We start from the raw sequence: 117,810 nt of genomic DNA on the forward strand, positions 1-117,810 counted from the left end.
CATCGGTGATAATAATGTAATCGAATTTTGACGTCCAGAAACTTTCCCAAGAGACGCAGCAGAGAAGGGCCTGAAATAATTTTGATCAAACGGTAGGCTGCCGTTTGGTTTTGTTGTTTGGTGCGCTGCGCCAAAGTTTAAACGCGCGAGGGTTTACCATTCACCCCCCCCCCCCCCCCCCAAGATTGCTGTAGCCGCGGACCGAAGTCACGAAAGCGTCGTGATTGCATAGTACTCTAATGGATTGTTTATCATTTAATGTTGTGTTAGAAGACGCAAATGCCACCTTACTGCTCTGCGTCACCATGACCGCAGTCTAACAGGAATCTGAACCAGGAATCGAATTTTCGTGCGCAATTAGGCGTCCCCTAGCATTGACTGCGCTGCATGGGCTCGGCGAGACGGAACGTGGCGTTGGGCCCTCCTGCTTTCTGGCTGATTTGATTAGGGCTGCTGGAGGCCTAGGTCACACACGCACAACGGGTCGTTGGGCTCTTGGCCCCGTCCGCTGCCATCTCGAGATGTACGCTGCATCTCGTATACCTCCTGTTCTCCCGTTTCTTTGTCCCGCGCCTACCTTGGTGCGGAAAGTCTAATGGAAGAAGCCGGCCTCCTTTCAGAGCATACCTCGTCAAAGCCGATTGTCGTTAATGTGAACGTTAACGCATGACATTTTCGCGTTGATGAACGAAGCGATCGCCGGTTTATATTTCGTTTGTACTGCGTAGTCTGGAGAGATTTCAACTTGGACACTGTAGTTTTAATCGAGTAGAAAAACTCCAGCGAAACTTCTTTTTCTAAGAACGAGTAAACCAAACTCCAGTTTTTGTAACCGTTTATTTCTTCTATTCTGCGCGGTCAATTTGACGGTGCAAGTTCCACATCATCGTCGGTACAAAGAGCGCTATGAGAAGCTGATCACATCAAAATTGCTTGGTATTGTGCAACGTGATTGCGAACAAACTTTTCCATAGTTTGGCCGACGTTTCGTAACCGAGCGTACTTATCGACGTTGCCAGCCCTAAATGGTAATTACATTCAAGTGATTTACAATGATGAATATTTTGCTTCTTTTGCCTCGGTGGCCTTCATAATTGACTTTGCCTTCAAGACTGTACAAATCTGTGCTTGTTGTAAAAACAAACATTGTGCATAATTGAAATTACCGGTTTTTCTGCCGGGCCCCTGCATCCATCGGCTGCGCCCAAGCGAAAGCAGAGTGGTATGTGACCGAACTTGGCGACATATGCGTGGGTATGTCGCGATTGAAAGAAGACACTGTTTCGACCGAGGAAGCAAGGAAGATGTATGAATTGCAAGACTCGTGTCAGCATGTCTGCTTGTCACGTATTTCAGCGTTTCAATTCTGATTGGTCAACGATAAGAAAAACTAAGGTATCGGTATTTATTGTTTGACTCGACGAATCCCACTGAGTCAATCTATTTCTGAGTCAGCAAGGGCCTTCCGTGAAAATTAGTACAAATTGAACTATTGCTTATACTACTATCGCATTATGGTTGATTTCGAACGTGCAGCATTATGCTATAGTTTGGTGATCCACAACTCTTGCTGGCAGTTGCCAGCATGTCTTCAATATTTATTTAACAATTTTTTTTTTTTTGCCTACCTTTCTCGGGTTTGGCGTGGCTGGGTTTGTCACTGGATAGGCTCAGCGAGGGTTTTTCGCTCAATAAAAGATTTTGCTCAATGCAAAAGAAATACGTGTTGGATGGTGCGATTTGAACCATGGTCCCCCAGCGCAGCAACCCGACGCTCAATCCATTAAGCTGCATGCATGGCACGAGAGATTAACAGCCTTACCACTCTTTTCCTCGCTAAAGCTAGCTCTTTGAAACGCTTGGCGCTTGCGCCTCACGCACATCAACAAGTTACTTACAAAAGAGAGAGCCCACCAGTTTCTTCGATCTTATACCCTTACGTCGTGGCATCTAGAGCTTTGAGACGGTATGGGACATGACACACCGCCTTCGGGATCGGTCCAGGTCGGCGGCGGTCATGCCTGTACTGGACTGCGCAGGACAGCCGTGCAGTAGCCGCACAAGATGACGAAGCGTCCACAGCACGAGAAAATAGGCGAGCACTGTATAAGATTGCTTACTTTGACAGTGTCTGCACAATTACTTTGCTTGTTCAGATGATAACGATGGACACTTACGATGATGATTATGATGAGGTCGATGCGAACAGGCTGTCGTCAGTCGAGGTTATTGAAAAACTAACCGCGGTGTGCCTGTATTCTCTCTCCGTTCTACAGAACAGCCTGCGGAAATGGGACCTGCGGAAGTGGGCCGTCTTCGTGGTCCTGCTGCTGATGCTCGTCTCCCTGCACATGTACGGCGTCCAACAGTACAGCCTCGCCACCAGGGCGGTCTGGTACAAGAGGTCGGTGCCATGCAGAGAGCCGCCCCGCGTGTGTCCCCTGGTCAACAGCAGCATGCATTCACTCTTGTGTGGCACGCCTCCCCCCCCCCCCCCCCCTCTTTCTTTAATTGGATTCGACCGCGTATCGCGAACTGGAGTGCGTGAAGACGTGGTCGGTTGACGGTGCAGGACCGGTGAAAGGACGGCAATAATTCGGGCTGTAAGGCTATAGGGCGCGCTCTTATAACTGAAAGAAATCAACTCTTGCCCTGCCTACTCAAATACGTAGACGTGAAGTGAACTAATGCTTTCCTGGACGACCGCTGAAATTATTTGAGAACTTGGGATTGCTGGCAGGAAATGATTCGTTCTTCTTTTTAATTTAAACTCACATTTGCATAAATTTATCAATACCGAAAGCAATTTAATGTAGAAAAAGTTGTTTCCAGCTCTAGCCAAGCAATAGTAACACATATCGCAACTCTTTAAACAGAAAATGGTATATCGTCTAAAGCGGACAAATGTACCACTTTAATTCTCAATTTGCGAGAAGCAGTTTGAATGAGTATTCTACAAATAACATTCACAAAATATCTACATCACAATGCATATAAATATAATTTAAACCTCTTTCCTCGTAACAATATGCACAATTTTTTTCCATTTTCTCTTTTTTTTTTCCTTTTTTTTTTTTGCGGTGTAGGTGCTCTGTCAGATAATTGCAATATTGCGAGCTAGATTATTTTCTTCTTTTTCTTGCTAAATTAGTTGCAATTCTTCTGAAATTTTGTGTTAGAAATTTTTCATCTTTATCAATTCTTATTAAAGCTTTTATGGCCTGAATAAGAAGTAATCTGCTGGAAACGGCCTCCAGAATTTTTAATGTTTATTTGATTCGCAACAAGTTTCGCCAAAATCTGTTCAGCGGTTGCCAAATAATAAAGAGCATTTCTGTATTCTGTGTGTACTTCAAGAGAGATGATACGGACTAAGGCTTCCACAGTAACTCCCTTTTGAAGTGAGCAAATATTTTGTAGGACAGATAACAACGAAAAGGTGAAAGGCAAGCGACGACGACGCTGTAGGACTTTAAAACGCGCTTCCTTGACAAAGTCATATATTGTGGTAGGTATACTTGCCAGAAGCTTTTGCATGGTTAATCTCTAGAAAAATGGGTGAGAAGCGCGCGTAAACACTTGCTGTATGTACGGAAGCAATAACGTCAGTACCGCGATCGTTCTTGCATGAGATCCTACGAGCGCCAATTATGGTCTCACAGCCCTTTCAACTAAACAATCTGGAAACAGTGTTTTCGCGGGGAAACTGAGAAGCCCTGTAGTTTACGGCTGCTAGGCAATAATAGTGCGAATGCCTCGCTTATTCGTTTATAGACAGAAATCGAGAAACGTCCGTGAATCAACTGCCTCGAAAGCGGACTACGTCGCGAGAACAATGTCGAACTGAATGCATTCAGGAAATACTGATGCTGAGAAATTTGGTTCCATTAATAAATGGATTTTTTTTTACCCAAAACAAATCCCCCACCTGGGAGTAGTCTCACTTGACTGGGGGTGAGCCACCTGTTCTGGTCTCATGTGTTGCATGCTGTTTGGGACAATGCATGGCAAAGACTGCATGTGCAAGACTGCCCTTGGGAATGAATCGAATGATATGACGTTCTCGCACAATATTCGGTGTTTTTTTTTTTTTTTTTTTTTTTTTTTTTTTTTTTTTTTTTTTTTTTGCATTGGTGCGAAAGCTTGGGAAATATGTTACGTGTGAGCCATCTACAGAAGAAAAATTAAATGCTTGCCCTAGAGCACTGCACGGGCTCGGGCTTACCCGAAAGCCCGGGCCCGGCCCGTGGGCCGGGCCGGGCCGGGTAGAGGAGTTTTTTCACGGGCTCGGGCCGGGCTCGGGCACGGCGTGTGCTTTTTGACCCGGGCCCGGGCCGGGCTCGGGTTTTTTGACGCGGGCCCGGGCCGGGCTCGGGTTTTCTGCGAGTTAGTCTCGGGCTTCTCAACTCTGAAAAACATGTACTTTTCGGTCTCGGGCCGGGTTCGGGCCGGTTTCGAGTCGGGCTCGGGCCGGGCTCGGGCTTAAGGTAAAGGGGTGGCGGGCCGGGCCGGGCGGGTAACGTAGATTATTTCCGGGCCCGGGCCGGGCCCGGGTGTCGCCATAAAAGTTTTGATCGGGCTCGGGCGGGCCACCCAATGTAAAAACGGGCCCGGGCCGGGCCCGGGCCGCAAAAATCGGCCCGTGCAGTGCTCTAGCTTGCCCACACATTGTCATTGTGGATATGTGTTAAATTTACGCTCTCTTCAGCACAGCGTCGATTGTGCGAGGTGGTATAGTCTTTTCGTTTGTGCCTGCATGTAAAGTCCGTGTATAAAAAATCATCAAACATGACAGTTCTTTCAGATACACTACGAAAGAATGCATCAAGCTGTTAGCGTTTTGAAGAAGCCGCACAATCCTTTAACTCCAGTCGCTCTTACGTATAGGTATTCTGAACCGTGCGTAAGCGATTTCAAGGCGCTATTGCCTGCCTTCAGTCAGAGGTCCGCACTAAGATGGCGTCACACTGCCGCCGCAAATAGGAAGTTTCATGCGCCGGTATGGTGGCGTGATCAGGCGGATGCATCAGTGAGTTGTGCAGAAAAGGGCTGCAGAAGGCTGCATGCATTTTATTCCATGTCGAAATGCAACCTAAATATTTATCATTGTGACTAATGTGTATTAACAGCAGCGTACCGTAGCCTACCCATGCAGGGCACGGGAAAAACAGCGCAGTGTATTCCTGCCTCACATACCACAAGCAATGCAGTGAAGGCGAGGACCGGGCAGGAGAGCCTGTGTGTGTCAGTGTGTGAAGTTGCATCCTCCTTATGCTGACCCAACGCAAATCGCGTTGACATTGAACTTCCACTGAAACGAAATCTCTGCCCTTGCTTCCTGTTTGCGAAAGCACATCTCATTGATCGAATTGAGCTGTATGAGTGTCAAAATTGATGATGAATATCGCGGCGCAGGAGCACTCCAGGCGAATAAAAAGAAGTGAACTTGACCTCAGATACTATTGTCTTATAATATAAGCACATACCATAATCATGAGAGCAAGGAAGTTAATTTTTTTTAATTGTTTGTGCTGTGGATGACTGTAGTTCACGAAAATTGTTTCCGCCAAAACGCATGAACCGCCTGTACAAGAAGATTTGACGTAGCTATAACAGGATTTTTATTAAAATGTTGATGTTAGTTTAACTTTGAAGACACTGTATAGCAATAACAGGGCCGTGAGAAATGAAGGCGTGGGCAATACTTTTCTTTTGCATTCGCGAATGCTTCGCTATGGCGCTTTTCAGAACCCGTTTCGGCCGGTTCGCAGGTTCTTGACCAACCGGACGCGCTTCTCGAACGAGTGCCGTGGTTGCTGCCGTCCCGCGCTGAACGTGTTTCTGCTGAAGACCCACAAGTGCGCCGGTTCCACGGTGCAGAACGTGCTCATGCGCTTCGGCGACCGGCGCAACCTCTCGTTCGCCCTGCCCAGAGAAGGCAACTACTTCGGACACCCCAAGCCCTTCTCCCTGTGAGTGCTGGAAATGGCTTCGACACGCACGCGAAGCACTGGAGATGGACTTTGCCTTTGCACAGTGCTGTCCGAAACGTTACCCGTGGTTTTTCTCATTGCTGTGGCAGGCCAATTCAATTGCCGCTTTGGCTTATTTTTACATTTCTTATTTTTTCTTGCAAGAACATGCCACAGGGACCCTGATTTTCACTGATGAATGATAACGTTATTGAAGGGGAAATGGTCGATTCTTCAAGAGATTGCGTCAGTACAAAAGCTCGCTGGCTTGGTCCGCCACGCGGGCCTACATGAAGGTATGTAGGTATGTTCGTAGGTATGTCAAGGTGACGGCTGCCTTAAGCCACCGGGTATAGGAGGGGGGTGGGGAAATGTTGGTGAAAGTAAACTATCCTAAACTATGTGCGTGTCGTGGACACCTGAGCGTAGTAATCACAGGCTGTGTTTCGTGTAAGTTTGGTGCAACACGGATTCGTAAAAAAGTAACTTTTTGAAACGGCGTCACCAGCGGAGAAAGTGCCGGTAGTAGCTAATCGTGACTACCATCTCATCAGTTTTATTTGTCCTTATAAAGTATGCGTGATGAATGTTAAAGAAGTTATTTTCCGTCGTGCCGAAAAAATTGCTCTTCACTATCACTGCTCAAACTTACGCTTAATTGCGCCACATCAGGTTGCTTACTCACCACGATGGCGATGCAAGTGCTCAAAGCTCTTTGAGTCATCTACACCATGTTGCGTGTAAGGACAAGCGGCCGGCTAACTAGCGACTACAATTTACATTGGTGACAGTTTTAAAATGGCAGATTAGCACGTGGTCATGGAAAAAATGGGAGAAAGTCAGCGTTGTAGGAGAAAAGCGACGAAACATGTCCGTCACGACCAAGAAAGATTAACAAGATTAACTTAATTGCGGTGCTTCTGGCGCGTCCAACTAACTAATGCCTCAGCGCGGCGCCTAACTTTCCACGGTGCCCTCCTTCCTCCGCGTGCCTCCTCCTTTGCTGGCGCCTTCGTACACTGCACTTCTTTCACTAGCTGTCAGCCTATACAGTCACTCTAGTTGGCGCTTCGTGTCACGCCGCTGTGAGAACAGGGCAGGAAGTAAAAATGATCTGCGCGCGATAAGGAACCGTGCTCTTCTGCCCGATCACGCGAACGCCTTCGCGCGGAGCTATCGATGCGTGTTCCTCTGTTATCCGAAGCCACAAGGAAAAGCGCGATAGGCCCATTGCCGCGCTTGCGTGCCGGTGGTGTTACTGGCATTCCGATCGTGGGCACAGGCGACACGCTGCGTGGCTGTTACCGGAGAGATTGCTGAATTTCGGCGCCACCCATTACAAAACCAGAATCCACAGAACCGCCTCAACGAGCCAGTCGGCGCTTATCTTGCTCCGTGGTCACTACCTTCGGTTGTCCCCTTCCTCGTGTCAGTGGCAGTTCACACACGTGGTTCTTTTAGATGGTAGATGTCTGGACCTCGTCATAGCACGTGCTGCTCAATTCGGTCGCAGGTCTATGATCCCAGCAGACATGATCCCTCCGTGGGGCTTCAACATCTTTTGCCACCACGTGCGCTTCGGCAGCGACGACCTGCGGCGCCTGATGCCCCCGGACACGGTGTTCATCACCATCCTGCGCGACCCGGCGCGCCTGTTTGAGTCTCTGTACTTGTACTACCACCTGGAGAATCACACGGGCGTCTCGCTGGAGGCCTTCCTCAAGAGCGACACCAAGCAGCGTTGGCTCGACACGCACCGCTACGCTGCTCGCTTCGGCCGCAACCAGATGCTCTTCGACCTCGGCATGGACACCTCGGGCCACACCAACGACTCCGAGGTCGATGCCTTCATCCAGCACATCGAGGAGAGCTTCCACCTGGTCCTCATCGCAGAACTTTTCGACGAGTCTCTCATCCTGCTCCGAGACTTGCTCTGCTGGGACACCCAGGTACGAGTGCGCGTGGCTTCGTTGGCGCGTGCGTGAAATCTGTTATGATGTAACCTATTTTATATGCAGCTGTAGCCGCTGAAGTTTACGCGTACTTGCGCAAACTGCATACGCAAGCATTTATTTACTTACGTTTTATTTTTTTATTTTTTCTGTTGAGCTCCCATATAAAAACTGACGAAGAATAGCGCGATAAACAAGAGAAGAGAAACACGACACGAGCACGCTGCGCTCGTGTATTATTTCTTTCTCGTCCCTTGTTTATCGCGCTATTCATCGTCAGTATGGACTACCAACTCGCCCATCATTGAGTACTTCCAAGTACAATAGAAAGGTTGTTGAAGCATAAAACAAAGCACACCCGAACCGGCGCTACCATGCCGCTGTACCTGCTTGTGTTTGTGCGTACCTTGATCATAACTTAGGTGAATATAATGTGAAGAACCCTTAGAATATTTATTTTTTCCCGACAAGTTTAAAACGAGGACTTTCGATAGAAGCGAAACTTAGTCTTCCCGTAGGCACCGCAGTGGTTGCTTTTTGTCCGCATTCAGCTACTCAGTTGAAATTTTATCAAGCTTTTAGAGATTATGCGGTCTTTCGTCTCTCTCGCTCGTCACGCTGCGTGATATCTTAAGTGGGAAAATGGATAGTTGTGTACACTGTGGTTTTCTTTCCCATTCGCCTCGTCCAGGACGTGGTGTACTTCGAGCACAACCAGCGCATGCAAAAAGCGGCCGCCGGCAGCGGCGGCAACAATGGCGTCGACAAGGGTGACAGCGCTCTTCGTCGCGAAATGGAGCGATACAACGCGGGCGACGGTCGCCTGTACCGCCACTTCCGCCAGAAGATGGAGCGCCTCATCGACGAGTACGGCCGCAAGCGCATGCGTCAGGAGGTGGACGGCCTGAAGTTGTGGAAGAGTCTGCTCTACGAGCACTGCGTCGAGAAGCTCGATTCCGGCCGCACGGTTGCGTACGAGACGCGCTGAGTACAGCGACGACGTCTACAGCATTGTTCTACGTTCGGGCGTCAACAACCGCCTCTGCCTGGACATGGCGCGCGCCGAGCTCCCCTACACCGAGAGACTCCGGCGCAAGCAGAGGGTTCTGGCGCGCAGCAGCCACTGGTGGACGCTGCCGTGGTCATCCGGGGACGGAGCGCCAGATGAACCGGCAGTCGTCAGCACGCGGGGTCAGCTGCTCAGACGGGCGGTCAGTGCCAGGCAGAGAGCGCGTCGGCGTGTGGCCAAAGGTTGACCGGCGCGTGGTCGGAGCTTCCGGCGAACGTCTCTCAGCTACGAAGGTCAGCGCCGCCGCCTCCGTTGTCGGGAAATGGGCTTCCAGTCTCCTCACCAAAACTTAGCTCCAGCAAGAGTCACCAAATTAGTCGAGATGCGAAGAGGGCTGGCCCCGGCGCTAGCCATTTCAGTATCGGGCCTTACTCGGCCTGTTATTCGCTGGGAAGAGCAGTCTCAAGTGGCTAAGAGGCTGCCAGCCTGCTGGCCAGAAGGTGGCTGGAGCATTAGCTTGCGGATGGTTTGAGCTTTGAAGATAGCGTCAGCTTCAATGCCAAGTGTTCTCGCACACACTTCATATGACCAAGTATTTGTCAGGGAAAGCAGTTGCGAGTGCCCATAAAAGCTCAATGTGTGTGACCCTGATTGCACACGATGGTTTTGGAGTCTCACTTCCGAATGGTGGTTGTAGCACTGGTCTCCAAGTCAAGTACTTTAAGCAGAAAAGGATCAAATGTGTACATCCGTGCAGCATTCCATGAAACAGGGGCACTGCGAGACTTCGAGTGCTTCGAAATGAAGTCCAGCAAGTTCTTTGTGAGCCTGAAGGTGTCTTCTGCTCTGCATTTCATGCATGTGCTGTGCCTGTGATAATCAAGGGCTTGTGATATGCCCTCCTGCCAGCAGTTTGCTGTGATTTGGCTCACTGCTGAAAATGTTATCAGTGCCGAGGAATAACATAGAGGACATTATCTGCTCATTGAAAACATTGGACGTGCGTGTGTAGGATATGTCTGTGCACCTGCAATTTATAAGGACTACATTGTTTAGGACATGTGTATTAGCTTGTGCATGTGTGTGTGTATAGATGTGAAATTCAGTGGTGTGGTGCTTAGGCATGGTGCAGCTTCTGGCTGCCACTTAATTTGTGCTGTGCTGTACACTGTCAGTCAGTCAATCAGTCAATTCTAGCATATCTGTGTTGTGAATGTGGTCTCCGTAAGTGCAGGAGCATAAATGTGAACATTACAAGAACAACTAGTTGTTTTATTCCAATGGGCTGCTGAGACATCAACCGTGTGACAGCAATCTAGGCTTTGTGATTGTCTTTTGAAGGATGCGACCATGCCATCCGTCTGGACCAACAAGATACTGTTCAGTGTTGATATCTCACCTTGTGTCGGCGCATGTTGTGAGCAGTTTCTTGTCACAGTACATCACAATTAAAATTAGTAATAAAGTGGTTAATATTAGGTTGTAATGCAATTTTGGGCTAAACTATAAAGCTCTTGTGAACAAACATGTGGTAAAGCATGTGCTCCTAATATAAAAGATGTTTTCATTCCTTTAGTTAGTTTTCAAACAGTGGTCTTCCTTAGTTATGCTCTGTTTATAGCTCAGATTTTTTTACTGACGCCGAGGATATTACTTAAGTATTCTATGTTTCCAATTGTCTTCTGTCATGGTATTCAGTATCCAATGTGCTACACATTGAAAAAAAATATCCTACGCTTTTCATAAGTAACTTGCATGGCATATCATAGGTTGATACATTATGCCCTAGAGATAAAGAATAGTTGAAATTTTGGCATGGCCAGTAGAACGACAGACTGTGTAGTCTTTGAATGGGACTTACTGTTTTCATAAGTCATTCTCACTTGTTGAAAATGCCTTTCTCATTTATTATATGTTTGGAGAATACAACACTTTTGTTTCTTTGTTTTCATTATGAGGATATCGCCATTCGTTGTTAATGCCCAAGAAAACAATGCTTGTGAAGTTTTCTGATTGCGAGAGCGCACATTTTGGCTGTTTATTGATTTTCCTCCTTTTTATATATTGCCCTAGATTGGTTCATTCTTTTAACATCATGCAAGAGTACTTTAACACATTTTAACGTCCTTTTGTGGTGCAGCTTCTCATGAAACATGATATCGAAAGGTAACATTTGCATGTTGTGCCTTATGGCATTACGATCTCAATTTGAAACCCCGCACTCTTCCACAAATATGTGCACTCTCAAGTTGACAGTTGAATGACCAGCTACTGACATCAAACCTTTCAACTCATTCCTTTAACAGAAAGCCTAACCAGCATTTTCTGAAACAAGTTCGTCTAGGTGTAATTACAGTAACATCTCTAGGCTACAGCAAATAAGGTCACAAAAGTTGTAACAAATGCTGTATTAGTAAACATAATCAGTTTAACACCAATGCTTTCAGACACAGTTGGGCTGATGCTCAACACATTTTTGTGCTTTGTATCTTTTTTTTTTTTCTAGTTTTAGCGACGAACAAATCTCTTCACAGTTTGTTATAGCAGCACTATCATTTTGCGCACGTCTTGTCAGTCAGTGTTGTGCGTAGTGAAAATAGACGGGTCTCAGTAAAACTTCCACTCATCGTAGTATGGCTTCGCTTGATGCCCTATGAAGAATAATGGAAATAGTGTCTCCTTAGCATTTAGGTACTTTCCTTTTGCCTCTGTCAGTTGTCACAACAGTATTTGCAGTCGTGTTTAAATGACTGTTCACAATAGCCACAAAAGAATTCTTTGCAGCAGCTTGTTGAAGAAAGTAGGGTTGCAGTGCATGGTATATGTCATTAGAACTCAATTGCACTGCAGACGTATTTAGCTGCATATTCGAATTCTACAGGAATTCATCAGCAAAAAAATAATAAAGCTTACAATGCAACGCAACCGGTTCTGATGAATTTTTTTGTTTCGAGCCGGTATACTCACATTTCTTCACAGTGCGAATCGCCCATTACGTGACACATTCGCTAAAGCGAGAGGACTTCCATGGAGTAAAATAATAGATGACGTGTACATACTACCTCTCCTCGATTCCTTTTTTAAAGATATCGCCAGACTTGTTAGCATTGCTTTTTTTTCTCCCTCTCACTGCCAGTTATCCTGCAGTAATGTACGTGCCGTGTAGATGTGAGTCTACTGTAGCAAAACTAGTTGCATGAGATACTCTTCGGACTTCACACACACCACACTTAATTCGTATGAGTCGGCATCGTTGCCTTGAATCCCTTGTCCTGTTTGTTGGTCGTATCCACAATAGGTGACGCGAGGACAGATGTCTGCACTTCAGGTGCCATCAGTAATGTGCTACTCCAGTCACATTTTTCAAATTCTTGTTAACCTACTTACTCGCGCTTGTTACTAAGTGGTCAACGGCTCATTTTACTGTGCTTATTTAACTCACTTAATATCTTATCTCATTTAATATTTCTTATCTCAGGCACACTGACTAGCAGTGAATAACAAACCATGACATGATAACGGCACATCCAGGGCAATAGAACGCAATTGTAATTAAGTGCTTATGTTGCCACTTGATGTGTGAATTGAATTCTGAGGTTTTATGTGCCAAAACCACGATTTAATTATGAGGCATGCAGTGGGAAACTCGAGATGAATTTTGACCACCAAGGGGATCTTTGACGTACCCCTAATGCACGAAACTCGGCGTTCTTGCATTTTGCCCCCATCGGAATGCAGCCGCCGCAGCCGGTATTTGATCCCGCGACCTCGTGCTTAGCCGTGCAACACCATAGCCACTAAGCCACCGCTGCAGGTTTCATGTGTATGAAGAGCTGCTAGTTTGTGGACACGCAACGAGAACAAAAAAAGGGACACAAAGCAATAAACTACGATCGATTGTTTTGAGAACTAGTACACTCAGTGTTTTGTTGCTTAATGATTTTGTTAAAAGCACTTGTGGTTATTGAGCTCGCTGCTTTGTCGCAATACGTCGATGCTACCAATTTTAAGTCTTCTCATCATTCCATTGTTATGTTCCTGCCCCTCTCACCGCCCACTACACAGGCGTGGCATTTTGAAACTCGACAGAGGATCGTAAACAAGTGCGTCTCAAATGTGTGAGCGATCGCTCAGTGTAACTCCTCTTCTTAACATAAAATGTGTTGGAAGGTGTCATCACGGCTAAATGTAATCGGTCACGGCAGAGCCAAGCAGAAGGTTAGACAAGATAAAATGCAGGGACATAAGACACTATCCACACCAGCTATAGGAGCCACCTGTGCACATGCAGCAGCTGCCCCTCCACATTCAGAAGTGCCCCAGCACGCATCAAGAGCACATTGGCCGGACCGGTTTGACCAAAGCCAGTCCAACAAGATACGTCTCCCATGGGCCTCTCTTGGGTGGTATTCTGGTTATTGTCAAATTCGCCATTTTGTCAGAGCTGATCGGCCCAGAGAGCTGCTACGGCCTCTCTGATTAGTTCAAAAAGCTGTCATTGCATAACTAGGCAATGTGGTATAATACTTGAGTTTCCAGAATGACACACCAGTTGGATAAACAGTTCGTTCTTATGAAGACCGGATCTGCCTTTCACCGCCTATATATATTTCCGTCACGTTTCTCAATTGCAGGTTCAGAAAGTGTGAAAAATATGCGAAATACCATTTTCGACAGCCTACGCGATAACAATAACCTTCCGCAAATCGTACGATTCGAAGTGTCGCCTGACCTTATTTTCCAAGAAGAGTTTTCAGATAGGTTCATACGAATAGGTCGAAGAGTTTCACATGGTTTTTTGATTTTCGGTCATTCGTTTGTTCTCGAAGGCGGGACGATTATACAGTGCCGTGCGAAGACAGAATTCTAGGCTATGACATTGCCACAGCAAGATATGTTCGGTCAGCGATTGACTGGCACGGTGACTGCCACATGATTTAACCAACTTTGTAACGAACCTGCACGAGGGATAGGTCATGGGCGACGTTGCTGGCTCAAGCGAATACGAAGTGATGTCGTATACGTTCTACGTCCATTCGTATCTCCGCTTACGCTTCGTAGTATGAAGTCTGTTTAAATTTCTTTATGGTTCCCTAGACACGTTTGAATGTAGTAAGTGGATATAGTCAGACTCAGTAGTTTTAAAGTGTCAAGTGAGATGTAAGTGACCTGACAAGGGCTGGCAGTAGCATCGGAAATGAATGCCCATGCTTGTGTAGTTTTGGAACACACTCACGTTCGGCAAGAAGCAAGCGGGTTTCTTGTCAACTGATGTATACATTGAGCTGGACACTCCAGCCCTTAAATTCACTCGTTCAATCGTGCTGTATGTGTGTGCATGTCTTGTCGTTCCACAGATGATAATAGTGCACCAGTGTATGTGTGTGTGTGTGCGGCAGAGATGCCAGAACTCGGTTCTTGCATCATGGCGATTCATTTGACCGTTGCACTGGGAGTTGTTTATAGTGGCTGTTGTTTAAATAAATTGTTTGGAGACGAATCGAACTGTGCCTGTCACTCCAATGCCTTCATGTAAAGTGATACGTAAATGTTTGGTGCCTTGATTCTCTGCAACAACAGTGCGTCGCTCATATAGACCTTCGATTTGTAGGCTTTTAGGATGGAACGATGAAATGGACGAAGTCTGGACTTGGATCAAGGTATTTTTTTTTTCTGAAATCTCGTGAGCCACCCTCACCTTCTTCAGGAAGCGCAGTAGCAGGAAGCGGACCTGGAAAAGCCCTAATGTAGAAACAAGAAATGAAATGGATTTGATACTCTCTGCTGATCCCAGCATAGTGCAGGATGTAGTAGTGTTAGGTAGGGTAAAGGGCAGTGTCCATAGGTTAGTGAGGTCTAGCATTTCTCACAATTTGAAGAGAGAAAGAGCAAAATTAGTCAAGAAGAAACAGGCCAACTTAGATGCAGTAAGGGTAAAAGCAGACGAATTCAGGCTTGTGCTCGCGAACAAATATGCAGCTTTAGAACAGGAAGGTGCAGATAACAGAAATGTAATTAATGTAACCGAAACTAGGCTGATTGCAGAAGCAGCAATTGAAATGGGAGGTAAGGCACCAACGCAACCATGCAGTAGGCAAGCTCTCCCAAGTAACAAAGAACCTAATAAAGAAATGGCAAAACATGAAAGTGTCAAACTCGAGAGATCAGATAGAATTCGCTGAACTGCCAAAGCTGATAAACAAGAACAATGTAAGCAATATTCGAAATTATGTCCGAAAGATTGAGGAAGCAGTAAAACATGGCCGCAGCATGAAATCGGAAGAAAACTTGGCATTCTACAGAGCAAGATGTATGCAGTAAAGGATAAGCAGGGTAATGTCATCAATTTCGATGATATAGTAAAAACAGCGGAAATGTATACTGAGCTGTACAGTACCCAGAGCAGCCGCGCAAGATTCATGGGAAGTAGTGATGAAGTTAGAAGGGCCATGCAAGACAAGACTTGGGGAAAAGCGGCAGGAGATGGAATAACAGTCGATTTAATCAAAGGTGGAGGAGATGTGCTTGAAAAGGATGTGGCCCTTTATACGCAGTAGCTCACGACTTCAAGTGTAAAAAGAGATGCAAGAATGTCAACGTTATACTAGTCCATAAAAAGGGAAACGTTAAAGAATTGAAGAATTACAGACCCATTAGCTTGCTTTCAGTATTGTATAAAATATTCACTAAGATAATTTCCAATAGAATCAGGGCAACACTTGACTTCAGCCAACCAAGAGAACAGGCTGGCTTCAGGAAGGGATATTCTACGATGGATCATATCCATGTCATCAATCAGGTAATCGAGAAATCTGCGGAGTACAATCAACCTCTCTATATGGCTTTCATAGATTATGAAAAGGCATTTGATTCAGTAGAGATACCAGCAGTCAGAGGCATTGTGTAATCAAAGAGTACAGAAGGCATACGTGAATATCTTGGCAAATATCTACAAGGATTCCACAGCTACCTTGGTTCTCCACAAGAAAAGTAGAAAGTTACCTATCAAGAAAGGGGTCAGGCAAGGAGGCGCAATTTCTACAATGCTATTCATTGCATGCTTAGACGAAGCATTCAAGCTCTTAGACTGGGAAGGTTTAGGAGAGAGGATCAATAGCGAATATCTCAACAACCTTCGGTTTCCAGATGACATTGTCCTTTTCGGAAACACTGGGGATGAATTGCAACAAGCGATTGAGGACCTTAAATGAGAAAGTGTGAACGTAGGGTTGAATATTAATATGCAGAAGAGAAAGCTAATGTTAAGTAGCCTGCCAAGGGAACAAGAATTCATGATCACAGTCAGTCTCTAGAGTCTGCAGGAGTACTCACAGGGGACCCTGATCATGAAAAGAAATTTACAGAAGAATAAAAATGGGGGTTGCAGTGCATACGAAAGACATCACCAAATCCTGAATGGGAACTTGCCAATGTCGTTGAAAAGTGTACAATCGTTGCCTTCTACCGGTGCTAACATATATTGGGCAGAAACTTCGAGGTTAACAAAGAAGCTCGAGAACAAGTTAAGGTCCGCGCAAGGAACGATGGAACGAAAATTGTTAGGCATAACGTAAGAGACAGGAAGAGAGTGGTGTGGATCGGAGAGCAAATGGTAATAGCCGATATTGTAGTTGACATTAATAAAAGGCAAAAATGAACCTGGGCAGGCCTGGGCCATGTAATGCATAGGGTAGCTAACCGGTGGACCATTAGAGTTACAGAATGGCTGCCAAGAGAAGTGCAGTCGAGGACGGCAGAAAACTAGGTGGGGTGATGAAGTTAGGAAATTTGCAAGTGCAAGTTGGAATCAGCTAGCACAAGACAGGGGTAATTGGAAATCGCTGGGAGAGTCCTTCGTCATGCAGTAGACATAAAATAGGTGGACGATGATTATGATGGGCGAAGTACCAGGATGATCGATCACACAAAGTAATTGGTTGAAATTGCACAGGACGAAAGCTTACTGAATAAACTCCATCAAGCACATAAATGTAATCGCGCATGCGTGGTAAAATAAGGTTGTCGACTTGCAGAGAATAAAAGGTCGCTATATACAGAATTATAGTAGTACACCAAAAATTTGTATGTATATATATATATATATATATATATACATTATATACTATATATATAGATAGATATGCGAATACCTCTCAATGTGGGAATCGGCGGACGCCAAGCTTCTTTGATTGAGATAATGCACTTCCTATGGTACGTTATGTATAGATGTCATGCATGTGATTACATTTCTTGTGTTGAAGAAATTAGTACGCTAGAGCGAATTAAGTTCACTTCGTTCAAGGAGCAATGAACTAGTCAATGATCGTCACTGCTTCACATTCGAGCATATATCCATACCCCCGACGGATTCCATCGCACTCTCAATACCGAAGCGCTGTTGGCGTCGCGGTGCAGGTAGAATTTCAAGTAGGGCTGTATTTTCGAGAAGCACGAAATGTAACGCTTGACGTTTATTGTGCCTACAACTTTTGCAAAGGCGTTATCAATTGACTTCCAAATGGGACTCTCCGCACCGCGACGCAATGGTCTAGCTCTCTCCATGGCACTCCGACGCGAACGCGACAGCTGTATGTGAGAGACCTCGCTTCGTCAACTCGGAGAGAGACCGACGCCAGACTCCGAGAAAGAGGCAAACAATCTTATAGATCCGCATGTTCAAGGGAATCGATTAGCGCAGAGGCACGTGCGTATATAGTGTAGACGGCAGACACGGCGCTGTGTCTTACGTCTGCATTTTTTCGCTGTTCGAGTTCCTTCAACATGCACCAACCAGCCCAGTTCAGCACACTCTTGCTAGATCCACATGTTACATTACCAGGATCGGCCCACACGTGCCGTTACACCCTTGCGCACTGCCATGTCAGGATTGACCAACATATCTCGAGTCGCCACCTTCGATAACCTTTTTCCGAGCTCAGTACATGCATGCAGTTCAGTGGGCGAAAGACGACTCACAGCCAAGGGAAGCAGCAAAGAAAACATCGTGCAAAAAGAAAGAAGAAAACAACAACGTTTTACCGGTAGATAAATGCAAATGTATTGTCTTTCACGTGGCTGATAACGTTCATGGAGTGTTATCGTGGGACGTTTTTTGAATGCAATTTTTTTTTTTTTTTTTTTTTTTTTTTTGCGGTTGCTGTGACAGCGATATCAAGCACGTGAGGCCTGCGCAGCCCCCCCGGAGGCTACCAGGCGTCATAGGTTTATGCAACACGACCGTGAGCGCGTATATATATATATATATATATATATATATATATATATATATATATATAAAGATCCTTTGTACATTATATTGCACATTGCCTTCAATCTTTTTGTCAAAATTAACTTGGAAGCGTTTGCTCAATATATTCGTCCTGGATATGAAGTCTAATGCAGGTAGCATACTACGGAAGGGGTTTACCCATATTCTTGTCATCTGATTTCGAGAACTTTGACACTAAATGGACCTTTTTATCGGGAGCCTACATGCAACGCCGTTTTAACGGCGTTGCATATAGGCTCCCTACCTTTTTCCAGTAAGCGACCCCTCTAGCGGCCGCCACTTCAACTAAACTTGACGGGCAAGACACGCTCCCGCCGCTTCTCGCTTCTACGCAGAGCATGGTAGCGTTTGACCAAGCAGACTCTCGCGACGGCCGTCCCTGCTTTTTATTGCGATAGCAATTATATGGACACTTCAACCGGATTTCTGCCGTCGGCGTCGCCGTCGGCGTCGCCGTGAGGTTCCGTATAGATTCCATGGGTGATAAAATCGTCGCTTCATCCATTTCGGCTTATTCGTGAGCTTTCTGTTCGATCATCGCCGCGCGCGGGGGACGCGCGCTATCACGGAGGGCGAACGCTCGGCGGAAAGCAAACGCGAAAGGCCGTGGGGGCAGTAGCGCACCCAGGATCTCTGCCAGGGGGGGGGGGGGGGGGGGGGTTGACAGTTTGCCAATACCATCTAAACAGCACTAATTTCGATTTCTAACGGGCAATTTTTTTTAAATGCGCTCTTTGCGAGTGTACAGACGATTGCGCGTCTTACACCTTAGTTGCAGTACTCAAATGCGTAAGGAAAGAAAAGGGGTTAAACAAAAGGGGGGGGGGGGGATAAGTCGGCCTCAGGGGGGGGGGGGGTACAACCCCCGAATCCCCCCCCCCCCCCTGTCGGTGCTCCACTGCGTGGGGGTATGGGAGGGAGGGAGGCGGGGCGGTGCTGTGCTCCGGCACCAAAGGCGTAGCTTGCCACTCAATCTCCCACGCGAAAGCAAGAAACGGGAAGAGGGGGGGGGGGGGGGGGTAGCTTCTCCTCTGCCAACAACTTCTCTGCCCGGCGGTCGCCCGCACGGTCTCTTATCTCCACACGGCTCTGACCTTTGTATGCGCTGCGCATTCGCCGCTCAGTTTCCGTTGAAGCGATAGACCGCGCGAACCTGCGCTTGCTGCCAGCGTTTGGCAGTCGTTGGCTGCGGTCACTCATGTTTGCTTGTGCGCGCTGACACCACGATTGTTAATCCAGTTAGTAAGCCAATGTGTTCAAGTTTATGCAGCCGATAAAGCTACTATCCCTGCTCCGAATAGCTCTCTACTAATTTGCTATCGCAATCGATGCTTCGCCTTTCGGGCGAAACTGCGACATTTTTTTTCCCCTTTTGTCGCTTGTGTTGTTGAAGTAGCTTCTCATCGTCCTGCTCAAGCGCGCGCCTATTTTCTCACGTGTAGTAATAACACATTTTACATTTACCGACGCGACGGCAACATGCTGATGCAACGTGCAGGCCGTTTGTAACCAATATTTGAGAGATGCACCAGTCTTTATTCTTCAACAGCTTGGTCAGTACTTTGATTCAACTGGCGAAGGCATGTGTGATCGTCAAACGCGCCGCGGTAGGACTTTCTTCAGGATAAACTCGACCGGTCGTTCGGAGTGACTCGACTTGAAGGAGGCGGTCAACATACGCATGCACGTACGTACGTGCTTGCCCTCAATAGCGGGCATGCAAGGAGCTCACTATGATGAAAAAACAACGTGCAGAACTTCTGCACACGTACTGCGAGTGTGCTGCAGGGCAAGTGTTGTTTTATCTCGAGATATGTATCGTATATGGCATGGTACTGGGGACTAAGCGGACGCAACACAGTACGGGGGGCTAAGTAGAAGGTAAGTGGACGCAACATGTTGTTTTGTCAGGCGCGTAAAGCTTCATTTGCCTGCGAAAAGTAAGACTCGCGAATTTTGTGTAATGCGGCACCGCGAGTGTGCCGCTTTGGCCTCGCACGATGCATTAATTCTGATCGGCTGTGTGGCGAGATTCTTCTTTTCATTTGGCCCCACGTAACCGTACAGCTATTTCCGTCTGCATGCGGTAACGCTTTCTTCAGCCAATGGTAAAATCCGTGCGGTATACATACCCGTAGATTAAAACATAGCCGTGACTTCCGAGTCAGTCGTACACGGCGAGATGGGCAATAATCACAGCGCTAGTGTCATGCTGTTACCAGAACGCAGGCTTCCCTCACTCAGCAAGAATCGCGTGATAACTCACTGATAACATGGGGTATTTTTTTTTTTTTTTTTGACAGTGCGCTCCACTCCCGTACAATATGTTCACCATTCCACTCCGGTTTGTGCAATCGACAGTACAGCAAGTGCCCGGCATGAGATTCGTCGCAAACGCTGCACCTATCGCTCGAGCGTTAGTTCACGGAGTCGTTTTCATCGACAAAAGTGCTTGCAGTCTTTCCTACCAACTGCTAAGTGTTTCCTTTAACCAATATCCTCGCCCAGAACACGAGAAAAATTAATGTTCAGCCCCTCAAGCTCAGGAAATTGCCGCGGATCATGCAAGGGTTCACGCACTCACTTCGCACACCTGCCCTGCGATAATAGGGGCGCGGCGTGGAATGCAGCTGGGGCGAGGGTACGCGCATGCGCATAGCTAAAAAGGTCCATTCTAGACTTCTGTGTTGTCACAGACGGCAGAAAGCAACGTTGAAGTTGTGCTTCGAATTCATCGACATTGCTTGGAAATCGGCCCGGGGATGCAGCAGCAACACGGCAATGTACTAAACAAACAAACAAAGAGACAAACTTTTATTCAAACATCGCATGATGTTTAGGAGCGCGGCCAAAAAGCCTTCAACAGGCTTGATTGGGTCCGTGCCCCCTACAAATGGCACACAGCGAGAAAGAGCGCGATCTCACTAAATGGGTTACAGATTCGCAGTACGTATGTATTAACAATATAGAAACTGAAAGTATTGATTATTGTGTAGCACAAGAAGTAAGACAACCATAATGAAATTTGTATAGCAATGACAAATATCAGGTTGCAGAGAATAAACAAAGAACAAGAGTTAAGCTTACTAAGGAGGTTCGAAAACAGTGTTATTAGGAGCTCAAGATGTAGGATATACATAAATATGGGTAATAAGGAAGGCAAAAAGAAGGAGTCACTTATCCAGATTCAATATTGCGTGTACCGTAACAGATTACAGACTCTTGTGAGAATCACAAGTATCTCGTGCGCAATATTTTGAATGATATTTCAGAGATATCATTGTTATCTCTTGACAATTCATTTAGTAAAGATGGCAAGCGAAATTTTAACATTTATTTTCCATAGTTCGCACAGCATACATAAGTTTTTCATTTTTCAGGTTTGCGTGTATCGTACTAGGGGAAGTCAAAAGTAAAGGGACTTTTGAGAAAGGTACATTTATTCTAATGATAGAAAACTGAAACTTACATTATTTTTCTACATAACGTCCCTGCACTTCAACACACTTTGCCCAACGTTTCACAAGCTTTTTTTTTTTTTTTTTCTGTGGGAAAAAAGTTTTTGGGTTGTACCTGTAACCAATTTTGCACCGCATCAATGACTTCTGCATCGGTTGCAAATCTTCCCCTGAGCGCTTCCTTCAATGGTTCAAACAAATGAGATTCGCTTGGAGCCAGGTCTGGACTGTATGGCGGATGTTCCAGCAATTCGAATCCCAACACCTTTATTGTTTCGGCCGTCCGTTTGGCAGAATGTGGCCGAGCGCTATCTTGCTGCAGGATGACACCTTTTCAGTTTTCCACGACGTTTGGATCTGATTGCAGGTTTCAGTTTAGTTCGCAAAACATCACAATTAATAGTTCTCACTGTTCACAGTTTCGCCTCTTGGGGTGAAACTTCTATGTCCCAGAATAGTGTTAGCATAATCTTACCAGCTGATGGTTGATGTTTAAATTTCTTAACTTCTGTTGATGATGAGTGTTTCCAAACCATGCTCGCAGCCTTACTTGCCGGTGCGTGATGATGTACCCAAGTTTCATCTACAGGGACAATTTGCTGTAAAAATCCATCTCCCTAGCGACGATAACGGGCTAAATGTTTACGAGAGATCTCCAACCTTTGTGTATGCTGCGCTGACAATTCTTTCGGGGACTCACTTTGCACACACTTTCTGAAAATTTAGCCTGTCGTGTAAGACGAAATACGCTGAACCATGAATGATATGTAAAGTATTGGCGATTTCGTCCACTGTGATTCGGCTGTTTTCTATCACCATACCTTCAACGACTCAGTCGTTGACGTCGATGGCCTGCCCGATCTTTCCTCGTCACATAAAGAAGTTCTTCCCTGTTTGAAACACTCTATCCATTCGTACATCTTGCTTCGCGATAAACCGTTAGCATACTGCGCTTGCATTCGACGAATAATTCGACGAACCTGCGGAATAATTTCCGCAGATTTAACACCTTCCGCAAACAAAAAATAGTTGCAGTGGCTTAGCTCGGCTATGCCAGGATATACGTAGCGTTAGCAAAGGTTCAGCTGAAGGTCCGAGTCGCACTGGCGCTTTCGCTGAGTTTCAGAGTATATTCAGTCGATCGGCGAGCCTTGACGTCATCGACGGCGTTTTGTTGTTGCTGCAGGGGTGGTCGGGCACGTCGCTCAGCCTCCTGGCGACGCCGCTTTGCTAGACGTTCGTCCCTTTGCTCCAGTGTCTCCGCAGCACGTTTAGCCTTCTTCTGTTCATTCCTCCTACGCTCAGCCAGGCAACTACTTCGGGATCCGATGAGTCAAGCTTCTCCGTTCTTCTGCGCTGTTGAGCAGCATTTGCGCTCTCCTTCTCCATGGCTATACCACACTGGCAAACGCCAGTCAGAAGCGCAGCGGCTCCAGCGCAGTGTCAGACGGCGACTGCACAGCGAGCGCGCGCCGGCGCCAGTGCGTCTACCACGGCTACGACGTCACTCCTCTGGAATGCGCAGACCGGCGGCGGTGAGTCGCGCGCGGCGGCGGCGGAGTGCGCGAGAGGTGGCGGCTCCGGTGGCTCCGGTGCGCAAGCCGTGTGACATCACTGATCCTTGCGCATGCGCAGCACGGCTCTTGATGTGCCGCGCGAAACGGGCTTTGCTAGGCCAGTGTAGCTAACGCTACAAAAGCGAATCATGCCCTCATTTCCTCCTTGGTGCAGATTGACAATATTTACCGGTCTGCTACATTCTAACTACTAACGCGGGAATAAGAGTGACACGTTCCATATAAGTGTTGCAGACGACACTAATTCAACGCTGGATACTAGCAGTGTTACCAAATCCTAGTGCGAGAAATTGCAAAAGCTCCTTTACTTTTTACTTCCTCTCGTATAAAGGATGGTTTTCTTGAGGTCCCGCCAAGCTTTCTAATGTATTGGTACGCCTAAATAGGTCGACTTGTAATGTCGAGCAAGCCTGTAGGGATACAATGATTTCACACTGATAATGTTGAATTTGGGAAATAATTCCGCAGTGTGTGAGTGAGGAGAAACTTTTAAGGCTATGCGAACGACTCGTTTTTGTAGTCGAAGAAGTCTGTTTATATTTTCGAGTGTTGTCGTGGACCTGACTAGGGCGCCATAACTCATTATCGAGCTATATAAAGAATTATATAATAAGATATTTACCGACACTGGAAAAGATGAACAGTGACGGCGCATAAAGCCGGTCGTACGAGAAAATTTCCCTACAAGGTAATTAATGTGATCGTTCTATGACATGCTTTCAGAAAAGTAGATTCCTAACGTTTTAAAAGAGCGAACAACTTCTGTTTAGTGTTAGTTATCATAAGGGATGGAAGACGGTAATATTTGTGACGCGGGTGGAACATTACAGCTTTCTTTTCAACATTGATCTTTAAATCGTTTTCAAGAGCCCAGGTATTAATTTGTGCCAATTTATTATTGGCGCTTTCAGTCAACTCGACACCTGAAACCCCCGAAAAGAATAAACTCGTGCTGTCGGCGTATGATGTACTTTAACGTATTATCAACATTCACGAGTTCATTAATGTATATAATATGAAAAGGAAGGGGCCCGAATTCTCCCTTGAGGAACACGCGAAGATAGCGGTTTTAGTTCTTCTTTCTGGGGTTTTACGTGCCAAAGCCAGTTCGGATTATGAGGCACGCCGTAGTGGAAGGCTCCGGATTAATTTTGACCACCTGGGGTTCTTTAACGTGCACTACAACGCAAGCACACGGGCGTTTTTGGATTTCGCCTCCATCGAAATGCGGCCGCCGCGGCCGCGATTCGATCCCGCGACCTCGTGCTCAGCAGCGCAACACCTCAGCTAACTGAGCTACCGCGGCGGGTATAGCGGTTTTAGTGAATAATAATGTCTGTTAATGTCAGTGAATTGTGTGCAATGTTCTAAGTATTAATAAATTAAAGACCATACTTTCCCATGGTAACCGTAGTGCTCGAGTTTCTGAAGAAAGGTGCGATGATTGATGAGATCGAAAGCTTTAGTAAAATCTAGGAAAATTCCTAGGACCATATTTTTATTTTCGAAATTTTCTGGTGTGAATTCCTTCTGAGTAAGGAGTGCTGGTTGAGTCGACATGTTTGGCCGGAAACCATCTGTGACGAAATTAGTATTTGGTGATGATCAGACAAACATGTCATGCGCTTAAGGATTATTTTAACGCGATAGCGTTTAGGGCCCCATGTCGCAAAAAAATCCGGCGTCGGAAACCGGCGTGTTATTTAAAGCCTTTCGTGAACACTGGCAGAATATAAATGGGCCGATAATTAGACATATATCATCCTTGCTCCACTTTTTTATAAATTACAACAATCCGAGCGAATTGCACGTTACGTGAAAAACCCCAGATAATAAACAGACGTTAAATATGTGTGTTAGAAAGTGTGCAATGATTTCAACAGTGTACGTTACAGTTCCTTTCTGCAGACCAAATGCGTCTTCCGATTTACTGTTTTTTAAGGACATTGTATATTGATTTTGTGGTTCCGTATAGCGTAAGCTATTCTAGTTACCTGGTGTTGGGGCAACTGACAAAAGATATTCATTAAATGCGTTAGCTAGATAAGCACCATTTAGTACCACATCAACTTTCACAACTTTTGTAAGTGTGTCATGTGATCGTCTTATCAGAGAATTTAGGATTTTCCATACATCTGGGATCGTCCTGTTGATGAGCTGAAAAGGTTCGTCTGATAACGCCTTTTGGCAGCACGAAGCTCCTTCTTAATATTTGTGTTAAGGCAATGAAATGCAGTTTTTACCATAGCAAACACGAGCAAATGGTTATTTCTTTCATGTACGCACAGATCCAGCTTTTCACATCTAATCGTCATAATAAAAATATTTGTTTCACGTTCGTAACATACCAGCGTACAATAATAACCATAGTCTGAAAAGCGATTATGTCCCATAGCTGTATTCGGGTTTCGGGGGGGATATGTGGCAAAACTGCGTCGTTAGAGCTCCGGCGGCATCGCGCGCGTCCGTTCACGTAAATTGAAAGTTGAGTAGACCCGTTCACGTAAATTGTAAGTTGAGTAGACGCGCGTTCGGTGCACGCGCTTATCGAGGGGCATCTCTGGGCTGAAGGCGAGCATGCGGTGAAAAGCGAGTGTCCTTGGCGGAGTGAGCGCGCCGTTTCTCTCCGCGGCGAGAGCGCAGAGGCGCGAGGCGGAAAGCGGAGGAGGTTTGGCGAAAGCGTGAGAAGAGAAGCGTAGTGTGGCGACGATGGTTACGACATGGCGCCAGAGTAGCGCGCGTCGTCCGGGAGGTCTGTCGGCGACGGCCGCTGTGAATCGCGCCCACGCGTCACCCACACGCTGGCTCTCGCAATCTCCAGATTAGTGAGGCAGTCCCGCCACACTTCGCTCCGTTTGCAACGTGCCGCACGAGACCGGTTGTCCGCGCCAGCCAATATATCGCGAAATGACAACACGTAAAGAGCTGCGCTCAAATTTCGCATTAGGGAGTATCGTAATCGCCGGTGAATTTTTTGGCCACTCATTTCGAAATTGAGCTGTAGTTTTATGGCTTACATTGTCATTCTATATATCACGGACGTTACTGTCACTGGCTCGTCTTAAGCCCGTTTCAGATGGTGCGAATTTGACTGCGCGTTCACGCTTGCGAATTATCAGTTGCGACAAATGGGTCGTCGGACCCTTCGTGCGCGCGATTTTTCGTTGTTCGGAGTGCTGAACTTATCTGCGAAAACGCACATGCGGCAAGTACGGGGAACCAATCACAACGTGGATCGTAAACACGTCATTTTGGTCTGCCTACCTAAATTTTGTTTTGATAAAGTAACGCACTCAAACACACACAACTGTCACAAAAACAGTTTCCAAGTTGTATTACTTTGTTTTCACCGAAGCGAACTGTCGCCAAGAATAATTCAGTCTTCCTCTAGATGCTTGCAAATGCGAAAATCGGAGCTGCCGCGCTCGGTGCATGTGAAACGGCAGTGCGAAGTTCGCGTTTGCGGAAATCGTAGATGCGAAAAACGCAGTGGAAAATCGCACTTAGCGAAACAGGCTTTATCCTTATCACCTTTGTCCTAATAGATAAGGTTCATCATTCTAAATTTCACACCACCCAAACGGAATTTGCTTCATTTTAATCACTTGCTCCATAACATTAGTCAGCAGTGCTTTTTTCTTTGGATCGACCCAGCTGTTTGATAAGCTGTATTGGGATTTCGTCGGGTCCTGCGGCCGTGTTATAAGGGACATTTTCCTCAGCGTTTTTTTTTTTCAATAACAGCTTTATACGCTGATTTCTGCATCTAGCGCCCAACACAAGACAAGGACAGACGGAAGAACCGACAAAGACAGGTGCTAACTTCCAACAGATTTCTGCAGATCCGACGACCTCGGGGTTGGTGGACTCACGGTCGGCCTGCCGCAGTTTGCGTTGCTGCTCCGTCGTTCGCGCAACTTGATCACAAGATGAACCCGGTACCTCCATAGCGCGCACACAACCCGTAGCAACTGCCAGATGTCAACCCAGCGCGCTTTGCCTACTCTCCTTTTCTGCGAAGCGTCGCCTCTTTTCTCCTTCCCTGCTTCGCTAAACGCCACCTATACTTTCCTCTAGATGGTGTTGCTTTGCCGCGCGCTCTAGGGTGCCTCGATGCCAGAGCGGCGCGGGGCATCGAGGCACCCTAGCGCGCTCGACTATGCCTGAGTCTCAGAAATGGTCTACGAGAAACTAGACCAAATAATAATAGAAGAACATGAAAAAAATAGCCATAGTAGCAATCATAGACGTTTAACATGAAAGTTTGGGAGAGATACTAACGCAAAACGTGAACCAATAGCATCAGAATTCCTCAAAATAAATGAGGAGAAAATAAGAGAGATCGCAAAAACATAGAGAGGAAAATGGAGTCTTTTCCTACAGCAGTTTGGAAATATAAGTGACTGGTAGACGTTACTCAGCAGGAAATAAGACAGATATACGGCAAGGAAATTGTTCGATTTGAAAGAGGAAACCACCTAAGTGGTGGAACAAGGAAATAATGCATGTTATAGAAGAGCGTAAGGAGGCGTCTAGGGGTCATCGAGAAGCCGAAAAGTTGAGATTACAGGAACAGGTGCTTCTTAGATGGAACAAATACCGAGAGAAGAAAAGAGTGGCGAGTGAGTTCGTGCAAGAGAAAATTAAATGTGCCAGTGAAAGTTGGGTGCATAACATTCGCAAAAGACAAAGGCGCCCCAAAAAGATTTTGGAACCATATAAGAACACTCGGAGCCCCAACAAAAAATTCCCAAACGACATAAGGGATGAAGACGGTAACATCTACGAAGGAGACAATGTGCTGCGGTACATCACAGACGTTATTAGGGATAAGTTCGGCACGAAAGAAAGTGTAGTTCAGACTCAAACAGATCTAGCAACAAGAGATCAAAATTTTGCATAGAAAGCTTTTACTGGAAAAAAGCAGAAGAAAATGTTCCTAATAACCTGGCAGCAGGACCCGATGAAATCCCAATACAGCTAATCAAAAACCTCGGTCCAAAGAGCAAGGAAATGTTGACTAATGCCATAGAGCAAGTGATTAGAACGAAGAAAATTCCGGTTGGATGGCATGAAAGCAAGATGAACCTCATCTAAAAAGGCGAAGGTGATAAGAATAAGACGAGCTCGTGCAAGCCAGTTACAGTAACGTCGGTGATATATAGAATGACAATGCAAGCCATAAAATTATAACTGTCGAAGTGGATGGACAAAATTATGTAATGGGCGAGCTACAGAAATTTATTTATTTATTTATTTATTTATTTATTTATTTATTTATTTATTTATTTATTTATTTATTTATTACAAATACCTACAGCGCCCGAGTGGGGTATTATCGTAGGGGGTTTAATTACAAACATAAAGGTAAAAAATATAACATCGCGAAAAACAGCATCAAATCATTTATAGTACTAAAAATACGATCATCGTGATTAAAGAGGATAACACATCCAATACCAAAAACATCCCATTATAAAGTATGTTGCTCAATACACAAAACAGTGCACTGGAAGTATTATCTAAAACAGATTCATGTAAAGTTCTCTATGGCAGATGGAAAATTGGGTGCAGAAACTATCTCATCCGGGAGCTAATTCCATTCTGCAATTGTTCGCGGAAAGAATGAAAACTTAAATACATTTATACGACTTTGGTAGGGCCTTATTTTCTTGGAATTGTCGCATCTCTTAGACTGATAATGTTGTTTTAAATATAGGTTCTTGTCGATTCCTGTGTTACCGTCGCTGATGTTGTGTAAAAGCTTTAACCTGATTATTTTTTGGCTTGTGGACAGCAACTTCCCCCCAGATTTTCCCTGATTTGCGAACCTCTAATTTTGTAATCGTAGATGCCGGTGACGAATCTTGCAGGCCTTTTCTGAACACGCTCTAACTTATTTTCAAGAACATTTGGGAGGGGTCCCACGCTGCGCATGCGTATTTTAACACCGGCCTAATATTAGTAAGATACAAATTTTCCTTCAAAGTTTTGTGCACATACTAGATGTAGTACCTCTGAAAAAAGGGCAACATGGCCAGGCAGAAGCTTAAAGGATACGTTTGTACTAACTCACTGCATAGAGATTTCAGTAGCTAAGAATAGACCTTTATCGATAGCATTTCTAGATATTGAAGGAGCCTACGACAACGTAGACAGGGAATTATTATGGGATATTCTTAAGCACGAATGCATTGATGACTATTTCGGGGAGCTGTTGAGGGAAATATCTAGAGACAACCGAGTACAAGTTGTATGGGAAGGTAGAGAAGGTAATGAAGGGGTGGGAATTCACCAAGGACTGAAGCAAGGATGTTCTCTATCTCCATCGTTGTTCACGCTTCATGTTAAGGGCATAGAAAGACGACTGGAAAGCAGCGAATTAGAGTGTGATTTATCCTACATACGTAATGGACAAATGGTGCAACAGAAGGTCCCTGGACTGATATATGTGGACAACATAGTGCTACTAACGGACAATGCGAGACGAGAGATTTGCAGACACTTGCGAATATCTGTGGCAACGCAACGATAAATCTGGGCCTGAAGTTTAGCACATGCAGAGAAATCGGGAATTATAATATTTAATGAAGAGATGAGTAATTACGGGGTGTCAATTCAACAGCAAGTAATACCCATACCCATAGTCAATCAATACAAGTACCTCGGCGTACACATAAACGAAGGAAAGCCTTACTCAAGCACCCATCAAGATAATCTGAAAATAAAGGGGAAGTGGAATGCAGCTATAATGAAACATAAAGCACTGTGGGGCCACAATAAGTATCAGGTGGTGTGTGGAATCTGGAAAGCAGTAATGGTGCCAGCACTAAAGTTCGTAAATGCCATTCTATGCTTAACATCGGATATCTTGTCGGGGTTGGAAGTTAACCAAAGATCGGTAGGCCGGTTGGCTTTGGGAGCCCATGGTAAAGCCACAAATGAGGCAGTGAAAGGTGACATAGGTTGGGCCTCTTTTGAAGTCAGAAACACATAGCAAAATTAGTTTTGAAGAAGTACTCAGGAATATGGATAAATATTAATGGGTGGCTAAAATGCACAAGTATCTGTACCTAAAAAGCGCCAATACAGAATGGAGGAAGAGGTCAACAAAGTTGGCAACCAAGTATAGGGTAATTGAAAGTGTAAATAGACAACCAGGAGTCGTCAGAAAGAAAGTGAGAGAAACGGAGACAGTGAATTGGATGCAAAGAATGGAAACAAAAAGGACCATGGAGATTTACAAGAATGAGAAGAAAGAAACTTGAAAGGGAAATCTGTATGATAACACAAAGGGCAGTGCCTTGCTATTTGAGGCTCGAGCCGGTTGCCTAAGGACCAAAACATACCGGAGCAAATATTCGGAACTATAGATGAGGCATGTGTATGCTGCAGCAAAAATCCGGAGACCACTCAGCCATCCTAATAGAATATGAAGTGATTCACCCAGTGACAACCATAGGTGAAGAACACCTTCTAGGCACGCTTGGATTTAAAGTGGACGGAAGCATCAACCGGTCAGCAGTCGAGATAAGCAAGAGACGTTTAGAGTATTGTTGGGGCGGTGTCACAGCTGTCCCCGATTCGTCGTCGGCGCAAAAGTCAATCGACGGGGTAGACAAGCTGGTTGGTCGTTCCGTACGCAAGCGAACACAGTGAAAAGAGTCAGAGTCGGGAGTAAACAAAAAAACAAGATATTTATCGGCTGATAAATACACACAGATTAATAAAATACAATAATAAAAAACACAAGACAGACTAACACACCTGCACTTAATCTAACACAATGATGAAGACAAATAAATACGAGCAATGAACAGTAGATATAAAAATGAAACAGTGCGAGGATCAATTACACAAGAATACACTTAACAGCATTTCACTAAAACAACGTTCAAAAGAAATCAAAGTTCAAAAGAAAACAAATGGTGTCATACGCATGTCCGGGCAGCAGCAGCAAGTCCATAAACCGTGGAAGTCGGTGCACGAAGCTTTCCCGAAGAATGCTGGCGGTCCGATCTTGTCGAGGTGGATGCGAATTGCTGGGCTGGGGTTCCCGGGAGTCTAGATTCGACGTCTTCTCTCAAGCAGGTTGAGCTAACTTGAGGCGAACTACCGTGAGCTTCGTTGCAGACGCTGGTTTGACGTCTCGTACGTCAACAAGTTCCTCGGAGTTCCGACGTGGCCAGGCGGCCCAGGCGATACTGGACGGCACTAGCCCCCCAACGGCTTCTCAGCAGCGCATAGGTTCAGCTTCTAGACTAATCAGCAGGGCCCAAAACATGCGCCTAAATAGCCTCTCCTTTCCCTAGTTCCCTAGGTAGGGAAACTGCCGCTACGTAGCATTCTCCGAATTCAGCTCTCTTAGCTCCCAACAATCTTGGCCGCGCCCTTTCACTATGGACGAAGAACCGCAGATTAGCCTCTCTCCCAATGTCAAGGCCGGGCTAAGGTTGAGCCCGGCACTACCACGTGGCCGTACGCGCACACTTCGGGGTCCGTAGTCGGCGTGACGCGTCTGGAATCGAGATGGCAGCCCGAGCGGCCACGACGCTTTTGACGCCCGTAATTCGGCGTGTCGATGTCGAATGCATTATACGCTGCACAGTCAGGAGCCCACGTTTTTGACACTCGTAATTCGGCGTGTCGATGTCGAATGCATTATACGCTGCACAGTCAGGAGCCCACGTGTTTGACGCTCGTAATTCGGCGTGTCGTTAATCAGCGTCCAAACCATTCGAAAATATGCCGCTCCGTGACAGGGGGAAAATGCAGCCAGTTCCACTAAGTTAAATCTGTCGAAACAGCGGAACTGTGGTCGTTCTGTTTCTGCGATTGTCACGTAGGATTTTTTTTTCGCTTCGTTTTAGACCGAAGGAACGACCACATCTCCGCTGTTTCGACAGATTTCACTTCGTGGAACTGGCTGCATTTTATTAGTGAGACATGAACATCAAGGTAGGGTATAAAATGCTTTTATTCACTGTTTAATCCCTCCAATTGCTTGGGTTTTTGCAGGTGTCACGACGGGTGTTTTATTTCTTTTTTTTTCTTTTTTTTTGCCCTTTACAAGCGTGGTCTTGTGATCGCTGAGGTAGAGGGTCAATGGAGAACGAGCGGCGACTCCATCGCGCGAAGAGCGCGTGGCGCAAACACTGCTTATTATACCCCGGCGCCTCTTCTCCTCCTTCCCGGCGCGCGATCGGATTGGTCGGCTCCTCTACTACACCGTGCTCTACTCCCAGTGACCGGGAGGAGAGGAGCCCTCCCGGGTCACGTGACCTCTCCGCTCTGCTCCTGCGTGACGGCAACGTCATAGACGGCGCACACTCGACTAAGAACAGCTCCGCGGTTAAAAGCAGGGAAGAGATTGATACGACCCGATCTGTTAGAGTGATAGGTAGCGGTACAAGGTAGATTTTAAAGGGGAAAAAGATTAAGGAGATGTATACAAAAATGATAGATAAAAAACATGTATAGCATACCTGATTAAATCAAGCAGGCTAGGTGACTATTTGTCACCGCCCCATTTCAAAGGGGATGCCATTAAATCATCATCATAATCATCAATCTCAGCGCGCTTCTTCGTACTTTCCCCGGCGCGTGATTCTCTTCTCCACCTCCATGCGCCTTCCTCCTCCGCTTTCTTCGCGACTTCGCTCTAAACATTCTCGTGGGCCGCTTACGCTTGCTCGTAAAAAATTGTGCAGTAACGTATGAATATTTGTTGCGGGGCTAGTTGGTTCATCTTATTCCGCAAAGTTAAGACGCAACCAAGGGCGGAAAAAAGCTTTAGGGCTTATTCCGCAAATTTCTTTCTCCCGAAATTTACAGGAGAATAAAATTGAACAAACCTCAGGCTAGCACACTCAGACTTCTGCAAAGCCGTTCGTATCCCACTCCACGGTCCCTTAAAAGGGACCGGGGAGTGGGATACGAACGGCTTTGGAGCACGCCTGACCACTCACAGGCGTGCTCCAAATGTGGTCATAACTCATGCTCTTTTGATCACATGCTCTGGTTGTGCCCAGCCCTTAACGCCTCTCCACCCCTTACGAAAGGAATCCCTCAAGAGCAGCAATCTTCAAATTCAACTCCAGGCTGTCCAGAAGGCCCACGACATCGCGACGGGACTTGGTCTCCCGGTCCCATCGTGGGCGGAGCCACCGACTTAATCTGGGGGAGCCTTCGGCTCGCCTAGATCTCAGTTCCTCAGGACTCAAATAAAGTTCTTGACATGTCAATAAAATTGGGTTGGAGTGCATGCGGCAGGCATGGCCAAATCATGAATGGGAGCTTACCACTGCCATTGAAAAGAAAAGTGTACAATCATTGCATTCTACTGGTGCTAACATATGGAGCAGAAACTTGGAGGTTAACAACGAAGCTCGAGAGCAAGTTAAGGACCGCACAAAGAGTGATGGAACGAAAAATGTTAGGCCTAACGTTAAGACAGTGGCGCACCGACAGGGGGGGGGGGGGGTTGTAACCCCCCCCCCCTTTTTTGTTTAACCCCTTTTCTTTCCTTGCACATTTGAGTACTGCAACTAAGATGTAAGACGCGCAATCGTCTGCACATGCGCAAAAAGCGCATTTTTTGACAATTTTCCGTGAAGAAATTGAAATTAGTGCTGTTCAGATGGTATTGGCAAACTGTCAACCCCCCTTCCCCCCTGGCAGAGATCCTGGGTGCGCTACTGCGTTAAAAGACAGGAAGAGAGTGGTGTGGATCAGAGAACAAACGGGGATAGCCGATATTCTAGTTGACATTAAGCGGAAGATATGGAGCTGGGCAGGCCATGTAATGCGTAGGATGGATAACCGGTGGACCATTAGAGTCACAGAATGGATACCAAGAGAAGGGAAGCGCAGTCGAGGACAGCGGAAGACTAGGTGGGGTGATGAGGTTAGAAAATTTGCAGGCGCTAGTTGGAATCGTCTAGTGCAAGACAGGGGTAATTGGAAATCGCTAGGAGAGGCCTTCGTCATGCAGTAGACATAAAATAGGCGGACGATGATTATGATGGGCGAAGTACCAAAATGATCACACCATCTAATTGGTTGAAATTGCAAGGCAGTTGAAACGGCGGTTTAAATGGCGACATTGAAGGCAGTCACATTTTAATGCATCCTCGTAGTTTTTATGTATCTTGAAAGTCGCATCGAATTTGAGATATTTATAACCGAATTTTCACGGTACCTCCAGACCGCGCTACCAGGTTCGTCTTGGGGCGGTACGGAAAGAGGGCCGGAGAGCTGCACTGCAATGAAGGCTGCGGCTAGCATGGGAATCTCTTTCTGCCCGCCGCAATAAACTGAGATTAAAATTTTATATTCTATTTGCTATATTAAAGCTGGAATTATTAGGGTATTTACCTACGAAAACCTCATTACATTTCAAAACGTACTGATCATAGTTGCAAAATCCTGGAGTATACCCTGCCAAGACGAACAAGTATGCCAACTCATTTTTTGTTCGAAGAATTAAACAGTGGAATAGGCTGACTGAAAAGCAAGTGCAGTGTGTGAATAGAGATGTATTTTATTAGTTTTCGCTAACACACTGTGCTCCAATCATGCTAGATTGAATCATGTGGATTGAAGACGTGTGCAGTAGTTGGCTGCAAAAATAGTGACTGGCATGTTAAGGAATAGAATGAATCTGTGTGGCCAAGTTCGCGGACCGCTGCTGCAACTGTCCGAACGTGTTACCGGCACTTCGTGATGTACGGCTTTCCTCGAGGATACAGAAATTTGCTCATCCGCCAGCCTTGTATCGCCAACCTTCAAAGAAACGGCTTCATCCCCAGAACGTCGGCAAGAGTGAGTACCACTCGTTAAACAATGACAAAGGGAGTAGCGCCGCTTCCTGTCATAGTAAGTTTCGCGCACGTTATCTACACACATCTGTCCGAAATGACAGGAAAACTTACGCCCACTCTATCGCCGACGTATCAAGAATATGTGAATGGGCACACACTTGAATATATGCGCACTGTATACGCACAATAAATGACGGACTACACCGATGGCGCACTAATGGTCGAAAGCTCAATGTTTCGTGACGGTCCACAAGAGTAGGCGAATTACTAGCTGTAATATATATTTGCTACAAGGTATTACAATGCACAAAACAGCTACGTTTCAAGCCTTGTGCGCAGCAAGAACAAATCTATCGGAACTGAGCACACCCGCGCGCGAGCGATTAGGCAGAAAATAATCAGATATTGGCTGCACCGAGGAAGTTCACTGAGTCACAAACTGATAAGTCACAGCTTCAAAATATTTGCCGAATAAAGAACAAAGATCAAAACACAATAATCCTGACTGAATTCATAATCGGAGAGCTTGGATAGTTTGGAATACATATTTAATTAGCCCCGCTTTTAGAACAAGCACCATATACGCTGCTTGCGCCGTTTGGACATAGCTTAATCAGCTCCGAAATTGCTTTTGCATGTTCTCTGAAGCTGTGATCAAAGCTACGTGTCGTCCACCTAGTCACCGTCTGCGATATCTCCGAAAACAGAGGTTTTCTAAGCCGCGGGGGCGTCATACACTTCCATTGTAAACAAGGAGGCAACGGAGGCAGTTGAGGCAAGCAATGGACGCGTCACCACGTGATCAAACATGGCAGCGCCACGGGATCGCTGCGAAAAGGGTCAGTATAGTCTACAAAAAGGAAACGCCCTGTAGAATCAACCTCTAAAGGATTGTTTAGAGGGAATGGGAATTCTTTCTTTCTCTCTTCTATATTTTTTTTTTTTGGGGGGGGGGGGGATGGGGTGGCAACACCTGTAGTCTGCGCAGAAAGTAATTCTTGCTGGGCGTGTGGCATGTGCCGAACATCCAGGCTTTTCTTTACTTGCTAAACAGCGACAACGTAGTCGTGGGGACTTCTTTGGCGTGTGTCATGGGTTTCCGTCGCTCAGAATATCAAACAGCGCCAATTTCACCCTTGATGCTTGCGCCAACGAAAGTAGCAGTGAAGCCATGGAAAGTGCCTGAAAGCGCGGCCGACGTCTGTTAAGTTGACAGAGACTGCAGATTTGGTGCATGCATTAACAGCACTTTCGTCTATCTGTACTCTGTACTGACAGCACAACGATAGTAGAAGTAAAATACTGACCACGGTGCATGTAAGTACATGTTCATGCAGCAACGCGTTTGGCAACTTTTATTGCGATAGCAATTATATGGACACTCAAAAGCAGATTTCTGCCGTCGGCGTCGCCGTCGCCGTCGCCGTGAGGTTCCGTATGACGTCAATGGAGATGAAATCGTCGCCGGTAAGGTAAGTGGTTCTTGAGGGAAAGGGAAAGGTTGGCGCTATCTTCTGCAGCCCTTGAGGGAGCACGGCTCAGCGCCGAACGCTGTATGTGCGAGTGAAAGGGCTCGAGGGGCGCGCGCTTTTACAGGGAGTGAACGCACGGCGGAGAACAAACGCGCGTTCTGCGCCGTGCTCCCTTAAGGGCTGCAGAAGTAGGCGTCTCTTTCCTCCTTTACAATCACCATATATGTAGAGCAAACGCGCCTTCCGACGCGCGAGAGGCCGTGGGGGAGGGGGGGGGAGGAGGAGAGAAGGGAGGCGACGTTTAGCTGCGGCACCTAGCGGCACCAAGTGCCTATTTATATCAGAGGCTCCGGCAACAGTCACCAACGCCGCACGCATTTTGAGCGAACGCGGGCAAAACGCCGACGGCGTCGACAACAGTTCTGCGTGTTGCCGGTGCTGCTGCATGTCCAAGTTTATACAGTACAGCTGATAAAGCTGCTATCATTACTCCGTATAGCTCTCTACAAATTTGCTATCGCAATTGATGCTTCGCTTTTCAGGTGAAACTGCGACAACTTTTTTTCTTGTTATAGTCTTTTTTAGTTCTACTTCGAGAATAATTAAGTCACTTAATTTATGGCGAATCTGTTATTTTGGACTTCCGTTTATCTTTCGTTATACAGGTCATTTCGTTGTAGAGACGTTCGCTGTAAAGAAGCTCGACTGTATTTGGATTTTTAGGCTGCCCCTGCTGTCAGCGACTGTACTGGTTCCGGAATAAAGGTCTAAGCACTAAGCACCGTGCCATTTTCTTTTCTTTTTTTAATTTTTTAACTAACTGCTACATTTCTCACAACCGTTTTGAAAGGGGGTATGACACACAGTGCTGCACCTTTGCGCCCCTTTCTCCGTAAGCGGAACTCCCTCTTTAATCCAACATAATTCACCGTGTTTATTATTATTTTTTTGAGGTTCCGTCTAACGAGATCCTACTTATATTAATTCCATCATAAGTAACTTTCGTTGTCTGGATTGCAGATTTGATCTTTGATCATAATCGCGGAATGGTACTTTCGAACAACCAGAGGGAAGAGGCCATGGTGTCTGCCACCCTATTTTTCTAAAATAATATTGAGTAGTCGGAGCAAACACTTTCTTTGGGGGGGAAATACTGGCTAGTGGTATGAAAAGAGAAATTTTGGTTATGTTGGCCGGAATTGTCGGCGGTCCAGGTGTGCCTGTCAAATTCCGCCATATTGTAGAAGAATTCACCTTTTTGTCAGCTCGGATAGCGCCATATTGCGTCCTATCTGATTAGCTCATACGCCAACAAGGTGGAATTTGCGCCCCAGATTGACTCCAGTCTACGGTGCTCCAGTCGCAGAACGACTGTAGGGGGCATGCCCAGGGGCGCCAAACAGCCACCCAAACGTGGGTCGATCGTGTACTACAGATATGGACATTTAATAGTTAATGTGATGCTATATGCGCTTTACCATTTAAATAAAAATCATACGTATTTGCTAGGCCTTGAATACCCCGAGGTTAACCTGCTATGGGCTGAAGGAAGACTGCGACATGATCAACATATGTTGCAATGGGGGAGGGGGCGCTTGATTAGTATATATCGGCCCGCCCGTATCGTGCCAAAGAAGGAAGCCATAACCTTGGAGATATGCGGTGCATATTAGTACCGTACGTGACCACGACTGTTGATGACTATTTGTCTTGCTCCGAAATTACGTAACGTTAAGCGCACGTGAATGAATCAGTCGTTAACGGATCGGATATGCTGCGGAGCTCTCCCAATCCCTGCATCTGCGTCCCTGTATTCTTGTTGTGTCGTCAGCACCGGGGCTTCTTATTCAGGGACTTCGAAGAACTATAGAATTAAGAGGACGCGCACCTTACTCCGTTACTTTCAGTTTGGTGCAGACAGCCCTAGTAGAGTCTGAGTTTGTTGGGAACACGTACGAGCGTAAGGCGCACGACCCAGTACCTTCAGTCATATTTTCGCAGCATTGCCTCTGCGAACATACTTGGTTCGCCAAAGCATGTTTTCCGGGTTATTTACATCAAAGAAAATATTTTTATAAGTGGCATTAAGAAATCTTTGGAAAAACGCGCCCAGTAAGATTGACATTGACTCGAAACCGAAACTTCAAAGCTTCATATTTGATTTGAGTGAACGTGAGTGAAAGGTACTTTATAAGCATGACTTGATAGCTTTCTGTTTAACGTAAGAGTTCTTCTGTAGCTGTATTCATTTTCATTTAGATTGCGGTTGACAAAAAGATGAAGTTTGCAGTGGTTTGCAGCTCGCGAAAGCAGACAGCCGCGTCAGCTGTATCGCCATACCCGCTTGGCGTCTGTCGGTCTGCCCATTGGTCTGTAAGGTCTGTCCGCCAGGCGGCGAAGAAATGTAAACAGGCGGAGTGACCGCTTGTCAGCTTATCACAAAATTCGGAGCCGCTATGGTACTGAAAATAAGCGGAAGTTTGCCTTAAGTGCTGAAACGGACAACACCTGTGCCAAATTACCGATTGAAGGACGTAAGTTTGTCATGCCAGCGCCTGTGTACTTCGCGCGAAGTGCAGCTCATTCGAAAGGCTCAGCATGTAATTTGAAGCTTGCCTTTACTCGTCTCTGCCCGACGTTTGAAAGTAAGACTCAGCAGGATATGTGTTTGTCATTCTCAAAATGCCTGGAAAAGCTAGGATATACTGATGACATTCCGTTAAGCGCTTGCGACTTGTGTTCTTTGTAACCATGTCCTGTCAGAAACGGGCACTTTTCACCAACGTGCTTTGTCAGAGCCCCAATCATATGATTACTCTTTTTTAATCGACAAAACTTTCACATGCTGCCGCTTTGTCTTCTTATCAAGTATCATTTGATAGTATTTTACAGTGTTGTCAGAGGCCTGAGGGAATACGTATCTATGGGCGGTGTCAAGTTAAATGTGGTGTTGTTCATCGTGGATCTGGTTGCCAAAACCTCATGTCTTTCATCGTGTAGATTGGCTCAGATGAATGGCATGCTGACGCGGTCGGCCGTATTTCATGGTTATGTCACAGGAACGAAGTAAATGCAAGTCATGTCTAGAGCTACTTTCCAGTCTCTCTTCCTACCTTTCTGCACTCAACCACCTTTAGAGCTGTTCTATCATGAGCAGTTGGCATTTCAAGTTGCCATTAAATATATCCAAATCTCCGGTAATCCGCCTTCCTGTTCACCCCTACTTTCATTACCTGCATGATATGCTGCTGTAGTAATCTTCATTGTGTATGATAACGTCAGTGTGATTGTATCCTTCAAATGAAAGCACAAAAGCACATTGATACCGGCAATTGAGGTTGTGTGCACTCAAATTCACCTCATCAGTCCTATTTTTGGCATATGTAGCTGCTGCTCTTACTGATAATGTTTGTTATCCACAGGTGGGAGAATGCAGGGACCAAGATTCTAGGTTCACAATGCAAAGGTATGACTTTTCCTTTAATGTACTTTTCAGCAGGCTGAGTAAATGGGTGGAGCTTTGATGTTAATCTGTGACAACAAAATCGTAGCTTTTATTCCATGAATGGGTGCATAGTAAGCTGCAGAACTGATCAAGACCTTATCCAGATTACTACCCACTGCCATTCTGCAACACTGAGCTGCCAACTAAAAATCTCATGCTAGTGTTCTTGCATGTTTTTTTCATTGTTAGTGAAATTTTCCCAGTTTGTAGATTACTTTGGTTTGTTTATATGAAGTTTCACAAGCTATATTGTTTAATGTGTTGTATTTGGGTGAGCTGTAATATGATAGCAAATATGGACAGGTATAATACCCGTGTCAACACGGGCACGTTTGGAAGGCCGTCCAGTCGACGGCCTTCGAAACGCCACAACTCTATCGACTCAAAGGAGTTGTCGCGCTGCTACACGGCACTTTTGAAAGGCCGTTGAGTGGTTCAGGCGTTTCTCGCAAAATTGTGTGGCGGTGAGGATCTTTATTTTCGTTTTCATGTCATCAAAGTTAAACAACATTAAAACCACTTAAAAGCACTATAATTTCTTTTATGTTTGTTTATACGGCGAAATGGCGGCGATATGACGGCAGCCGGCAGCACATGGAGTAGAGGGAGAGTGTACTGACAACATGGAGTAAGGAATGAACACAAGCACGTCGCTGTTGTCGAGAGTATGTGCAGTTCACACACATCAAGTGGCAAAAATACTTTATTAAATAATTAATAACACATATATAGTATTTTTAGAGCATTTTGGTTTGATTTGTTCTTTCTAACCATGGAGTACGAGCACACTGTGAACGAGAGGGCATGTTCGCGCTGTTTCCGCTTCCGTTGCTCAAAGGCCATCGAGATTTCGATAGAGTTGTAGGGTGGGGGGTTTTGTTGACTCAATAGACTATTGACTGGGCGGCCTTCGAAACTGCCCGTGTAGCAGCTCGAACTTGACCTTTGAGTCAACTGACTATCGGTTGGAAGGCCTTCCAAACGCCTGTGTGACACGGGTATTAGACGGTTTCATTTTGACACACTACCCCAAGAAATGAGCTATTGGAAGCTTCATGCACCTCACTGATACACTGACACAATTACCTCTGCACATTCTAAGCAACGGTTGTAGAGGTGGCATTTTGTATTTTTCTTGCATGTGACCTTCACAAAAACATGCAGGGTGCATGTTTATTTGTAGATTCACACAGGCAAGTGAGATAGGGCATTGTCAGCTACATGTGGCAGATTAGATAGATAGGGATAGCTAAATTCTAAAGCCTCATTGTATGTCACTGGCTAATGTTCATAAAGCATCTTTTATCACTCACTTTTGGTAATTCTTCATGCTTCACTTTATATACATGTCCTGCTTATACACCAAGACAATGGCCATCATCTTTTTTCACAGTTACACCTCTTGGAGGTGGGCAATGACATGGGATATTACTGTAAGGTTGTTTCCACATGGCTGCTTCCATTGCCTTCAAATATTCTGAAGCTCAGTGGGTAACTAATGTGTATTTGCTAGTCCCCATGTTGATTTTGTTGCCGCTTGGACTCCAATACCTTTGTGCCTGCTGAACATAGCTTGTTGTTTACTTCCTGGTTTCTCTCAGTAAACTGTAATGCTAGCAAATGGACAAGATAGGCTTGCCTAGCCACCAGTATTGTGGAAAGTTGGATGAGCTAGGGGGTGTTTAATTTTTCAAAAGTGGCATGAAAAACATTTTGCAAAGAATGGAAGTCAGAGGAAAGGGCTAACCATTATCTCTTTTTAATAAATAAATAAATAAAAACATGCACGCGTGTGTATCCTCATTTTATTCTGTAACAAATGTGTACTAGAAAACAATAAGCATGCAGGGGTGACCATTACCATTTTGGAGGTAAACACATGAGCATGCTTGTGTGAAAACTTGATGTGTAATAATTTTTATGTAGACACGAGCACACTTTAAGTTGTGCAAGCCAAGGTGTTGTGTGTGCTCAAGCATAATGAAATCACAGTATTGACAGGTATTCAAAAGTAGTGCATTTACTGCCAGCCAGTCGAGAACTGTCGTACAACGATGATCTCACTATCTTCCGTGACTCTAGTGCCAGGTGACAAGCACCGGCTGGGGACGAAGTCTGAATGGGGGCGGGGAATTCATCCCATGACACTGGCTGCCCAAGGCCGGAGCCCCACTGGATTCATTATGGCTCCATTAACCTGGAGGATGAAGTGCCAGCGGAGGCGCTCAAAGTGGGGGCTTCTGTGGGGAAAAAGATCTCTCCCGTGCGGAGGTTCTTTGCCTTGCTGGCCACATTTGACGTCTGCTTCTGTTCCTTCCTCTGGATTCTCTGTGCAATGGTGAGCGGGAGTGGTGCTGTCTCCATGTCTTGTAAAAATTTGATCCCTCAAAGGAGTGGGCATCGCCCCACTAGCTCAGAGGTGGTGTAATGCTGATGAAATTCTAAAGCAAAGCATGGTAGGAGATAGCAGCCACAGCCAGCAACAAATGAACAGTACACAGTAAGAAGAGAACTTATTGTGTACTATGTCCCGTATTGTAGTGAAGTCTGGGCTGCAGGAATAAATATCCAGAGTTGAAACAATACCAAAGAACAGGAAAAGGCAAAGATACTGACGTGTTGAAATATAAAGTCACAAGTCTGTTGTGAAGAGTACTTTTCACTGTTTAAACTCCGGCTTGACGAAGTAGCTGGGGTCAGTGGCCTCATGTGGTATGCACAACCTCACAACTTTTGCCTTGAGCTATAGGAGTACTTTTCACTGTTTAAACTCCGGCTTGACGAAGTAGCTGAGGTCAGTGGCCTCATGTGGTATGCACAACCTCACAACTTTTGCCTTGAGCTATATAAGTGAAAAGGTTTCCTATGCATAATCAAGAATACATACAAGGTCATGCAGTTAAAGCATGCTTCACTTTTGGTTGATTGCATGTATTGACGTACTAGCAGTGCATATACATTGTTTTGCACTGTCCTTTGTTCATTCACAAGTCACTGGTGGCTTTGTAAGTATCAAACAGTTATGTTTCGTCATTCAAGGAACAGGCCACATTACTGAAAGTTTGATATTCCTTTGGTGGCCTGTGAAAGAAAAAAGAAAAACCTTGTCATTTGTATTTAATGTTAGAAAGTATGATCCACTTAAAACCTCATAATTATTATGGTATAACTTGATGACCCCTTTGCAGAACTGCATTTTGTGTGTAGAAATACAGCAGAACCCCATTGATCCATCTTTTTGGGGGGACCATGTAAAACGTATTATCCAGGAAAACAAAGCACCCGATAACACTTGCAGTAGCATTACTGATGAGCTAGAAACTTACTCTCCCACAACACCTTATTTGAATTTGAATAGGAAGCTGATAAACTATTGAAAACAATCTCGGTAAAGGTTGTTACCGTTAACTGGCAGTTAGGTTGAGCATTAAACACTCTTTAGAGTGGTCGCAGCCGAGCATCAGTAAAGGAAGTTTGTACTTTTCATGTAGTGCCTGGATCGAATCATTAACAACAGCCTATTTTTGAAGACTTGGAGCCTCCTTTTTTTGTTCTCGTACCACCTTGTACGTTGAAAGAACTGGGTGAGGTATCAATGTTCATGAGACATTATTTGCCAACATGGATGTGGGGCTACCCCTTCTGCCTTTGTCCATCTCCTCTTGACTTTTTTACTTGTGAGCTGTGCTCGGATCAGTGACTGGTGGCAGTCTGAACATGGCAGTTGCGATCCTTCTTCTGTGCCACACAGCAGATGCGGTGAGATGAGCATTTTCTGTGGCGAGACACGGGAATCAACGTAGGTGCTGCTGATGGGCGATCGTGCGGCGCAGCAGCTTTTGGTTGTAGCAGCTGGGAATAGAAACGTAACCAACGAGAAGCTAATACGCATGCTCCTATGGAAGCTAAAGGTACTGGTGCTTCAGAGTGTAAAAGCAGGGAAGATACAACAGGAACCTATCAATAAGGTTCTACTGTTCCTTTATGCTGATCAACTATGTCCCATTTCCGCATGGAGTCACTTGTTTTTAATGAGTTTGCCTGTGTTATTCTTAGGCTCGTTAAACTAGCTTGGTTTGTTGTAACATATTCTAAATTTATATTTTAATCATATTACTCAATGTGCCGAATGACAACATTGCTTGGCAGTGAAGTTGTGGAACCAGTTTTTGACTGTGCCAGTGTATAAACTGTGGTTTGTGTTCTTTAATTTCAGCTGCAGTACAAGTCAGTCAGACTAGTCTATGAAAAAGAAATCCTTGGATATGGAATTTCAACTTCCTTGTTTGATATGTCTGTAAGTACATATTTTGACGTCTACAAAAGTAGTGCTTGTGTTTGTAAAAACTTTTGTATAAAGAATTGCGTGCTTTGCTGCTAAGTTCAGATGCAGCTATAGATAGTTTGGTTCACATGCATTTTGAATTTTTTGCTCAATGTTGATTCTTATCATTCCATGTAGGTTATTAAAGAGATTCTTGAGTGATACTAAACTTCAAAAAATGAAGGCAGTATACAAAAGCTCAATGCTTCTCTAACTTGACTTAGCTAAACATGTTAAAGCTGACATGGCTATTAATGAACAGTTTCGAAATAATTATGATTATCCCACACTGGTGATCAGAGCGTGGCATCACAGGATACTATTGGGCAGCAACATGTTGCACACAGCCAGGGTCTAGACAGACACATAGTTGCATCTCATCTCATTAATATAAATGCCATTTGAGTGACGTTTTCACTACTACAAAGAATTTTCTATTCCTTCTTAGTGACCTATAAGAGTTAATGCAGAAAAAAAAAACTCAAGAGTGCAAATTTTAGCTTGCAGTTTTAGTAACTTTCGCTGTAGTAAAACCAAGTTTTCCTGTTGAAGTGTCCCTAAGAAGGTCTGGCCATTTTGAGCTGATAAGCGCAGTGCATACAACGCTACAATGCACTTTAACGATCCTGTGATTACGTCTCTACGCGCCGCGGAAAGAGTGGAAATTTCAAACCATGTCCTTATCCTCGCGGGCACCGCGCTCCCCGCCAGAGAGTGATGTGTAGACCTTTCTGCTGTTTACAAAGATGCACCCTGGACGGCTTCCGGTTTGGCTCAGTGACGTAGTCTGCTAACTATAGCGAGCAAGAAAGGCAGTGGCGGTGGTATAGATTAGCAGGAGTGCGCTTTGTGATCCGGCAGAGTGATAAGGCCCGTGACCGGAAGTTTCTTGGTAGCGCACTATCGCTGCTGTTATCGCGCGAGCGAAATCGTCTATATATCGCAAGTCCTCTATGTACATCGTCGTGCTGTAACGTCACTCTCAGTGACCCGTGACTTCGAGAATTATTCAAGGCAACATCAGTTATTTTGTTTAATCTGTTGCTTCAGTAGACAAATACAAGTTTAGAGAAGTAATAAAGCGTACTCTAAAGAAAAAGGCATGTACTCTTCTTCTAAATCGGGTAGCAAAGAAAACAAGAAAAAATCAGAGATAGGAAACTCCACTTGAAAGGTTGGGTAATAAGTGCTTTCAGCAACAGCCTCAAAATTGATGAGACGGTTGGTGCAGCATAATAGTAATTCTATGCTCTCGTCTTGCTTAAAGGGATACGAACACGAAATGTGAAAATTTTACGAAAATGCTGAAAATGAATCCTCCATGTGTGATTATATCGAAAAGAAGTAGTCACTTAGCTAATTTTTGAGCCGATGGCTTTATTTTTAGCGTTTTTGTGAGCGCGCGCCTCGCCGCTCGACCTGCGGGAGTTGGAAGGCGTGACGTCACGACTCACTCGTCGGATAGCCAGCCGGCCGGCCGCGGTCATTCGGAGCGCTGACGCCGCCATCGCGAGCATGGATTCGAGTTCTGGTGCCTCTACCAGTGATGAGAACATGTCTGAAGACGAGGACCATTCCAACTCGGCAATAAATATTACCGCTTACGGTTACGAGCCTTCTGCGTCAAGTGACGAAGGAGAGCAGGCGGCCGTGGAAGTGCCGGTCAGGTTTTCGCGAACCGTAGCGTGACGGTTTCGCTTTGCACCAGACACTTGTGCAAGAATTGTTTGTCATTTCCTCTGTAAACTTGCTTTTTCAAGAGCACACGCAGGCGAGGCAGTTGCGGGGTACCTCAGATCTGCGTGCCACGGCGGCTGCATTTCGATGGGGGCAAAATGTGAAAATACCCGTGTACTTAGATTTAGGTGCACGTTAAAGAACCCCAGGGAGTCCAAATTTCCGGAGTCCCCCATACGGCGTGCCTCATAATCAGACCGTGGTTTTGGCACGTAAAACCCCATAATTGAATTTTTTCAGCACTGCGTGGATGACTGAATAGTAGTTTATGCCGACAGATGGCAGCATCTGTCTGTCGTTCTGCCCAGTTTTTTTCTGTGGAGAAGCAGAGCTGTGTGTGTGTGTGTCTGATCTCGTGAGTCGCGCTCGCTAGCCTTGTATTGTTTTACTAAGCTTTGCCAACATTTTTAAAGACATTACTGCTTTCGTGCCCAGCCTCGGGCATCTTGCCCCAGCCTTGCCCTCACACTGCTCAAGAAAGCTGCAAGTGAACGAAAACAGTACCGACATCTTTTCGCCTTCTCTTTTCCAATGCGCCGCTGATCATTTCTGCCTTGCGTTTTCGTGAGAAGACCGATGGCACAGCGTCAGGCAAGCATTGCCTTTTGAGCGGCATGACAGGGCTTTTCAGCACAGCCGGGCTGGCCACATAACATCGTTGACGAAGTGGTCCGCGCAAATGAAGTCATTTTTAGAGGTCTCCAGACTGTGCGTGATGACTGACAGGCATGTATCCAAAATGTACGCACTTTCTCGTCTTTGGGAAACGTGTGCGACGGCGTGTCACGACCGACGATGCTGGTATAACAGCAATGTCTGGGCATTTCCTTCTGCCGCGCCGAACGCATCAATACCGAGCGACGACCGCGGGAAGGCACATGTAATACCTGCGTGGAGCGCCGACGGGAATAATGTTTCGGACGGACCACGTGCGAAGATTGCCGAAAGGGGTTAAACAAACGCTGCAAGGGACCGACACCCCCGGAAACACTGCAACGGCTGTGGCCGACCTTGGCCGCGCGCGCGCCGGTGGGGGTCATGACGTGAAATTTAAGCTTCTGCCGGCGGCCACTTGGAGGCAAGGTGCAACAGAAAATCGCAAAAAAAAGATGTTTCTCATTCTTTTTTTCAAAGCAGCTTGTTGTATTCGTCATTTTCAACAGTTCAACGTTTGTTCCGACGCAAAAAACCACCCGCAACTTTTGTGTCCGTATCCCTTTAACCTTTCATAGATGAGTTGCGCACAGGCAACATACCAAAAACAACAGTTTTTTCTTGCCGAGTTTCAATATTGACTACGAAGTTTCTGGCTAGATGTCTTTGGCCAACACTGAGTGTCAGGCAGCAAGCGCTATTTGTTGGTTTAGAGCAAGAACACAGGTACAAATTTTCTGGCTAAAGTGGTGTCACACACGTGATGTAAACCAAATAAAATGTACACATATGGTTCATGAACGAGAAGAAAGGGAACCGAGGGGCCCGATTTTTATTAATCATATCATAAGAAGTGTGGGGTCTCACACATGCTCTTGGGACAAAGGAACGACAACACAGTAGTGCAAACAATCAAAAGGGCATTTATTACACCTTTCATACACTAATGCATGCTTACCGAATTACTACCCATAGAACATTCACATGGGCGCGCGACAAATCAAGGAAGTCCGGCTCACCGCGACCGGATAGCGAGCGAATATGTTTGCCCCATGCTATGACACCATCGCCTAGTCGTTCACGTGTACGGTCACGCGAACAGTGGCGAGTTTGAACGATCCGTGTTCATTCATACTGGTGTCCTGCACCTTGCGGGCCGGCGCACGCGCATGCTGCTCCGTGCATGCTGCTCGCCGACCCCCAAGCCAAGAGGAAGCGCCTTCTTCCTTTTGCACCCAAGTAACCCCCACCGTTAGGTGGCGTTAGCAGCGCAACACTAGCACCATCTCTCGTAATATGCTGCTGCCGTAACGCCACGCGGGGAAGCCGGGTTACAGGAGACGGGAGCCATGCAGGGAAAACAACATCAGGGGACGCGTGAGAATCTCGCATCCCCACAGAAGTCAACAAACAATGACACCTAACAATGACGACACATAACAAGGGTCTCTAATCCGGCAACATTGATGCCTTCAGGTAGCATGTGTGGGTTTATTGACCAGTTGCCTTCACCCAAAAAGATCACGTACTTCGACACCTGTGGCAGAAAGAATGTTCCACATCCACTGCCTAGATTTGTGAGTGGTGGCGCTGGCTAACACTCCCAGGGTTGTAAGACATAAATACCCCAGAAAGAGGATGGGAAAACAGCGCCGCGGTAGCTCAATGGTAAGAGCATCGCACGCGTAATGTGAAAACGTGGGATCGTTCCCCACCTGCGGCCGTTTGTTTTTTCATCCATTTTCATTTCCATTTATTTATCATTTATTCAATTCAATTAGTAAGTACAATTAATTTCCCCTGTGTTGTCCTTGGTGTCGTTGTTTATTGGCTTCTTATGACATATGGTTCATATGTGATGAGAGCTGCCGGTACAAATTTTAACTGAAGCCATATGTGGCTTGTGGTGAAGCCCACTTCCAGTTTTCTCCGTGGTGTTTCCTACCGAATGCCGAAATGGTTCCTACGAAATATTTTTTATTTTTATTCAATGCTTATTCTTAATGTGTTTTGCACATTTAAATAAAAAAATTAAACAAAATTCTAGTATTTATACGATTCATTCATGTTAAAAATTAATAACAATTTTCGCTTTATGTGCATTACCGAAAATTGAGATGTACAGTTTTTAACTTCTGTGACTACATTACAGTTTTCTAACTTCTATGGGTCACTGTCACAGGTTTTTAACTTGTGTGTGTTAAAACAGAAGTTCAGTCACAATGCATTGATCGATTCCAGCTTGTGTACAATAGCCATGAGCAGTGGTGCCTGAAGGTGTGGGGTAGCAGAGAGGCACACGGGCCCTCAGTTATCGCAGTGACAGAGTGCCCATTACACACACATGCACCCCCCCCCCCCCCCCACCAAATTGGCACCTTTGACCATGACAGTTTTCTTTTCTCGAATTGGTATTTGGCTGAACCTGTGCTTCTAGATGTTGCCTAGTCTGAAAAATGCTAATCAAAGCCACTCCATACCATGGGGCAAGATTGGAACATTCAGTAATGGCATAAAAGTAGTTCCCCTTTGTAGTGTAATTTATTGGCCCTTTTGATACCTGAGCATGCACAGTTTATGAAGTTTCCAAGTTATGTGTGCTACAAAACATGCCTTGGCATATTGCTCATCAAAAGAAAAATAGAATTCTCGTGACAGTAGCACAAAGCTTTAAAGGAAATCCAATTCAAGTTTCTAAGAAAGGAAGCATCACTAAATTTATCTTGGTCGTGGGTTTGGTTCCTGGAACAAGCCAAAGCTTTCTTCAAGCGCCAAACTTTCTCAGAAATCCGTATTGCACTTTCTTTGTAGCTTGTGGTACAGTAAGGTGTATGACAATTTTTATCTTTCACAAAGCTTCTTGCACATTGTGGATTTCTGCAGAACTGATTTGTCATATTGTTTCATGCACTGCTCTTTTTCCAGGTGCTATCTGCCCTTCGTTTTGTGGTGCTGCTTTTGGCATACATTGTGTTTCGGTCAAAACACTGGCTTCTCGTCGCACTCATGACCACACTGAGTGGTGCCATTGTCATGTGCAAGACCTTCCTGTATGACTGGCAGGGCCAGTTAGCAGTGAACTCTGGTGTCCTTGCCGGAGTATTGCTCCTCGTGACTTCATTCGTGCTGCCCTGGGGGCAGGCCTGGTTTTTGGACTTTCGTGTGGTGCCTAGCGAGAACCGGGCCTCGCAGCTGCTTGCACGCATAGTCAACGATGCCTTCCCGCCTGTTCCGTCGTCCGTTGGCCGAGGGAATGCGCGCAGTGAAGATGGCGGCACTACTTTCTACTCACCCGAAAGTGGTGAGACACGCCACTGTTTGCTCTCGCTTGTGGTGTGGTTGCCAGGAAAAGCAGTTTTGGGGGGTCAGCCAAATAACCTGCATAAAAACGCACGTACAACATTCTGCTACGACCAGATTAATCTTCCGCGTTTACTTACCTTGTGGATGTTTGTTAAGCTCATTTGGCTGATATTTTTCCGCTTGAAGCACCAACTAGACTTCTGGAAGCGTAGCTTAGTCTTGTGCTGTGAGTGAAGTAGTCACTGCACTTGGAATAGCACTACCCAGTGATTTGTGTAGTTGCTTCAGAAGCATGCCTTTATGCCTGCACCTTCAAGTAGATGCTGAAAGTGTCCAATTATAAACATGCAGCTGCAGAGCACCACAGGGATCCTCAACTGCTTAAAAGACAACAGAGATGGCGGCTGCACGCATGTATAATTAAGGGAAACATACAATGTCCCATGACAATTGCCCCTTTGAACTCTTGGTATGCTTCACCGCATAACACTGCTGCATTGAGGCAAAGCTGATTTTGGAGACTTGGCATTATGCAATGCGTCATGCTTTCTGAGCTTCGAAGCCATTAGCGAGGATTACAATGGCGGAGTCTGCGGCATTGCTAATAGCGGTGAACTGTTTCAATGAAAAACACGGACAGCAAAAAGCTTGGTAGCGAACGTTGAAGCAGCTAGGCCTAGCATTGACGCGGTGGTGGCTATGTCTGCCAGCGGATCTGCGTGCGAGAGCGCTGGTTACAGGCGGCGAGACAATCAAAATGGCGGCGGTGGTGGCTTCGATTAACGCTGTTTTGGACCTGCGGTTATGGCAAATAGTCCGAAAAGTCGGACGGCGAAGGCTTTTTGCGTCCGAAAGTTTAGACGTTCTTATACATTGACTCTATAGGGTACGTGGCGGTGCCGCGAAAGCTTCCGAATCATTGGGCATGTCCAAAAAATTGGTCGTTGACTGTACATATGCTAATTATGCTGTGGTTATCAGCATCAGTGCCTATAGTACATGTCGATGGCCACAGAATTGTGGACACGTGAAACATTGTAAGACCTTTCTTCATTCAGATTATGCTGTAGTTATTGTAGTAGCTGAAATGATAAAAGCTGCTGTTAGCTTACAAAACAGTAATCTACACGAAACTCCAGTATGCATAGGCTATTTAAAATAGTCTCTGCATCAAATGTATCTAACTCTCCAGAAACAATCTAAAATTGTGTTGCTTGGTTTATCTGATCAGAATATGATTCCTGGCTTAGCATCACAGCCATAAACTCATCTCTGACCCTTCCCCCATTGGCATTGTATCTCAAGATCACTTGAATATGTCTTTTTCGCAACCTTTATTTTTTCCCTACCTTATGCAACACTGTTCTGTGTCGTGTTTTCACAACGTGATACATTGTGTGTGTTTTCAACGCTTTAGTATTCATCGCTTAAGTGGCTGAACTAGCACTTTTAGCCAGTCTTTATTACCTGTTGCCTTTAGAGAATGAAATGAACTGCCTATGGCATATGTATTTTTGTGTTTCTGTGCTTTTAATGTTTTGCGTTCTTACGTAATCATTTTTTTGTTGCTTTCATACATTTTGCAAGATAGTATTGTGAAAGCGACCTGCCCTTTCTGCACATGCTCCCAATTGTACATATTCTACCGAAAAGGGCCAATAAATGAGGATTACGACCCAATAAAAAACATTGCTGAAGTTGCCCAAAACTGCCTTTCACCTTCAAAGTCATGGCAGCACTTGCAGTGAAGGAATACAGAGTGCAAACCATCTTTTTGTCCTTTTGTAGTACACACGTAATTTCACTTCACTTGGATGACCTCAGCTTTGTCCATGGGCAGTTGGTGGGGAGGCAGGCAGTTTTTAAAAGAAGCAAGTTAGCCTAGTTAGTGATATGAACTTGTAGTGGCCACAACCATAGCTCTGCTTGGAAAGAAAATTTTACAAAAATATTTGTACAGTACTCGCACACTTACTATACTTGCTCAGAACCTTGGGGGAAAAAAGGTGTCGATATAAGATGAATGTATTTGCTATAAAACCAAAGTGAAGGTTGGTCAAACATATACACTCAGACCATGTGTATATTTTCTTACAGGATCTGAAAATGAGTCTTTAGCAGGAGATGACGTGCATGTTAGAAGTGATATTCAGCTACCTCACGACCTGCGTGTCAGATTTGAGCAGCCAGAGTGTGCACCGAAGTTGCTGGGCCCTGAGGTGAGTTTTACTAATATTCTGCGCAATCACTTCGTTGTTCAACAAGATGAGCTTGGTACATCTCTTGCAAAATGCAGCGATTTTTGGCCTTACCTCAGCCAAGTTTCCAGTAAAAATGGCAGCTCACAATAAATTATTACCATATTTACCCGGTTCCAACTCTCGCCTTCTTTTTTTTAGAAAATTGGTCAGAAATTGCTTAGCATTACAATTGTATATGAAACAAACTACTTCGCGGTGTTGGCGTCATTGCCATTGTGATCACAAGATGGTAACAAAACAATTTTTTTGTGTAGGTTGGTGATGACGTGCTGCTTTTGTGACAAAAGTGCAATCAAAAGAGAATTTATTTTATGTGCTATGCTAGCAACAACAGAGCTTCGTCACATGTTTTGGCATGTCAGAGTCTTGCATTGTGTGACACTGACAAACTGGTTAGTCTAGGCATGGGCCATCATCCTGTTCACGGAGGTTGTGGAGTCATAAAAGAAATGCAGGATATAAAACAGGATGGACCCTATGAAGGACAGCTTGTTGTGGTCCATAGCGATAAAGAGCTGTCTCAAAGTGATGAAGATGGACGTTAAGAGTAAATTTTCGTTCTGTCATGTTAAATGCTGCCAATTTGGCCTTTTCCTGATTTCCAGAATTAGAGGCATGCTTCACTTTCCTTGTAAAATTGGTTGTGTGTTAGATTTGGGTGTGCATTCAGGGATACATTACAATTTTGTAATATTGCCAAATAAAGCAACAGTGTGTTTCGACATTTTTTCTGCCTAGTCGTTTAATTCGACCCACCAGATAATTTATCTCCTAGGATCCTGTCAAGGTTGAATTAATGGAAGTTGACTTGCCATTCATTTCACATCATGTACACAACTTCAAAGGGACAGGATATCTGCTAGAATTAATAGCCCTTCCAAGGGTGCATTTATGTTTGGTCTTAAATGTTCTGACACAAGCAAGTCATCAAGATGGCATACCTACCAAGTCTCCCGGATTACCCGGGAGACTCCTGGATTTGGACCATTTCTTCCGGTTGTACGGTTGACAGGAAAATCTCCCGGAAATTGCAGTTGTGTCCCGTTTCTATCCGCGTCCAGCGCTTTGTCAGGCCACATTGGCAAAAGGAATCCAACCCAATCCTATCAGTTCGAAGTTCATCGTGCAAAACATCGTTAAGAAAGTAGTAGGGAAAACCCTATACATGCGCTATTTCGTTAACCGCGGAGCCGCTCCTTACACTGACAGAGTTGTTGGGTGCCCTAGTGGCCCTAGTCTCATGAAGCTAGCGAGCGAATGCCTAGCAATACTCGACTCTCCATCGTTCTCCTCGGTGTCAGCTGCTCTGGCATTGCGTAGGCCTGAGAATATAATTTTAAAGAATGTTTGAAGGCAAAATAGCGACAACAAAATGCTTGCAAAAGTGAGACCTTGTTGTTCATGTGGTAATTTGTATATCTGTAAATGAAATTGTAATGATGATCTCCTGTCAGTACTTGTAAATATAGACGTCGGGGGGTGTGGGGGGGGGGGTGGGGGGAGGGGTAAACGACTGACACCCCCCCCCTCCAGTCTGATTTCCCGGATTTAGCTTCTTCAAGCTTGGCAGATATGAGATGGCCTAATACGTACTAAAGCTGCTGTAATCAGCAACATGATAGCAACACAATACGCATAACGAAAGTTGTGCAGTTTCCTTTAAAGGGATACGGGCACAAAAGTTGCCGGGTGGTTTTTTGCGTCGGACCAAGGTTGAACTGTTGAAAATGACGAATACAACAAGCTGCTTTGAAAAAAAAGAACGAGAAACATATATATATATATATATATATATATATATATTTTTTTTTTTTTTTGCGATTTTCTGTTGCACCTTTCCTCCAAGTGGCCGCCGGCAGAAGCTGAAATTTGACGTCATAACACCCACCCACCCGCGCGAGCGTGGCCAAGGTCGGCCACAGCCGTCGCAGTGTTTCCGGGGGTGTCGGTCCCTTGCAGCGTTTGTTTAACCCCTTTCGGCGATCTTCGCATGTGGTCCGTCCGAAACATTATCCCCATCGGCGCTCCACGCAGGTGGTGCGTCTTACATGTGCCTTCCCGCGGTCGTCGCTCGGTATTGACGCGTTCGTCGTGCCGGAAGGAAATGCCCAGATATTGCTCTTATAACAGCATCGTCGGTCATGACACGCCGTCGCACACGTTTGCCAGAGACGAGAAGGTGTGTAAACCTTGAATACCTGCCTGTCGGCCATCACGCCCAGCCTGGAGACCTCTAAAAAATAACTTCATTTGCGCGGACCACTTCGTCGATGATGATTATGTGACCAGCCCGGCTTTGCTGAAAAGCCTCGGCATGCCGCTCAAAAGGCATTGCCTAAAGCCTGATGCTCTGCCATCGGTCTTCTCACGAAAACGCAAGGCAGAAATGATCAGCTATGCGTTTGAAAAGAGGAGGCGAAAAGATGTCGGTACTGTTTTCGTTCACTTGCAGCCTTCTTGAGCAGTGTGAAGGCGAGGCTGGGGGCCTCGATGATGTCGGGTCGAAACCCCGACATCATTCATTTTTTTTTTTTCGACGAACATGACGCTCTAACGCAATCATGTTCGCATGAATGCATGCGAAGCTTGGCTGTATGGCCTAGTGGTTACGACGCTCGCTTCGGGACCAGAGGTACGTGGGTTCCAACTCCGCCTCGGCAACAAGTTTATTTTCTTTTCTTTCTTGGTATCACCATTTTCTTCTTCTTTTTTTTCCCCTCTCTGTTTGGCGGCGCGGTTGGTTGTGCCCCGGTGCCACCGTGGCGAAGCGGCAGTCATTGGGGTGTTGTGGAGCGCAGCGTAGCAACATCCCAAATAAAAAATACTGCTCCAGTCAGGTAGACTGCTCCCTCCCTGATAGTGAGATTATGTTTGGATCATCAAAACAGTGATGCGTTTATTTAGGAATACCATCGAGCCCTTAACAGCCGCCACAGTTGTGCCAAGTCACCAACAGCCCAGCGTGTTGTGTTCTCCGTTCCCGCCGCCAAACAGAAAGGAAGGAAAAAAAAAGAAGAAAATTGTCATCGAGGCGAGGCCCCGCCCCTGCACGGATTTGTTGTGAAAACAGTCGCACACCCTCACAGCAGCTGCTCACGTCGACGGCATAAACTACTATTCAGTCATCCACACAGTGCTGAAGTATCTCGCAGCTGCCTCGCCTGCGTGCGCTCTTGAAAACGCAAGTTTACAGAGCAAATGACAAATAATTCTTGCACAAGTGTCTGGTGCAGAACTAAATCTTCGCACTACGGTTTGCGAAAACCTGACTGGCACTTCCACGGCCGCCTGCTCTTCTTCTTGACTTGACGCGGAAGGCTCGTAACCGTAAGCGGTAATATTTCTTGCGAAGTTGGAATGGTCCCCGTCTTTAGACGTGTACTCATTGCTGGTAGAGGCACCAGAACTCTAATCCATGCTCGCGACGGCGGCGTCGGCGCGCTTCGAATGACCGCAGCTGGCCGGCTGGCTATCCAACGAGGGTGTCATGACGTCACGCCTTCCAACTCCCGCAGGTCGGGCAGCGAGGCGCGCGCTCACAAAAACGCCTAAAATAAAGCCATCGGCTCAAAAGTGCGCTAAGGGACTGCTTCTTTTCGGCGTAATCACACACTGAGGATTCAATTTCAGCATTTTTTATTAAAATTTTTAGATTTTGTGTCCATATGCCTTTAAGCGAAGCTTTATAGGCTCACAAGTGTTGGCGGTGGTAGTGGCGGCAGCGGTGTCGTGCTGAAAAGTGGGCCGATCCTGGCGATAGTGCAGAAAAAGTCCAAGCTCAATGGCACATACCAGGGACAAGAAAGAAAGAAAGAAAGAGAAAGAAATAAGGAGAGAGGGGAAAGAGAGAGAGAGAAAGAAATAAAGATAGATAGAAGGAGAGGGAGAAAAAGAAAGTCACCACAAAGGTCAGAGAAAGAAAGGGGAGAGAAAGAAAGAGAAAAAGAAATAAAGAGAAAGAAAGACAGATAGAGAGAAAAACAAAGAAAATCACCAGATACACACGCGACAAGCTTCGCTTACCCCCATTTTCTCGACACGGGAAGGGCTAGTGATTTTTTATCTGTGTTTCAGGCATTTGTGGCTGCATTATTGTAAATGTACAAAATATTTAGTCCTGGTACCCATGATTTACAAATCCCTAGAGTGGTATTTTCAGGTGATCAAATTTCAAAGATAGTGTTACTTTCTGGAGATTGTACATAACTGTACACCATACTCATCAGCATATATTGCCGACAGCGTTTCTCGCGCTCTGCCAAGCTTGCTATCTGTGCGCAGTGTCAAGACACTGTTGGCTGTGTACTTCGATGTGTCCGGTGCCGGCATATACGGCTGAAAGCATTCCTGGAACTGATAGCGAGTTTTGCACAGTGCCAGAAACGCTCTTGGTCATATGTGCCAATGCATTCAGTGCTGTCGTGCAAAAGCTCACAAAAGTGATACATAGTACCTTCAGAAGGGAGCACCTGTGAATTGTGCCTATGAAGCCATGCATTTTTGTTCTGTGATAATTTAATTTCACCGCTAATGCTTGTGGCAGTGATAAATTTATGCCTGTTACACATGGGGGGGGTCAACAGGAGCGTTCGTACAAGCGCAAAGCTGAGGAGGCCTTGGATACAGCCTTGAAGATCTTCCATGAGAGCAATTGGAAAACTGAAAAGATGGACCACAACAGTGCCATTCAGACCTGCCACCATTCCAAGTTTGGCAAAGTCTACAAATATGCGGTATGTTTCTCGGACTGCTTGCTTTTGGCTTCCTATTTGCAGGAGACACTGCTTACTCGATATTTGGAGCATTATGTTTTTCTAACTAATAATATTATAAAGTGTGTGCAATCATACATTCTCATCCTCTCTTCTTGTTCTGCTCAAGTGCTACCGAAAGTATAACAAGCACAGCTGTGGCAATCTGGGTTACCCAGTGATCGATAGGGCTTCCAAATTTCATATTTTTCAAGCGAAGCTTGTATACGCTATCCCACGCCGGTGATGTAATGCTAAAAAAACCAGCTGCTCTCAGAGCGGCACAGGTGGTCGGCACGCGTTCGTGCGCGCGTGCCACTGCTCCCAAGTTTGTCATTGTCGTCGTCTGCTTCCACAGCTGGCTGCATTGCTGCTAATCATTCCAGCATAGAATTTCACTTCTCTTTTGTCATCGTAATGGGGAGGCTGCGTTTATGGGGGTATGAGCCATTCATTGTCTTACGTCTTTTAAACAAATTTCATGGAAATCCATCGAGAATGAATGCGCTCGGGAAAGGGCTCGTCGTCGACATGCGTATTCTAGTGTGAGGGCTTCCGAAGCCCAGGCGAAATGTCAGCGAATAGCCGCGGACCCCAAGTTGAGGGAGTGCGATGTTGAGGCCAAACGTCAGCGTCGTCTAGCCCTCCAGGAACCCGACAACGGTGGTGCACGCCTCGGCAACGCTAGCGCCAATATCTGGTGTGATGGCCAGGTTTCAACGCAAGTTTCTCATCCGAAACTGATTGTGGTTCGAGCACAATGTGATACTCGTTAGTGCAATTCGTTTGGAGGAACACCGAAGAAGCACACAAGCTTAACTTACCCCCATTTCCTCGACAGGGGAGGGGCTACTAATTTTTTCTAGAAAAGTGCACTTGTAGACAGGACTGCAGGTAATGCAGTTTGAGCTGATTTAAAGCTCAAGATTTTGGCTGTGGTTCATGCTGGATTTGAACACAAAAATCAAGCGTAATGCCCACATGCATTAATGATGATGTTGAATGCACATAATTTATATATGTAGCACCATACTTCAATATTCTTATTCACATACTTCTTATTGCACAGGCCAAAATACAGCAGAATCTCGATGATACGATCACAGCTAATACGAATTTCCGACTGATACGAATTTTTCCGTGGTCCCGACCGAGCCCCATTACTTTGCACTGTGCTAGAGAACGGTTGTTACGAATCGAGTTTCGACCCGCGTCAGTTGATACGAATAAACGCCGCCCCACCGACGGCTGCAAAAGAGAACAGCACGCAGTCAAGCGCTTTCTCGCTTTCTCTTTTGGTGCGGAGGCGCGGACGCAGCGCCGGACAGCGCGGAGAGCCGCGACTGGGCGCGAAGGGTTTGAAGGGGTGGCGCTTTTGTTGCTTTTGTGCTTTTCCTCCTTTTCGGCGGCCGCCTATCGGACGGAGTGGCTGCTGTGCTTCGGGCCGCGTTCTTTGTGTTTGCGCCATTTTGCCTAGTCGCAGCGAGCTATGTCTACCGAGATATGATCTCGGCTGATTCGCGCGGCCGTACGCCGAGGCGCGGGAGCCTCCGTTGGCGCGTCTTCCGGTCGACTGCGTTATCGGTGCCAATGGCACAGGGCGATTGTCGGTTTTGCTGCTGGAGTCACACAGTGCAAGATATCGCGGCACGTAATCCACGGTGCAAGGTAGCGCAGCACGTTCAGTGGGGTGCTCCTCCGCTTCTCCCGCTAATTGCCGTATTTTTCTTGCCGTAGGAGGCTTGCGCTTCCGTATTCCGAAGGCGTGCGACAATCCGAACGGCGATCCATCACTAACCTGGGAACTCTCAGTAATCCGAATTCTGCATGTCAAGTGAAGACGCCAGCGTGGTTTACGAAGCAGACAACTGCGGTTGCCATCTTGCCCCTGCCACAGCAGCAACTAATGGAGAGACGCCTTTCAGCACGGAAGCCAATCGGAGGCCAGCTTTCATCGGAGGGCCCGTGTGACTACCTATCGCAGACCCGCGCTTCTTTTGTGTTTGCGCGTTTTTACAAGATGGCGACGACAGACGAATTGAGAAGCGGAACGGTGAAACTTTGAGCTTTCGAACGATACCAAGATGGCGGCGCTCGGTGGCGGGAAATACGAGATATGTCTCCGTGAATTGCGGTGATTTTGTGCAATTTAAAGCTGTTTTCTCGCCCTGCGCACTGACGAATAAATCTTTTTCGGTCACTTTTAGTGCGTTTTCAGCCAAACCATTTTGATACAGCGTAGATTACGCGTTGCAGATACCGGAACGTGTGGTTTTCAAAAATCAAATTTTATCGCGATTTTCGCGATCTGATCCCCTGATCCCCCCATACTTTAGCTAGTTTTAATTGTTTCGATGATACGAATTTCAGCTAATACGAATATTTTTCGTGACCCCGTGAGATTCGTATCATCGAGATTCGACTGTATCTACCAAACACGTGCTGAGAGAATTTTCTGTTGGCTAGCTAGCACATCTGTACTTTCATAAAACAAAAATTAAAACACAATGAAAAAAAAAAAAAACGTGAGGACTTTATTTCAGCTCCTAATGGTTTCACTTAAAACTGCCAGTGACAATAGATTGGCAAACTCACTCATGAGTCGACTCACTCAGACTTAGGTTGACCCGTGAGTTTCAGTCTGATTTAGTCCGGCTAAGTAGAATTTTGGTGAGTCTGAGTCCGAGTAAGATTGGCTGAGTGGAATATTGGTGAGTCTGCGTCAGAGTGGGCCCGGCTGAGTATAATTTGTGAGTCTGAGTCAGTAGCGCACCCAGGATCTCTGCCAGGGGGGGTTGAATTTTTGTGCCGGAGGGGGGGGGGGGCGCAATCACTTTGCATAATATGTAATTTCCTTGCTTTAGCCAGAGTAATCCAACAGCAAATAAAACGCCTAATGATTATAATAATAAGGACACCAAGGATGATGACGATGTTTATTTCTTCAGCGTTTTACTCAATGTAATTTAAGAGCGAATGAATAAATACAAGACAGTGATAGTGTTTTTGTTGACCAGGAAAATTCGACCACAAGCCCCCTCCTGAATTGTAATGACAATGTGAACAGAGCACTGAAGGTACGCGTTGGACTGGTGGGGCTGGACGCGTGGGGGGGGGAGGGGGTGGGGGTGTTAACTCGACATCGAGGGGGGGGGGGGGGTGTTACAACACCCGAAACCCCCCCTGTCGGTGCACCACTGGTCTGAGTGATCCCTAAGCAAAAAAAAACAAACATACTTTCTGAGTGAATCTGAGTGAGTTTCGCTTCTTTTGCCGAGCTGTGCCAATAACCTTGTGGCAATATTGGAACCCATCTTCCCAGTGTTTTCACATAATGAGTCATGGCATGGTATGGTTTTGTCAGTGAAAGCTGCACACATGTACCAACCCATTTACAGTTTCTTTAGCAGACAACCACTGTCTGCTAGACTATTAGGCTGTCATATGCAGTCGTCATGCAATTTCATGACTATTCCATATCCATTACATGAGCCATCTGAGACACTAAGCTCAAGAATTAGCCACTTGTTAGCTTCTATGTACTGCTTTTTTGACTTCTCAGTTGGCAGCAGCAGCAGCAGCAGCACAAAATGGTGGATGCTTGTGAATATCTATGTAAACTGGTTTCAATGTTTCCATGAATTCAAAAACAATAATTAAATGCTTTTTTTTTTCTTCACTAAAAAGAGAACATCACAACTTCCTTGTGATTATGACATTCTTCACTATTGAATGGATTTCTTAATTTTGAATTTCTAACAAAACAACTTTCAAGGGCCTGCAGAAACGCCACAGCTTTAGGTGCCTTGATAAGATTACTGTTATATCCAAGACCTTGTTTGCACTTCCAGTGTACAAGGTGTTTTCAACATCAGGGTTAAAGAGAATATTTGTAAAAAGGTGTTTAATTGTGTGATCTTTCCGTATGAGCTTGTAGCTGCAAATGTTTGCTTTGTGTAATGCACATACTCAATGAAATGCTTCATTTACACTTCAGGGTACACTGCCGGCACCTCCAGAAACTGTTTTGGACATTCTGTTCAACCGATTGGAGGAGCAAGTTTTGTGGAACCCTTCAGTGAAAGAAGCTAGGGTATGCTGTTTGTATTCTACAGTAGAAACAGAGCCACATGTGATGAGTATTGTTTGACAGGTTTTCATGCCACAGATCGACAGTCAGCTGTGGATCTTCGCCAAAACCTTCACCAAATGGGGCATGTCGCAGAAGTTTCCAAAGTTTATGCTCCAGCCAACTAGAATGCTTCGATCTCATATGCAGAATACGGTCATGTTGTGCTGGTAGTAAACTATATCACCACAAGCCCTCGAATAAAAAAAAAAGGTGGCTGCACTTGTAGTTTCGAAATTACAGGTTACCGGAACCGGGCGTTGTTTCGAAACAGCTATACGACGCCGAATTTCATTCTTTAGATAGGCGTTTCTAACTGAAATTTGCAGCTAGGCGCGGGAACGCACCGGGAACAAAACTGACACTGAAAATGTGGTTTTCGGACCAAGGTGCTGCGTAATTGCAACTGCTGACACCAGCTTCATTGCAGTTATTTTTTGACCATTTTTAAGGGGAAATTCTTATGTAACGATTTACTGATAAAACGACCACTATTCACGGAACTATCGAGTTTGTTGTAAACTGATTCGACTGTATACAACTTTCACATTTAGCTTTTGTCTGGCCCCATAAAGATATTTCTGTCAGAACACTGGGTTATTGCAATGACATAATTCTTTCAATACAGTTCTATTAACCCTTAGTGTCATGTTTTTTCAGAGGTGATACATCCCCGGCATCGAGTTCTTTCTCAGATGCTTTAAAATGAACACAATTGTTTATTTTTGGTTATGTAGAAAGGAAAAAAATGACACAGATAATGGCAAATCCACTCTTAGCTTGGTCCTCGCACTCCTATCTTCATTTTGTATCTCCTACCTAGATTCGTTCTGACAAGCACACGTCCGCGATATGGCCACTGTGTCAGAATTAAAAATAAAGAACATTCTATAAATATACGGCAGCTGGCAGAAACATGCAAGAGTGGTGGCCTTGTGCTACAGTGCGAACATTTGAACGGAGAATCGCTGTGGTAGCGGTACACAAAGTCCGGCAGCCACACCCCTCATTTTCCACAGATACACACGCACGCACGTGCGCGGACAGACCAGCGTGGACCGCCGACACAGTGCGTAGCATGGACCCTGCGAACCATGGCAGGGCCTCGAAATAACGAATTTTCCCCGCCGACAACCTAGAGATTTCGCCTCAAATTTTGTCATTTTTGCGTGAGCAGCAACCGGAAGCACCTTCTCCGCCGCGACGGAATGCGAAGCGGCGGCGGCGCGCTTGGCGCGCTCAAATTCACAGTGACTGCGAGGCGAGAGCGAGCGCACACGAGACGGGCCTGCATCCCTCGGCCCGGCGATCTTGCCGCTGCGGGCGTGACCTTTCCCCCTCCCTTCATTCAAACCTGATCCCACCGCTTGCTGCAGCTGGCCTAGCCCGCCAAGCCGGCACTCTCCTTTTCCAGTTGATGTTGCTGAAGGGGGAAAAAAAAACTTTTTTTTCAATGCGCTGGCAACGACACTTTTTGGTTATTGCGCAAGTCTCTACGCTTCATTTCACTAACCTGACACTAGGTGACATTATACGACGCTACGACGCCATCGTGTCGCTCGCTCTTCGTTTCTGACGCCTTGCGCTTGTGCGAAACCATACGCATCCAGTACCAGTACCAATTTAGTTAAACAGCGAATGTTTACAAGTTTATACAGCCGATAAAACTACTATCCTTCACTTCGTATAGCTGTCTGCTAATTTGCTGTCGCTATCGATCGTTTCGCCTTTCAGGCAAAACTGGGACTTCTTTTTTCATCGCAACTTTAGTGTATTGGGAGTAAATTTGAGCGATAGTTGTATTTCTGTATGAAAGCATGAGGTGCGCGGTACTGTAAAGGATTTTTATTCCTCCCTTTTGGTCACGGAAAACGGGTGCGCGTTACAATCGAGGATGCGTTAGAATCGAGTAAATACGACAAGCGTTTATTTTTCGAATTTTTGTGCCAAACCTGCATATAATGAAATCCTCTTTATAACGAAGTTTTTCGGGAATTTGTCAATTTCGTTATATCCAGGTTTAACTGTACTTTTCTTACAGTTTATTTCCACAATTACTTAATGAATCCGCCACCCGCAGCAATAACCAATTCAATTCAGCTTCGGAAATGGCTGCATGTAGGGATCAGGTGGTCCTTAGAGATGTTGGCCAATGAGTCAGCAAAGGCGGCCTTCAGCGAGTCTTTTCTATTACGTGGCTGTTTGTTGGCCTCTCTCTCAACGACGCCCCAGACATAGTAGTCGAGCAGATTTAAATCTGGAGAACTAGGAGGCCACAAGTTGTGAGTGACGTGGTCGTAGAAGTTGTCAGCCAGCCACTTCTTGGTGACGCAGGCGGTGTGGGCGGGAGCCGAATCTTGCTGAAAAACGTAAGGTCTTCCTTTCGAGACAGTCTCTATCCAGGGCTTTACGATGGTGGCAAGCACCTCCACGTATGCAGCAGCACTGATGTGGAGTCCTTCTGCAAAAAGTGTGGCGGCATGACATCATCCTCGTTGCTGATGACGGCTAACACCATCGCAGACGACGGAAATTTTGTGTGCATCACTGTAGGCACCTCATCAGTGCTTGTGCAAAGCCACCTGTTATGGTGGTTAACTTTTTGGTCTTGGTCAAAGTTCTCTTCTTCTGAAAAAAAAAAAAAAAATTCTATGCTTCTCAGGTTTCTTCAGCTTGCTTAGCAAGTGCTTGGACCGGAGCAGACGATTCTCCCGAGTTTTATCGCACATGATTTGACCCCTCCTCAAGACATAGGAATGGTACCTCAAGTCCTCGTGCACAGCAACCCTAACAGCCGACTTTGCGACTTGGAGTTCCTTTGCGATGGCCTGCATTGACTTCCCTGGGTCGTCACTCACGATGACTTGCAGCCGCCGGAGAAAATCAGGGGTTCTGATGACGTCTGACCACTGACTTTTTCGTTTTCACTACAGATGCCACATCACCGCCAGAAAACATCAATTCTGTCCGCACCTTGTAAACGAAAGACTTTGTTACGTTCAGAAAGGTGGCAATTTCCAAGTCGCTGTGGTGTGTGGCCAGGGCGACGAGGACTGCATGGCGTTTTATTTTTTGCGTCAACCTGTACGCTTCCATCTTTGAAAAAAACTGCGCAGTATGAATGATAAGGGGTCCACCAACAAGAAGCCGCACGCCTAGATAGATATGATGAGCCGTCTGGTATCTATGGCAATGAGGAATGGTGTTCTCAAATACCTCATGCACCCGGTATGTGACGAGCGACCCTCGCGCTTAATACACCCCGCCCCCTTCATTCTGTCTTTATAGTCGTACCACATACGAGCAGCGCAGAGGGTCGCGACTGCCAATCGGGAACGAGAACTAACTTCTTGCCCCTTTCCGAGAAAGAAACGAGGGCTCGCCTCCTGTGCGCTGCTCATCCTTTTGCAATCCCCAGTCGCAGAACGAGTGGATTAGCGGCAAACATTGGACGAGCAAGCGGTTCGTGTAGACTTGTACAGTTCGCGTAGACTGTCTATAGCTTTGGCCCTGCATTGCGAGGAAACGGCGAGATGGACTGCAAGCGTGTTCACTCTCCTGAGCAATCGAGGCTCCAGGGTGAGGCCTGTGTACCACAATAAAGACGGCCTGCCCCCGGCCGCAATGCGGCAGCCACCATAATTGAAAGCGAAATTTTTGATGGGATGGCCGGTCGCTGCCATGGAACCGTATTCTCTCCATCGACCACTTTCGGAGATAGTTTCACTCTCGCCTGTGGATGCTCGTCAGCGCAACCACACCCACGAAGGGGCGTGTTTCACAGCGCAGTCCCAGAGAGATTAGAAAATATGGTTCTAGAAATATATATTCAACAGATGCTGGAACTACCTCAGAGCATGCCAACTTTGTGTGGAGAACATATGGGTACATCAGTGACATGGCAGGATAGAAATGTGAAAACGTACTGGTATGTCACTCACTGATGCTGAGAGGGTTAAAGATGCAGTCATTCGGCAGAGTTCGGTTCACGTCTTTACAACAGTAATGTGTCTTTGCTTCTTCACTACTTCCCGTCCCTTTTTTCTTTTGCAGGTAATAGAGAGTATAGACAGTCAGACCGACATTGTGTACATACTTTCAGATGGTGCAAAAGGAGTCGTTTCTTCTCGGTACGTTGGCCACTGGCAAGTGCGACTGTTTGGAAGACTGGTACAATAAGTGCCTGCATTGACAGTTCTCTTAAAATTGGTTTTTGTCACTGCGATCTGTTGACTGCTATTCTTCACAACAAGTTTGCATTCATGGTTAAATGGCAGCTGACGAGCCTCTCCGATTGGCAAGTCTAGTTGCATAGATTCACAACTATGCTGTCTGGCTCCTGTGATGTTATTCTTAGTACAGTCGAATCTCGTTAATTCGAACATGCTTAATTCGAACTTCCGGTTTATTCGAATTACTGACACTGTGGTCCCGTCAAAGTTACGTATATTCCAATGGGCAAAAATGCCTGGTAATTCAAACGCGCAAGCATTTGCGACGCTTAATTTGAACATACCGCGCTCTGACAATGCTCTCAGCAGCGCGCTAAATCATGCGGCGGGAGTTGAGGAGTTGAGAGGGAGGGCTAGGGGAGCCACCAAAGCAGCGGAGTTGCCGAGGCCCAATCCGCTTCCCTGCCGCCCTCCTCCTTCACCTTCCATAGTCACCGCACGCGCGCTGCCGGCCCGACGCCAACATAGCCAGCTCCCTGAAGTTTCGTTTTCTGCCGTTATCGGGAAGAGAGCGTTGGCCGGCGTGGGCAGTTTCGCGGTCCTCGCTCGCTGTGTACTTGCGCGCCGTGATATTGACTCGCACCATTAGGACATCATGCTATGGTGCATGAATAATTCAAGAATAAGTCCTTCCTTTAATTGAAACTTCTTTTAATTCGAACAAATTTTTAGGCCCCTTCGAGTTTGAATTATCGAGATTCGACTGTACTGTATTTACCCAAATCTAACGTGCATCTTTTTTCTAAGAAAATAGGTCCAAAAATTGCCTGCTGTTTACAATTGGATACCAAAACCACATTCGCAGCGTTGGCAAAAGCTGTCAGACGCCATCGCCATCCCAAAATGGCAACGGAGCAAGTCTTCGTAAAAGTTGCAGGGGGTTCATTTTGTGCTTGACTATGATCTGGAACAGTATTCTCGGTCAATCACTTTCGGATATACTATCAGTTTCGCGAGATTTTGTGCGACTCTCCACTGGATGCATTGGCGTATACGGCGCCAGCGTTTTTAGCGCTTTGCCAAGCTCGCTATCTGCACACAGTACCAGGAACACTGTTGGCTGCATACTTCGACAAGTCCGATGCAGAGTTATGTAAAATCACTCGAAAGTGATTGTAGCATCTCTAAAAGTGATCACTGAAGAATACTGCCCCTGTATGCTTGGTACCTATGGCCATTGAAGCGTAAATGGCGACCAGCACGCCACTTTCATTATGAAGGCTCATTGAAAGAAAATTGATTTTGTGAAAGTAATTTTTTTATTAAATCGAGGGCGTTACATTCATGTGCAATTTTTTTGCTTACTTTAAATCTGCAAAAATTGCCTGCTCGTTAGATTTGGGGACATGCTTAAATTGTATAAATACAGTATTTTGCTTCATGGTAATGTAAAACGCCTCTTGCTGCCAGGACAGGTAGAGTACAGTAGAACCTCGTTGATACGATCTCACTACATAGTACGATTTACTGGCACCCAGGAGTTATGCTTATTTTTTACCGCTTCATACATTACTGAAAAACCCAATTTTTCGGCACTTACGTTCAGTACATCGCCAAACTGCGATCGTAGATACGTTTTCGGGCCGCTAGAACCCATGTAAACAAGATAATACGGGAGACGCGTGCGATCGAGAACAGGTATATAACCGCAGCAGCTTCACCGCAATACTCGCCCGCTCGTCTCACGTGAAACGCAAACTGATTTCCTTATTCCTGTACCAGGAAATCTCCGGGGTCGTCGCACGCCGCATTCACAACTATTGCCGCCAACCCTATTGCGATAAGCATTTCTGCCTATCTGTTTTACAGTGCGAAGCGTACTGCATGCGATAACCCAAACGTGCCGTGGGTCCCTGTTGCAGACTAAACAAGAAAAGGCAAGGTGTGCAGACATGGACATGAGAAGAGAACCAGACAACACAAACAGCGGCGTTTGTGTTGTCTAGTTCCCTTCTCTTGTGTCTGTGTCTGCATACCTTACCTTCTTTCACGATGAATACCTACTAACTAACTCAACTTTCTGTAGTTCCAAGAAAAGGCACGAGGTGCGCGCAATTGAGAACAGAAGCTTTGAGAGAGATTTAACTAGAAAACACGCTTTGCATTGAATGGGACAAGGGAATATCAACAAGGGCCTGAGACAGGCGTGCCCTCTATTCCCGCTGCCATTTATGATGTACTTGGTATGGATGGAAAGGGTGCTAGAGGGTAGCAATATAGGGTTTAATCTCTCATACAAACAGGCGGGTACAGTAGTAGAGCAGCAGCTTCCAGGTTTGTTTTATGCGGACAACCTTGTGTTGCTAGCTAACAGAGTGATATGCAACGTCTGGCTAATATCTGTAGACAGGAAGGCGAGAATTCAGGTCCGAAATTTAGCATTTAAAAAATCAGGCATTATCGTATTCAATGAAAACAGTGAACAGACAGTGTCAATACAAGGCCAGGAAATACCTCGGATAAAAGAATATAAATACCTTGGTATATGGATAACCGAAAGCAATATATATATATCAAAACACAGGAAAAAACAATAGCAGCAAAGGGGGAGAGAAATGCGGCCATAATGAAGCACAGAGCACTATGGGGATACAATAGGTACGAGGTACTCTGGGGTATGTGGAAAGCTGTAATGGTCCCAGGACTTTCATTTGGAAATGCGGTTGTTTGCTTGAAGTCAGGGGTACAATCAGGACTCGATGGCAACCAAAGGTCAGTGGGACGCCTTGCATTGGGCACTCATGGGAAGACTTCAAATGAAGCTGTGCAGGGTGATATGGGCTGGACAAGTTTTGAAGTGAGGCAAGCGCAGAGTTAAATTGATTATGAACAATGACTGAGGAATATGGAAGAAAGTAAATGGGCTGGGAGAGTGTTCAGATATTTGTACAGGAAGAACATTGATTCACAGTGGAGGAAAAGAATTAGGAGGCTGACCAGCAAGTACGCGACCGGTATAGTAAGTAACATCGCAACAAAGAATGTCAAGCGCAAAGTCGGAGAGACTGAGACAATCTCATGCGTGGCGGCAATGGAAAAGAAACCTTCTATGGGTAACTACTCAAGAGGAAAAAATGAAACTAGGAAAGAAACAATTTATGATAACTCAAAGGGAAGCTCTATACTTTTTGAAGCGAGATCAGGATACCTTAGAACATGCACTTATAAAGTGAGGTACAATAAAGAAGCATGTGCTTGCTGCGGTAAAGCTAGGGAAACGATGGAGCATGTTCTATTAGAATGTGAAGATATCGGCCCAGCGGTCGATTTAGGCACCTCTGGCCTCCTTGAGGCCCTTGGGTTCAGCGAGAGCAGGGGTACAATAAACATGTCCACAATAGTGATTAGTAAGAGGCGATTGGAAGATTGGTGGAAGAAAAGTAGGGAATCGACAAACTAAGACGTACAAAAACATAGTTCGCAGTAGGGGTTTAGAAAGTTTGGTGATGGAAATTCTTTGTTTTTTGATGACAGGCAGGACATTAGCTTGGTGGCACAGCCCACTACCCCATTCCAAAGGGGATGCTCCTAGCATCCATCCATCCATCCAAGCCACCCGTCGCATCAGCTTCAGCGCAATACTTGCCCGCCCGTCTCACGTGAAAACTCCGGTGCGCACTCAGTTTTTTATTCCCGTACCAGCAAATCTTATCCTGATTCGTCGCACGCTGCATTCACACCTATCGCCGCCAAACCTATTAGGATAGGTATCTTCACCTATCTGTTTTACAGTGCGTGAGGTGAAGTGCCATTGGTAGCTTACTGCACGCTTTTAGTAGGCGATAATCAAAACGCGCTGCCGTTCACTGCTGCAGACGGAGGGCGCGATGCGAGCATCACATTTCACTTCGGCGGCATCCGGCGTTGCCCACCAACTCGTTTTGGTTTCCCGTCGCCGTCTTAGAACACTACGCAATAGGAAAACAACAAAATGTGCCTCATGCGCAACGATTCGCCCAGCGCTTCACATTACGTAAATGTTAACTACAGTTGAGTTTGTCGAATTTTTTAGTCACTTCGGATTGTACATTTTTTCGGTTGGTACATATTCCAAAACATAATGAACGAGGTCATACTGTACAACACCTGTTCCAGGACAAGTGAAAGATGCGAGCAGCAATCGCCTGTTCATCAAATGCTGCTTTGAAAGATTTGCTGCATTGCATGGATAACTTCACTTCAATAATAGTGATCAGACATAGTTTGGTAGCAGTAAGTACAATCAGGGCAGTTATTTCTCACAACTGTTTAGGAAATGATGTACATGCCTACATCCCGTTTACATTTGAGGAACTGTGGTGGTGGCATTGTTTTTTGTATTTTGTAAACACCCCAGTCAACACTCAGTGTGTTCTGACAAAACCAATGCAGCCACATTTGGACTATTTGTGCCTCACGAATGTCCTGTAATTGGCCATTTCTGGCATATTATTTTGCCATGGAAATAAAGACAAAGAACTTGAATGAACTGAAATGCTTGTTTGAATGAACCAACTGCATAGTTAGCTTTGTCATTTCTGCAGTAATGTGCCATTACATTCAACTTCACACTTGTAAGATTGCATTCTGTTGCCACCACTGTCTCTCTCTAGAGATTTTGTGAACCTGAGGATGTGGCAGAAGCGTGGTGAGTCCTACTTACTGTGTGCCATCAGTGCCGAGCACGCCAAGCAGCCGCCCAAGAAAACTGTTGTGAGGTCAGTGTCTTTTTTGCCTCTGGTGGAGCAGTACTGCTCGTCGTAGAGAGCAGGCTGTGCTTGGCGTCCTCCCCCTCGATGTCCCTTAGCAGCATCACTGATCAGGTAGCCTCGTGCCACATTTTTAACCTTGCCGCATGCTTAGCTAACCCAGAAGTTAAAAGCAAGCGCTCGGGAAGTGCCATTGCCTGCATATCTTTGCGAAGCTTGATCTGCCTCTAGCTAATACCCATGCCACATTGGCATGGTTAATGCTCTTGTCTAGCAGCTTAAGTTTCTTATTGTCATTTCACCTGAAGTTGATGCTACATGCGCATTCTTTAATACCATTAAATGCTGTGATGATGATAGCTGCAGTGAATGCAGTCAGCTTGTTTGTTAACCATAAGATAATAATTTTCTTTAACAGGCAAAAGTTTCAGCAATGCCACCACTATAAACATTAATCAGCGTATTTTATGTACACTCATGTAATTAATTCGAAAATGTGTTCTTATGTCCAGCCATATCTGCTAAGTTGGGAGCAAAAGCATGCATTCAAAAGCAAAATGCACTAGGCTGTGATTGGTCTTAAGTTTTGATCTCATTAAGTATGTCTATGTTGCACTGTACAAATGGCATTAAAGTTTAAGTTGTTAGAGTTAGTGTCATTTCCTGTCGCTCTGTGGTGCTGGTGTAACACCACTCTCCTCCTATTTTATTGATAATAATCATACTGTCGCTATGCCTTCTTATTATGACACTCAGTATTATAGAAAATTCAAATAATGGATAAGCCTTATGGCACCAAACTTATTCCAGTGAACTTATGCCTCCTTAATTATTAGGGAATTCATTTTCCAGACAGTGTACTGGGCGAAAATGAGCAAAGCCCACTCATGCTCACATACTCTTTTAGCCTTGTTAATATGAATGGCATCAGTATGAAGGGAACTTTTACTACACTACTCACAGTGCACCCTGTATTTTGGATGCGCAACAACCTTGAACAACAGGTCCTTTCTTCAGGTATTTATGCTTTGCTGCAATGAAATATGCAGTCGACAGGCATTTCCATTTGTCTGTGTGGACAGCACAATTCTCTCCTATGAATTTCATTAAAGTGTGGTAGAAATAAAACCCGCTGTATGGAAGGCTCTTTAAGCAACTTTTGTTACCTAAACTGCATTCACGCCTAGCAAAGCTAAAGTTTAAGGCAAGGGTGACCAGGACGACACCATTCAGACGGCAGGGCATTGCTGAACTTTCTTACTCCGAATGCTTTTGTTTATAGCCAATTGTGAATGTCCTTGTTATAAAAAGCAGCTCTTTGAGGCAGAAAAAATTACCTGCTTCATAAATAAATAGAAGTAGATTACTGGAGTTTATTGCATGCAATAATATTAAAGAAGCAACCACCTGCTAGTATTTATCAAAAATTATAGAATATATACAGAAATTTATTGTGTGTGTCATATCAGCTGTTCATGCTAACAGTGCGTTATTTGACTAATAGAGCTTTGGCAGCATGTGTTACAGCTCAAAACAAGGGATTATGCACAGTCGCTTTCCGATTGGTTTCATCAACTATCATTAAAACCAGCTCATCCTGTAGAAAAGACTGTCTATTAAAACAATTCAGCTCGCAAGCATACAGTAAACTGCTTACAGGGTGCAGAAAAGAAAAGGAAATGGTGGAGGCTTAGGCAGAACGTTGTTCATGTCTATTTAGTCCACAGACGCGAACTTGCAATGTCATCCCCTGAGCATTCCTCTTTGTCTTTGTTCGAGGATTTGCTGACCTCAGTCATAATCATGTTTGTCTTTGCTTCCTGAGACGATGTACACCTCGGTGTCTGAACCATCGTCAGAAGAAGACGACGAAGAAATGCCTCTTTTTCCTGAAGACGGGCCAGCGATAAATGCATTGCCTTTATCAGACACCATCTTGAAAACACCGGTTGCCACAAGAAGAACGTGCTCCAGATGCAGAAGAAATTACGAAGCACGTACTGCCATCTGTCGACCGAAACATCAATTAAGCCGGGGACGAGCATTTCTCGTCCAAAACGCTCAAGGGGAGAACTAATTCTGCAAGGATGAGCTGCACTCATCCTAAACACTTTAGGGACGAGAGGGCTTGGATGAGCAGAGCTTGGGCGAGCGGGACTTGGCCAAAGTAGTTAAGGGGTTAACTACTAGTGTTATTTTTAAGGTAGTTTGTTTTTGTTCAGTTTTTTTACTGATGTAAGTATTGAAAGTGCCCACATTTATTGAGACATTAGTGTACGATATGTAGTAGCGTCCAAAAAAAGTTTACGGACCAAGGGATCCGACAAAAAACTGAATATCTCCGCAGCCTGGTATTCCCATTTCCGGCCTCTACTGGTATATGCGAACAACATTGTGATGTACGGTTTTACTGGCTACTTTTAAAGGCTGCTCGGATATTCAGCGTCTCTGAGATCCCATGGTCCATAAACTTTTTTGGTCGATACTACATTGTATAGATAGTGTGATGTTCAGCCCTTTTTTATTGCCATTGAAGCACTGTTGAGGTGCACAGCGTTTGACTGCTTTAAGCATGGATGCTGTTTTATCACTTGTAAACTGTTCCACGTGTGTAGTTACACATAAGCTCTACAGTTGCTCTCATGACTGCCATTGAGCATAGTGGCTCTTGATGAGAACACGTAGAGGTGACCGTCTATTTCGGACAGCTTAGCTTTCACAAGCTTAGTGAAGTTTTTCTCTCTCAGTGCCCACTGTTTGTTAGTTTTGAAAAAGAACCAGGCTTACTTGAATATGGTTTGAACTTCTGCAGGTGTCTGCATTGCATGAAAAATAATGGTGGCAAAATCCCACATCTTACCTTGCCATTGCAGTGCATGGCACAGTGCACTCATGCAATATAGCCACCTGCCCAAGTTTGGACAGGATTCTATCTACCTATGAACAGTGGAGCAGCATTGTGAGGAAATGAAGGCTCATAGGTGACAGAACCTAATCATAATGGCTAAAACCCACTTCAATGTACAGAACTTTGGCACCTGCAGCTGCAAGTTCTTCAGTAGTAAGATATGGCCCCATGTGTGAGTGACTGCGACTGCATTGCATTGTGTTTTTGATATTACAGTGACAGTAACTGAGAGTTTGAAATGGCACTTGTTCCTGCCATCCATCCATCCTGTCATGCTGTGGTGTGCGTTATTGTGCAGTGATTAATGTATTGTTTAGCTAATAAAGGGTAGGGGGGACCGTATGCAACATTTTACTGTGACAGCAGGTAATAGCTCGAGACAAGATTTTCTTCAGTTGTCTAACCATTACTCAGTAGCAGACATCGTCGTGTCATTGTTGCCACAGTTAGGGGAGTTTGCACAGGGTTGCAGGAGTTTAGCATAACATTGGGGGCTTTGTGGGTGGTCGGGGCTGCAGTAAAATAGTTGAGAGCTGGAAGAATTGCTGATGTCTGCTGATCCTTTACAAATGTAAAAACCTGTCTGGAACCATGCTGTTGGTTTGAGCAGTTCTTGTCGCGTAAACAAGCTTTTTTTCTGCTGCTTGCAGAGGTGAACAGGGACCTCTGTTGTACATGCTGGCTCCGTCAGATACAGAAATGAATCGAAGTAAATTCCAATGGCTGCTCAACGTCAATCTCAAGGTGACTGCGTTACAAGATGCACTTACTGCCAACAGGCAACCACTGAATTGAGTAAAATTAATGTGTTCACTGTGGCATTAGTCACTGGTGGGTCACAGCAGTTAAACCCTTTGTGTGGCTATGATTATGCAGGTCTGTCCTGCAGCATGTAAGTGATATCAATTCTTTGCTGCTTCCGTTTGCAAGCACAGTGGTACCATCTCTTTGGAGCACGGGAAAGGTTCAAAGGTGCATGACCCATCAGTGGCATGTTGCAGTGCACCTGAGGAATATGATGCGCAACTTGCCTGTGGGTCATGACCCTCGGGAATTAAGGCCTGAAAAAGTGCTGCTGCAGTGAAAGTGTTATCTACATTTAAATGTGAAAGTCAAATTCTGGTGACTGGTGAGTGCAGAATTTTGGTTAATGTCATTAAATATGTAAAAAAATTGAAGATCACAGTCTTTATATTTTAAGATGTTAAGTTGCTACAACTCCAGTACTGAGTAGTGAAAAGGGTCTTAAAAGTGCACAAAATGAGTGGCCAGTAAGGAGTTTACATCCATTCCTTACAACCATGCAAATGTTGGAAAACTTCCATTCATGAGGTATAAGTGACTTTATGCTATGTCAGATGCAGTTTACAGAATTGTAATCTCTTGGAGCTGAGGAGATGTACAGGTGCCCACAAAATAACTCGGAACGCCGGACCGGTGGCCTTTCGTTGGCGGAGCGCGCCTTTCGGCGGCGGAGCGCGAAAAAGTAGTGCCTGGGTCTGTGCATGCGCGGTCTCCCTAGCAAGCTTGCCTCGCTCCCCAGTGCTACTAAATAGGTGCTGCCTTGCACCAAAAGAATAGCAGTGGGTGCCTTTTTAGCGTTGTCACAGGTGCGGATGCGGTCTCTAAAACGCTGTATGCGCGCGCGATGGATTATGGCCATAGGCGCCTTTCAAAGCGAAAGGCTTAACTGGCTCATTAGTCACGAATGGTGACCATCGTCAACAACACTTGCGGTCAAAAAAATCGGAAAGCGGCATACTACACCTCTGCCGTTCAATAAAGCACGTAAAAGTGAATTTAGCACCAAGTAGCTATCAATAATTAGCAGTAATTCAAGAGTCCCAAAGACTAGTTAAGAGTAATTAGGGTAACTAACAAGACATCATACGACACCTTTATTAAAGCGTGCTAAAGTGAATTACTAAGTGACTAAGAATATTTACGATTGATTAAAAGCAATTAAGGGTTGTGAGCAGTAGTAGAGACTTCTTAACATCAATTCGAGACTCCGTGATAAGACTGGTCACGTCAAATTAAGACTAATTAAAAGTTCCAAAGCGTAGTACATATTAATAAGGATCAATTAAAGACTCCGTAACAGCAAGTAAGAAAACAATTAAACTGAATTACGACCAATTAATAGTTACTTAATAAGTTTACCAACATAAGCAAACAATGGGAAATGAAATGATGTCAACGCATTAAAGTTTCCGCCGTCAAAGTCGTCTCAGCAATCGACATGGGACCCCACTGAACGTTTTTTTTATCATACGCATTTAACTCGCACAACTGAACACCCCCTTGATTAGCAACGTATCACCACACTGAACGCAAAATTGAATCTTTGCGCCAACCAACGCAGACACGCGATCAAATGTTAGAGTACTCCCTGCTAAAAGTGCAGCCAAGTGGCCAGATTTCGTTAATAAATAGCACACTACGCGATGTTCATTGTGACTGCGAAGCATTGAGACCTTTATTATATTGCCGCATGCATAAATTGGAATACGCCGCATAGTTGGAATACGCCGTCTGATGTAATTTTGAGGACTTTTATTGCTGCACGCAGTCATCCTTGTTAAAGGAGCCGTCGTGTTACAAAGTTATCATCTTATTCCCAAGTAGTAAATGCGGCTTAGAATATAATTGCACAAGGACCGAGATACATCACACAACACGATATTCTTGTTGAAAAGTGCGCTACAGTGGTATTATAGGCGAGCCGTGGCGCTCGCCCACATGAAAGGTATATAGGCTATGAATTCATAGTTTCTTTAGGCGAAATAACTAAGTCAGATATGCAAGACGTTAGGTATAAGTAAAAGTAGAGCATGGTGAACTCGTTGGTCACCACTCAGTTACAAACGCTCATGCATTGCATCCTCGAAAGCTATCCAGAAAGCATGACTAGCTCTTGTAATGAATGCAGATTGCCATGAGGATACGCCATAAGGATTACGCGTGCGTTTAGAGATTACGCTGCATAGCGCGCAAGCACGCTGTAGCCTGCAGGCCCCGATACCCCCCCCCCCCCCCCCCACCCCCTAGATATGTTGTCGCAGCGATAAGAGGGGCAAACCGCAAGTTTGTTGATGCAAGGCAATGCCTATCCAGATGCACTAGGGAGCGAAGCTTGCTTGCTAGGGATGCCGCGCACGCGCAGACAACGACTGTATTTTTCCGCAGGTGTGCTCCGCCGACGAGCAGCCACCAGTCTGGCGTTCCGAGTTATTTTGTGGGCACCTGTACATTGAATATTTCTGATTTTTAGTAAATTTTATAAAATAAGAGGAACTAAATCAGTATTCTACTTCCATTGGTCACTAACATTTGATGTTCTCTTTAATGAGCAATTTCTATCATACCTGTTCAGCGGTTGCCTAATTAGAATGTTTACCATTCATTTGAATAGGCAAATCAGTTGGCTATATCTAAATAAAATTTAATGAAATTCTAATTCATGCTTTGAAAAATACTAACATACATATGGCACTGACTCGCTTCATTGAAAATTTCTGTATGAGACTTAAGAATTCTAAACAATATTTAGGATATTAAATACTGCATGGTGTCCACTTGGCTAAGGAAATATTTTATGTAATGTCGATGCCAAGACTACAAGGTGCAGTATCTGCAAAAAAGCCTAGTCTGTATTTGGAGTTGTCATCTCCACTAGTGTGCTGCATGTTGCATAAGTAACAGGTGTACATGGCTTTTCCAGCTTGACACCACAGGCTCGTTTGTGCTAAAATTTTGTACAGAGGTGGCATTTCATGGTGCATGCAATTTAATGCCATGTTTGGTGCATTACTTGTCTGTTTTGTCCAGAATAAATCACAAGTGTGTGTCGCCTGTAGCAGCAGTACCAGACAAAAATGTGGATTTTGCTGGAACAGAGTGGTGGTGCCATCCGTCACTAACAGCAATAAATGGCATGCAGTGTTTTTATATAACAATGACAGATGGTGTCACCATTATGCTGCAGCAAAATTAATATTTTTGATGTGAAACGTCTCTCAGTTCGGTCAGCACAAGGGGTCGCTTGCTAAAACCACATATAACGAAAACATGTTATTGCTTATATCTTTGCAGTCGTACTGCCCACGCACTTTAGTTTGGTATTGTTGTATAAAACAAAGGAGCTATTATTCGATCATGCATGTGTCGCGTGCACAGATAATTCCATTATCACTCCACACATGATGGAGTCGGAGCTAAATTTAGCCTCTCACTCTGCTTTCACAGAGGTATAGCTCAGCAGTATGTATGTCGATCTGAGCTGGAGTGGTCGCGTTTGAGAAAACTCACTCGGCCAAGTAGGTATAATCTACCAAACTCAAGCCTGTGCTCCTCAGGAGTTATGAGGGTTGCAAGTGTGCAGCTTGTTGCAGAAATTTGATGTTTGCTCCGCTATGGCGCCCCCATGTTCGACACGTAGGGTCCTGAAATAGCTTAAAGAGACTTGAGCAGGCAATTTGGTTACATCATTTTCGTACTCTTGTGCCCGTACAACCTCAGCAGCACGGACAAGACATTTCGTGTAACCCCACTGCGGCTGCATCCCCGACACAGCCTACCCGGTTTTTGTGTGTGTGGCATCACTAAAGACAGCCTATACATTCATTTTATTTAAACCTAGGGGGCAAACAGTGCACCCAAACATGTTATTAATCCTATCGCGGAAATGTAAAGGTACGTCAGTGACGCTGATAGGATTAAATTAATTTTTAAAATTTAATGCTATCAGCGTCACTGACGTACCTGTGCATTCCCGTGTTTCTGTCCTGCCATGTTCCTTTTGACATTCTATTCGTCAGATAGGAATGTGAGGACCACACCAGGAGAGCATTTGCCATTATCCATGTCATTTTTTAAATCCTGCACAACTAAAAATAAACCAGTGTTGTTTTATAATATCCGAGACAAAAACCTTAGACTGATTGAAAGGGTTAAACTGAATAAATTGTGTGATTCCACGTCTGTGCAAAATTGGAGCACAATGTAGTCAGTAGTGTTTTGTTCGAAAAGCCACATATACTGGGCATTTTTATATATGCAACATTTAGCTTATGGTCAATTCAGTGCTCCGCTTTTTACATAGACCCACTCTATGTAAAAATTAATCTTCACAAAATCTTATGCTCCATCAAGTTTTGGCTTCAATGACTCATGTATGTGTGGAAGTTGCCTTAACTCTTGAGCGGAAAAGTCGAGTCATGTTTCATGCTCACCCATTAGGCATGCAGATTACATAGTTGTGGCTATGTCAGTACTTATTTCCTTTCCATGTTTTATGACACATTTTTCTTTGTAGGGCTGGCTCCCGCAGTACATGATAGACAAAGCAATGGCCAAGAGCATGTTCGAGTATGCTGACGCACTCAAAGCCCATCTCAACAGCCTTGGAATATCCCCTGAGAACATCTGAAGTAGTCATCACATCCCATGAATGGCGTTAATTAATCTTTTTTTATAAGATCACATATCTCGAAGTGATTAAACTTTTTATATTATTTTGAAGATGCCTGAACTGCGTCGTGTATTGTGGGTGCAATGTAGCATTTAGTTTGTAATGCACTATGAGCAGCATTTGTGACAGCAACTTTTTCTTACCGGTCTCTTCACAGCCCAAGAATAGAAAACTGGGTGACTTGGGTTATGTTCATGATGTAGCAGTGCAAATGGATGCTTGTGTTGTCCCTTTCTTTTTTTCCTGTGGCTGTTATTTGCACTCCTACAGTATGGACTCTTCACTGCTGCCCATCTATATCCTTCGGGGTTTGTTTAATAATGCCACATTTGTAGTAGAACAAACATTTGTAGGTCTTGGAGATTAACTCTGCCTTCTTTATCATGAGCCTATTTCAGTCGTCTGCAGGACGAAGATCAATCCCTCCAGTGACAGGTGCCCTTCATTAGCCCAAAATCATTCTATGTCTGCAGGTTTCCTAATCTTATTCTCGAGTACTGCCATTGACCATGTTTCCTTTCCCTTGACACAGATTCACTTACTCGATTCACTTACAATAGCAAACTTGTTTGTTCGAGTTTTTTTTTTTTTTTTTAATGCATAAGCATTTCTGTGCTTATGCAACGAGAAAACTGTCCATGCGTCAGTCCGTTAGTCCCTCGTGTAAGACAGTCGCTTTCAAGATGGAGCCCGCAGCAGCGAGCGGCTTTACCTTCGAGCTGCCTGGCACTTCAACGCAATCGAAGCAGCGAAAACACAGCGTGCGGAGTTGTGAGCAGTTGGCACTCTCTGTCCGCTTCACAGATTGCTTTCAAGATACGGTCTGTGCAGCTATGCCAAAGTACGTTTGATCGGTCCGTGCCGACACTGGAGTCCTTTGATCACGATTGGTAATGGTTCGACACGGATGGACAAGGAGCTAAAGAGCGATAACTGCTTATCATGATCGGAACGTCATCAGTGCACATGGCGCCATCACCTGCACTACTTTGCTTGCATTATCAATGCACCTTGCGCCTCCGTCCGCACCAGTTTGTGTCGCCGCAGCACTGTCGTTTGTACTGGCCGGCTAAAGTGTCACATGACTGATAATGACACCGGGCTGCGTGGAAATGAGCAAGTGGCACAATGCTTATGCATACTTGGGCAACTCCCGGAGAAGTTTCTGCTTTATTTTTTTTTTTCCAAAGTGAAAGTACTGCTTGATGCTACCTGTACTTTGCTTTCACATATTTGCCAACTGCCCTTTCAGTTACTCTTGTTCCTACAGCATAACAAAACTTTTGTTTAGCCTGGTACATCAAGCAAAAGTATTTCGTCCCGTGATTTCTAATAGATCACGCCCACTTGTAATGAACATCGTGGTCGCGCAGGATGCATTCGTTAAATCAACCATTCGTAATAAGTGGACACACGAGAGTAAGTCAACAAAATGGCAAAAACATTTAATGTTTTACAAAGTAATCGTAAACTTGCTTTGCTTCTTAAAAACTAACCCAAAAATTGCAGTTTCCAGATCGTTCAAAGCTGGCAAGTAATCATCACCGAGAGCTTTCGTGCAGATGAGCTGTTTCAGCAACGTGATGTGCTTCACCATGGCTCATGCGCTTAATGTGGTGGTACTATCAGGTTCCACAGTCCCACATTCTTCAGATTCATTGCTGACAAAGCCTTGCGCCTCATAGACAAACACTTCGTAACATGAGCTTCATCCACGAAGTCATCCAAACCGACGTCAGCAGCACTCAACTGCTTCAACGATGCACTGCCATAAATGGGCAGGTGTGTTGTCACTGCTCCCAAACTCCCCAGTATCATCCACGCTTGCAAAAACAGTTTGATGTAATGTGCTGTAACCTCCATCAAAGGAACACACTAAACAGTGGGTATGCTAGGAGAGCGGTGCCTTCTTGGGAGGCTGAATGGTACATCTGCGTTTCGTCTAAAGGAGCTTGCAGCTGCAACACAGTTTTCAGACTCAATAGCTTGGAGAAAGAATTACATTATGATGAATCGCTGCCTTGCAGTTCTAAGCTCATTTTTCTTACGAGTGGGAGAACACCACCACAGCTGTCAATGTACACCAAGTTCAGACAGAATTTTCTTAAGTTTTTATTTTATCTGTAGAAGAACGTGTATATCAGCATAAATATAACATGTCTTGTGACAGCATGCCTCAACTTTTGGGTGCAGGTGCAGCAGCTTGAGCGGCAAAGGTTGCCTGGATCTTCTTGTCCATGGTTTCAACAATGGCTGCAAAATACAGAGGGCAGAGTGACGGTCACAAAATCAAGTCTTATTTAGCTTATGCTCCCGACACCTTACACAGCTAACAGAGTTGTACTGAGCTTCAAGGTTCCGTGTCTCTGCAACAGTCTTTCAACAATCTACAAATATGTATAACATTACAGTATAGACCACTTATAACTGTAACCGCTTATAGTGCAGGACCGGATGTAGTACGGTTTTTTGAGACTGCCGTTAATTTTCCCATAGCACTCCATGTATACACATACTGCTTACAGTGCAGTCGTGTGAGACAAAATACAGGTTATAATGCGGCTTCCTGTGGGAAAATCTCGCAGACAAGGGCGTTAGCGAGCACGCTTCTCAACGAGGTGCGCCCACCGATGGGAGAGGAGATCAACGAGGGCGATGCGGAGGAGGAGCATGAGACGTGGAGCATGAGTCCAAGGGCAATAAAATCGTCGCCACTGCGCCGTATGTGCGAATGAAAGCGCGCGGGGGACGTGCGCCTCCATGGAGAGCGAACGCACAGTGGAGAGAAAACGTGACTTCCGTCGCACAAAAGGCCGTGGGGGTATGAGAGGGAGGGTGGGCGACGCTGTGCTCTGGCACCAAATGCGTATCTTACAACTGGGCGCGAAGGGAAATGACTTCGCAATCTCCTACGCGAAAGGAGCATACAGCATTAAATTCATTTATACTTGTTAAGCTCTATCTACCTATTCACATCAGACCTGTTGAATGTGGAAACCCACAATTAGGCAAGCTTCTTCTTTTTCACTGGTAAAGGCTACACAGTACAGTACGCTAGTCACTGTAATGTGCAATTAAATACATGTTATACTTTCACGTACCTTCTCGAAGTGCCACCTTCTCTTGAGCAACTTTTTGTATCTTCTCCATTTGGTCTGTGATATACTTGACTCGTCGTTTAAAATAGTCCTTTGATGCACTGACATCCTGAAAAACAGTTCCACGAGATGAAGCAGTGAAATTTTACAACAAATGCAAGGTACCAAATGTTTCAAAATGGAAGTATACTGAATAGGAACTAAACAATGGAGAAGTGAATCCAAACTGCAATATTAGCTTGGCCAGTGAGCACTGCCGTACCAGCACACTTCTACTCATTACTGAGAATCACTAAAAAACTTGGATGGTCAAGAAGTACAATGTACTCCATGTACTATCGTGAGCAATATGAGCTCGAACACGCGAGCGCGTGAAAAATAGCCTCGAACCCTACATCGGCCGATTTGCAGCGGCCGCTTTTGGAAACAAATTGAAAGGGCGCCGCGCTTCTGCTGGCTGTTCACACTCCCGCCTCGATATCATTGCTGCAAAACGGTAGCTTGTAGCATGTCACTGGCCGCTAGCAGTGATACCAATTCACATCAACGCGCACAGCTACATCAAATGACCCATCAGGCTATGCACCTGCTGAGATATCGGCTGTGACGTAGACTGCCATAATGCACAGGTCATGCTTGTAATAAATCTAGGCGGTGTTGGCTGAGCGTTCGGATACGCCACTTTTATCATTTTTTTTGTATGCTAGCGAAGCGGGAGTGCCAACAGTTAGTGGAAGAGTGCCCTTCCTTTCCCCTCCGGTTTCGGCAGCGCCATCCACGTATGACGCTATCTAGGTTTTGAGGCTATTTTCCACGCGCTCCCGTGTTCGAGCTCATATTGCTCACGATAGTACGTCCTTTTAGCGTTACTCAGTATGTTGGATCAACTAGCCCAAATTACTGCCTTTGTCATGTTCTGCTCATTACACTATGCAGTGTATGTACAGGATCACACAGTATGCAAGAAATCTGAAAACTAACAAATGCTGGTAATCTGCTAACTTAAAAATTGCATTTGTACAATGTTTGGCAAGTTGTTTAGCCTAAGGTCTTCAACTATGACTAGCTTGTTAACGTACTCCTCTTCTACTGTTTCTTGCAATTTATGTTGTAGTGGACCTACCACTGCATCTGCAGGTATTGGTCCAAACATAGTATGTGTGAATGTTGTAGCTTTAATTTAATAAAGTATACTGTTAACCCTTCTGAACAACAAATGCAGCAGCAGCAAGTCGACATACCAATCTTGCAAGTTTTATTATGCCAGCATTGCTCGAAAGACTGTTGGTAGCTTAGTCCTCTCAGAAGAATTATTGGCAACTATGGTTTAGAGCACAATTGGTTATTTTTGCTATTTTCTTATTTTTTGAAAAATGGAAAAAGGTCACGGATGCAAGTACAGAGTCGAGAAAGTTAAAAGACAAGTTGAGAAAGAACCACTGAGTCTGTCACTGGATAAACTACTAAACTGCAATAAGTGTCTCGCTTGTCCATCCACTCATTCGAAGCTGTCTTTTGCACAACTGTGCATCACAACACAAAGAAATAAGGCCCCAGAACTGCTCCATAACAAACCTACCAAAATTCCATTTAGCTGTGGCTAGCCTCTGCACCTAGGCATAATGATGAAATGAAAAGGCAATGCAAAGTGTGTGTAGTGAGGCTGGTCTATCAGTGTGATTTGTAATTTGCTGCAAGTCTCGCAGAAAAAGGGTTGCGAGGAATGCTGATGTTGAAACTGCTCCAAACACCCTTAATTAAAGTGTTAAGTAGATTAGCTTGCAGCAGTACTTTACAAGCGTCCAATATATTGCATCAAGAACTTGCCTTTTCCACATAGTATCCAGTTCCAATGTCCACAGTGACTTTGTTGACATCCACGAGCCTACCAGGAACATACATCTGTACAATTAAATGTCAAGGAAAACTGTGCCTTGGCACAGGATGTATCGACATAGCATACCTGCCAACGCTCCCGAATTTTTCGTAAAGTTTACAAATTAGTTCTCATTCTACAATTTGACAAATGTTTCATCAAGATTTACAAAAAGATAAGTTCTACTCAAGGAAAAGTTTTACTTGTTGCTCGCCGACCATACCCTAGGAAATCTTCCGATGGTGAAGGGACACCAGAGGAGTCCCTGCTTTGAGAAAGTTTATTTAAGCAAGTTCCTGGAGCAGGCAAAATCGACAACAGCAAGGTCATTGGGAAAAGTCACTGTACTCTAAAAAATGTGTCGCTTATCACTCTGCTGTTCCAAGTTTGCTGCAGACTGTTTGCTGTGCCTTAAGATAAATCATTAATAAAGTGTGTATGTATCCCACGAAAGATGTGTGCTCCCGGCAAACTTAAAAAAGAAAAAAAGCATGCTATAACCCACAACCCCTTTTCAGTGTTCTGTCCGTAAGATTTTTAACCATTAAGTTGGCAGGTACGGCATTGTTCCACAGTATATCATTTTACAAAACGTGGTCATTTGTGAGAGTTGGTTAACTACACTGCAGGAAAGACGCAGGTACTAAGAATAGGCTTCCAGTTAAGTAGCTAGGCAGTAATGGTTATTACTTCCATGTCGGTGTGAATCCCAGTCTTATGTTTGGCCACCTTGCATTTGTGGCCAGTTACCTTTCTTAGCTATTAAACCTTTCTCTCTCTATAAAAGGTGGTCACCTGTTTTCTGCTACGAAATCCACCAGCTCCATTGCGGTTGTGAGATTACCTATTCTGTGGGCAACCTCTTAGCCTTATTACATCTTGAAGCCTCACGACTATCAATTCTTCCTTCATTTAGTTATGATGCAGTAGATTAGAATACATGATATGTGACAGTCTTTTCATCTAGGATGCAGCAACAGGATACATCTTTCACCTTTTTAGAAATACTGCCTTGGCATTTCATGTCTCCAGGATGAATAAATAACAGTTACGAAAATATCCAATGTGGTGGAGCACCTGCAACATACTGGTGACCTTAGGACAATGAAAAGTGCAGATTCTCTATATCTAGAGAGCTTTGGAGTAACCCAAGCTTAAACAGCAGTTCCAGTACGTGGCTAACCAAGAGCTGTGATCATGTGGACAGTGCCTTTGCAACTTTCTTGGACAACAGTTATGCAGATTTTGGCACTTTTTCCATATTTTCAATAATTTATTTTTCTCTCCCAGAAGATATGTGGCGTTTCCACACAGCAGTATTTAGTAGTGCTTCTCTGCTATGGCATTAAACCAAAATAGAAATTAGGGGTAAAAAAATTGTACATGTTTACTTGCAAATATTTCAAGTCCAAATAATTTGCAAAGCCATAGTTCTATAACAAGATGTATACTGAACCTTGGGGGAAACAAAAACTAGTTGGCCTGCAGATCTGCCTACATAGATGCCAGCAAACTTGGATTTTAGACCTGACAATAATAAATGCAATGTTGCTCTGCATGCAAATAAAACGATACATGCAGGTGTATATTCAAGTAATAAAATATTCTGTAGGTGATAATGCAAACACATTGGTCAAGTCAGAACTTGTACCGTAATTTCTACAAATGGCAGCCTGTTACGCTGCCATATCGTTAATATTGGTGTAATCCCGACCAGACGGAAGTTTACAGGAAGATGGAGGGTCGAAGTGATGGGCAGTAGCTGCTCATCAGCAACTGTTGCTGCCCTGACGAAGACAAGTCCTCTTGTCAAAACGTTGGGTTCAGCGACATTCCTTGTTCAACTACTGCCAATATTACTGTAGGTATTCTTCAATGCGTCTAATACTTGCTGTAGCACATGATTCCCCGTGTGGTACAGCTGCTTTATTCGAAAGTTAACGTGACCGTCGTCAAGGATACGGAGCTTGTCAAAGGCACAAGGATGTCTTTTCCTTCGCAAGAAGGTTTTAGCATATCCAGGCAACCTTCCGATTCCTGGAACTTTGTCTGTGCAGATTTAAGCTGCTGCAGCGAGGTACTGAAGAAATCGAGTTCCTGTGAGGGGTAAGCAGACAAAGTGTTGAACAAGGCAGTGCAAAAGGCGAGTGCGCCACACAATAAAGCTTTTCAAGTTACTGGACGCGAAAAGAGAACGGTATCACCAAAGCACACACCCTTCCGTGTATTCACGATACTCGCTACACGTGGAAATGTGGTAGCGTTGTTGATAGCGCGGTAGGTGAGCACTGTTAAGTGGAGGCTGAAATAACTGGTTACTTGACTAGGGCGACATAATCACAGCACAACAACGGGACACACATGCAACAGTTGTGAGACTTCCGTACAGTCAACTTTGTGGTAGGTGTCCGTTTTTCTTGCACTGTGAATATGACGCGCAAGGTGAACACTTTTCATCCAAATGCCACAATCGTTAATATGAGCAATTCCCTGCAGTTTTAAGCGCAATATCTAGTTACGATGTTACCAATGAAGCCACCACACCTCTTCAGTTACTTTGCCTACACACTGTACTGATTCGACTTAATTGCCGCATCACCTGTTCAATATGCTGTTTCAGCTGTGCAAGGGCCCCGATGTCAAGCATGGAGATCGAAAGCACGTTTTGTTTGTCGCCAGCCATACTTCACGCGTATTAAACACCAACACAGCACGCTGCTACAGTAGCCACTGTAATGCTGCCTACTCCCAACCGCTGTGCTTGCTATGAATGTGACAGTTTGCGGCTTGTGTTGGCTTCGAGTGACTCCAACCAACCTGCTAACTTTTTTTTTTTTTTTTTTTTTTTTGTAACCGAAATCGTCCGAATCAAAGACGAGTTCATGCCAGAACTTGATATTTGTTTTTAAATTGTTACATAAATTATTGTTATTGTCCTTAAAACTAAGTGTTCAGCAATATCGAGTTAAGAGGTTTTATAGCTTGTTGAAAGTTTTGGGCTCAGTTAGAGCCTCCTAGGCTAGACTTTGGTCATGATTTGGTTTTGGTTCAGTGCGGGTGGGTTCAAAAACACGGTGCACGTTCTAATAGGTAATACCGGTAATACTCTTTTGCACTCACCTGCGTCATTCTGAACTAATGTCCGCTCTAAGATTAATGGTGATAGTCTTCTGCATTTTCATTACTGGTGTATTGCCATTAATCGTTTCTGCCGCGGACCCGTATCCTTCATGCCCTGGTGCAAAACCATCGCAACCGTGTTCTGCTAGTTCCGTCTCTGCCCCAGAAAAAAAGCTGCGACGGTATGTCTGGCATTATTGGCGATTCTGGTTGTTCGCACTGCTTTCAGTTTAAAATGTTTAAAATCTCGCGCTGTCGGGCAAGTTGGTTGTGGACTTCAAACTGCCAAGTGCGCTAAAACAATTAATTACGCGTGGAAGTGGATACGCGAGCAAACTAAACGCTCATAGAACTTCTTGGGCAAGTTGGTGGGGTTTACTAAACATTATTTTTCGTCGATAGATGAGACATACAAAGAGAAGAACAAACACATTGTGTGTTTGTGCGCTTTGTGTGTTTGTACGCTTTTTGTGTGTGTGCCATCTTTGTATGTCTCATCTAGCGCCGAAAAGTAAACTCAAAGTTGATTAGCACAATCACACGCACACACTACCGCTAAGGATTGCGCAAGCGCATATTTCAGGGCATCGATTTACATACGCGAATCACTAGCTGTAAAACAAAAGCACGATAAAATGCATTTCAGTTTACATTAATGCGCCTCTTGCATTTGCATGCGCTGTTGAGCATCCTCGAGTTCGAACTCAATAAACATCGAGCGCTGCTGCCCGTAATTTCAAAAGCGTGGGCCATACGCATACTTTGGTATTACTGTGTGTGTGTGCATGTGTGTGTGTGTGTGCGTGTCTGTGTGTGTGCGTGTGTGTGTGTGTATATATATATATATATATATATATATAAAGGGCTGGGTGCTGGAGTTTTATGTTCCAGCACAACACATGGGTCATGAGAGCTGACGCTGTAGTGGGGAGCATTGGAGTAATTTTTACCACTGGGGTACTTTAAAGCACACTCAAAGTGCGGCACATGAGCGTTTCATAGAAATGCTGCCGGTAATCGAACCCGCAACCTCTATAGTTGCCACTACAGAACCACTACGCCATTGCGGAATGTTTGCAAGTGTTTTTGAAATAGCGCTAAGTCAATTGCAATTGGAATTCAGAAAAGCGAGAGAAGGCAGGTGCTGGCTTGCCCGAGCTCAGTGAACTACACAAAGCAATACCAAAAATTACCCGCAAGTACCCCCCCCCCCCCCAAAAAAAAAAAATAATAATAATGAGCGAGGTAAAATACCAAGTCATAATCCACATTAAAATTACGAATTATGGCTTATGAAGGAATGTGCAAAAAACTTCCTTATATAGTCAACAGTGGTCAAACAAGAGATGTCTTTGGAGGTTGTGACGAAGACAAGTTTCTTTGTTGCAATGTTAGGTCCATTGTTAGGGGGGCGGTATGTTATATGTTAGGTCCATTCAATTCGACTGCACCACTCTGAACCAGTTCACGACAGGGCACAAGAAGTTCAGATATTGGGCCATTCGATTTCAGCAGTGCAGGCAGAACACGATGCTCGAAATGAATTTTGAGGTACAGATGCAGTGCAGGTATTCCGTTTTTCCTTCCTAATATGTGCTGTCTGCATAAGCTTGAGAGGTCCCAAACCGCAGGTATGATTGGCTTCTGGGGTGTTGAATACACCTTGCGTTGCGTAGGCACAACAGACGCATGTAAGCGGGGTGTCAGCCGCGCTTACGTGCAAGTGCTGCGTCACCTGCTGTGCTGGTGCTTCACACCTGCATGTCTGCACCAAGCTGGCACCGTCAGTAGGAAGGGCATAGAAAAATCGTGAACCAGCCCTGTATCTTTTGAAATGCATGGCGTTGGTAAGAGGGTGCAATTGCTGCACCGCTGGAACGAATGGCAAGGTGCAGCACCTCGTGAACTAATTTTGGTGGTGCAAGTGAATTGAGCATACCTGTTGGCTCTAGAGACATCCCAGGTATAAGGAATCCAAACAAAACAGTAGTTAACAGGAAGTTAGATGAAGAAGATGAAGTGATGAGGAGTGGTAAAACTAGAGGCAGTTTCAACAAGGAGACTTCGCCAGGACCTCCAGAGACATCCCTTCTTCGACCACTGTTGATCACATTGTCTCCATCTTCCTGCATACCTCTGTCTTGTTTGGATTCCTTATACGTTGTTCATACCGTATCAATGGTGCAGTTGTTTACTAGAGTTTTCTGTTTGGTTCCACGTAGCAGTGTCTGGTATGTCCAATTTGGATTAGCACCTATGGGGTGCACTGTATGTTGTTGGATGCATTGGATTTTGTAGGAGAGTCTTGATTCAGCCATTATTTGAAAATTTCAGTGCCAATCAACTTCAATGAAGATTCAAACTACAGGCTATAGCACTGTTTGTACTCCTAATGATCAGCAACGGTGGAACAAGGGATGTCACTTGAGCCAACATTTCAACCCCTTGTTGAAACGTCGGCTCCAGTGACACTCCTTGTTCGACTACTATTGATCATTGCCGGTCTCCGTCTTGTGATCCTGTCTTGCTTGTATTTGTATTTCTATGTCACAGCACTGGCATGTCTAGATGCATTGTGCCACTACTTCAAGTAGATAATTTTATATGCTCAGATATTTAGTCGTACTCCGTCATGCAACATGCTGAACTGTTGCTTGCAGGCATTGGTTTACATTTGTATGCACTATTCTGAGGTCCTGATAACCGTCGTTTTCCCCCAGGCAGGCTCAATAGCAATGGCGTTTGTCCTACCGCTGAGCAAGAGGTCATGGGTTCAGACGTGGCACTTACAGTGACATTATGATGAGGGCAGAGTGTAAATGTCCTCATGAGTCCAATTTAAAGGACCCCCAGAGGGTCTAATTCAGAGCCCATAACCAGTTGGCCAGCATTGGAATGGCAAAATTAGTCCAGCGTATCAGTTATGACATTCAATTGATCTATTCCTTATGCTATGGTGGCGTGGCAGCGGTATACGCGGTAAAATTCTCTCTGTGCTCTCCCTTTACATGTTATCCAGAAAGACAAACATTCTCAGTTCTGAGAAACAGGAAAGCGCATGTCCTGTTTCTTATTGTCTTCGATTTACGACTGTGTAGCACTGCCACACAACCATAAATGTTCACGAACTAGCCCACTTATTTTTTTCTAATGCAGCCCATAACCCTTCCAGATGCCACTTTATCCTGTTGATTGAAAACTTACTTTCACCACATGTCTTGCATCTTCAGAATCATAGAAAGTGTACAGCTGCAGTAAAGATTAAGAACATTCAATTCTTTCGTGAGTTTTGTCAAGTTTACAGAATGTGGACTCCATGCAAAAACTCACTACAGGAACATCAAATATGAGAACATCAACTATTTTGTGTATAGAAAAGCTTGAAAAGCACTTATCCAACAGCTTGAAAATTATGCCTGGTGCATGACATTGTGAAAAACAATGACAGAAGTGAACCCACTACATACAACAATATACTGACACCAAGCAAAAACACGCAACCCACTCATTTTACTAGAACATTTTGCTCATGTTATCTAAAATTGCAGCACAATTCCAATCATAAGTGTTTCAAGATATATGTGACACATTTTAAATATTGTTACTTTCATCAATGCTTTTGCTGTTGATGCACTATCTTGGTGTACATAATTGTGTACGTAGCATCTGAAAGGGTTAAGCTAGTTCAGCTACATATAGGGCCCAGTATTGCTCCCACTTTCCAAATTACAGTGTGATCTCGATGCTCAATACAGGGTAAAGTGATTGTAATCTCGTTTTTTTGGGATCAGTCATTTAAGTTTCATTCAACTTTATTGTTGCAGGAACTACCTGCTGCATGATGTCAACCCTGGTGAAGGTTTCAACTTGAGAAGAGATGTCTACATGAGAGTTGCAAGGCTTGTAGCAGCACTAAATGCAGATTCTCATCGTGAAAATTGGGTGCTGGTTTTGCCACCGTGGGGTCCATTGTATCATTGGCAAAGCAAAGATATAGGTTCACAAAGCAAGATCAGATGGGAAGAGTTTTTTGATATAAACAGCTTAGCTGGCTATGTGCCTGTCATGGAATTTGAAGATTACATTCACAGTGAGTATGGCTGTATATTCACTTATTTGAAGGAGTACCGAAGGTTACTGACACGAGATTTATAATTTCTCCCCCCTTTTTTTTTGAAACCATAGAAAAGAATAATGGAAAGCCTCAGAGCACCCTGAATAATTTACCATAACTGCTTTTCTATAAACTAGCATGGTATTCTCTAAATGTCTACCTAGTGGACATGCCCATTTCCTCTACTAGAAGTACCGATTGGCTAAGGGTGCATGTCTCTTTCTGACATGTACTCCAGCCCAGCCAATCAGAACTTTAGGAGCAGACGAAATAGACCTATCTACTAGGTGGACAATGTATCTGTCCTTGATGAGTGGGCGCTGTGTCCTTTGCATCAGTCGCGCAGAGTGTGCTGCGAACATAATCGACATCAGTGCAAGACTGTTAAAAAATTACAGCGACGTTCACTTCCTGAACGCGGGTTATGTGCAAGCGTATGGAAGCCACGAGCATGCACCGCGGCGTCGAAGCATCATCGGAAAGGATGCGAACGAGGTCGTGGACGCTACATTGATCTTGACGGTGCGACGTCTTTGGTGGTGGTGCTTGTGTAACATCGGCAACAGTTTCGCTGCACATCTACTTTCACAGCGTGGAATTGAGGCAGAAATTTTTTTCATAATACAGTCCTCAGTATGAAGAGCCTTTTGCATTTGATGCCTACACTTGCCTCACCTATGCTGTGCTGTCCTTCTCTTGCAGGCGTAGGAAGACTTATTGACAAAATATTTTTCCTGCAACACTATCCAAGCACATTTACCTCATCCACATGGGTTGAAAAATATGAAGAAAGTCCATGCCTTGAGGAAACTGACTACTACGAAGAGAGCGATGGAGAATTCAGTGGCTGGTTTTGGGGCTATTACGATGTCACGAGCAAGGAAGTTGCTTGCCTTTATGTCCAAGGGTCTGGCTCCACACTGAAACCACTGCTTCAAGAACACTCAAACTACACGTATGTGATGTCACAGGGCCCTCTTATTAGCCAATGTTGCCTCACAAGCGCAGTAATCCAAGGAAGAGATATGCCATATTTTACATATTTTCTCAAGTCTGAGACCCCCCTCCCCCCTCTATATTTCTTAACCCTTTCAGGTGCCAATCATTTCTGGTGATTGAAATCTTGCTTTCACCACATTTCTTTCATCTTAGAATTATAAAAAGCATGCAGCTTCAGAATATATTAAGAATTTTCAATTTGTTAGTGAGTTTTGTCAAGTTTACAGAATGTGGACTCCATGTGGAAACTCCCCACAGGAACATCAGATATGACAGCATCAATTATTTCATGTCTAGCAAGCTTAAAAAGCACCTATCCAGACACTTGATAGTTATGCCTTGTGCCACACATTATGAAAAATAAAGAAGTGAACCCGCTACATACAACAACATACTGACACCAAGCAAGAACACCCAACCGTCTATCTTCCCACTCATTTTACTAAATATTTTGCACATTTTATTCAAATTTGCAACACTATTCCAATCAGAAATGTTTTAAGATGTATGTGACACATTTTAATTATCATTACTTTCAGCAATGCTTTTGCTGCTGATGCACTATCTTGGCGTACACAATTCTGTACACAATTCTGACCGAAGCAGAGAAAGTCACCTAAGACCTAAAGCAAATTATATTATAGCTTCTACTAGAGATAAATATGTATTTTTACATATACACTCAAGACGTAACAGTCTAAAAGTTATTGCACATGTGAGAATAACAAAATTACGCTTGGTTTGGGCAGGTAAATTACTTCACATGATCAACACCACTTTTGTAGTCACTCACTGATGTAACTTGACATGAAGTTTTCTGTGTTGCTGGTCAGGCAGTTGCTCCTGCTAATTTTGGTACCTTAGATCCACTTCTCTATGTCAGTCCTTCTAAGAGTGGTTATGAGTGTGACACAGGCCATAGAAATCTTTTTTTTCTCCCTGTGCTTCGAGATTATGGCACTGGCTTCATTGCGTTGCACCCTTCCCTCTTTCATTTTTTCTCTCTCTTGCAGTGCCATCATGCTAGATCGTGCTGAAGTTATCCTCCATGATAATTTTGGAGACCCAGTTTACTGGGAGGTTAGCATCTGCTTATGGCTTTTTCCGTCTGCATGGTCAACTGTGCGGGGTCTTTAGCTTGTAATGTGCTTTGCATGGTGTAGTGTGCTTTGCACTAGCTGCCTATTTTCTATGTGACCTCTTAATGAGTACAGCATTTTATTTCCTCCGGTGATGCTCTTTGCTTGTTATAAGAAAGGTGCAAATGTTATTCAGGGCCATATTATGAAAAGGGCACCCTTCTTAATGAATAAACAGCCTCATTGTTGAACTGCAGGGCGTAGAAAAGTCAGCTGGTATTTATATCAGGGGTGGGATTCTTGCGTCAATTGCGCCATTTTGATATTAATGCAAATTCCTGGGCCAAACACAGAAAATTGACTGAAATTGCACCAGACTGCTCCAGAACGACTTCGGCATGTGTGCTCCGGCAGTGGCCACGAACAGCGGGCAAATTCGTTTTTAAGCAAGAAAGTGCAGCCGTTCACATTCTGCACACTGCGCGACGGCACACGCGCGACAGGAGTGGCTGCACGCGTGCCATCCAGTTTAGAGTGTATTAGAATACGGTTGAGGGGGGTGAGCAGCGCAGCACTCCTCAGCTGAGGCACAAAACAACGAAAAGTAGGCTGAGTAAACTAGATATTAGGGAGGTGCGCGCTGTCGCGGGTTCAGTGGGTGTCCGTCCCAGTCCCCAGGGCCCGTATAACGTAAAACTATTCCAATCTGTTGTTGTGCCCATATGGGCATAAACCTATCCACTTGACATAAGCCATTTTGACCTACCACGAAGAGCTAATCGCGGATTTGGAATAAAAAACAGATTGGGGGGAATAGTTTTATGTTACACCAGAAAGTTAAGCACTATAGGTGCTCATTTGGTGGATTGGTGATGTAGAAATGGTTTTCAATAAACCACAGTAGTTCATAACTCTGGCTTCTATGTACGGTCGGTTGGTGAAGTGCATTTCCAGGCACCTCACCCACACTGTTGAGACGTTAAAGAAAATATACTTATAAAAAATGTCTTGGCCTACTTTTAAAAATTTTGGACCTACTATTCCAGAATGCATGTTTGTTGCTGTTACCACTAATTAAAAATCTACAGGTACTACTACCAAAATTTGCATGCTCTAGACGGTTTCAGTATCAAGGTAATCTGCTTCAAAATTCTGTTAAGACGTTGCTTAAGGCAGTTGCAGTACAGCGCTCGTGTTGGTTTATTCTGTGTTTTGTCATGGCTTCAAAGTGCGCTGCCATATTCCATTATTCCATCAAAATTCGAAATGGCGTGCTCCAAACTGCTTCAAAATGAAATTTTATCTGCCCCAAAGTGCTCTAAAATGAAATTTAGTCTGTTCCAAGCTGCTCCAAAATGCAATTTTTTCTGCTCCAAACCGCTCCAAAATGCTATTTCACTTGCTCCAAAAATTGCTCCAAAATGAGTTTGGGCAGTCCCAACTTTGATATATGTACCATCCCTTCCTCAAAATAAACACAGTTGCATGTCTAACGCTTGTTGGTAACTCTGCCTGTGACCCTTGTCTGACTGCAGTTCAACAATGAATCACTACCAATTCGCCCAATTCTCAGTTCAATTGTAATAAGCTGCCCTGTGCTTGTATTTTATTTATGCACCTTCACCTTTATCTTAACATATCAAAGGCACAGGATCAAATCCTGGCTGAGGTGGCCGCATTTCAATGCGGACGAAATGTAAAAAAGCCTGTGTACCGTGCATTGGGTGCATGTTAAAGAATCCCAGGAGGTCGAAATTACTCCCGAGTCCCCAGATAATCCTCATAATCGTATCGTTCCTTATAATCGTATCATTATTTTTAAACGTAAACCCCACAAATTATTATTATTATTATTATTATCTTCATGCATAAAGTTTAATAAATCTGGTACAGATATGCATTTGGCAAAAGGGACAAGTGTGTAAAGTGCGAAATATAGTTTGCTTAAACTAACAGTGGCTTAGTGGCAATGGTGTTCTGCTGCTCATCACTATATCACAGATTCAATTCTAGGCCAAGGATGGGAGCATAATGATAACACTTGTGTACTTAGATTTAGGTGCGTGTAAAGAACCATATATGGTCAAAGTTAATCTGGAGCCTTCCACTGTGGTACACCTCGTAAACCACTGTGCAGTTTTGGGACAATCAATTCCTTAATTTAATTGCTAAACTGATGTTTTGGAAGGTAGGTGGCCCACTGTTCTGAGTGAACCTCCTGTTGTGAACGCCAGCAGCCATGTTCATATTCAGTCATCCAACTTCTAAATTTGGTTTAAGAACACAGATAAAAATGACGAAGGTGCTACTGTGCGAGGCAAATTCTGAAGCTGCAACCTCTTGAGCCCTTGCTTAAAACAACAAAGGCCATATTTGCTTGTGAACCATATTTGTGAACCTTGTGAAACAAAGGCCATATTTGCAAGTTGTATGAAAACCACATGCATGTGTATTAAAAGCACCAAATGCATCATTATGTTAGAAGCCTTAAATTTCAACCTTATTGCTTGCATGCCATTACATGTTGGCTTATCTTGAAATTGTGATGCTAATAATGCAGCTGTGCAAGTTTGAGAGAACCACTTTGACATGTGGATGCAGTTGGTTCTCAGTCTTATGGGCATTTTCTTTGTTTTTTCATGCGTGTGCAGATAAGGCGAAGCATGCGCTTCTCAAAGAGACTTCGTGATGTGGCGGACAAGTTTCGCCGAGACACCCTGAACTCGGATGACGAAAGGGATGACACAGTGCTTGAGGAAGACTGGAAAGTTGTTTCTAACCGTACACAGCATGCCATGGGTGGCCCATATCTCGCAGTTCATCTCAGGCGCCAGGACTATGTGAAGAGCCGTCCCAAGGATGTCCCCGACCTCAAATGGGCAGCAGAACAGATCCAAGTACTGCTTGAGAAGCAAGGCTTGAAGAAGGTGTTTGTTGCAACTGACGCAGGCGATGAAGGTAAGAATCTGACCACTCTCTATACAGTACATATGTACACATGTGAATTCCCTATTGAGATCATACCACTTGATACTTTGCTGCCAGTTTTCATTAACACTGATATAGAAAGACCTCACAGGCCTATGAAGAGGCATAGGGTGAGTGGGGCATATGTCTCCTTGATGTCTCCTGATGTCTATGTCTCCTGATGTCTCCTTGTGTGTCTGTTTTTATGTCACTGGACATCTCTCTTAATCATTATGTCTCCTGCCTTAATTCCAGCAAGGATATCATTTGTTTGCACTTGTTCTCGAATCTGTGCTGCACTCATTCTCTCATAATGTTATGTAAAAAAATTTTCATTTATGTTGGTCATAGTGTTGCCTCTTTGCTTCAGCCTGTTTTTGTTAGCTTGCAAGCTTCACTTCCACATGTTAATACTGACATAATAGGTTTATTCTGTTTTTTACTGTGGCCATGACGGAATAAAACTCAGCATGGACAAAGCTAGTTTGTCCCCACACCTTTAACTTGTTCTGGGAAGATGAGTCCTTCAAGAAAGAATGAAAGCTGCAGTTTACAGACAGATATAATGTGCAGTAAGGTAAGACAACTGCCAAATAGTTGGCTTTTAATGCTTAGTTTTAATCTTCATTTAACTTTCAGGCCAGATTCACTGTTTGTATAAGTCAGGCTCACTAATTTGGAAACATAAGATAAATGTGGGCAAAAATATATCAAATTTCTACCGTTGCTTGAGCAACCTGTGTTGGCCCTCTGCCTCAGGACCGTGAGTTCATTACTAGTAGCCATCTTGTCGCTTAACATGTTAAGCCCTTCTTGCAGCTTGTCATGCCAAGCTGTGTTCCAGCTTAATACCATGTCAGCAAAATTGGGAAATGTCCTACCTAAATCAGGATGTCTGGGTGCTTTGGTCATGGCAGTTCACAGAGGAGACCTTCTGATTTATACCTGTTCATCTTTAGCGTGCTCTGACTACGTTTCTTTGCAAGAATTATTACCCACCGTGGTTGCTCAGTGGCTATGGTGTTGGGCTGCTGAGCGTGAGGTCGCGGGATTGAATCCCGGCCATGGCGGTCGCATTTCGATGGGGGCGAAATGCGAAAACATCCGTGTACTTAGATTCAGGTGCAAGAACCTCAGGTGGTCGAAATTATTCCGGAGTCCCCCACTATGGCATGCCTCATAATCAGATTGTGGTTTTGGCACGTGAAACCCCATTATTTAATTTTTTTTGCAAGGATTATTAATGTATGCACACATATAAGACAGAAGTATTTCTTTCAGATGCCATTTCACTTTATGTGCTGTACATTTAGCTTTACCACATTTATTGCATCTTTAGCATCATTAATAACATACAGCACCAGCGTAGGCTGAAAATTTAGTACCTTGGGGGGAGTTTCATTGTATCTACAAATATGGACTGAGCTCTGAAAATTATTGCAGCTAAAGGAAGAAGATAGACTATTTTGTGTGCACTATACACAGAAACAGTCAGCCATTTCAGAAGTCACCCCGATATAAATTATTACTGCCAAAAACAGGGATAGCGGTGGACCCATTGCGTGGCCTGATATTTGTACCTTCCTCATGTTCCTAGACATCTCTCTTCCTGGGCTTTTCTCCCCACACAGTTGGTGCATATTGCAGCACAGGTCTAATAAGTAGTGTCCTAAGATGTATTCAATACATTTTAAACATCATTACTTGCATCGCTTGTGATTATTAGTTGTCATCTTGGCATTCCTATCTCTGTTGTATCCCCGAAACCCCTTCCTCAACATGCATAAGCAGGGCCACCTTCCACCTTTCTCCCATTAAAGCTTTTCTATCTCTTCTTGGCGTGCAGTAAAACTCTAAACGTGACCTAGTAGTACTAGTAGCAGTAGTAATTGGTCATTTATTTAAATAAAGGTGGAGGAAGGCTGTGACATTGCTGCATATCGAACACTAGCTGTCTAGTAGGCCTTTGACACCTGAACGGCAGTCAATTCTTCAATGACAATGAACCTCTGGCCAACTTGGGTCACTGTGTAAATGCCTCTGGGTGTGTGGCAAGTGAGGGAACAATTCTCAGCATTCACATGCACCGGCACACCACGCTCCTGGTCTAGAAGGCCACGCACAGAATGTGTCCAGAAAAAAAAGCGCGATAGAGAGCCCAGTTCCCACATGATGCCTTCCTCAGCGTTTGCATGCACTGGTGTGCCATGCATTTCTAACACCACGTGTAGGCTTCGCAGCAGCAGCGCTAGATGGTGCAGAGTGTTCTTAGGGTACTGCAAAAGAGGAACCCGCTGCAGTACACGCCTCATACACAACTCGTTCGACAGGGGCTTTTGGGTTGATTATCGAGCTTTAAGTAAGATCACACGCAAGGACGTATGTCCCATACCTCGAATTGACGACGCTTTTGGACACACTACAGGGGGCGGAGTATTTCTCCAGCCTTGGTCTTCGATGAGGATATTGGCAAATTCCGATGAACGAGACTGACAAAGAAAAGACCTCATTCGCTACACCAGACGGACTTTATGAATTTAATGTGATGCCTTTTGGCCTTTGTAATGCTCCAGCCACATTTGAGCGCATGATAGACAATGGTCTTCGTGGACTAAAATGAAAAAAAAAAAAAGCTAAGCACATTACCGTCGACAATCATCGTGAGATAGGTTTTGCCGCTTTTTTGTTTCCTTTTGTTATTATCATTTAATATTATCCATTTAGTTCAGAAAGATTGAGGATAGGATAGTATCTGGTGCACTTATGTTGGAACTCCGTTCCCTCAGCACAGCAGCCTGATGCGGTACCCATTTGGCCATGGACTGCTCAGTCACCCAGGTGGGCAGGAAAATGGTTAGAGACGTACATACATAGAGAGATAGACAATTAGCCCTTGGAAAGTGTGTGAAGTATCCTAAGAATGCTAACACATTAAAAAACGCGTCAAAACCACAACCATTAGGCCAACTTGAATCACTAATAAGTGACGTTGGGTATGTGCTGCTCTTCAACAACAACAACAAAAAAGTACTTGAGTTTATCTGGCGCTGGGCAGATTCGAATCTGCTTCATATATATTCAGACATGCGCCATGCACTGCCTTCACGGCAGGACCACTAGATGGCACAGCGTGTCCAGAAGGAAGTGGGAGAGAGGAGCCTGGCCGCAATGCATGCCTCATACATGATGTGTTTTGGCAGTATGAATGGGGTGTATTGCTATAATGCTTCAATGCTTATTGCATTAGCGTTATTGTTCATCCTGAGATGGTTCCTGCCGGAATATATGCATTTGTCAAGGCTGGTTTTATGTAATGTACATATGATGTCGCATTGTTGATATTGCTGCACTTACACCATTTCGATAATGCCTGCTGCTACAGTTTATATTTATTTATTTATTTTTAAGAATTCCAAGCACTGAAGACATACCTCCCTGAAGCTGTACGGTTTGAACCCAGCAAGGAACTTCGGAAAGAACTCAAAGACGGTGGGCTTGCAATCATTGATCAGTGGATAGCAGCGCATGCAAGGTAAGCCCTGGGTTGACTAGCTTTCTGACTAGGACAGATGCATATATTTTATGTGCTACTTAGTATAACTGGAATTTTCTTTGGTGAAGCTGACGTACAGCGGATTTTTTTGGCATAAACCCATTCTGCTATGACAAAACCTTGGCACTAAAGAAGTTCGCACTGACTGTGCTGTAGCAGCTGGATGGTACATATGTACTAGCATAAATGCTTGCCCCTTTATAAAATTTTTTTTTTTTTTTGCATGGACAGAGAAGCAAGGGTGAGTAGGAGTATTATTTTTTTATTTGTTCCCTTTGGGGAGGGAGCTTGCCTTTTCAGCTCCCCAACCGCCCCTTACATTTGTTTCGTGCAACTCTCGTGTCACCTGATGTTTGGCTCCTCTGCATGACATATGTGCAATGGTGGGAGTCAATTGGTTGTAGTTAAGCAGTTAGACTGAGGGATCACTTGTAGAAGGTGAATGCTTTAATTTTTAGTTCAGTGCTTGATAAAATGCTAAGAGCAGAAATTTGACATTGAAGATATTAGTAGTTACTACTTTATGAAGCTAGGCAAATGAGCGATTGACTTCATCTCCATACAAACAAGGCAAGCACAGAGATCCAGGAGCATTGTGATATGAATGGTGACATTAATATGTGAATGTTGATAAGTAAGAGCAGGCTGGTGGACTGGTGTGGAAGGTAGTAGTTTCTACTTTATGAAGCTAGGCAAATGAGCGATTGACTTCATCTCCATACAGACAAGGCAAGCACAGAGATCCAGGAGCATTGTGATATGAATGGTGACATTAATATGTGAATGTTGATAAGTAAGAGCAGGCTGGTGGACTGGTGTGGAAGGGTAACAGATGGTAAAATAGTCACCTGAATTTTCATTCTAACAACCTTAAAAAAAAAGATTTAGTGATTACTGCAGATTTATTAGTACTGAAATTTAACAAGAAGAATGCTTTTCTTTTGAGCCTGTTGATCAGCATTGTGGCATTTGCCATTGGACACTTTCCCATTAGATTTTGGAATGCAGCACTGGTATAAGCAAACACAGTCACTTTTATGCAGGGCTGGGCAAAGATACTTTGCAATTGTGTCATGATACGATACAAGATACTCGGCAACAAGTATTTGAGGTACAGATACAAGATACTACCGCAACTATTGCATCCGATACGATACTTTCCATTAGTATCTTAGGATACTTTGATACATTCGTAAATTTCTTATAATAAATCTATATAATGTAGTAGCAAACGCGTATGCACAAAAATGTTTGCTTGGAAATTTCTTAACTCCGACCAACCTTGTTTCATTTAAATGAAAATTTGCGTTTTTCTTGCTCAATGTATAATATTTTCGTTCCGAAACAATTTATTGGGGTTGCTTTAGCTGCTTAACATAAAAGCACTTTATACGCGGCACTGTCGGAGGTTTTTGCTTGTCGATTTTGTAATTTACGGGAGTCGCTGCTCTGCTTGCCGACCGGCTAGCGGGTAGCCATCTAATTACAAGAACGTCAATGAGAAGCCTCTACACTATGGCGCAAATACCAATGTGGAGTTCTACCTTGTCCGTAAATGTATTACTGTTTACACAATACCGGATCACAGGACAGGTGTACAGCAGCAACAATGCTGGTAGCAATATTTTTTGTGACGCATCATGTATACAGAAAGCACAGAAAGCTTGCAATGACCTATCAAATTATCCTTATCTGATGGCGTAAAGCATTCAATAACAACATACTGCCGCGAAAGCGGGCGTGGTGGTGCTTGACTCCAAAAATTTGGACTTGCTGGATATTCCGGACTTCAAAAATGCACCGTCAGGGTTCCCATTGAGTTCATGCATTTTCGCACCCAATTTTTCAGACGAATTGAGACCCTAAAGTTCGATTTTGCGGACTAAATCGCTCTTTCCGAGCCGCGCTACCCAATCTTGGAGGCCGCCATGTTGGATTTTGCACTGGCTTGGATTCCAGTGGCTCGCTCTGTAGCCTCCAAGATTGGAATGCGCGCTATCAATAGAGAGCTAGCGCAATTCTCCAGTCTCGGAGGCCATGCCCGCTCTTTCTTGGCTGACAAAACGCTCCAGAGTACTGCTCTTTTTCTTTTTTCTTAGTAATGCGCTCAACACTATCGTTGTAACCATTTATTGTGGGATGTTTTTTTATTGCGACACCAATTATATGGACACTTCAAGCGGATTTTCGCCGTCAGCGTCGCCGCCCTGAGGTTCCATACAAAGTCCAAGGGCGATAAAATCAGCGCTGCGCGCCCGCCGTATGTGCTCTTCTACTCTTCTAACTGCGTACTTAGTGCCAGAGCGGTTTCTCGCGCGCACCGTATCTTGAAAGCGATCTCCAGACGGCTCTGACCTTTTGTATGCGATGTGCTCTCGCTGCTCAGTTTCCGTTGAAGCGATAGATCGCACGAACCTTCGCGGCCGCGCTCGTTCGTGCGCGCTGACACCACGCTTGGTAATTCAGTGAGTTTTTTTTTTTTTTTCTCAAGTTTCGGTTGCTATTTTGAACGTGGCGTGTACACTGAGCAGGTGTCTCGGAGACCCATGTCTCAGTGATCGGCGCTACTTCCTGTACCTTCGCGAGAGCTAAGCGGTGCGAAGCTCGTTTCTTGGATCTTCGTGGCGAACTCCGTTGGCGGAGATCGCCAACGCGGTGACGTTCGCGTCGACTGTACACGGAGACGACGTCATTGCTGCGCAAATCCAAGCAGGTCGATCCCCTCCAAGCGTAGATTCGTTAACGTGCAATCCTCTCACGATTTTTCTTTTACGAGAAAACTTGTACGGCCCAAAAACGTTTCATACATAGTATTGTAGTGGCACAAAGCATCGCAGCATACCACCGCTGATACCACCACTATTCACACTACTGACACTTATAGCTCCGATTACCTGGTGATTTGTAACAGTAAGAAATTAAAGGGTGAGCTAAGAAAAAAAGAAAAATATATTTAAGTAAAATAGAAAGGCAGTTCTGTATCACACAATCACAGTGCATATGTAGAAACACGATACAGGTAGCACCACTAATAGCTATGACATTTAAGGATGAAGTATTGTCACCTTACCTGTTAAGGGTGAGACAATAGAAAATTGTCTGACCTTAACAAACGCAAGGCAACTCCATTCTTGCAGTCTTTAGACTTCGTAACAAAGCACCACACAAGAGAAACTTCGTTAACGACACTACAGTGGCATCAGACTTTGCGCAAAACCCGCCGTCGTTGCTTAGTGGCTATGATGTTGGGCTGCTAAGCACAAGGTTGTGGGGCCACAGCGGCCACATCGGCTGCATTTCGATGGGGGCGAAATGCGAAAACACCCATGTACTTAGATTTAGGTACACATTAAAGAACCCCAGATGGTCCAAATTATTCCGGAGTCCCCCACTATGGCATGCCTCATAATCAAATCGTGGTTTTGGCACATAAAACCCCATAAATTTTTGACTGTGTGAAAAACACCGCACGCATTGATGTACGCAGCGCAATACGGTGTATGAGAAAGTGTCATGGCACCAACGCAACTAAAGACAAAAAAAGAAAATAAAGAAAACAGAAACTGGATACGCGCACATGTTCGTGCGCTTGTTTTTGTTGAGACGGTGTGAGCGCCGCCACATGACTGTGCTCCACCAATAGGGACACGTAGACTGCATCGCCTGCCCTTGCTGGAGGGCTCTGGCGGAAAGATAAAAGAATGCCGCTGCCTGTAGTTTTATTCGGGTGACTTAGTGGCAGCAGTATCAGCTTGAGAAGTGGAGTTAAGCCAACGTTTATAGTTTTACATGGCGATGTTGGGATAGCAGTATCTTGTATCTTAAGATACACGATACATTCTTTCATGTATAGGAAATACAAATACAGATACATGTCTTGCCAGATGTATCATGATACAGGTACAAGATACCCATAGAGTATCTAAGATAGTATCTAAGATAGTATCTAAGATGCATGTATCTTCGATACTGCCCAGCACTGCTTTTATGTGCTTCAGTTTGCCTCATGGAGCTGTTCAGAGGACCGCTCTGTTCATAGTGTCTCTGGGTGGTGAGTTGAATGCCTTAACATAATATTGTTGGGGAGCTACTTATATTTCGGCTAGCTGGTATTTTTGTATACAAACATCAATAAATGCCCTTCTGTATTTCTTGAGTCCTGTGTTGTGTCCTTCGTTGTCAAGTGCAATCTCACGTGTGCTCAAAGAGATAGTGGGATAATCAGAAAACAGGTAAAACATCATCATAATAAAGAAGCACAAACAAATCCACGAGCTTTCCATTTGGTAGGGGGATGCTGTGTCGGAATGATGAGCCAAGTGGTATGTATATATGGCCATAGCATGCCTACCTCCATGGCCATAGCATGCCTACCAAAAATGGAGCTCTCACAACCTAGAGATAAGCATCATAATTTTTTTATTTTTAAAGTTTGACAGGTGAGTGCAGTATCAGGAGCAAACTCCTTCTGAGTGACACCTGCTTACATTTTGTGAAGTGTTAAAAGATTTTTTCATTAATGCGAAAGCATCATATGCCCCATTAAGCGAAAATCCGTCGGCATCGGCGTGACCGAAAGATGGTACCAAAAATGGCCGACGCCACAAAGAGTAAAAACACGTAAAAAAATGCTCGGATTGACTTCACATTTCTCAGGGAGGTTCCTGTAAACAAAGTAAATTAATGGCTTTGAAAAAATTTGGTACATTTCTCTCTAAGTTGGAATCGAACCCGGGCCTCCGGGGTGCAAGACGAGCACACTTCCCCAGCAGCTCCACGATTGTGGGTTACTAAAGGTGTGCCTAGTGCATGTGTCTCCGGGCACGTGACGGCGCAGACAATGGGGAGTGTCTCCGCCAAATTTTTGTTTCCCATAGTTTGATTAAGTGCCAATATTCTCATTCTCTATTTCAATATAGCATTCTTTTTTGCCATCACATAGTCTGATTTGCTTTTCTGTAGGTTTTGTAGTGTACCGTCTTTTGCTTTCTACTCTTTTCTGTGTTATGTGGTTTAATGTAAGGATTCCCTTCACTCAACTCTAATCCTTATCATACACCACTCACAACTGGTCAATTATAGTGTGGTAACGTAATTGAAGCACCACTTGGACTGAAGAGGTTTGGAAAGGAAGAGAGTTGTAATGAATTTCATTCTTCCTGTCGAGCAGGCAAGCGTGTGTTTTTGAGTGTCTGTTGCCAGCTGGTTCATGCTCTTCCCTTTCTCACCTGGCATCTATGTTTTACATACGCATAACTGATAGTAATAACCAATGTTCACACCATTCAAGCTTAAAATGAGGTTCCGAAACAACATTTTTTGGAGCAACAGTGTAGCCTTCTACTCCAATGCTCAGGTGGTACTGTAAGTTTAATGCAATGTCCTTAATAGAATCACTATTGTTGAAGGTTATGCCTTTGTTGTAAGATTGTTTGATTTTAGTGTTTTGTTACTGATTAGTACAACCTGCGGGGATTTTCTTCTTTTGCTACTGCTGTACTCTATTCTTTGTTGTTGTTTTAATTTATTCTTTGTGGCCTGTCATCTTGCTGTTTCTTTCGTCTTTATTTTTCTTCTCCCCGTCTTCAACTTCCATTTCTATCTCTTCCCTCCTAACGAACAGGCAGGCATGCCCCTTTTACTGGTGGTTATTGTCAGCCTGCTCCCTCCCTTATTTTCCTGTCTGTTCAATGTGTATACGTTTTCAAATCAAATAATTAATTACTCATTATTGCTCTCCCCTTATGTAATAACCCAACATGGGCCTATGAGGGAAACATATATGATGATGTCACACACCCTGTGAACGAGGCGCCAACGCCAGGCCAAATTCCAAAGTCAACTTATCCGTTTCCGAAAATAACCCCACGAAAGCAAGGACAATTAATAAGAAGCCTTCTGGTGCACCCACGAACACCGGTTGTGGTCCAAAGACCAAGTCAGAGCCCCAAGTTGTCAAAACACAACAGAATATATTCTTCAGATAAGGCATTTACATAAACACCTGCTCACTTAGGCTAGGCACATCATAGTGTAATCAGATGGGTATTAACAAACCTCTTGAAAATATTTAACGACAATCACTAAGAGTCCAATGCGTACAATACAGAATGAATAGGAGTACAAAGTGTCCACTCGTATTCCCCCGTGCTGGTCTTGAGCCTGACAATCTCAGCATAGCTCAAGGCAAATCTTGAAGAAACTTCTTCCGGAAATGCAGACGCTCGACGAACTCGGGGAATCCCCTTCTTCTGCAGACGGTCAGTCTTGTCACATCTCTTCACCAGCGCGGTCTGATCCCCCTACTGATTCCCGCAAGGCGTTTTTGTCGCCTGCGCAGGCATTTCTCGAACTTTCTGATGGGGTCGTGCTCCCATAGTATGAACAAAGCCTGGGAATCTTCTAGACATTTCTCGCATTTTCGGCCGCGGCCGTTGAAGAGTCTTCGACTCATCCGTTGGCGCACGCTTGGGCTGTCATGCTCCCTCACTCGGCTCGCCATGCGTCGGGGTCTGGGAGAGTGTTTCTGCATGCGCCCTCTCCTCTCTCTCAATACCGTAACCTTCGTGTATCTTGTCGAAGCTTCTAGTCTCCGTTGATTGCGTTGGCTGTCTGTGGTGTATGCGCTCTCTCCCTCTGTCGAAGCTCCCGGGGAGCTGACGTGCTCCTTCGCTGGCTTGTGTGACATGCGGCGCACGCTTTGATTATGCGCACTTTTGTGACTTTTGTGACAGATGATGATAGCATAGGGTAATCTCGTCCGAGTCTTATGTTGTCGAATGATGCACCTTTATTGCTTGTGTGCTACATATAAATGTACCTCATTGATGCATGAGAGGAGTATCAGGATTTGCAGTGCTATTGGACCACCCTGCACTGCATGTCTTAATCGTTGCTTTCTACAGTCGATGTCAAACGTTTATGGAAGATCTGCAAAACGGCAGAATTCTTGCTCTGTGCTCGCAATACGTAAAACATTGCACAGCTGTGTTGGTCATGTAAGCTAGTGCTGGTTGCATCTCACAAATCACAAATTGCATCTTAAGTTCTTAAATAACGTGCCAAAGCTGTGCAGCTGTGTTTCTTGCACAACAAAAGATTATCATGGTGTCAAGACAATGATAAGAAGTTAATGCGTGAACAGCTTTTAGGCAGCACTTTATGCCAAAGCTGTTTAGCCGTGTCCTACTGCGCCGAGAATAATCATCATTATGTTGTCATAATGACAATTAAGCAAAATGGTAAAAGTTCAGTGAAAATAAAGAACTGCAAACGGGATCGAACCTGGTTATTACCGCTTTGTTCCAACCAGCTGTGTCACCACATTGGTGAATAGTGAGTGCTAAAAGCAGCAATGGCTCAGGGGGTGCCTGTTGCAGTCGTAAACCTGTAACAAGATTGAAAAGTGGAACCGACTACTGTTCACTATGATGTGCAGCTGCTGAATGCAGAATATTTTAATGTACACTTTTAAGTAAAAGTTTTCCTCTAACTCCAAACTTCATGCCCAGATTCTGCCAATACAAAAGAATATTCTTAAATGTTGTCCAATGTTTTTTAATGTATTTTTCAGTACTGCTCAGATTGTCTCTCTTGTTATCCTTTATCTTGTTATCTTTGTTAGCACTGCCACAATGAATTATCCTTTTTTCTTGCCATTCTTCCTTCGGACTTTTGCATGGACACACAACACTCTCTCGGTAAACAGCTTTCCATGCAGCCTAATCTGTCATTATTTGTGGTACGGGTGTTATATGCCTAACTTCATCATTGCACTAGTTATCTTGTACTGAACTCAAATTGATGCAGAGAAGGGTCTACAAAATTAAAAAAGAGAAAAAGGCTTTGAAATCACCAATGCACAAATGACTTGAGATTGGACTAGAGATGTAAGCTGTGTATATAAAGAGCACTGAGCTACAGAATTAACCAAGTCTGCTTTGGTGTTCACGGGACATGTTAATTTTTTTCAGGTACTTCGTGGGCAGCTATGAGTCAACATTTTCTTTTCGCATTCAAGAGGAAAGAGAGATAATGAATTTTGATCCTGACACAACATTCAATAGGCTGTGTGGAAATGGACAAAAAACATGCACTCAGCCTACAAGATGGAGAATCGCATATCCTGACTGATAATCATTCAAGTAACAGCATGCAGTCTTTCGAGACATTTGGTTTACAGCTGCATGCTTTGTTTGGATGACAGCATATAGTTGCGCAGAGTACCTACCTTCATTTTGACAGTAATATCTTTAGGTGAGGAGACATGCTAGCAATTAGCTAATCATTTACACTAAAATAGGGGAGAGGAGGAGAGTGTAGTTTGTTTTCTGTGATGTTTGTTAAAGGGGCCTTGAACCACTTTTTATCAAAGTGGAGAAACGCATTTGAAGTTAAAATAAGCTATTTCAAAAATACATTGCTGCAAAAAGTACTTCAATGCGTTCAGCAGAAGCGGAGTTATTGGCAATCAAACATGACCTTCGCGGTGCTTCCACTCCTTCTTCAATGATTAGCACTGCGAAGGCTACGACGGGGTGGAGCGTGCCCACAATGCTCCACCTGCTGAACATCACCGTAGCGCGCCGTTCAAATTTGATTGTGGATGTTAACGTAGATGCCACTGCTTCCGATTTTGGTGCCTATGATGCACCAAATGTAAGCCAAACGCAATTGTACTCAGCGAGCCGCAGCGCGCTTAGCCATTGGACTCGTTGCGGCACCCCACGGCGGCCACAGTATCTACGCTACGTAGCAGTCCACAGCTACATGCAACTGTAGTGCATATGCGCAGCGTTTGCTTTGTGCACGACAGGGCTTGAGTGCGTGCTTGCGCTCATATGCTGCAGTCTGATCGTGGTGCAGACCAGCTTTGTCCTTCACCAACTTGACCGACGGATAGTAGCGACATCCAACTTGCGCATTTTGAAGTACTATCAATAAGTCTGCCAAGGCGTCTAAGCAGGAGCGGCCGGAAGCGGCAAGGAGACAGCGTGCGCTGGCAGCAAGCGTGCGTGTGGTCTGACTTTAAGTTTCGCGTGGTTCGAGGCTAGTTGAGCATTCAAAACTAGTCGAAATCAGCGACACCCGATGGCTACGACACCAATGAGCACGGTGGCCAAAGCTTAATTTCTACGCGCACAGCTGCGGCTGAGCGTGAGCAGACAATAATCGTCTTCTTCCGGAAGTGCGTAATTATCGAAATTCAGAAGCAGATTTTCGCGTATTCAACCTGTTTAATAAACTTCGTCAATAAATATACACAGTAACAGTAGGAAGAAGTGCACTGATCCAAACAACCTTCTTGATTGACATCAGCTATTGACCAATAGCAGCCGCGTTTTTGGGATGCTTTATTACAAAATAAAGCGTCCAGAAAAGAGTGAGGAGCAAGCTTCTGTTGAAAAAAGAGTAATTGAGTGAAAGGTGACTTCGCACTCCGCTTGTGAGGTCCACATGCCGCCCACGACTGCAAAACTTGGCTGAGATGTACACAGCAGCGTTATGCTATCCGCGGACTATGTTTTTTTCACCAAGCCCGAGGGGTGGTTCAGGACCTCTTTAATAGCTCCGATCACACTTCTCAAAATTGTAAAAAACTATGTTCTAAGGGAAAGCACAGGGCTGTGAGCCGACGGATCAAAGCTTGGCATTGCACACACTACTGGCCAGGTGCTCTACGGACATTTAAGTGCACATATGGAAAAAAAGTATAAGATATGCATGTTTTGCATAATAAATTGTGGTCTTTCATGTAACTACATAATATCAGTGCTCTCAAGGGTGGGGGGACAAAGGTCCTTAGGCCAAAAAATGATCAAATATTGTTTTTTGGAAAATGGCATTTTCAGAATCTACATTTATTCTATTTATCTGCAAAGTTTCATATCTTGTATATGACTATCAATTTAAGAAACATATAGAGCAGGTTGTTTCTTGCCTGTGTTGATGCTAAAATGACACATGCAATGACCATGCACTCGCGTTCCATGGCCTCATGTGCCGCCATCATGGCCTCATCTGTGCTCCTGGAGCCTACTAAAACCTTTTGGGTGTGTGCGTGTACATATTTCTCACTGTTCTTGATTAGATGTGACATTTGTTTGTGTTCTTTGTTTTCTTAAAATACTAATTTTGCACACCTAGCAAGTCTGTTACTTTGATATCTCAGTACAGTCGACTCCTGTTAATTTGACCCTTGCGGGACCGCAAAACTTTTTGAATTATCCAAAAGGTCAGATTTACAAATGGCAGCAAACTGAACGAATTCAAATCCTTTTTTTATTGCTTTAAATAGTCTCTCTATTGTCATTTTGTTTCTTGCTCACGAAGCCGGACTAAATGAGCATGAGGTGAATAGCGCCGGCATGTTTCGCTGGCTCAGTGTGAGCCGACACAAAACAAGCAGCAACGGATTGTTTTACCAGTGGAAGAAGCGTCAGCCACTAAAAAAATTAAAATAAATATATATAACACAGCTTCACGCCTAGGGAAGCAGTAGCATTGTCTGTTAAATGTCTTGCGTTTTCAAGCTTATAGTGACCACTGCACGCCTGAGGGGTGCGGCACCGGTGCGGGTTGGTGTGGATTGAAATAACTGAAGCGGCATGCTTTCGAGTTCCACTTAAATGAGCTTTCCTTCCATAGAATGTATGGTTTCCTGCCGGGACTTTTCAGTGCGTTCGAATTAAAGGGTCCCTGAAACGTTTCGGACAAATTTTGTAAACGTGTAGGTTACAGCTACTGTAAAACATTCACGTCACAATTTAAGAGAAGCGTCTCATATTAAGAGAGCTGCGGACGATTACAAGTTGCCCTCCTCCCTAGCCATGCATTTCCTCCTCAACTCGTTCGCCGAGTGATCGGGGCTAAGCTCCGCCTTCGCTGGCTCTACGTCCTGTTGTGACGTACGTTGTCGTCTACTTTCGGTTGTCTTGGAGCCAGCGCGTGAAGGCTCTCCAACCTCTCCGCTAGCCGCCCGGCCGTTGATCCCTTGCGAGAGCGATCAAGCAGCGTGCGTTGCGAGTGTTCTGTCGCAGTGCCGAGCGTGTCCGGTATTCCGGTAACCACAGGCGGGCTGGGTGTTTTGACGGATAGCCAGAGGCGTAAACTAAAGCCCTTCCATACCGCTGTGATGAAGGAGCTTCGTAGACGTACGTGAGCGGCCTGATCGGCATGCACGGTCCAGCCATCTGGCGGCGCAGAGCTTAAACAGCCAAATACAAATCTAATATTCCTGTAACCAAGTGTAAAACATTTGAAACATATAAAAAGACAATGTGTTCAAGATTACGCTCCTGCCAAAAATTTGAGCCAGCAGCAAAGTATAAAAAACGTGGTTACTGCTGTATTAGCTGTGTGTTTGGTTCAGCTTTGTGCCGCCAGGTGGCTGCACCGTGCAAGCAGTTCACGTTTGCCCCTCCGTTCATCACGTAAAACGTGGTAAAACGGCCAGTACACTTACGCTTGCGTTCACCTGAATACCGGACAAGCTAAATTCTATTGTGGCAATCCTTCGACGTGAAGTGACAGCCGCAAATGCATAGATGCTGGCGCCATTTGGATACCGTCAGTCCGATGCGGTGCAGCCACTCTGCTCGTCTGCTGCCTTGCAGCGGGGCACGATGTCACAGCTTGACATGTCGCCGATCGCTACGTTTGCAGCCCACAACGCAAGGGCGAAGCATGGTGCTTGCGAAAAGAAAGAACAAGACCAACACTGACTGCACAGCTCTCGTCAACACGGAGCATGTTGTAACACAAGCAGACGACACTTGCTGTGGGCCGGAAGTGCTTTTTGTGTAGTGATACATGTCCTTGTGGATTCTCTTTCTGTTACTTTAGTTTTATAGAAACAAATTAACTAACATCTAAACTATTATGAACAACATTTGTTCACCATAATGTTGGAAAAATTATCGATGACGCGCCCCTGGCAGCCAATCGGACAGCTGGCCTAGTGACGTATTCTTGGCAAATCGCGTCATCTGGGCACAAAACTCAGCCCCTTGGCGTGCTGCAATTGGTAGCGATGTACATTTTTAAAACCTTATAATAAATTACACGCTTTACGTAGGGTGCTTAGATGCGTCAATTAATGATCAGAAGGACCTACTCTTAACGACTCAGTACGTTTGTACAAAATCTCCAAAATCGTTTCAGGGTCCCTTTAAGCGAAAAGTTGAATTTACTGAGGTCGAATTAATGGGAGTTGACTGTACCTATTATAAATATAATAATAATTCTTTTTGCAGCATGAAGCTAGATGTTCGAAGCACCAGTAGCGCACCCAGGATCTCTGCAGGGGGGGGGGGTTGCATTTTTGTGGTGCGCAGGGGGGGAAGCACTTTGCATAATATGCAATTTCCTTGCTTTAGCCAGAGGAATCCAACAGCAAATAAAATGCCTAATAATGATAATAATCTAATTACGTCAAGGATGATGACGATGCTTATTTCTTCAGCGTTTTACTCAAAGTAATTTAAGAGTGATTGAATAAACACAAGACAGTGATAGAGTGTATTACAGCGTAAGCTGTTATGGGCCCATTCCAATAGCTGGTTTGGTTCATGGCCATGTCCACTGCCGCCGCTGCCGCCGCTGCTGGGCAATGTAACCGCTATCGCCGGAAATGCGAAAAAAAGTACCCGGTCCCTGCCGAGATTGAACACAGGCCCGCTGCGCGGGAGTCGAATACTTTACCACTGAGCCATGCAAGCACTTGCTATCAGGCAGCGGAAAAATGCCGTATAAATGCGCATTTTAGGGCATTTTTGTTTATAGCATTTATATGTAGCATTTTAGCATATATAGCATTTTTGCTTATAGGCGCGCAGGCGCAGACAACCCGAGCATCCGCCATTATGGTGGCACCATATCTAGTGAAGGTGCCTGTAAACGCAGCGTGTGCAGGTGCAGACGACGACATGCGATTCTGACGAGGCGCGCAATCAACATGATCCCAATGTGAGATGTACGCCACGTATTCTGGATACCTCTTTGGTACACGTTATGGTGTCTCCTTGCAAAGTACGAACCGCTGCTGAAGAAGCGAATCATAGAGCTATGTGTGCGGCAACAACCAGGCATCATCGGGCTCAGCAGACTGCTGTGCAGAGAGCGTTACAAGCCGCAGCTCGCCGTCGACACCGGGCGGACAGTTCAGATCGTTCTCGTCAAAACGAGGCGAAGAGACTTTGCTGCGAAGACACTGTTGTGCGTGGTGCCAAAGTTGGAGCTACTCTTGAGCCACTCCACCAGCTTACGCTGCGACTGTGCTGCATGTGCCGCGCAGGCCTGTTCCATTGCTCTTTGCGTGGTTCGTAGCTTGCTCTCGAGCTTCTTTGTTAACCTCCAAGTTTCTGTCCCATATGTTAGCACCAGTAGAATGCAATGATTGTACACTTTTCTTTTTAGCGACAGTGGTAAGCTCCCAGTCAGAATTTGGTAATGCCTGCCGTATGCACTCCAACACATTTTTATTTTTCTGTAAATTTGCTTCTCATGGTCAGTGTCGCCTGTGAGTAATTGACCTAAACAAACATACTCCTGTGCAGACTCTAGAGGCTGACTGGCGATCATGAATTCATGTTTCCTTGCCAGGCTATAGAAGATCAACTTTGTCTTCTGCACATTAATCTTTAACCCCACTCTTGCACTAGTTTGCTCAGTTAAGGTCCTCAATCATTTGTTGCAATTCATTTTCAGTGTTGCAGAACAGTGCCATGTCATGTGCAAACCGAAGGTTGCTGAGATATTCGCTATTGACCCTCACTCAGCTTTCCCAGTCTAATAGCTTGAATACTTCTAAGCATGCAGTGAATGGCATTGGAGAGATTGTCTCCCAGCCCTTGCGTGACCCCTTTCTTGATATAAGTAATTTTCTGCTTTTCTTGTGGAGAACTTAGGTAGCTGTGGAAATCTTGCAGATATTTTCGAAGGTCGAACGAGGGTTAGTCTCGAATCTGGCAACATTGATGCCTATAGGTAGCATATGTGGGTTTATTGACCAGTTGCCTTCCCCCCAGAAGATCACGTACTCGTGACGCCTGTGGCAGAAAGGATGTTCCACATCCGCCACCAAGGTTGGTGAGTGGTGGCTGCTGGCTAACACTCCCAGGGTTAGTTCTAGTAGTAAAACATGATACCCCAGATGATGATGGGAAAACGGCGACGCGGTAGCTCAATGGTAAGAGCATCGCACGCGTAATGCAAAGACGTGGGATCGTTCCCCAACTGCGGCAAGTTGTTTTTTCATCCACTTTAATTTCTATTAATTTATCGTTTTTCTAATTCATTTAGTGAGCACAAGTAATTTCCTTATGTTGTCCTTGGTGTCTATGTTTGGTGGCTTCCTATGATATGATCAATAAAATTGGGCCCCTTGGTTCCCTTTCTTCTCGTTCATATGTACACAATGGCACATACTCAGTGACTCAAGTTGGTCTGATGGTTGCTTTTGAGCCTTGTCCCCTCAGCACAGCAGCCTGGTGCTCTAACTATTCAACCATGGGCTGCACAGTGACCCAGGTTGGCGGGAAAATGGTTAGATACAAACATACTTAGACAGATAGATAGATAGATAGCCCCCTGAGGAGTTCATGAAGTACCCTAACAATGCTAATACATTAATATAAGCAGGGCATTGTTATTGGTGTCACCCAATGAGAGGAAACATTGCTCTCCTTATATTGCCATTCTTTTTAGGTCATGTTCGAAAATTTATTCGGTGAATATATTCATTGAGAGGCATCGCAGCTATTCTAGTGTGCTTCTAGGTTTGAAGCAAAGGTGTTGCAGGGTCCCTTTAATTTAAGCAAAGGTGTTTCAGGGCCCCTTTAAGCTCCATTGCCCTGCCGCTCGTCTACCCCCAAAACAGTCTTGGACTGTCTGCATGATTCCTGTGTAACCCATTGCACATTGCACAACTCACTTCAGTCACAATCAGATAATGGCACCTGGGAATGTCTGCATTCATAATACTAAATGGGACAGCCAAGGAAACAGCACCGAAGAAAAATAAATAAGCAAGTTTTACACGTTTGTAAAACGTGAAGGCATTCCTGTGTCACGGGCCAGTGCCCTCAGCACCTTCGCAGAGGGAGGGGCAGTATGGGAATGCTGGCATGATGAGCGGCATCGAAGCCAGCTGTGGAAGAAGACGAATGCACAAGCAGTGGCACGAGCGCATCTCTGTGACCACGTGACGTTTTTACTCACAGAAGCATTGGCACTCGTTTTCTTCAAGGTTGTTTGAAGGTCATTGTGCGATGAGGCATATAAGGTTTTCGCCTTAATAAATGATACAGCGATGGGTGAATCATGGCAGGCAAGAAGGGCTATAATGGATCAACTGGGGCAAGAAAGGCACAGTAAGCAAAAGCAGAATTGTGATGGCAGGCTGACAAAAGCATGAAAAGCTGACCTTTGTCTACAGCAGGATAGCACTAAGGGTGATGCAGCAAAAGCCACTAAATACAAGTGAGTATAGCGCATCCCTGTGAGCATCGGGAGCACCTTGGCTTGGAGCACGAGCATCGGAAATTACCAGTGCGAGTTCCTGGAGAGTTTTCACGGAGTCTGCAAAAGGTGCAACTGGCTTTTGCGCCAAAACAATCTGAAGCCTGTATTTTTTTAAAGTATGTCATGTTGCTCTTGGATACAGTATTTTCTGGCAGGCATGGTTAAGTTTCATATCTCTGGAACCTGCCAAGCACTGCTTTATAGCCAAGACTTGCACCACGCTTGGTGTACCGCTGAACTACGTGCCATATTCAGATCGAGTGACTGAGCATCTTTCCAAGTAACCTTGCACCTGCCACGCTTGCTGTTTCTTTACAAACAGAAGTACATAGATACAATTGGGTGTACTGGGGCCCATTGCACACATTCCGATCAATGTCCAAATGATGGCTAAAAGGATACCAAAGGAAATGTCTATTGCGATAGCAATTATATGGACACTCCAGGCACATTTTTGCCACTGGTGTTGCCGTCATCGTGACGTTCCATATAAAGTCCAAGTGTGATAACACCGTCGCGACGCACCGAATGCTGTATGTGCGAGTGAAAGCGTGCGTGCACAAGGAAGGAAACGGGAAGGAAGCGCGCCTGTGGTTCCTGTAGTAGGGTGGGTGGCATTGTGCTCCCACAGCAACTGCATATTCTGCGGCCGCGCGTGCCATGTCTTGAAAGTGATCTGCATTGAGGGCATAGTCTAAGCGCTTCGATGGCTCATACCTTTGTGCATGCTGCGTTCTCGCCGCTCAGTTTGCATTGAAGCAATAGACAGCACAGAGGCCACTTCACTCGCTGCTGCTGCCACACTTTCCCGCCAGCGTTTTGACAGCGAGTGTCTGCGCTGATCGAGTGGGATGTGTTCAGGTTTACCTGTGCGTAATGACACCATGCTTGTTAATTTAGTTAGTAATCGAATGTTTGCAAGTTTATATGGCTGATAAAACTACTATCCTTACTTTGTATAGCTGTCTATTAATTTGCTATCGCAATCGATGCTTCGCCTTTCGGGCGAAACTGTGACTTTTTTTTATTTACCTTATTTGCTTGCAAAATATTGAATTTATACTGCCCACACTATGTTTAGCAGTGTTTGTACAGCAGAGGTTGAAAAGAATTTGTACCTCCCGCACTCCTACAACCCAAATGCAGTTGAGGTGCTGGTGATATTTATTGCAGTACACTTTATAGAAGCTGCAAGATGCCTTCGGCGTGGCTAGGCTTCATGACATGTATTTACGCAGCTAACGAAGTAAGTACTCAGCACACAGCTCTTTCTTTGAGCGAAATCACTCCTGAAATATTAAGTAGCACAGTGGTGTTAGAGGTAGTGTTGGTATTGCATGCAAACAAGGATACCAGCTTAAAGACTAGTTCATTCTAGTGCATACTGCTATGGGTCAAAGTGATGAAGACGAGTTACAGTAAAAGAAGAGAAAGACGAAGTAAAGTTTACACTATGGTGCAAAGCTTAGCACAAAATATAGTGTGTTTATACCATGGTGTGCTCCTGTAGTATTTATTTTGGTGACAGTGGTGGGATTGGACGTGCTAATGGCACTGAAGGACAAAATGGAGAGCGTGCAGAGGAAGCACAGTAAGAACTTTACCGCAAGCAACAACATAAGTTAGAAGAGGTGCTCTTGGAATTTTCCATCCTTCATGTAGTGCACAGGTTGCTGCTGCGAACAAGGAAAATGAGGCAATTAATGAAATAACGGTCTGCGAGGTGCCACAAATGAATGATGAGCGCGAGGCAGACCAGCTCAACAAATGTGAAAGCACCATTGAAGGAACAAGTTTTCAGGAGTGACTCTAGAGCCAAGCAGACGTGTCATATATGCAACCACTGCTGAGCAGGGCCATATAAATTTTCAGATCCAGGACCAGTTTCTGCTGGGCCTGTAAGTGGATGAAAGGATGGCAACTGTAGTGGCTTAAAGGGACAGTGAAGCAATTTTGATGATTTTCTACAAACATGCCGAGTCATTAGAGTAGGTCATTCTGCTCATTAAGTGAGCAACACATTTAAGTGCACTGCGTAAAGTGTGTAATTTATTATAAGGTTTTAAAAATGTGCATAGCTACCGATTACAGTGGCACCACTCTCCCGAGTTTTCAGCCGCCGTGTTACCAACTACGTAGCGGCGCACAAGAAGTCAGTCGGATGAGTTATCCGATTGGCCTGCTCAAGTTGCGTCATTATTTTTCCAACCTTATGGTGAATAAAGGTTGTTTGTAATCGTTGGAATGTTGGTTAGTTTGTTTCTATAAAACAAAAAGTAACAGAAAGACAATACAAAACAACTTATCACTACACTCTAGCACTTCCGGCACACAGCAAGTGTCGTCTGCTTGTGTTACAACATGCTCCGTGTTACCGCGAGCTGCGCAGCCAGTGTTGGTCTCCAAGTTTCTTTTCGCGAGGACCACGAATTGCCCTTGTTACATTGTGGGCTGCAAATCTAGCAATTGGCGACACATCAAGCAGGCGAGTGGAGTAGCTGTAAGCGCATCGGGCTGTTGGTATTCGATCAGCACCTGGATCTACGCATTTACAGCCGTCACTTCACGTCAGAGGATTACTACCAGAATAGAGAGTTTTAGTGTGTCTGATATTCCAGTAAACACAAGCAGACTGGGAGTTCTGCCGGATGGGCGGAGGAGCAAATGTGCGGCCTGCAGGGTGCAGCCACCTGGTGGCACAGCGTATAGTAGTAACAAAGTGCATTGTGCTTTGCTGCTGGTGTAAATTTTCAGCAGAAGCTTAATCATGAACATACATTTTTAAAATGTTTCGCACTTGGTTACAGCAATATTAGCTCTGTGCCACGAGGTGGCTGCACTGTGCAGGCCACTCTAAGATCCCTTAGGCTTCTCATGTTTGCGCCTCTGCCCATCTGTCAAAACCCAAGCTTGCTCGCGTTTATCATAATACCGGAGATGCTCGGTGCTGTGACAGAACGCTGCTT

General features: G+C 44.8%; 4 protein-coding genes across 8 annotated transcripts in view; 3 read left to right on the plus strand and 1 right to left on the minus strand.

Annotated features, from left to right (window-relative positions):
* Nucleotides 1–14,433, plus strand: part of LOC119456450 (galactosylceramide sulfotransferase) — a 364,759-nt gene extending 350,326 nt beyond the window's left edge. For 2 of the 3 annotated variants that reach the window (XM_049669875.1, XM_037718236.2), the window contains exons 3-6: nt 2,277–2,404; nt 5,772–5,972; nt 7,486–7,921; nt 8,616–14,433. In XM_049669875.1, coding sequence (XP_049525832.1) covers nt 2,277–2,404; nt 5,772–5,972; nt 7,486–7,921; nt 8,616–8,912 — 1,062 coding nt within the window. In that variant the 3' untranslated portion in view covers nt 8,913–14,433. The remainder of the gene's footprint in view (nt 1–2,276; nt 2,405–5,771; nt 5,973–7,485; nt 7,922–8,615) is intronic. The other variant, XM_037718238.2, reaches the window with a different exon arrangement.
* A 24,468-nt stretch (nt 14,434–38,901) lies between these two features.
* LOC119456452 (steroidogenic acute regulatory protein-like) lies at nt 38,902–78,566 on the plus strand. Of its 2 annotated transcripts, none has more exons than XM_037718241.2 (12): nt 38,902–39,085; nt 39,974–40,017; nt 42,139–42,394; nt 44,273–44,353; nt 49,697–50,072; nt 52,172–52,293; nt 56,919–57,068; nt 61,084–61,179; nt 65,269–65,345; nt 70,040–70,144; nt 73,694–73,787; nt 78,361–78,566. In XM_037718241.2, exons 3-12 carry the CDS (start codon nt 42,176–42,178, stop codon nt 78,472–78,474), a joined length of 1,434 nt encoding a protein of 477 aa, XP_037574169.1. In that variant the 5' UTR covers nt 38,902–39,085; nt 39,974–40,017; nt 42,139–42,175; the 3' UTR covers nt 78,475–78,566. The 2 variants fall into 2 exon arrangements, with proteins under 2 accessions (XP_037574169.1, XP_049525833.1); XM_049669876.1 differs by having other exon boundaries at nt 42,145–42,394.
* Nucleotides 78,567–80,612: 2,046 nt separating this feature from the next.
* LOC119456457 (prefoldin subunit 5-like) lies at nt 80,613–86,246 on the minus strand. Its single transcript, XM_037718257.2, has 5 exons — nt 86,090–86,246; nt 85,453–85,587; nt 83,442–83,516; nt 81,618–81,723; nt 80,613–80,769 (listed from the first exon to the last, which is right to left on the minus strand). Exons 1-5 carry the CDS (start codon nt 86,171–86,173, stop codon nt 80,693–80,695), a joined length of 477 nt encoding a protein of 158 aa, XP_037574185.1. The 5' UTR covers nt 86,174–86,246; the 3' UTR covers nt 80,613–80,692.
* Nucleotides 86,247–86,520: 274 nt separating this feature from the next.
* Nucleotides 86,521–111,617, plus strand: LOC119456456 (GDP-fucose protein O-fucosyltransferase 2). 2 transcript variants are annotated; one of them, XR_007467605.1, is made up of 8 exons: nt 86,521–86,792; nt 90,435–90,700; nt 91,427–91,679; nt 92,737–92,803; nt 95,454–95,760; nt 99,178–99,301; nt 107,296–110,002; nt 111,485–111,617. XR_007467605.1 is itself a non-coding variant. In XM_037718256.2 (7 exons), exons 1-7 carry the CDS (start codon nt 86,629–86,631, stop codon nt 107,453–107,455), a joined length of 1,341 nt encoding a protein of 446 aa, XP_037574184.1. In that variant the 5' UTR covers nt 86,521–86,628; the 3' UTR covers nt 107,456–111,617. The 2 variants fall into 2 exon arrangements, 1 of the variants encoding a protein (XP_037574184.1); XM_037718256.2 differs by having other exon boundaries at nt 107,296–111,617.
* The last annotated feature ends 6,193 nt before the right edge of the window (nt 111,618–117,810 follow it).

Source organism: Dermacentor silvarum, chromosome 6 (assembly GCF_013339745.2).
Source record: "Dermacentor silvarum isolate Dsil-2018 chromosome 6, BIME_Dsil_1.4, whole genome shotgun sequence".
Classification (NCBI taxonomy): domain Eukaryota; kingdom Metazoa; phylum Arthropoda; class Arachnida; order Ixodida; family Ixodidae; genus Dermacentor; species Dermacentor silvarum.

What these genes read in the sequence shown, in the direction of transcription:
- LOC119456452 (XM_037718241.2), top strand. Translation starts at nt 42,176, where the DNA reads ATGGGGGCGGGGAATTCATCCCATGACACTGGCTGCCCAAGGCCGGAG. An exon ending in CTTCAGTGAAAGAAGCTAGG is followed by an intron (nt 61,180 to 65,268) that starts GTATGCTGTTTG and finishes TTTCTTTTGCAG; the next exon opens with GTAATAGAGAGTATAGACAG. An exon ending in CCCAAGAAAACTGTTGTGAG is followed by an intron (nt 70,145 to 73,693) that starts GTCAGTGTCTTT and finishes TGCTGCTTGCAG; the next exon opens with AGGTGAACAGGGACCTCTGT.
- LOC119456457 (XM_037718257.2), bottom strand. Translation starts at nt 86,173, where the DNA reads ATGGCTGGCGACAAACAAAACGTGCTTTCGATCTCCATGCTTGACATC. An exon ending in TGAAACAGCATATTGAACAG is followed by an intron (nt 85,588 to 86,089) that starts GTGATGCGGCAA and finishes TACCCCTCACAG; the next exon opens with GAACTCGATTTCTTCAGTAC. An exon ending in TTGTGCCTTTGACAAGCTCC is followed by an intron (nt 83,517 to 85,452) that starts GTATCCTTGACG and finishes TTAATTGTACAG; the next exon opens with ATGTATGTTCCTGGTAGGCT.
- LOC119456456 (XM_037718256.2), top strand. Translation starts at nt 86,629, where the DNA reads ATGTCCGCTCTAAGATTAATGGTGATAGTCTTCTGCATTTTCATTACT. An exon ending in CCAGAAAAAAAGCTGCGACG is followed by an intron (nt 86,793 to 90,434) that starts GTATGTCTGGCA and finishes TTATTGTTGCAG; the next exon opens with GAACTACCTGCTGCATGATG. An exon ending in AACTGACGCAGGCGATGAAG is followed by an intron (nt 95,761 to 99,177) that starts GTAAGAATCTGA and finishes TTTATTTTTAAG; the next exon opens with AATTCCAAGCACTGAAGACA.